Consider the following 144,179-nt stretch of genomic DNA (forward strand, 5'->3'; position numbering starts at 1 on the left):
AAGGAGTGGTACACATAACACTTATTGAAATGTTCACGTCACATCACAGCAACAAAAGGCTATGAAAGCTCCAGTTAGTCCATTGGGTGTTATTGGAGCAGTTTCCTTTAAGCTACTTTATTTTTTTTAAATGCATAATCTTTTCCCTTGCCTGCCCTTCTTTTGGATGAAGAAACCTCAGAGTCTCAGCTTGTTTTCTCTTTTCTACCTCTTAAGTGCTTCTATATGTTTAAAGCTCTCTGCTAATGATCAGTATCAAGGGAGAGCTGTCAATCAGCCTTGGAGATTCTGCCCTCAACTGTATATATAAACTCCCCGAGCCTTCCTTGGAGGAGGCATATTTAGAGGTCTGGAGATAGGAATCACACAGGTTGGACTATTAGATGGTTAAAACGCTGTCTGATATGAATGAGATACAGTATGTGAATTTTCCAAATGTTCACTTTGAAAAACTTAATTTTTCACATTTATCAGAAGTGTAAGTAATAATCTTATGATGAGAGGTGTGAACTAATGGCCCACACACTGGTGTGTCAATTAGGTATTCCTAAATTTTACCCCAACCTTTGCTACTGACTTCCTTTGTGACCTTGGGCAAATCACTTCCAGACAAGTTTTCAAAAATGGACATTGATTTTGAAAGCCGAAACTAAGAGACTTTGGGCCTGGTTTTCATACTAGCAGAGCACTCACAGCCTCTATTATCTTAAAATGACATCAAAGTGGAAGATATTTTAGAAATAATGACAATTTTTGGCTGATTCTAGGATATTTAAAAAAAATGTTATATCTGAAGTACATGTAGTTTTCTGCTGATTGAAAGCATTCGACCAGGATCACACTGCTCCTGCTTCATGATCCCAGATGCCCAGAGTCAATATAAAGACCCCAAACCATTGTGCTGCTTCTTTCTGAACATGATTGCTTCAAGCAAAATTGCTTTTGTCTTTGTACAACATTGGGTGTCAGGCGAGATCAGTGTCTTGTGCATACTATTAACTAAGGCTTTCACAGACTGTCCGTTTCAGAGTCTCCTCAGATGTTTGTGCTCTTTAATACTTGTACACAGCAATAAAAATCAGTACAGAACTCAAATAAGACAACTGAAATATATGGGAGGTTGAAATGAATGCAAACTCAGATTGTAAGCAATATCTACTGCATATATCTTTCCTGTGATTTATACAATGGAAGAGCATCTTATACGGGGGGAAATCTTGTAAAAAAATAAAACCCTAAATGGCAACTTTGTAACTTTACCATCTGGACCTGTTGTAATAAGGTACATCCTGGGCAAAATTCAGTTCTAATTTAAGTGAAGACAATCCCAATGAAGTCACTGGAATTCCATGGAGTCACACCTTCTTACACCAGAGCTGAATTTGGCCCCTTGTGATCTACTGTCTAGTTCGTATTTTTCTCAATAACAAGGTCAGCACCATTATAAAAGGAATGTGTAGAAGACAGTACGGTTTCACTATGTCGCCATTAGAAGAGCAGCACATACATACCATTTCCTTCTGTTCAGCTACTCCCAAGGGATCCCTTTAATGCTTAAAGTTACTTACAGTTGTAGTTTTTTTTCCCCTGGGGGAGGTCAAGGAGGTCATGGTAGCTCTGTGTTCTCTCTTGTATCTTAACGGAATGCATTAACAATGAAGTACTGTACTTCCTCAAACCGGAATTTGAAAAGGGTGTTTTAAATCATGATGTGTTATATCCCTTCAGAAACAAATGTGTTAATTCCTTTGATACAAGCTGTACCCATACAATATGGAGTTCTATACAATGCAGTAAGAGAGAGAAAAAAGAAAAAACCCTGCTGTAGTCCTAACACAAGCTGAGAAGCAGTATTCTTATAGGACTTCTTTGTTACCACTCCTAGCACGTACAAAAGTTTCTTCCAAAAATCATGCATGTTACACATTTTTAAAGGATTTACCATCAGTACCAAATTCTTTGTCTCAGCCCATAGACTGTGTATTAAGAGACATAACTGCACCAGTAAATTCATGACAGGGAGGCGCTTCCAAGTATGATTATCATACCATGCCTTCTGTTTAGACAGTCCTGTTTGTTCAGCATTTATTGTATTTTTCAACCCCTCCCCATACCATAGTATGTGTTCAGATACAGGTTTTCCTTTCCCTTTAGTGTTTTGTTCAGTATCCCACTCAGTAAAGGTTCTTAATTCATGTATGTCTTTGGGGTTCTGGAAAGGAAAGGGTGTAAGGAGACTTTGCATATTTACTGTCCCTCCCCCATGGAGTTGCATTTCATCTCCAGGGCTAAGCCCATGTGAAGAATCCACACACCTCCACGGGGTTCCTTTATGTTTCTCATTCCCATTACAAAGCTTAGCTGTTGGGAGGAGTTTACCTACCTGGGAAATGGCTGCCTCCTCCCCTTTGTCAGGTGGGTCATTAGCATTTTCACTGACGTACAAGTCGTTAGAAAGACCCTCATTTGCCTTAAAGAGACAGAGTTAGTTTTCACAAGTACATCAGGAACAACATTTTGTAAAAGTGGGAACTGGATTGGGGTAACCTCTGTCTCCCCTCTTTCTGTTCCCGCGAGGTCTGTTGCATAACTGCTCCCCTCCGGCACACCAGTTACACAGTTCCCTCTTAAAACCTGAGCCACCGGTAGGGTGCCTGGGAACCCAGATGCCAATCCAGCAAATTTCTGCTGGTAAACTCTCCCATGTAATCAGTGAGGAGACATTCCCGTACTCCTCCACATCCCTTTCTAACTTGCTTCTCTGGGCCCCCTTCTAAGGCACACGCCTCTGTGCTCTCTAGAGTGGGATCTATCCCCTGTTCAGCTGTGGGCTCACAGCTAACAGCCAGAACAGTTCTTTCACTAGTAAGCACTACGCCCTCCTCCCACTTTGCATTGGGTTTGCCTCCAGTTACAAAGTCCATGGAACCCTCACCTATTGCAGGGGTCTCTAGGATTCCATCCCTCTCCTCTGGGATTCCCTCTAGGACACATCTCCCTATGCATTCTAGAGTGAGGTCTGTCCCTTTCTTGTTTGCAACATGGACAGCCTTCTCACAGGTAGGCAAAACCTTCCCTTCCCCCTGGAGAAAAACCTGTCTTTAGCCACGGGGTAAGAGCTGGTCTCAACCACACCCACCCCTAGCAGCAGACTATTTTCCACTACTGCAGAGGAATTAAAGAGACACTCTCCCATTTCCCCAGCAGTTTCTGTGGCTTCACTCTTTCCCTCTGGGTCTTTAGCACAAGATTCCTTCTTGTTGCTGACAAACATTGAAGAAGTAATTTCCCAGTAATATTTGGGATGGGTTAGGGGGAACAGCAGCAACTGTTAATTCAGCTTGCAAATTCTGTTTCCATGTGCACTATAGCCAAAGGCACAAGGATTTTGTGACCCCCCTACTAACAAAAGCTCTGCCATCTGTCCTGGCAGTATGTTTTCCTCTTGAACAAGGTCTCGCCTGACCACAGAAATTTCTGCACCAGTATCCTTCCATCCAGGGAACTCTTTGCCATTTACTCTGACAGCCTTTAGGTGCTTTTTGCATGGCTGTGCAGTGGCTATCTTTACAAACTCTGTATGATAAGTGGCAATTGCCTGAGGTGCCTCTGTGCTCTGGGTAGCAGCATTTCCATGAGTTGCCTGCTGCCTGTTCCCACTCAGCACAGAATATTTATTCCTCAGGTGCTCAGTGGAATTACAATGATAGCATCTTCTGGGCTCTTCTGGTTTTACAGGAGATTTGGGACGAGGACTGGAGGAATGAACTTGGGGAGGTGAGTGTCCAACCTCCCATCCACCCTACTTCTTCCCAGGGGTAAAACGGGAATCCTGCTTCCCACCAAACTTAAACCCCCCTGCCTGTGATTTATTCCTAATAGATGCTTGGGATTGTTCAAATTCATCTGCAAAAGTTGCAAAATCTTTGACAGCTTTTACCCTCTTATCGCATAAATACTGTTTTACATCATCATTAGACATATTCAGGAACTGTTCCTGAGCAACCAGATCACACATTTCTTCAAAGCTAGAAATACCTTTCCCCCTTACCCACTTATTCAGTAAATCTCTCATTTGGCTTACATATGCCACATTACTCATTCCAGCCCCTCTCTGAAGGCTTCTAAATTTTACTCTATAAATTTCAGGTGTAATCTGAAACTATTTTGAAACCAAATCCTTAAATTTACCATAGTTTCAAGCATTATCAATTGGCATCTTATTGACTATATCCAGAGCTCTCCCAGACAACTTTGCAATGAAAGTGGTCATCTGTTGATCCTCAGGAATCTCATGCTGCACACACAGCCTCTCAAAGTTGATGAAGTATTCAGCCATGTCCCCTGCCTCACTGTATGCAGGACACAACCATTCCCATTTGTGGATTTATGGATACGTGGGGCCTCCTATTGTGGGGCTCTGTTTCCGCCACTCCATCAAGGGCAGTTCATGCTTTCTCTCTTTTTTGTTTCTCCTGTATTGCTAGCTTCCGGTCTTCACTTTCTTTTTCAGCCTCTAGTGCCTCAGTTCCATGGCTTGCTTCTGGGCTTCCATGGCCCTCTGGTGTGCTGCTTCTTGTCTGGCATTTTCTGCTTCTTGTCTGGCATTCTCTGCTTCCAGTAATTCCATATGACTTGTGTTCTTTTTCATTTTCTTCTACCTGCAATCTGTATAGCCCCAACTTTTTGATAGCTTCACTTTCACTCATTTTCCTACTTTTCCTGTCCCTATTCCCTTGCCCAAAATAAGCAAACAGAAAATAACAAACCAATAACCATTTTGTCTGTACTCTAGCCAACACACTCAAAACTCACTTAAAATCACCATCAGTGTCTCAGAGCAATAAGTGGTGCACATGACCCTGCTTGCTGTGCCACTGTGCCAGGCCCTCAAGTCTCCTCCAGCACACACACAGGTAGGGACACACCCAGCTGCAGAAAGACACAAACACTAAGATCAGCTCTGTGTGGGAAGACTCAGCTCAGGGATTGCCCAGCACTCAAGTGCACGTCTTCTTTGGGGTGCAAACCCAAAATTATATGGTCTTGCACTGCATAGAGATCTATACAGCATAAGCTCATGAAATCCACCCCCTCCCTCAATGTGGAGGAAGATATGCACTGCTTTCCCTCCCATCACCCTGGATATGAATTACACGAACTGGGTATAGAACAAAAAAACAAGTTTATTAACCACAAAAGTTAGATTTTAAGTGATTATAAGGGATAGCAAACAGATCAAAGCAGATTACTGAGCAAATAAAACAAACACGCAAACTAAGCTTCATACACTAAAGAAAATGGCTACATGTTGTTTTAAGCAGATTGCAGAATTTCTTTGTGGACAGCTCTAGCTTGCAGTTTAAAACTCCAGGCATATTCTTCATGGGACAGACACCATTCCTAGCCCAGGTTCAGTACTTTCCCCCCTTCCCTTTTGTCTTTGTTTCTTAGATGTTTCCAGCTGTCATCCTGGGTGGGGATTCAGTGAAGAATAAACCCAGATTAACTCACTCCCCATCCTTACATAGGATTTACATATGGCGGGAATCCTTTGTTTCCCAATGTGACCCCTACCCCCTCTTAGTGGAAAAACACTAGAAGTCCAAGATGGTGTCCAGTACCAGGTAATATGATCCTGCAGTGTGAAGAAGCATGCCAGGAAGCTTCTCAGGAAGGTTGGAGATTAGTATCTTCAAAGTTCTATTGTCCTTCCTAATGGCCCATCCAAGCTGTTTGCCTACTGTCTGGTGGACATTCCCCAGATGCAAACACAATTGTAATTGTTACATAGTCAATATTCCCAACTTCAGATACAGAAATGATACATGCATACAAACAGGATTATCACATTCAGTATATTATAACCTTTCCAATGATATCTCACATGACCCATCTTGCATAAAATACATCTTAGTTATGCCATATTCATATCATAAGCATATTTCTATGAAGAATATGGGGTGTAATGTCACACAGGATACAAGATATATAGGAATGACAGAATAGGTCATACTGGTGGCGGAGTGGCACTATATGTGAAAGCATATAGTCAAAGCATAGAGTCAAATGTAGCAAAAATCTTAAACCAAGCTGTACCATAGACTCTCTATGCAGGGCCGGCTCTAGGCACCAGCACTCCAAGCATGTGCTTGGGGCGGCACTTTCCAAGGGGCGGCACTCTGGCTCCCTTTTTTTTTTTGGCTTGGGGTGCAAAAAGCCGGGAGCCGGCCCTGAGTGGAGATGAGCTGCGGCAGTGGGGGGCGCAGGGAGGGCCGCAGGAAGTAGCCCAGGGGTGGTGCCCCCCACCACCGCAGCTCACCTCCGCTCTGCCTGCTCCCCTGAGCATGCCGCTGCTCCACTTTCCCCCCTCCTTCCCAGGCTTGCCACGTGAATCAGCTGTTTTGCAGCAACCCTGGGGTGGGGAGGCAGAGGAACTGCACCCCCCCAACTCACCTCCGCCTCCTCCCCCAAGTGTGCCACCGCTCCGCTTCTCCCCCATCCCTCCCAGGCAAGCCTGGGTGAGAGGGGAAGGAGGGGAAATGCGGCGCGCCTGGGGGAGGAGGCGGGGCCGGGGATTTGGGGAAGAGGTTGGAATGGGGCAGGGAAGGGGCGGAGTTGGGGCAGGGCCGGGGGGGGCACGGGAAAATTTTTTTGCTTGGGGTAGCAAAAAACTTGGAGCCGGCCCTGTCTCTATGGATAGAAATTCCATGCTTGAATAATAAGAATATAGCAATAGGTATATACTACCAACCACCTGACCAGGATGGTGATGGCGACTGTGAAAAGATCAGGAAGATTAGAGAGACTATAAAAATAAAAAACTCAATAATAATGGGGGATTTCAACTATCCCCATATTGACTGGGTACATGTCCCCTCATGATGGAATGCAGAGATAGAGTTTCTTGACACCATAAATGACTGTTTCTTGGAGCTAGTCCTGGAACCCACAAATGGAACTGGTCCAAGAGGTGAATATAGCTGAACTATTTGGTAATAGTGATCATAATATAATTATATTTAACATCCCTTTTGGGCTGGGAGGGGGAGGAGAGGAGGGACACCAAAGCATACAATTTAAAAAAAAAGGGGAACTACACAGAAATGAGGGAGCTAGTTAAACAGAAATTAAAAGGTACAGTCCCAAAAGTGAAATGCCTGCAAGCTGCATGGAAACTTTTTAAAAACACCACAATAGAGGCTCAAATTAAATGTACACCCCAAGTTAAAAAACATAATAAGAGGACCAAAAAATTGCCACCATGGCTAAACAACAAAGTAAAAGAAGCAGTGAGAGGCAAAAAGGCATTCTTTAGAAACTGGAAGTTAAATTCTAGTGAGGAAAATACAAAGGAACACAAAAACTGGCAAGTCAAGTGTAAAAGTATAATTAGGCAGGCCAAAAAAGAATTTGAGGAGCAACTAGTTAAAGATTCAAAAAGTAACAACACTTGTTTTTTAAGTATATCAGAAGCAGGAAGCCTGCTAAGCAACCAGTGGGGCCACTGGACGATCGAGATGCTAAAGGAGCACTCAAGGACAATAAGGCCATTGCATAGAAACTAAGTGAATTCTTTGCATCAGTCTTCACTGCAGAGAATGTGAGGGAGATCCCCACACTGGAGCCATTCTTTTTAGTTGACAAATCTGAGGAACTGTCCCAGATTGAGGTGTCCTTAGGGGAGTTTTTGGAACAAATTGATAAATTAAACAGTAATAAGTCACCAGGACCAGATGATATTCACTTAAGCGTTCTGAAGGAACTCAAATATGAAATTGCAGAAATACTAAATGTGATGTACCTATCATTTAAATCAGTTTCTGTACCAGATGACTGGAGGACAGCTAATGTTATGCCCATTTTTTAAAAAGGCCCCAGAGGTGATCCCAGCAATTACAGGCCAGTAAGCCGAACTACAGTACGAGGCAAATTGGTTGAAACTATAGTAAAGAACAGAATTATCAAATACATAGATTAACACAATTTGTCGGGGAAGAGTCAACATGGCTTTTGTAAAGACAAATCATGTCTCACCAATCTGATAGAATTCTTTGAGGGGGTCAACAACCATGTGGACAAGGCCCCTCACCAAAAGCTCTTAAGCAAAGTAAGCTGTCATGGGGTAAGAGTGAAGGTTTCTCATAGATCAGTAACTGGTTAAAAGATAGGAATCAAAGAGTAGGAGTAAATAGTCAGTTTTCAGAAAGGGGAGAGGTAAACAGTGGTGTCCCCAGGAGTCTGTACTGGGACCAATACTGTTCAACATATTAATAAATGATCTGGAAAAAAGGGTAAACAGTGAGGTGGCAAATTTTACAGATGATACAAAATTTCTTAAGATAGTTAAGTCCAAAGCATACGGCAAAGAGTTACAAAGGGATATCACTAAATTGGGTTCCTGGGCAACAAAATAGCAGATGAAATTCAATGTTGATAAATGCAAAGTAATGCATATTAGAAAATGTAATCCCAACTATACATACAAAATGATGGGGTCTAAATTAGCTGTTACCACTGCAGAAAGGGATCTTGGAGTCATAGTGGATCGTTCTCTGAAAACATCCACTCAATGTGCAGCAACACTTAAAAAAGCTAACAGAATGTTAGGAACCATTAGGAAACGGATAGACAATAAAACAGAAAATATCATAATTCCACTATATAAATCCATGGTATGCCCACATCATGACAGACAGGTGACTTTTTAATAAATATATTTAGAACTAAAAACTGCAAACTAGATAAGAAATAACTAACTGCACCTTAAACAGTCCAGGCAGCAAAATATTTTCTGCCTTTCTGTTCCTCTGATAAGCAGCTGGAGTTGTGTGGGTGAGGGAGGATGTGTGGTCACTTTTTATGTTCATGACTCTTGCAATTGTCTCTTTTGAAAAATAAACAAATCCAGAGTTTCTCTTTACTGGGGCTTTGAGTTTAGTGCAGATCCTACCAACCTCTATACTGTTAAATTAGCAACAACAACAACAAAAATTACCCCACTCTTTAATGTCCAATTACACTGACACTATAAACAAATAAGCCGAGAGTCACACTACTACATTCATTTGCTGTTGTTTATTTAATCGTTTTGCTGAGTCTTTGATTGCAGTCCTGCTAATGGAGTTTATTACCCTGACAAAATCAGCAGTGGTGCTGGAAGAATGAATATAATCTCTCTGGTTTTCTTTTCCCTTGGAGGCAACTAGTCAAATAGACAGGCCTGTTGTATTGCAACTTCCTGTAGCTATTGTGAATTGCATTTTCCACTCTGGTGCTACAGTAAGAATTACTAGGGTTACCATACGTCCAGATTTTCCCGGACATGTCCGGCTTTTTGGGCCTCAAATCCCCGTCCGGAAGGAAATCCCCAAAAGCCGGACATGTCCGGGAAAATAGGGAGGGAGGGATCGTGGGGCTTGGGTCCCGGCCGGAGCCTGGGGCCGGAGCCACTGGGGCCGACGATGCTCAGCCGGGGGCTGGGGCCGCTGGGGCCGGCGGTGCTCGGCCGGGGGCCGGGGCCGCTGGGGCTGGCGGTGCTCGGCTGGGGGCCGGCGGCCGGAGTTGCTGGGGCCGGTGGTGCTCGGCCGGGGGCTGGCAGCTGGAGCCGCTGGGGCCGGCGGTGCTCGGCCAGGGGCCGGGGCCATTGGGGCGGGAGAAGCCGGGGCCAGAGCCTCTTGGCCTGGGCCGGCCGGACGCCGGAGGGAGCTGCTCGGCAGGGGGGGGCGGACTGGGCCGCGCCGTGCCCCACCCCAGCCCCAGCCCCAGCTTACCTGCTGCCTCCCTGTTTCAGGCTTCCCGCGAACATTTGATTCGCGGGAAGCAGGGGAGGGGGAGGAGCAGGGGAGCGGAGCGTTCAGGGGAGGGGGCAGAATTGGGGCGGGGACTTTGGGGAAGGGGCGGGGAAGGGACGGAGTTGGGGCGGGGCCGGAGTGTCCTCCTTTTTTAAAATTAAAATATGGTAACCCTAATTAAACTGCTGTCTCTGGAGCGGAGTTCAGATGCTCTCCTGAAGCACACTGAGCCTCTGAAACACACAGAACGACACACACAAGTTGTGATATTTCATGTCCAGTGGAATCATTTTTGGGAGTGAATTTTTAGTGTTCATGAAAGTGAGGGCCTCGTAAACTTGGTAGGAGGCAGATTATGATGCTGCTACACTTGCCTCCTTCAGCTCTCTCCTCAAGACCAAATGCTTCTGTGACACCTTGTGACCCTAAGGGCACCCCAATTCTAGATGCCAATGGGCTCCCTGGTGTGGAACAGTAAATCTCAGCTGGCCTGACCAGCTCAGTACTTACTTGTCATATTTATTTAAAAGGTGTCTTGTAATATATCATTTGAAAACTAATAGCACACTCATCATTAATGTCACTGAAATGCATGTGAAATTATTATATATATGTTATGTTATATATGATATTATGTTTCAGTCAGTAAAAAGACAAAGGAGGCAAAACAGGGTTTTTTCCCCAGACAGGAGAAAAGCAACCACTTTGGCTTAATTGCAAATCAAGCCAGGTGTGACCAGACACAAGGACAATGAAGACAAAGAAACTTTGGGGACATAAGGACCTGCTGAAAGACTTTGGGGTATCCATCACCTGAGAGAACAAAGCAGCCAGCGCTTTGTATCTATGAAAGATGGGACCTGCTAAAACAGGCTGGCAAATGCTGACAACTTGCTGTGAGTAAGAAACTATGTCAGGCAAAGCTAGGTCTTGCTGGAATTAAGTTTTAGACACTAGAAAGCGTGTTATTTTTTGTTTTGTTTGTAACCCTTTCATACCTCTTTCTTTCTTCCTTGACATCACTTAAATCTCTATTCTTTCTTAATAAACTTCTTAGTTTTACTACAAACCATCTCAGTGCTGTTTTTTAAGGTGGTGTGTATAACTCCAGCCGAGCTAATAAGCTGTTGTGTGTACTGGCTCTTTGGAGGCAGCAAACTTGGTGTTCCCTCTGTGATTGTCCAATCAGAGAGACTGCACACTGCAGGGGAGATGGTTCTGGGGAGACTGGAAGGGGGGTTGTTGTCACCCTGCAAGGAGTAACCAGGCTGGTGGATGCCGGGGTGAGACTGTTGTACAGGGAAGCAGGCTGCTGGTGTCAGGGTTCTGAGCCAGAGCTGCACAGCCCAGAGGTACCCCGGGTTACAAGCAGGCAGTGACAGAATCCCTTACTGGTCTGGGTGAACTCCAAAGCATCACACACCTACAAAAATTTGGGCAACTGATAATGGATAAGTTAAGGGGATGTAAAGCAAACGGAGCATACTTGATGCATCTCATAAATATAAATATCATACTTATTTCCAGACAAAAGTGCAATAAGATGAGTTAAGGTTGAGAATACATAAGAGTAATTTAGGGTAAAATACACTACAGGAAAGGTAATTATCCCACACCCAAGCATTATAAACCCAGGAAATTCAGAGTTACAACTAAACATGAAAGGAATCCAAACATGTTAAGGCATGCAAGTGCAGAGGCAGGGGATCCAAGGAACCTTAAGTCTTCTCTGTAGCAACATCACCAATATATTGTGAGAGTGTGTGTGTGTGGTGTATGTGTAATACATCTTAATATGAGTATTAGCCAATTGCTAGATTATGATAAAGGCGTTTTGATGTGAGCTCCTAGATTAGATTGAACTCCCACCCCAAGCCTGTGGCTCTGCCCTCTCTAGCAGCTACCTGCACTGTCCCAGTCTAAAAAAAAAAAATGGTAAAACCTGTTGGGAAAGTAGGGCCCAACTCACCTAGTGGCTGGTCCCCCTGAAAGCCTAGTGCTTCAACTGGGGCATCTACCGGCCCAGGGTTCAAAGCCTACTGCTGACTCATGTTGGGGGTGTTATAGGTGCATGTGATAGAATTTTTTAAAACCTAGTTTAATTCACACAGGGAGCAAATATCCTTTAAAATAGGTGCGGGATGTGTGTGTTAAAGTTTATTATAGCCTGTAAATTATTGTGTGATGCTCCAAAATGCAGGTATTTCATATATCACACATTTTGCTTGCACATGTCCCACAGCAGCAGGTTTGAAGGTTGAGCCATACACCGCAAACTGGCTGGGAGAGGGGAACCCAGAGGCAGAGGGAACACAGTAGGTAGAGACCTTCTTGCAGAGTGCAGGCAAGCACTTTGCTGCTGAAGCCATTCCTGGCTATATCCAGTTTCCAGACGTGCAGGAGAGGCTGTAGTGTTCTTTGGGAAGTGACTGGTGGTGCAGATTCTTTCATGGTCCTTTAGCTGGTAGGCAATGTTATCACTGATAAATATGGCAGGTTGTTCTTGTGGTACTTGCTTTCTGTAACTTGTAAATGGTGATAAAATGTTACAGATGCACAGACCTTCTTAAGGCACAACACAGCCTCTCCCACCCTTCAAGGCAGTGGATACAGCCAGCAGTGGGATTGGCTGTGCAGTTTCCTTGAAGAGCTACCCTCCGAGATACACTAATAAATAATAATTAATATATGCCCACAGTCTCTCTCCCTAACCCTGTAGCTCCTGTTAGTGCATATATAGTATGTAACCCTCACTGTGCCCCTGTACAGGCAGCATAATCCACAATGGCCAGCAAGAAGAGCCTAGTAGCAATAGGGGAGGTGAGAGGTGCTAGGGAGATGTTTTGCTTTTGTTGTGGTGGCAATTTATTTATATCTGAAGTGGAAACTTACTAGCAGGTCCTCTGTCTCTTTATAAGCACGACTACCTTTGGCTACTGAACCCAACAGTCTCCCTTAGCCCGGAGCACTCATCACTTTTTCAGCTGACTATTGTCAATCAGGGGAGTTGTCTTTATTTCTGAAAATGTTTCCAAAGGTTTAAAGTAAATTCTGGAACAGGAATTTGGAGGATTGAAAGCAAATGCTATAAAAGCAAGGACTCTTTCTCTCCCCGTATTCAAGAAACTATGCATCAGAGCTGACACTGGTTGAAAATTGGGTTCAGTGGACATGCCCATTGCCATGACATAGCTGATCAATTGATGGACCTTTGCCCCTGCCCTTCCCACTACATTTTATTTTTCAACTAGGGGTATGTCTATAGTGCAAAAAATGGTTAGCTAACTCAAATTAAAATAGCAGTGAACTCAGATTAAAATAGCAGCTCGGCTGGGCTGCCACTTCTCCTGCTTGCAAATCCTTCTGTGAAGTGTACCAAATACTCCTGCTGCACTTAGAAAGTGATCTTAATACAGAAGGGCCCAGGGAATGTGAAAAGGTAAAATGGATCAGGAGCCCAGACACTGTTCTGCACAATTCCCTTTGACAACAGAAAACAGTTGGAGGGAGCAGGGTGTGTGTCTGGAAATGGAGCATGCCACTTGGGAACTTATAGCAGTGCATACACCGACTGGGGAGAGGATGGGTGACCAGATGTCCCGATTTTATAGGGACAGTCCTGATTTTGGAGTCTTTTTCTTATATAGGGTCCTATTACCCCCCAACCCCTGTCCCCATTTTTCACATTTGCTGTCTGGTCATCCTAGAAGAGGAGGGTATGGTGCTATTCATGCATGGTGGCCCATTAAAAGCCCAAAGCTGCCATACTCACAAAATGACCATACAATCCCTGTATGCAGCCAGTGACAGTAAAGCCATTTCTAACTGCAAGAGTCACATTGTCCAGGGTGTTTAAGATCTCCATTATGTTCAAATACCCTCATTTTTGTATCCAATGGGATGGCACATTCAGAACTTTTAATCAGCTGCCAGAAATCAAATTCCATTCACAATATAAGTGAAGCAATCCCTTTTCATGTGGCTTCATAAACTATGCATGCCATGGAGGAATTTGACTGCATGTGTGTTTGCACTTTAACTGGTAAAGTTGTTTGGTAAGTCATTTAGTTTGTGAACCATCAACAAATTCTGAAAGCCACTAATCCAGGGATTTTCCTACACCACTGAGCTCCCCCATAACCTCCAGTGGTCGAACGGTGCAGATAAAAACCTGATGAGTCCTCCCACTCTCCTACATAGGAACTGGCAGACTGGATCAAGCCTTAGGTCTATCTACTACCCTATCCTGTCTCCAACAGCAGTCAGCACCAGATGCTTCAGAAAAAGATGCAAGAACCTCATAGAAAGATAGTCTGTCCCCTACATTAGGTTTCATCCTAATTGCTAATAGTTAGAGATTGGTTTCAACCCTGAAGGATAAGGTTTAATACCTCTTCCCGAATTTGTTAGCAGCAACAACCATAACTGGATATACTTCGTACCCAGATAAGTACCAAATCCCTTTTTGAAACTAGCTAAGTTCTTGGCCTCAGTGGCTTCTTGTGGCAATGAGTTCCACAATCTAATGATGCATTGTGCGGACTTTTTCTTCTTTTTATCAGTTTTGAATTTAACATCTATAGCAAGGCTTCCCTTGTCCAGCTTCAGGCCCAGGTGCTGCCTTAGTCAGGGGCGGCTCCAGGCACCAGCGCAGCAAGCGCGTGCCTGAGGCAGCAAGCTGCGGGGGGCGGCGTGCCAGTCACCATGAGGGCGGCAGTCAGGCAGCCTTCGGCGGCATGCCTGCGGGAGGTCCGCCGGTCCTGCGGCTTCGGCGGCAATTCGGCGGCGGGTACGCCGAAGGCGCGGGACTGGCAGATCACCCGCAGGCATGCCGCCGAAGGCCGTTGACCAGCGGACCACCCGCAGGCATACCGCCGAAGGCCGCCTGACTGCCGTGCTTGGGGCAGCAAAAAACATAGAGCCGCCCCTGACCTCAGTCTCCCCTTTTTAAAGCTTTCCCTCCAGGCTCACAATCCTTTACAATCCTTAGCTGGGGCTTCTACCCGGTAGGTTCCTGGTTCCTGCATGCCCCTCGCTGAGACTTAGCTCTCAACAGGTTCCTGCCCCACCAGATCCTTTTGCCTAGGAGCTCTGGACAATTGTTATCTTCCCTCTACCTAGTAAGCTCCCTTCCCAAACTCTCCCTGGGTCAACTCAGACTGTATTTATAGTCCCTCAAAAGCCTATTTTCTACTCACAGGTTCGTCCTTGTCATGTGATTGCTGCTGTCATTTCCTTTACCTGAGGGGGAAGGATAAGCCTGGTACAAGTGAAACTCAGCCCCAACCCCGTTAGAGGGCCAGCTCCCCTGTGACAACACCTTTTAATTTAATCGAATGACCCCTTGTTCTTGTGTTATGAGACAGAGAAAATAAAGTTCTCTATCTGCCTTGTCTACACCAGTCATTACGTTACATGCTTTATCCTGAGAGGGACAAGCTTCCACAGAGCTCTTCTTCAAGTCTGGGAAAGTGTGACAGCTAAATAGAAGGATGGAACTGATAAGGAGTTAACATGTTGCAAGAGTGTGGGCAGTTATCACCTCTATAGTGGCAGGACAGAAGAGCGTTAGTGGATCAAAGATTTCTGTAATGATCCATAAAACCAGTGTCTTTATTAAATCCATGATTTTTAGGGTACAGCTACACTAGAGAGCTTACAACGGCACTAATGCGCCACTGTAAGCTCTCTAATGTAGCCAGTCTAAGCTGACGGGAGAGAGCTCTCCCATTGGCTTAACTACTCCAGCCCCCGTGAGCGGGAGAAGCTGTCAGTGGGAGAAGCTCTTCTGCTGCCATAACGCTGTCCACAGCCAGACTTATGTCGGTGTAACGCATGTCGCAACATAAGTTATACCGACATAAGCTGTAGTGTAGACATAGCTTTAGTGTCTTGCAGCATCATGAATTTAAGCTCATAGATTTGTTTTTTGAAGGTGTCACGGAGGTTTCCTTCGAGGATGAGGACTGAGAGGTCAGATATAGAGTGGTCATTTTGTACCTCTATCTAGATATTATTGTGAGTGCCTGCTTTGTCACAGCTGTAGAGTCCACACTTGAATGGCCTGCTAATAAATAAAAAGTAATAAAAACCACAATGAGTTAGCTAAGCAGTTTGGCAGAGCCAAGCAGCAGTCTGAATGCTAATGGAAGGGAGCTGGGTTCAGCATGAAGTCACTTCAGGTCTCTTTCTCCCAAGGCCTGGAGGAAATATTTCTCACACATACACATGAAAGATCACCAGTATTTACAGGAGCCTGCAAAAACATTCATTTCCATAAACCTTGCAATGTGAGATTCACTGAGAACCAAACAGCCATGCAAATACCTGCATGCCATTAGGCACCGCAGCAAGCACTGAATGAAATGCTTACTGTGGATCATGAAGTGTCTATCTGTAACTTTGGGCAAGAACCAGAAAGTCTGGGTTCTGTGTACATTAGGCAGCTGGTTGAATAGCTCTGGCCAAATAATTAAAGAAGTTTTATTTTAATACATTAATCCACTGATTAATTGAATGATGGGAAAGAGCAGTAGGAAGAAGCCTTTCCTTTTGCACTTTGAGGCGTCTCCCCCAAATTTTTCAAAACTGAATCCCACTTATGGAAAATGCAACTAATCACAATCTCACCACATCCAGCTACCCAAAGTGAGCAGTCAACTCACAGCACATTGTGTAGATCTTCATAATAGGATACTTTCTCTCAGGTTTGTAGTTAACCATACTGACATTTAAAGGATCATCACTGGCATATGGGTTAGCACCTATTGAAATGATTGGCGTGGTTCACGCCTCAGAGCTATTAGTTCAGGCTCTGTGCAAATTCAGGGTGATATTGCTGCATCAGTTCCATTTGAGTCATGTCTTGTAGGTTTTCTTCACAACCATAACAGCTGGAGACATACTTCTCTTTTAATGAAATCTGAGATACTGGAGAACAATTGAAGGCTCTATCTACACATTCCCTGGCTAACCTTTCATGCCATCCCAAGGGGGGATGTTCCAGAGTGTGTCTTAAAATGTCTAAGTGAGTTTCCCAACAGAAAGTTCTTCTCTGAGGGCCTCTGTTCATTGCCATGTGGGAGTGTCAAGCTCAGGAAACTTACCAATTTGGTTTCTGTCAGAGTTGCACTCTAGCGACATTGACGTCTGAGTCAATTTAAGGGAGGGCACTACCTGAAAGCCTATGTTCCTCCTCCTTCACAGTGAAAAGCATAGGAACATGCTGCCACAGTGGGTTTGCTTAGTAGGCCAGCTGAATCCTCTTCATTTTACTCAATTTACTTTTATTTTACTTCAGTTTAATTTAGCCAAATTCATTTCCAAAAAGTTCTCAAGCTGCAAGCCCAAAATGGGGGTTAAGAGATGCACCACTTGACCAGCAATGTAGCCCCAGTCCAGTGCACACAGTGGATGTTTGATGTGCCTAGGGGAGGCTTATATGGCCTTGTGATGCTCACTTTGTTGGGTGTTCACCCCTACAGCATCAGCCACTGGGGCTACAGGCCTGTCTTTTCGTGGCTATGTCTACACAGAAAAAGCTGTATGCCACCTAGCCTACCTGCATCAGCTTGAATCCAGCTAGCACAAGTAACAAGAGCAGCGAAGGCAGCACAACGCAGGTGTAATGGTCCTCACTTGGGGTCTGGTTGGGGAGCATGGCCTAGTGGTCTTTGCCACAACCCCTGACTGCCAAGGGGGTTGAGGGGAGGGGAGCCCAGGCCCTCCCACTCCACCAGGCTCCAACCCAGGGCCCTTTGGGCTACCAGTCGTTTGGCAACCAAGGTTGCTTGAGGCTGTCCTCCTCCCTCTCCTCCAGGGTCAGCTCAGTCCAAGGCCTTCCCCTGGTGGGGAAAGCCAAACCAAAAGAAGTAAGAGGGAGTTACCAACATCCAAGGTCACAGGATACTTCCCTCTCTGGTTGTCTCTGGGGTGAATCCTCCCTTCCCACAGGGAGGGCCCCTTTGGGCAGTTATGTCAGAGCCTTTAGGCTTCCCTTGGCTCGGCTCTGCTGGAGCTGTGGGCTGCAGGTCTGCTCCCCTCCAGCTCTGAGCAAACAAACTGAGCAAACTGCACCCTCTGCTGAATTGATCCCTACAGTATATAGTAATGAACTGACTAGTGTGTATGTGCCCCTTTGGTCTCTAATGGAATCAGAGCCACTCGACTATGTATCATTAGGGTGACCAGACATCCTGTTTTTAAAGGGACAGTCCCATATTTAAGCCCCCCTGCAGGTGTCCCAACTTTTTCTTAAAAATGGGCAAATTGTCCCGTATTTTCTGTCTCCCCCACCATCAGTACTGGCCGGATCCCTGCTTGCCAGCCGCTCGCCCACCAGTGGTGAATGGGGGGTCCCGTGACCGATGATAGGGCTGGTGGCGGGGCAAAGATGCAGCATGCTGGGCTGGCTGCTCGTCCTGCTGGTCCGTCAGCACAGCCCATGCTGTGTGCTGGCTCTTGGCCAACAGAGCCCTGCCCTGTTTCTGGCCGGCACTGGCTGTGCACTGTGAGCTGCAGTGGTTGGTGAGTGTGGGCGGGCAGCGGGCAGCGACCGGTTGGTTATGCGTCACCTCTGCTGCCCAGTACTGGGCGGGTGGGCGGCGCTGCTGGAGCGCCCCCCCCCCCGGCCCCAGTGTGGTCCCAGCACTGAGAGGATGGGTGGCACGGCGTGGTGTGGTCTTGCACACCATGGTGCCCAGCCTGCCTGCCCCAGCCTCTCAGCCACTGAAGGGAGCAGCAGGCAGGAGGGGGCCTGGTGGAGCATGGGCAGGGCCACACTAGGCTGTTTGGGGACTTTCACATTTTTGAAAAATTCCAACTCGTCTAGGAGCTGGTTTAAAAAAAAAAGAGAGAGAGAAATTTGGGAAAAGATTTGAAAACATTTTATGCAAAGTTTTCATTGAAATTTCAAAAATTCACAACCAACCTACAGTTGTCACAAACTTCTGTTTACTACCAAGAGGAATTAACTTGTATGCACACCACACGTCACTGCTAGATGAAACCTAGCAAACTCCTACCATAAAGCAACATTCACTTAGGATCCCCTCACCTCTGCTTTTTGCCACAGAGAGTATGAAAAGAATAGAAGACTTGCTTCATTGGCCAAAATTCTGTCCAGGGGGATGACAGAGTGGGGCGAGGAAGAATAGTGAGCCCATACTTCTTAGCCATCTTTCTTCTCCCATACCCAACCCTGTGGCAAACCCTCTGTATGAACCACATCACTATTCTCCAGCCAGCCCTCAGGAATTTTCCTGTTTCCTCTACAGTCTCAAACCCAGATTGAGGTTGGGTTACAAGGTGGCCAGGGTGCAGCTAGGGAAATTGTACTAACAAGGGAACGTTGAGGTCCCAGAATATAGTAGGAAGGTGCTAGTTCTCTGTGCATGTGCCCCGAGATCAGCAAGAAAATCCAATAGATTTAGGGGCAGCTGTACAGTGGTTATACAATAGATTTGGAAGTTTACAACACTAGTTCTACCACAACATACATAAACCGCTGCTTATGATACTGCTGGATCCATTCATTAAACTACAGCTTTAGAAAACTTAAGAGACATGAATCGATACAAAAGCTACAGAACTTAAAGCATCTAGAAAAAGCACTACGATTGCAATGCTGCACTGTTTAATTCACATCATCTCCAAGGTTTTAATGAGTGCAAAGCAATATTATACAGTTCAGTGGAGCCAACCTATGCAGTTTTATTAAGGAATCATTCATTGCTTTGATCCTATATGAAAGACAGCTATATATTTGCAGACCAGAATATTCTGCTGGTGAGGAATATTTTCTCTTGGCAGGAACCCAAGCATCAAAATGTAGGTTTTTGCAGCTGTGGTGAGTAATCTGTCAGCAGGGAAACCATGACAGCCTAGAGGGGGAGGGGAAAAAAACCCAGTCATATTGGAAACAGATACTGCAAACAAAATAAACAAGGAAAAATATTTTTGAGTTCCAAGGCTTTGTGCTGAAAACAATTTTTCCCAGCAGAAACTGCATGCTTAGATTTATTTTCTAGAATTTCCAATGGCGAAACATCAAATAGTTTAAAAATTAGAGTGTTCTGTTTGTAGTCAATAGGTTTCCTCTGTGCACACCATACATGAATGCACAGTAGTGGAGGAGTTCAGAGAAACAATGCTAGAACCAATATCAATACTGGACCAAATCCTGAAGTCTTAACTGAATTCTGTCTGCAGTTACTCCTGATCTGTGCTTGTGTATATGGGAGCAAAATTTGACCCTCAATGAAGACATGAGCAAAATTTCCATTGACATCAATAGGAGTTTTACTTGAGTAAAGACCTCAAGATTTGACCCAGTTTAACCGCAGTTGTTGTTGCCCCATAAAATAGAAAACCCTGGCTGTATTGTGTGTCATGCAACTTCCTTGTCCTTCATACTTTCTGACAATCTTTAGGTATATCAACTGTAGAATGAGAGTATTGGAAAGTGACAATCAGAGAGAAGTAAGATTGTATCTAATCGGATTTGTTTTTCTCTACGTGTTTGTATACACAGACGCTGCACTTCTGTTCTTTATCTATTTTTGTCCAGGTATTACTCTAGTTTATATTGCCACTGTTTTACAGTAATATTTGATTGGAAAGGTGTGCTTAGAACAAATGCAAGTTCCTCTGAGAGTGCTGGTGACTCCATTTCTGTTTTCTCACTTGGGGAAGGTCGATGTTTGTCAGCATGACTGTTCTAAAACCTACAGTAAATAGTAGTTGTGAAAAATATGACACTGGTAGGAATATTGAGGATGGAGTTACAATTTGTGTTTAATGCTGAATATATTCTTGTAGCTCGCATGGTACACTTAGTGTTATGCAGGGCCACAGCCCAATATGTAAGTAGAGAGCATATACTTTTACTTCAAAGGCTTCATTTTGCAATCTTTCTTCCAGCAAAATTCCCACTACCTTCTGTGGCAGCTCTGATAGCCATCTCTGATGGCATCTGCTATAAACATTTTTAAAAATTGTAGCCTCTATAGCACCATTCTTGGGATTGGTATTTGGAGTGTTTGAAAGAGGTGTATCTAAGGGATTGTCAACACTCTTGAGGTTATAGCAGCATAGCTATGGTGCCGGTGCCGTAACCCTACAGTGTAGGCACACACTACAGTGACAGAAGGGTTCTTCCATTGCAGTAGTAACTACACCTCCTCAAGCGATGGTAGCTAGGTCAATGGAAGAATGCTTCCACTGACCTACCAGCATCTGCACTGGGAGTTTAGATCAGCGTAGCTGCAGCACTCAGGGGTGTGGATTTTTCACACCCAAGTGCCAAAGGTGCGTCAACCTAAGTTTTACGTGTAGACAAGGCTCAAGCTAATTGCTAGTGTAACTCAATGACTTCCATATAATAAATTGCAGTTAAAAGAGTAGATTTCACTTGATTAAAACAATCTGGGTCAAGCAAGAGTAGATTAAGGTACAAGCAGGAAAGAGTTGATATTTGATGCACTTAAAACCGTGACATATTAGGGTGGGGTTTTGAAACATTTATATTAAGGCATGTGCTTTACTGAGGAGTCATGCTAAATCCAAATCTGGATTGAAGGGTAGAACGATCGTCAAGTACTGCCTAACCCCAAACTCATGGGCGGCAGGTATCGTAGACAGGGATAGGCTGTGCCTCCCCAAACAGCCTAGCATGGCCCCGCCCACGCTCCACCCGCAGGCCAGGTCCCCTCTCTGTGGTTCCCAGAGCCCTGGCTGGCCCAGGCTGGCTGGCCCACCTCCTGTAGGGACTCAGAGTGGCTGGTGCTGCAGCTGTGCCACTCGGCACACTGGGGCTGGGGGCGCTGCCACCCAGTGCACCAGGACTGGCTGTGCTGCCGCCTGGAGCACTGGGGCTGGGGCCTCGCCCCCCGGCTGCCTGGAGTTGGGGCCAGGGTCCACGTGGGGGGTGCTCTGAGCTCCTGCAGGGGAGGGGGGCAGAAGGGGAGAGGAGAGGTGGGGCCTTGGGCAAAAGGGGAGGGGCTGGGGACTAGCCTCCTCCAATGGCTGGGTCACCAGCTGCCCATGCCCAAACTGTTCTTATTTGCTTTTCATACCATAATTGTCCATTTTCTGTTTTCAGCCTCCTGGAAAGCCAGTGATCGTGGAGAATAAAATACTTCATCATTAACTTCTTCTGGCTTTCTTGGTAAACAGTGTAAAAAGGTCCAGTCAGAGGCCGCATGTTTTCCAGTCTAAAGATAAAAAAGCATGAAAAAGTTGAGTGATGTGATGGTACATTAGCAAGATCTTTAAGTGGTGAGAAACTGGTCTGGGCCAGATTCTGATCTCATTTACACTTGGTGTGAACCCCAAGTAATTCCACTGACGTCAGCAGAGTTAGTCCAGATGGATACCAGTGCAAATAAGATAAGAATCCAGGGTGAAATCCTGGGCCCATTCAAGTAAATGGGAATTTTACCACTGATTTCAGTGGGGCCAGGATTTCACCCCTAGACTTTTGTCTTTGAAAGGAGAGTATGAATTGTGGTGAAGCAGCAGGTCAATCAATAAGTATACTCTGGACAGTAACACCACATGCTAACAAAATATATGGATAATGGCAATAACTGCATATTAAGACATGCATAAAAAGGCCTTGGTCAATTCTTTTGATATGAGTAACTCATAATACGTCAATCTAATAGATGAACAATGGATTATAGCATTTTAAGCAAGTTGAGCCATGTCTTCTACTAGCATTCTGGGGACCTAGAGTTAAAATATGGTCAGTTAGATCACGGATTCTAATAGAGACTAAAATGTCATTTTTTATATTTCAATCATTAATATTCTGTTTCCATTTTCTCTAGCAGTGGTTGCTCTGATAAATATTTCAGCTAAATCTGTTTTTAAAAATATTTATTTAAAGCTTTGCCCATTTACAGATACATGCAAATCTGCCCAAAATGGTGCCCTGGCCGTGCTCTCTATGAATTGCAATATGAGCATTATTGCGACTTAGCCTGAGAAACATTCAAAAGATCTTCTCTTGCAGTGTGGATATAATAAGGTGGGATGGGCTGGGAGGAACAAAAAGTTAAATACAGAGTCCTTGAGAAGGGGAGAAGCAAAGCCTTCCCTCTGTTTGTGCCCCAGATTTGTGTGTCCAGTAAGGGCCCATCCAGAAAGGCCAGACTGAAGGAGAAAATTTGGCAGGGGAAGCCTCAGGTAACTCAGACAGCAATTGTGTTGGTTAGGGGGCTTTGCGTTGGTGTGGAGGGTACACTAATACCCGTGACCCTTCCTCATAAGAGCTATCAAATGAATGCTTTGACGATGTTGATCTTTAAAAATGGAATCTACAGAAGTGGACCAGAACAAATAAACTCAATACTGCCAACCTCAAGAGATCAAAAATCATGAGTCTGACACCTCCCCTGCTGCCCCCCAAAAATCAGGAGATATTTTAAAAAAAAGATTATATTGTGGTTTTTTGGTCTGTCTTTTGATTTTTTGAACAACCCCCTGCCCATCCCCAGTGTGTTTGTGCGTGGCAACTAGTGTTGTCCACTCTCCCAGATGTATTGAGTAAGGTGATTCTGGCTTCTGCTGCAGGAACTCTCACTCCTAATCTGCCCACCCTCTGCCCAGCAATTAATCCTGTCCCCTTCCCCTCTCAGTTTTGCCCTCACCCAGGCCCCACCCCATCAGCCTCCACCCCCCTCAGTCCAGCCCACCCCAGCCTCAGCTCTGCTTCTCCTGGTGTTCTTCATTCCTTTTTCACAGACCTGCGGGGGGTAGGGGTGGGGAAGGGGCATCTTCCCTTACCAGGCTGGAGGGGGCAGCTCCAGGGGCTCTTCACCCCCCTCTGCCCCTTCCCAGGCCAGGTACTGTGGGGGGAGGAGTAGAGGCACAGTCCTGTCTGTGTTTCTTATGGGAGGAGGGAGCGGAGCTTCCCTGAGCTGCTGGGCACTTTGTGCTCCCCTTCCCTCCTCCATGAGAACAGCAAATGAAGGGGAAGAGACTCAGCCAGCTTCTGGCAGGGCTGAACTTTACAAGGGGGGTGGAGCTTCTTGCATCATTGCAAGACCAGCTCCAAAGCCCTCTGAAATCCCATCACTCACAAAGCATTCACAAGAGCTGGAAATTGACCTTTACCTGCATTGTGATCTGGTAACCTTGGAAAGCCTTCAATCGCTTTGCCTTCTCCTCTTCTTGTCCCATGCTTATCCATGTGTCCGTAACTAGGACATTGGCTCCACTTGCAGCTTCCAAGGGATCAGTCGTGAAAAACAATTTGGTGCTATACTAAGGTATAGTAAGGCAAGGGAGGTCAAACAACTTCATTCAAAACATAAAGTAAACCATATTTAACATATTGGCTCATACCTCTTTGGAGTACTCTTCAGCTACTTTAACGATGTTGGGGTCTGGTTCAAAGCCCTGTCAAAAAGATGATAACATTACAATGCACATTTACATTATTATTTTATTGAGCTGGTCGGAAAAACATTGATGGAACCATTTCCCATGGAAGAATGCTGTTCTGTCGAAATCAAAATGCTCCGCAAAACTGCGTCGATTTTTACTGAAATTTAATTTTGGAGAAAAACTGGAGAAAGGTGTGTTGGAATTCCCTTCGAGAACTCTTTCCACTTGACTTACCAAGAACCCTGTTCTACTCCAGACTTTGTCACTCAGATATTTTTACTTGGCATACAGCAATGCAAAGCTGAGTTGATCAGACTCAAATGCAAGGGTGGGTAGGGCACACCACACACTCAAAATTACCCAGCAAACTACTTCCTTTATATACAGTTACACATTACATTGCATTTACTTGCATTACACGTTTTGGGTTTGGTTTGGTTACGTTGCATATCCTGTCCATATATTGTTATTCTTGTTCCTAGTAAATGTTTCTCTGGGTGTTCTCCCTCTTATCTTAGCTGGCTCAGACATTCTGTCTTTTTAGCCTAATGACCTATTTACTTACCTTATTTAGCACAAATGTTCGGTTTTCAACCTAAATGATCTCTTTAGCTCCCTAATCCTATCCTCCAAGAAATGTTGAGGCCTCCCTCCAGGTGTTAGTTACTCATGCCAGGCCAGGCCTCATCAACAAGGTGTTCCAACAATGTTAAAACATTCCATTCTGACACCTTTGAAACAGATTTATTTCAATTTTTCATTTTGAAACAACTTTGTCTTGATTTTTTATTCTGTATAATACTATATGTTATCAGATTTTTAAGTCAAAATTAAAACAAAACAATTTTGTCTAAATGAAACATTTCAGTCAATGTAAAGTAAGGAGTTCTTTGTAATTTTCCTTTCTAGAGAATTTTGAAACTTTCAAGTTTCATTCCAATTTTGAATTCTTTTGGGAAGCTCAATGTCCATCCCCTGCACAATTCTATTATTTATATTTAAGTAGGTGCTGAAAGGCCCCAGTCAGGATCAGGACCTCATTAAGTAGAGTGCTGCACAAACACATTGTAGAAGGGCAGTCCCTGCCCCAATGAGTCATTTTACATTTTAATTATATATATATAAGCAAATCTATGTAAAAAGTCTACCAAACAAAACATGCATATCCATTGAGATTAAGGCAACTATGATACCAAATAGCAAAGGTAAGGAGATTTATATTCCAGCTTGACACCCTCTTCTTCTGAATCTGCTGTGCCTAAGCCAGTGTTTCTGAACTGATTAATCAGAAAGGAAATCAGGGGCATCATGAGATGTTGAAAATTTTATTATAATCTAAAGCAAAGAAAATCTCGCTCCTCCAGTCCCCACACACCCTTACCCTTCAAGGGAAGCATTCTCTGTCAGCCTTTCAGGACACACACAAATAAATTATATTGGCTTAGCATTGTTCTGATTGATATACTTTGATGGTAAATATAAAATGGTTTGGTGTTTGTTTGTTTACTTTGAATAAATGGTTGCCAACTTGAAAAGATTGTGAAACACTGGTTTAGGCTATGTGCTATTGTAATCCACACACTGTCTGGGTGTGGTGTTCTGTCCCAGCTAGTGGCACCGAGAACACTTAGAGAGAATTAAATGAGTCTGGTCTACAGCCTAAGTTAAGAGACAGTTGGCTTTTAGCTTATGCTGTAGAGCAGGGGTCGGCAACCTTTCAGAAGTGGTGTGCCGAGCCTTCATTTATTCACTCTAATTTAAGGTTTCGCGTGCCAGTAATACATTTTAACATTTTTAGAAAGTCCCTTTCTATAAGTCTCTAATATATAACTAAACTATTGTTGTATGTAAAGTAAATAAGGTTTTTAAAATGTTTAAGAAACTTCATTTAAAATTAAATTAAAATGCAGAGTCCCCCGGACCTGTTGCCAGGACCCAGGCAGTGTGAGTGCCACTGAAAATCAGCTCGCGTGCCGCCTTCGGCACTCGTGCCATAGGTTGCCTACCCCTGCTGTAGAGGCTCATGCACTAAGCTCTAAAAGTCCCAGGTTCAATCCCTCCGATGATGACCGGCGTCCATTGGTGTTACACTACGTCTTCCTGGGGATCTTCTTAAATCAAAATACTCAGACCCAATAGTGAAGCACATAAATGGTGTTCTTTGTTAGACTGTAAGCAACGTGGGGTAGAGAGCTTATCTCTGTCTTTGCATGAAACTGCACTTTAGCCCCTCTTGAAATAAATAATAATTCATCATGTTTTCACTGTGGACTACATTGTGGTGGGTGGTGGCACAATGAGGGGGGAGGAACCTCTTCACGCTTGTGTGGCCTGTGTACAGGCTAGCCAGATTTGCAGCTTCTGGGAGGTATGCAAGTGTCTGAGAATAGAACTTGAGCCTTAGATAGTTTTACTTCCCTTCCTCCAAGTGCAGGACTCTCTTACCTTTGGAGTAGCAACACGCAGATGCATCCCAAATTTAGCAGCACTCATCAGGATGGAATTCAGGACATTGTTTCCATCACCAATCCAGCTTATTGTGAGCCCCTTCAGATAGCCATAGTGTTCCTGACAAGCAAATAACAATACCACAGTTATGATTTTGGAGATTCGGCAAACAAGTGGCAATAGGTGCCAGGAGTGATGACAACACTAGGCTGAGTCAGTGTAACTTTGCCACCTTCCGTTATGAGCAGCTGTCATGTGTGGAGCATTGCTTTGATTAAACCTGTAGCAGTCACAGGATGGTCACTCCAGAAACAAGCAATAAGACTTTACAAAGCTGAACAGAAAAAAAAGCATCCTACAGCTGAACTTAAATCCAAGAAAAGACAACTGAATGAATGTACCCCCTTGTCTTACACCAGCAGTTCTCAAACTCTGGGTTAGGCCCCCAAAGTGGGTCATGACCCCATTTTAATGGGGTCACCAGGGCTGGCATTAGACTTCCTGGGGCCCAGGAGCCCAAAGCCAAAGCAAAGGGCTTCAGCCCTGAGCAGCGGGGCTCAGGCTTTGGCTTCAGCACTAGGCGATGGGGTTCAGACTACAGGCCTCCCACCCAGGGCTGAAGCCCGTGGGCTTCGGCTTTGCCCCCCGGGTCGTGTAGTAATTTTTGTTATCAGAAGGAGGTCACGGTGCAATGAAGTTTGAGAACCCCGTCTTACACTATAGCAGAGTGTTATTGCTTCACCTTGACTTAAACTTTGATTGTAGTATTTTCATAGCAGAAATATATATATCTATCAAAAGGTAAAGGGCAGGATTTTCAAAAGCTCTTAGGTGATTTACAAAGAGAAGCTGTATTGAAAGCCAAGAAGAATTGTGCTCCTATGACACTTAGATGCTTTGAAAATCCCACTCCAAGTCTATTGGGAGTCAAGTGGGGCGAAATTCCTATTTCTATTTTTAGCTTTGCTAAAATTTTTGATACACGTGCAAACATCAACATTTTAAGACCAGCTATGGGCATTCACTGTTAGGCCTTGTCTGCACTGAGGATTTGCCCCAGTTACGGCCATTGGTGTAGCTGCAGCAGTAAACATTTGTATAGTTAAGGAAAGCCACATTTAGCAGTGGTAGAGGTTTCAAACTGGGGTAAATGCCACAAATACAGAGTCCAGTGGCACCTTAAAGACTAACAGATTTATTTGGGCATAAGCTTTCGTGAGTAAAAAACCCACCTCTTCAGATGTATGTAATTTTCACTCCATGCATCTGAAGAGGTGCATTTTTTACCCACAAAAGCTTATGCCCAAATAAATCTGTTAGTCTTTAAGGTGCCACTGGACTCCTCATTGTTTTTGTGGATACAGACTAACTCGGCTACCCCCTGATACTTGACACCAGTACAAATAGTGGCTTTGCCTGTTTACACTTGGGGTTTGTACCAGGGCAGCTATACCAGTAGCTGGCCATTAATGGCTGAAAATGGGGGCAACTACGCAGTATAGGCAAGACCCAAGAAGGAGCAATTGGAAATGAGCTCCACTTCTCTGCTGATCATACCAATTGAAGGTCCTTTTCAAAAAAGGGCTTATTTAAAATAAGCATATCTGGATGTACCATAGTAACTACTGGGCAATGGGCTTTTTAAACAAAGATAAAACCAAATATGTTCACTCTTTTCCCTGTGCCCCCAGTATGGCTGAGAGGACTTGAAACATGATCTAGAGCCCTTCATCCCTAGGTCACCAGTTCAGGCCCAGCTTGCTGTTGTATTGTAGTAGCCAAAAGCCCTTGCCACTGAACAATTGTTTCAGTCATTAAAATTAAAAGACTTGGGGTTTGGCACAGTGGATGAGCATCCATTGAGCTAACTAGCATCTATGTAGACAGTCTCAGCAGAGATCATGGGGGCCTGAACAAGAATAGGGAGGGAACTCCCCTTTCTCTCCCAAAGATGGCCCCTCCAAAGCAAATGTTTGTGGACTTGTTCCAGGGTAAAAATATCATAATTTCTGCCAGTGACCGCAGCTTTGTGTGTCAAAAAATAGCAACATTTGGGATATTTAATGTAATTCATAGAAAAGTACTTGAGAGCCAATCTCTGGTGCCTGACTTCACCCCTGGCCCCATATTGTCCTTTAGGAGGCTTCACAAATCCCCAGTAGTAAGCCCAGCATTGTCAATTTTGTTTGTCCTTGTAGCTGGCAGGCAATTGCATCTCCTCCCAGCACAGCTACAACCATTTCACCAGCTGGAATCATAATGCAAATGACTCCTATGCAGATCACTGGCTGAAAGGATGTTTCTGGCATAGTATTAGGTGTTTACAAAAGAACAGGATAGGACTTGGTGGATACAGAGTATTGGAGAGTAACAGCTGGACAGATTTTCCAGCATCCCCAAAAGCCCCATTGTATCCCATTCTAGTGGTGTCCTTGGAGGAGGCCATGCCAAGCCTATAGTTTCAGGGGTTAATTCTCATCTAGGGTACAGCAGGAGCAGGGTGGAAGTACCAACTGGGAGCTAATTAGTTGCAACTGAGCCTGTTTGGGCTCATTACTTTAAAATAAAAGTTACAAATTGTAGTGTGTGAGGCATTTGCTGGTGGGCCATGGAAAGCTGGCCACTCCTATGGTGCCAGCTCCTTGTTATTTCCAGATGCTAAACTGCATTAAAAGAAGCAAACATATATTAAATACTTTCCTATGTGATGTTCCCATGTAGCCAGTTTGCCAAAGAGATGCTATGGGATGGCAAATAGGAGCAGAGATGGTCCACACAGCCATCTTTATATTAAAATGCAGCCCATGCTAAAACATTGAGAAATGCAGCCTTAAAAGATGGTTGCGAGATACAAGGGGGTTGTGCTGACTGAAACCCAGAGGAAAGGAGCTCCGAGGAAGCTTAGGAGCTACCCTATATGGTTTGTACTTCTCCTTTTTCTATTTTAGAGTTCACTGCTTGTAAAACTGCACAGAAGGAATACAGTGAGAGACTTTTGCTGTAATGGTAACAATCTAGGTTAAACCAGAATCATGACAGCGAAGCCAGAGAGAGTGACATGTTCATACCTGAACCTCAGGTGACTTTTCTCTCCTGTCATTCTGCCCCCAACCCTAGTACACTGCCTTAGGTATTTTATCCAGTTGGCTAAGATTGCGCTACAGTTTCTCTTTACATTTTAGGCATGACAACCAAGTATTTTGGTTTTTAGTAAAACCACAAAAACTGAATGTTCTTAAAGTCTGGAGCCCTTTCCCCCACATGATTGCCTCCCTTTGGCAGTCTGGAAGTGCTCTGAAACGCAACAAAACTTGGCTTCTGCTCTTTACTGAAAGACCCACCTAAATGATTAAAGTTGCCCATACAATCTATTTCTTTTCATGTCGATACTTAGTTTCCAGGTTTCATTCAGTCCCTACCCTGGGCTGCAGCTTATCAGAAAATTTCAGAAAAAAGACAAACTGAATACACACCACTTGTTATTTTGTTAGCTTGCTTATTTTAAAGAAGGCCAGGCCGCAAGCCTCTCCTTCTGAAAGTGGAAGAGGCTAGTTTAGTTAATTAGGAAGTTTCAGGTCTAACTCATCATCTGATCTTATTTCTAGCCAACCACAAACTGTGACACCAGCTTGAGTTGATACTGTAAATTATTGACAATATTAACCATACAGGATTCAATTATAGCATACATTTGAATAATGAGTCAATATTTTGGCATAATTTAAAATGTAAATCCAGGGGGGTAGCCAGAAAACATATTTGCACAGGCGGCAGCGTGGTTCCGTGGATAATGCTTCAGAGTGGGAGTCAGGAGACCTGTCTTCTATTCCTGGCTCTGCCACTGACTTGCTGTGACACCCTGGGCCAGTCACTTCACCTCTGTTTCCCATCTTGTCTATTTAAATTGTAAAGTCTCCAGGGCAGGGACTGTCTTTTACTAAGTGTATGTACCACACCTAGTACAATAGGGACCTGGTTTGGTTGGGATCTCTAGGTTCTACCATAATATAAGCACTCATCATTTGATAGATCCATCAGTGGCTATTAGCCAGGATGGGCAGGGATGGTGTCCCTAGCCTCTGTTTGCCAGAAGCTGGGAATGGGAGACAGGGGTGGATCACTTGATGCTTACCTGTTTTGTTCATTCCCTCTGGGGCACCTGGCACTGGCCACTGTCGGAAGACAGGATACTGGGCTAGATGGACCTTTGGTCTGACCCAGTATGGCTGTTCTTATGTTCTTATGAAGTGAGTGACAAGAATCTCTTAGTTTGGGTTCTGTGGGCCACATAGCTTCTTTTGCCATAAACTAACAGGGACCATATGGCAGCTGTCTTTGATTTGGGCAATAGTGCAACAACTCATACTATTGAAAATACTTAAAGAGGAGCTTCTCATAAAGTCTACAACAACAAAGATATAGAAAACTTAAAGGGGGAGAAGGACCATGTTATGTAAGGTTCTGAAAGAAAAAGTCAAAACTAGGAAGATAATAGAGTGAGCAACAAACAAAAATTAAAAAGCAGCATGGTATTTGTATTTCCTGATGTGCCCAGCATTCACTATCTATGAGGATGGAGCAGTCACTCAACAATGGCAGAAATAGACAAGCAGACTCTGAAATCTGTCAGCTGTACTTGATATTGAAATTCCAAGTTTTACTTCTGCTACTCTGTGGACAAAGAGGTCAATGGCATTTATATATCACTGGTCAACTAACCAGCTAGCAAAGGTGAGGATCGCCTTGAGAAAGAGTGAGCATTGTGCCTGACCATCTCTCTCCAAAAAGGATTGAGGTATAGGAAACATTTGACGTCAGACAAGAGAGATAAGAACCAGTGAGGCATTGACAAACTGACCCACACTCACATGTGAGTCAGCTGACATGGACAGAGAGATCAAGATCTAAATTGTTCATCAGTCAAGCTTCACAGAACACCCCTTAGGCTTTGTCTTCACTACCCGCCGATCCGGCGGGTAGCAATCGGTCTATCGGGGATCGACTTACCGCGTCTAGTGAAGACGCGATAAAATCGATCCCTGATCGCTCTGCCGTCGACTCCGGAAATCCACCACGGCAAGAGGCGGCAGCGGAGTCGGCGGCAGCGCGGCAGCGGTCGACTTTCCCCCGTCCTCACAGCCAGGTAAGCCGACCTAAAATACGCAACTTCAGCTACGGTATTCACGTAGCTGAAGTTGCGTATCTTAGGTCGGACCCCCGCTGTAGTGTAGACCTAGCCTTAGTAAGCCAGTGCTTATATTTAACAGAGTGTTAAGCATTGGATGAACTATGGAAGTGGCAATCATGGGCCTTAAGCATGAAAGAGAATGGAAAACCTGTGTGTACATTAAAGGCATACAAGCCTATAGTCCTAGAAGGCCAGGTCTCAAGAACACCCAAAATTGGGTCTCAAAACACTTGCAGAAGATCTGGTGGGTCATAACTACACCTAGGAGGATACTCAGCTCACCAACTGGTTGGAAAAGAAGGTCATAGTTGTGGCAAGAAAAAACACTTCATTGCACAATGCCTATTCTAGGTGACAGAATTAAAGCTGAGCATTGGAAAAGGGAAAGCTGTCTCACGGAGTTAATGCGTGAGAACTCCAGGTTAGTCAGGCAATGGCTACAGAATAAGACGACACTGAATCGGAGGCATCTGAACACAGTCTTCATGACTGGAGAACAACTCAGCCTGTCAGAAATGCAGTGCTCTGTACACAGGACAGGAATAGAGAAAGCTCTGAAAGTAAACCAGAAGCATTTTCTGGAGTATGCGTGTGTAAACGAATATAGCAAAAGTGATGCTGTAAAAAAGAAGAACAAATTAATTGGAATTATAACAGAGAAGAGTAAAATGATGTTAAAGCATGCAGAGATTCGGGGGAAATGGAGCTCCACTGGCACACACAGAAAAAAGAAAAGTCAGTCCTCTATTGGAGGAATTCTGATGGCATACTGACAAAGGAGAAATTGCAGAAAAATATTTATAAAGCTGAGGTAATAGATGTTATTAAAGAAAAACCTTCCTGAAGTTAGACTTGTTTAGATACACACTTACTTTAACATTTCTCTGTTGCTATTGCATTTTGCATGTACATCTGTCCAACAAATTTCATATGTACGCAGCCTATCAATTCAGATATCACAAAAATGCTGTTTTAGCTGATTTTAAAAATAACTAGGAGCATGCTAGGTGTGATATCCTACCTCTATTCTTGGAACTGGTGAAATTCGCTGAGTTATTAAAATACTGTTTTTTTGCAACTACAACACGGTACGCAACATGCCAATATGTTCCCTGCTACTGTCTGATGCATGAGAGAACAAAACCAAGGAAATCCCACAGCAGAAGTGCCAGACAGAGAGGAAAAGAGGCTATGTGGGTAGACACCACCAATAGTCTGTGGGTGAGATTTTTACCCATGCTCCACCTCTTTTACTCTGGGTAAAAGGGCCAGAGCAGTATAAGGGGAGGAGGCCAAAAGTCCCACGTCTGGCTGGGGGAAGATTCACCTGGCACAGGCAGTGTGGGAGACAGCGGTGAGTCTGCCTTCTGAAGAACCCCTTGCAAACCTTGGCATGGAGGAAGTGGTGGAGAGGTTCGGGGTTGGCAGGGGTGTATCAAGGTGGGTCTACATTTTGGGCAGTAAGGGTGAAGTAACATAAACAGGTGCCAAGACTTGTCTAAATTATGTGGATGGATGCAGAACAGTCCAGAATCAGGAGAGTACTAAAGTGGCTTAGCTCACACTCCCCCTAGGCTGCAAGTTGTGTACTACACCTCTTAGAGGCAAAACACAAAATCTCATCCTATCTATCTACCTGTAACCCAGGGGTGGGCAAACTTTTTGCCCCGAGGGCCACATTGGGGTTGCAAAACTGTATGGAGGGCCAGGTAGGGAAGGCTGTGCCCTCCAAACAGCCCCCTCCCACTTCCCGCCCCCTCACTGTCCCCCTTAGAACCTCCAACCCATCCAACTCCCCCTGCTCCTTGTCCCCTAACCGCCCCCTACTGGGACCCCTGCTCCTAACCACCCCCTGGGACCTCAACCCCTATCCAGCCCCCCTGCTCCCAGTCACCCGACCCCTATCCACACCCTCCGCCCCCTGACAGGCTTTCCAGGACCCCACGCCTATCCAACCCCCCCATTCCCCATCCCCTGACCGCCCCTGCCACCACAGAACCTTTGCCCCATCCAACCGCCCGCTGCTCCCTGTCCGCTGACTGCCCCCCGGGACTCCCCGCCCCTTATCCAACCCCCTCCAGCCCCCTTACCATGCTGCTCAGAGCAGCATGTCTGGCAGTCACGCCGCCAGGCCAGAGCTAGACACGCTGCTGCGCTGCTTGGCAGGAGCTCGCAGACCCACCACCCAGAGTGCTGCCCGCACGGCGGCGTGGCTGCGGGGGAGGGGCCGGGAGCTCAAGGGCCAGGCAGGATGGTCCCGCAGGCCGGATGTGGCCCATGGGCCGTAGTTTTCCCACCTCTGCTCTAACGTCTCCCAGAAAAACACAGGGCAGGGCTGTGCAGAAAATGGGAGTCAGGAACCAGCTACCTATATGTCATGTTTTTCTCTCCAAACCACAGAAGTGAAGTCAGAAAGAAACATGGAAGTTAATACTGCGTGCTTTCTAAGCTCCATCAGAAAGGCATCCCAGAGTACAGGTGACAGTGCAGTAGTGAATGGCAGCGCAGCTGGTAAGTAGGGAATATTAATACCGTTATATAAAACATATGAGTCATATATGACTATTGAAAACTTGCTAATCTCTGGTGGGAAAATAAGTGCTAATAGGTAGAGTGTTTATGAGACAAAAAATAAAAGGCCAGATGAAACTGTTTTATAATTACACTCAGCATTTAAATGAAACAAATGACTTTTTATCATTTCCAAAGTTCTAGTTATGACTCACTGCCTTACATAAATTAAGCTTCATACAAAGGCTGGCTGAATGCATCTCTCTCAAGTGTACCTCATTCTGAGGGATGACTCATTTCAGTCCCGAGGTTACCTCTGTTCCATAAAGACTTGGTGTCCCCTCACTTTTATAGCTGAAGATGACTTCTAACAAAAACAAGGTCATCAAATGTAGGAGTCATTTATGCTAAAGCAGTGATACTCAGACTGAGGGTCCTGAGTCGTAAACAACACATAACGTGTCTCCTGTGGCTCTTTGCAGCACATATTAAAACAGTTTGACTTAATTATTAACCAGTCAGGATGCTTTTACTATGTTATTAACCAATTGTAGTTGATAAAATAGTAATACTTGGTCAGTCAATTTGCTGTGAGAATAATATATATCTATATAAAAATGAAATATTTCCCATCATACTGTTTAAATATGACTACATAGTACCATAGTAAATGAAACAATGAATTCACACTACTGGGGCGCTTTTGGGTAATGTTGATTGCTAATTTGGCTCCTGAACCACTGAGGTCTGAGTATCACTGCACTAAAGGAATGAGCCTCACAGCATATAAAGTTTCCTGCATGAATAATTTTTTCTCCCCCTCATTCTGGGTATTTGCCACATACTCTCCTACATTTGGGCCTTCACAGGCTGAGAGATGACGGAATGATCTAGGAAATGGATAAGAACATAAGAACGGCCATACTGGGTCAGACCAAAGGTCCATATAGCCCAGTATCCTGTCTGCCGACAGTGGCCAATGCCAGGTGCCCCAGAGGGAATGAACAGAACAGGTAATTATCAAGTGATACATCCCCTGTCGCCCATTCCCTGCTTCTGGCAAACAGAGGCTAGGGACACCATCCGTGCCCATCCTGGCTAAAACCACTGATGGGCCTATCCTCCATGAACGTATCTAGTTCTTTTTTGAACCCTGTTATAGTCTTGGCCTTCACAAAATCCTCTGGCAAGGAATGCACAGTCGACCTGTGGAATGGTGTGAAGAAATACTTCCTTTTGTTTGTTTTAAACTTGCTGCCTATTAATTTCATTTGGTGACCCCTAGTTCTTGTGTTATGAGAAGGAGTAAATAACAGTTCCTTATTTACTTTCTCCACACCAGTCTTGATTTTATAGACTTCTATCATATCCTCCCTTAGTTGTCTCTCAATCACATCCATACAAAATAGTTTCTATTCATTCAGAAAGTAAGGAAGCATTTGCCAAAATTTTCATCCAGCCCTACAATGTACTGATGAATTTTATAAGCCAGTTCTTCACCTGGTTGTAAATTGGCATAGCTCTATTAACTTCAGTAAAACTACATTGATTTGCATTGGCTGAGGATCTGGCCTTGTATGTGTACAATGTTATATAGTTATCACATAAAATACTATATTAAAATCAGAACAACAAAATATGATCCTAATTCATTCCTTCTCAGTATAAGCAAGGTTTAATGTATCCTCATTAAGGACTTACACAAGTTTAACTAGATTGATTTTTAAACTAGTGTACCTTTCTAATATAGACAAGGTCTCAGTCTCAACTATAAACAGGGTAGGGCAAAGACTTCAGAATGAAAAACTGTCTCCATTGCAAATCTCTCATTGACTTCAGTGGGGACAGGACCTCACCATTATCTTAATCTGTAAAGCACCCTGCACATTTTTTTTTGCACCATGGGCTCAATCCAGCAAGTAATTTAATTATAAGCTTAACTTCATTCCTACATAAATTGATGGGACTACTCAATTGCTTAAAGTGTATTGTCCAATGGGGGCCTCTAATATCAACACATATTCCAAATTACTTATCAGTTCCATCTCAAAACATCTAAGGATAAACTGCTTGGAATAGGGCTTTTCCCAATATTTAGCAAGACTGATTAGTTTTCTAAAAGCTGTGTTATTATAAAGAGAAGGGTATTATTACCTGGAGTGTAAGGTAATCAGCTAAAATCTGGATAGGATGGTATGAATCAGACAATCCATTGACTATTGGGATTGAGGCTTCTTTCGCCAACAAGTCCAGATCAGATTGTTTATAAACTCTGGCCAAGACTGCATTTGTCATGCTAGACAGCACCCTATGGTAAAGCAAAAGATATCAAAGTCAAACATCATAAATATATCGCTACTTTATTCTTCAATGTGCAATGTATAAATATTAATAAGTGGTGGTAATGAATAAATTTTTTCCAGTTGCCTGAATAATATACGATATCTGCATAATCCACTAAAATGCAGACATTTAACAAGCTGTAAGAAGTAAAAGGAAATTCTTGCTCCACACACAACCCCATTCAATGATTTTCTATTTCATTTTTGATTGTCACTAAAGCAGAACTAATGATGCAACATTAATAAATGTGCAGGTAACAGAGGCGATTGTTTGTTAATATAAAATGATAGGGATTCAACTCAAAAGGTGTAAAGAACAACAGTACCATCCTAATGTGTAACATATATAAATAATTATATTTTGTGACACACACAGTAACACTATTAAAGTGGCATCAAGGTTCTAAATTAAATGACAGGGATAAAGACATTTGGCATTCATTACTGGCACTCTAGCTACAGCTCATGGTTTTGTGCCTTGGAAGTAGAGTTTCAGGGATGAGTCTGCTATGAGAGCACTGCATTTTCTATGTCATATGGATATTTTTAGGCGAATCTAGCATGAAATCGGATGCTTAGCTTTGCAATTCTCTGCTTTTGTGGAAGTAATCAGGCCCTCAAGTATTATTCTTTTGAATTCTTTTGTATGTTTTAATGTTCTCTAGTAGCATCTTAAAACCAAATAGACAAAACTGTGAACAGAAGGGTATGGAACTGTGACACAGAGGCCATTGGTGGTTCATTACTCTGTCAGCAACTCTTGTCAGGCCTGGCACACTCACTGCATCTCCCACAGTTGTCATAATCTGTACCTAAAAAGTGTCATGTAAGGTATCATACACAAATTGGTTTCACACTGGTCCCGAAAATCATCATGTGGTGTATATGCAGAATGTGTACAAACAGTTATAAATATGCACTAGAATTAGATTCTTAAAATGTGTTTGGCAAGCAGTGCATACGCCCAGTCTGCCCTAAGAAAAGGAATGTGTATTTGCTTGTCTGCCCAGCCTGGTTGTCTGTCAGAGACAATGAAGCTACATTTACATAAGAGGGAAACAAAGCCATCAACCTAGGGAGCTGGGGAGATAGCCTCTTAACTATCACAACAGGGGCAGGAGACCGCAAAAATGAACATGGTGTCAGCTCCCTGGTGGACACAGCAAGCTGAGTTCCCAGCAAGGCTTCCTGGCTCTTGAAGCAGCGTCAATGAACTTTGGGAGGATATAAAGAGAGAGAAAAAGCCATTCTGGCATCTTTCACCTGACGAAACAAAGGAACTGAGCTCTGTAAAGGGTTCTGGTCACCTATGCTGGAAAAGAGACTTAGTGAGAAACTTCTTTGAACAAGAGTCTAATTAGTTAAATAAGGTTTTAGTCATAGAAGCATATTTTTATTTTTGTTTGTATGTAACCTATCTTTATTCCTTATACTTGGTATCACTTAAACCTATGTCCTTTTCTTAAATAAACTTGTTTTACTTTGACTATAAACCAATTCAGTGCAGGGTGTGTTAACCCAAGTTAAATTAAGAGGCTGCAGTGTATTGTCTCTTTAAAGGAGCAAAACACTTCAATAACTTCCGACAGGGTTCAGTGAGAGGGCTGGACACTGCAGGGCAGATGTTTTCGGGGAAATTCAGGACTGGGCGGGTGTTGGGGTCACTCTGCAAAAAGTAACTGAGCAGTGGGAGCCAGGGTGTTACCGGGTGGCATCAGATCTGGGAACCCCAGCAGCATAGCATAGCATAGCATTTCAGGCACCCACAGTTGCAAGGCAGGCCTCGGTTGAACCCTAAAGTGTCACAGGAATGCTCTTACAATTGGTGGATTGCTGACTCCTCTGGAAAGATAGGTCCCAGTGTCAGAGTCCTTACACAGGCAGGTCTCTCATTGAAGTCAATGATATTGTTCTTCCAACTGAAGTCAAACATTCCTTATTCAGATAAGATTCCCATTAAGGGAAATCATTGATGCCACCTATATAGGTAAAGAGGAAGAACTGAACAGGATAATCTGTAAGGTTGCTGTCTGTGCCATTATTTTTTTCTAGCTAACAAGTTATAAAGGTGTTACTTTTGTTTAATCTACCTTGGATGGGTATCTAGGGGAAATGTGGTTTTATGCAAACTAGTCACCATATGACTGATAAAGAGCTTCAAGAAGATGGATCCCTTTCAATGTAAGGTAGCTACAGGGAACTCAGCCATAACATGGCCTGATGCTAGATTTCTTGCCTAACCTATTGAAAAGAGAGCCACTGCAGTGAGTACTGGAATCAGTGAATACTGACTGTGTGCCTTATGATTAAGGTATCACCTTATAACCCTGACTCATGTCACAGAACTGGAGCCAGGAAATAAAGGTCATTGCTCTTACCAGCATTATGGTGTCAAACACACCTTTATTACGCTGCTAGAAAGCCGAACTGAAGGTCCTGTTAGAATCTTGACCAGACTGAAGTCACCAGGAAGCTGGAGCTGGCCTGAGAGAAAACCAGACTCACCCATAACTGAATCAGGCTGAAGCTAATTTGAAAGAAATAGCAGACAGCTGGGTTTGCCCAGAAAGAGAGACTTGGACTGAATCAGAGTCATCTTGAGAGAAGCTGGGGCCAATTAGGGTGTCTGAGTTTCTGAAGACAATTGGAGGGGCAAGGCCCATGACTCTGGGGCTGACTATCAGTGGTTACCCTGTATCTGGCGAAGTTACCAGAATTCCTATGTTGATACTAAATCAATGTAACTCTTATGATTTTTGTGAGTTTTGAAATGTCTGGTGTTTTTCTTAAAGCCCCCAGATACTGCAGACGTGATTATGTGTGAACCTCAACTTTCATTTTAAACTTTAAGTTTCTAGCCCTGATGGGTGTGGAGGAAAGCTTGAAAATATGACCCAAGTGCACCTTAAAGGCTCAAAAACCAAAAGGCAAAGAAAAAGAACTTCAGTTATTTTTTTAAAAATCTCGTGATTTTGAAGCTAATCTTGAGATTTGGGAGCACTGGGTGTGGCAATAGTGCAGACTCATGTAACAGCTCCCAAAGAACCAAGGAGATAGGGAAGTGTTTCCATCCAAAATGTATATCCCTATTGTTTAAAAATGTTTATTGAATAAATGGTTTAATTTTCTAATTCAATGCTACCAAGTCAATAGTGGGGTTGTTAAAATGGCTTTGGGGCATATTTGTTCTTGTATAAGTGGTGGGTAGGTCAAGGGTGCAAGCCTATCCCACACAAATGTAGGAAGTGACCCCTGATAATCTCAGTGGACTATCAAGTTTAATGACTGACTGCTTCAGTGCCACTGCCGCAGCTCAGCATCGGTGCTGCCGTGATGTGTGCTGGCATGCATTGATGTCACAGTAGAAGAATATGGCATACCAGGTACATGGAATGCTGCCAGTGTTTCAGTTTGCCTAATATATCGGACACGCTAAGCAGCAGTAAAAATGTTAAAGACCCTTCATAGGCTAGAACTCTGTTATTGTGTAAGTGTCTGTCTTTAAGAGCTATTACACAGCACAGAGGAGCTTTGTTATGGCCAAATTACAAGTCACTAAAATGTGTTCTCAGTGGAAACACTGACAAACACTGACCTGCAATGGGGCTGTATTTCAACTATAATAAAACCTGTGGGCCTTTTACAGCCCTCTATCCCCCTTTACGTTAAGCCTCAGCCTCTACTATTTCTAAGCCTTTGGAGCCCTAGGTATGAAGCTGTAATTATTTGAAATATTCTCCAGACTCGTTAAAACTCCAGTATTCCTTGTTTTTTATTGTCTGTTTATTTTCATGCTCCTTGAACCAGGCTTCTATACTGGTACCTACCTATATGCTAATAAAACATGCACAAGCACTACTAGAGAGGTGACTCGCAATATTTCATTTGTTCTTTGTGTGAATAGCTCAGTCCTGCTCCTGGGGAAGTCAGAAAGGATTTTGCTATTGACTTCATTCAGAGCAGGAGCAGGCCCACTGTATTTATCAGAACATCTTTGTTATGTAGAGCAGCCTGCCTGCCAGGTCAGTAAATGACCAACAGCCTCCAAACTAAATACAGGGTCTGTGTTTTTCTGGTGCGGTATTGCCTGGGGATGGCTCTCTTAAGTGGTGGGGGGTACTCTCACCCTTTCCCCCCTGTCCCTGGAACCAGTTGCTAATAGCAAAAGTCTATACTCCTCATTTTCCCTGCCAAACCATCCCTTCTTCCTCCCTCTATCAGCTTTGGCAACTTCCCTACCCTCCCTGTCAGTTTGGTTTGCAGGCTGGAGGCCATCCTCCACTTCTCTCTTTCCTTTGACCCTCCTACCTTCATGCTGCCACCACATCCTGCCCTTCTCCAAAATCCATCCATTCCTTAAGCAACAACCTTTAGCCCCACTCTAAACAATTCTCATTTGAATTACTGCAACCTTTCTTCTCTGGCATCAGTCCATCCATCTTCTCAGTCCATCCAAAGTGCAGCTGCAAATATCTTTGCTCTGACCCCATCCAGTCCCTCTTTAAATCCCCTCACCTTTGCCTCAATCAGATGTAGTCTTCACATTCTAGCTTTGGCAAATATCTCCCAGCTGCCATTGTGATTTTTGTGTCCATCTGATCCCCTTTCCCTCTCCCAAGCTTCTCAACTATCTCCTGCTGCTTGCTTTTCAAACCCTCTTAAATGGTGTGTTCTCACTTTACTGCTAGCCAGTAAGAAAACAGCAGGCGGGAAGGGGCTCGGAGAACAGTGCTCTCTTGAGGGGGGGAGGAGCTCTCCATCTGCCTTTAATAGAGCAGGGGAAGCTCTCCCCCTTTTCTTGTAATACTTCCCTGTCCCTAATGTCACTGGAGTTACAGTAGGGATGAATGTGGTCTGGTAAGTTTAAATGGCCTACCTGCATATAACAATAGCTGCTCTAGCAGCTTCATTTGAGGCAACATTCTTAGGTGTAGAAAGAAAGTCACTTTGGGGAAATGAGGTTGAATCCCATTGTAGCATTTGAATTCAAATAGAAGGGAGATGAAGTAGGACTGAACAAAGGAACAACCCAGAGATGGAACCTGAGACTGTACTGTGCCTCACTGACAGCTTAGGCTGCCACTCTCTGCAGCTCCCATCATTCAATGGGCGTTAGAAACCTACACGTATAGCTACCAAAGCAAGCCATTGGGTGGGGCTTTAACTAAAACATGTTAACATTAATTACAATTAATGTATATTCTGGTGTCTTCAATATTGTGTGTTTAGTGGGACACAGGAGGAGAGTGAGCTAAGTGTCCTCCAGCCTGAAGAGACTGCAAGCCTGACTTTCTATCATCACTGCCCCATATCCACTCTCCTTCAACAGATGAAGGTGGAAAAGGACACTCTAAAATGTCCAAAAGTTTGGCCTTTTTCTTATGTTTTCCTTGGATTTCATTGCAGAGGGAAAAGCAATGCAGTATTGAGAAACAATCACTCCAGCTAACGACCACAAAGAACATAGTCAGCAGGAGAGAAAAAACCACAGCTCGCTGATTGTGTTTCTTGAATTGAGCTTGACAAGCCTGAGGTTGTGTGTCTTTCGATGGAGCAGAAAGGACCTTTTGAAAGGTACTAACCTTGGAGCATCTGAGCACTGACATATTAATCTTAAACTGCAGAGGGGCTTCTTAGAAAGCAGCACAATACTCCAGATTGGATGAGTCATTAATAAAGGCTTAATGGGGAGCAAGGCAAAGTGACAGCATCTGCAAGAAATAGCCTCACACTTCTGTGGTTTTTAAAGCTCTGGTCAACTTCCTATAGAATGGAGTGGGGCTCGGGGAAGAATCCAAGGGCTTAATTCACCCCCACTGGATGGAAAAAATGCAAAAAGGTGACAAGTGAATTTTGCAAACTGCGAAAATGTGGAGAATGTTGGGTGCCTTTGAAATTTCATGGAAAATAAATACTTGGGGAGTCTAAAATCATGCAAAAAGTTATCGCCAACCTGGTGTTTTTATTTCACATTTTCTCACCAATTTCAGCCAGATCTACCACTTTCACATATGTAAAACAATCCCATGATATTTTACCAACCGTGCTGTATCTGTGAGACTCTCGTTAATACCCAAATGTATGTCCTGGGTTGTAAGGAAACAAGGATGTCCCCCAAGGAGAGCAAACCCTGCAAAGATTAAAAACAAAACACAATCTGAATGGTTACAATTTGAGATTTAAAAATAAATCCCAGAGAACAGGTATTTGCAACAACAACAGCAGTAAGAGAGGCACCCCCTTGTTTGGGACATTTAATTCCAGACTTCACAAAACACTGGTAAATGCACAGTAGGGTGAAATCCATTCAAGTACAGACAGCCCTCCTAAAGGCCTCTAGATATCACTTCAGACCTATGTTCAAGGCAAAATCCATGCAAGTTCATGCATGGTAATAACCATCACTGAATCCCCACATTAAGGGCTGGGTTATTCTTTTCTCACACTAGTTTATAGCCACTGATCTTAGTGAAGGTACACATGTGTATACATCTAGTTTAAGGGAGATTAGGATCAGGCCCTAAGGATGAAATTCACTCCTGTGCAGGCATAAGACCTATGTGCCATTTTAAGTGGGACTTAAGTACTGGGCCTCTGCACTGATGTGATTTTTACCTTATGGGCCAGATCCTGGCCTCTGTTCTGCCTGCTTTTCACTGCTCCAGTGTGTGATAGCTATCTTAAAGAGCTGGTTGAGAATTATCCCAACATAAGGGAAAATCGCCCTATGCCACTTGCCTTCCTAGCCTCAGCATAGAAGGCATGTTGGGCACAGTCTGGGTAGAGGAGGCCTGGCTGGAGTGTTGCTGTGGGGGCTGTTGCAGATGGGCATAATTTAGCCCCACTCTGACAGTGTTCTAAATGAGATGCTTGAGGGAGCACAAGGCTGGTTTAAAGCCATATTTATGCCCCAACTGCTCAGACGCAGTGACTGTAGCTCTGGTGCAGCTGAAGGTCTGGGCCTAAGGGATTAAACTGGGCTTAAGTGCCCTTGTCAGGCTCCCTCTGCACTGGGGTAAATTTCATTCACTAGAGAACAGGAGAATGGACTGGGTGATCTAGCAGGTCTTCCCATCTCCCATTTTGATTATAGGAAGTAACCAAACAAACCCTAGTATCATCATAGCATCCCACAGGCAGATCAGCATTGTCACGGTAATCTGCTATCCTCTGGAGTGGAAAACACCTCTTCAGTAATTTAGAGGGGAACATGGATCAGCGTTCATGTCACACTCCTGGTCAGTACTTGGCCCGGGCAGGGGTAGCTAAGGATCCAACCAGTGGACCAAATTTGGTGATGAATCCTGGTCACATGCCACCTGAGGCACATTGCACATATGCTAAGTAGTTTAAACACAGCATTTTCAGATGACATTATTTTTCATTTGGGGTGAAGAGAGGGCCACATAAACAATAGAAGAGTTAAGACCCTCTTGTCTGGGAAGCTGTGATCCAAAAGGTGCTGGGAAACTGTTGCTTTGTTAAACCTTAAGGAAGTTTAAAGTAGATCAGCTTTGTTCTCAGCAGCAGATAGCAGTGCAGGCATTGCCATTACTACAGCTTTTCACATGCTTTTGCAAGCATATTAAATATTAAAAGGATAACACCACAACTATTGTTCTTTACAAATGATTGATCTCGGGGTGAATATTAGTAGTTAAAACAAAACAACTATCGTGAGGATCCGAGCTCATGCTGGAAAGTAGAGACAGGTGATGAAGCCATGCACATGCTTCTCACTGTGGCCAGTTTTAAAAAGGAAGCAAAGACATGTGTGTAGGAGGCAAAGCATATGTTCATAGAGCAACATGTGTGCCTTTTGTAAAATATACACTTCGGTGACATTTCATGGAGCATAAGTCAGAGCAGAACATGTCCCTGTAGGTCCCACAAATCCTTCTTAAAACCACTCAACATCTAGCAGAGTGGTTTTCCCCTTTAAGGGCTGGAAGGCCTGGGGCTACCCAACCCTGATTACTAAAGATGCAGCCCTTTGTGGAATCAGATAGTTTCCTATAAAGGGCAGCAGGTGGCTAGCGTGAAGGGGAGAAAGTTCATGAAATAAGAAAGGTGCTTGTAGGAAAGTATTGGATTGATACAGGGTTGTTGGGAAAGTACAGGCTAGTGCTGACAGAAGAATGAAGCCATGGCCAGAGGGCTGCACTCCAGTCAGAAAGATGGGGATTGGCAGCTCTGGGTGGAGTAGGCTGGGACTAGAGGAAGAGTTCTGTGTGTAGCAGAAGAACAAGGGTGAATACTGTATTGACCTTTGTGTTATGGCTATGGACTTTATCTGGGGGATTTTGAAGACTGCTTGAACCATTTCTGTAATTAAACCAACCCTGGGGGGAGCTGCTGTTGACCAAAAGAGAGATTATGTATGTGGTGTTCTTAAGGGGCCTGTGAGAAGGGGCTTACAGAGTAGGGTGCCTGCAAAGTGACTCCTACCTATGAGGGGGCACTCAGTAAAATGACCACCTGGTTACAATCTCCTATAAGAAGTTATCTGGGGGCTTGTTACAAAATGAGAAGTCAAGGCTGGACATCCAAGGACCACATTCCAGTACACTGGTGGAAGAGGTATGACTACTCCCCAGCCTGGTGCAAATATACTGCAAAAACAGTGATTGTTTTTGTTGCCTTATATAGAGTCCACCTATGCAATCCATTTCTACCAAGATTATGAATAATTGGTGCAAAGAGTTGTGCATGCCTATCATTGTTGAGTCTTGGGCTGAGATCCTCCCCCACAGACCCCAACAACTTGCTCCTATCATGGAGGGCCTGAGGAATAGTCTCTCTGAGTCGACAATTTCCTCATTGTTCTTCCACTTCTGACTGTGAGTTGGCTGCCACTGCCTGACAGAATTTGGCATGTAGTGTAGAAAATGCATTTTAAAGATTTAAAATTAAAAGCTCTACTTAGCAGCAATTAGGGGAACATTCCTAAGGGCTGCAGTCTGAAACCTAATGACTATTTTTTAAGGATAGCTTTGGAAGAGGATAATAAGGTACCAAAGTAATCTGCCTTGGTAGTTGTCAAGGCTGCTTCCCCACTTTGAACTTTAGGGTACAAATGTGGGGGCCTGCATGAAAACTTCTAAGCTTAACTACCAGCTTAGATCTGGTCCGCTGCCACCACTCCCAAAGTGCTAATTCCCTTCCCTGGGTAGCCTTGAGAGACCCTTCACCAATTCCCTGGTGAATACAGATCCAAACCCCTTGGATCTTAAAACAAGGAGAAATTAACCATCCCCCTCCTTTCTCCCACCAACTCCTGGTGGATCAAGATCCAAACCCCTTGGATCTTAAAACAAGGAAAAATCAATCAGGTTCTTAAAAAGAAGACTTTTAATTAAAGAAAAAGATAAAAATCATCTCTGTAAAATCAGGATGGAAAATAACTTTACAGGGTAATCAAACTTAAAGAGCCCAGAGTAGGGTTACCATTCGTCCGGATTCCCCCGGACATGTCCAGCTTTTTGATCTAAAAATAGCGTCCGGGGGGAATTTGTAAATGTCCGGACTCCCCCTCTCCCCCCCCCCCCCCCCCCCGCGCGCATGCAGAGCGCGCGCGGCTAACAGGGCAGCCGGCTGGATGGTGCCACTTACATGGGGCTCCGACAGCCAGAGAGAGCCCCTCCTCCCCCATGCAGCAGAGCTCACTCCCTCCCTCCCTCCCTGCATTCGCAGATCGCCTCCGGCAGTCTGGAGCTCCTCCCCCGCTCCCCAGAGTGCCGGGACGAGCAGCTCAGGCCGTTCCTGAGCAAGTTCACAGAGACGTTAGGCGAAGGCCAACAACAAGGGGGCCAGGGGGTCAGAGAAGGGCAGGGAGGTTCTGGAGGGGGCAGTCATGAGACAGGAGGGGGGTCGGGCGTTCAGGGGGGGCTTTCTGGGGGTGGGGGTGTGGATAAGGTTTTGGCCAGTCAGGGTACAGGTAGGGGGTAGGGTCCTGGGGGGCATTTAGGGGGGGGGTCTTAGGAGGGGGCAGTTAGGGGACAAGGAACAGGGAGGCTTAGGTAGGGGGTGGGGTTCTGGAGGGCAGTTAGGAGCAGGGGTCCCAGGAGGAGGCAGTCAGGGGACAAGGAGCGGGGGGGAGGGTTAGGAGTTCTGGGGGGGCTGTCAGGGGGTGGGGAGTGGTTGGATGGGGCGTGGGAGTCCCGGGGGTCTGTCTGGGGGTGGGGGTGTGGATAAGGGTTGGGGCAGTCAGGGTACAGGTAGGGGGTACGGTCCTGGGGGGCATTTGGGGGGGGTCTTAGGAGGGGGCAGTCAGAGGACAAGAGGCAGGGAGGCTTAGGTAGGGGGTGGAGTCCTGGGGGGCAGTTAGGGGCAGCGGTCCCAGGAGGGGGCAGTCAGGGGACAAGGAGCAGGGGGAGGGTTGGGGGTTCTGAGGGGGGGAAGTGGGAGGGGCAGGGGCGGGGCCAGGGCAGGATGGGGCGGGGCCATGGCAGGATGGGGCGGGGCCAGGGCAGGATGGGGGCGGGGCTCCTCCCGTCCTCTTTTTTGCTTGCTGAAATATGGTAACCCTAGCCCAGAGGAATCCCCTCTAGCCTTAGGTTCAAAGTTACAGCAAACAGAGATAAACGCTCTAGCAAAAAGGTACATTTACAAGTTGAGAAAACAAAGATTAAAAACTAATACGCCTTGCCTGGCTGTTTACTTACAAGTTTGAAATATGAGAGACTTGTTCAGAAAGATTTGGAGAGCCTGGATTGATGTCTGGTCCCTCTCAGTCCCAAGAGCGAACAACCCCCAAAACAAAGAGCACAAACAAAAGCCTTCCCCCCACCAAGATTTGAAAGTATCTTGTCCCCTTATTGGCCCTTTGGGTCAGGTGTCAGCCAGGTTACCCGAGCTTCTTAACCCTTTACAGGTAAAAGGATTTTGGAGTCTCTGGCCAGGAGGGATTTTATAGTACTGTACACAGGAGGGCTGTTACCCTTCCCTTTATAGTTATGACAGTAGTATAGCCAGTTTAGACAGTATCCACTACTGGGCACTCTAAATGCCAGGTAGTGTATTCCCTGATATGTTTCACTCATCCATTAGGATGATATAACTTTGTGTGAATATATGTACATGGTGTGTTTATACCATTATGGACCTCACTTTTCTTTCACACTGGTGTGAATTGGGAGTAAGTCCTTTCTAGTCAATAGTGGTATTCCACTATAGAGGAATCAGGCCCTGGGTCTCATGACATGCCAGAATATATCTGAAGTTACCCTCAACTTTGAGTATTATTTGTGTGTCCCTCCCCTATTTCAAACTTGCAGCATATTGTCCATATTTCAGTGTCTGTAGAATGGCATTATTTACTACCAGTCAGTTCACTGATATTTAAGTGCAGTTACAATTGGGGAGGCAGGGCATGATTGAGAGGCGGTATGATTTATGCTAGATCTAATGGAAACATAGGATGGCATTCACCTTTATACCATGACAGAGGGGAAACTTTATTTTACAGACAATATATGACCATGTGGAATGCCCTTTTTTCAACATACAAGGATGATGTGTATGGGACTGTGACTGCAAACAGATGACACTTCCCACAGTAATAGGAAGTGATAGTAATAAATTTGGTAGGCTCTGAAAAAAATGGGTTTATTTTACAAACACTGAAAGTTACTGACAATTCTTAACGTACACTAATAGTTTTAATCTTAATAACATGCTAAAATAATACATGTACTAGAAATCTTCCGTATCAAATTAACATCAAGATTGTATTTGTTCACAAGGACACCATTTCTCCATTACATTTCAAATCCCATCAGAATATTGAGTTAGAAATAATACATGTTGGATGAACTACAAATGTAAAATATGCTCTCATATAGCATTGCAAATTAACATGTATTTATTTTTCAAGAACTGAGTTCTTTAAAGATATGAAAATGGAAGAATCTCTTTTTATTTTTTTTAACATTTCCACAATGTTAACACACACCAGTTTTCTCTTAGATATTGCACTGTGCAATAGTGAAATACAGTCATTTCCAGCTCAATTGTCCACCAGCTTCATGGAGTGTTGTAATGTTTGCTTACGCAAATCCATGAGGACAGATTATCAAAGCCTTGGGACACACGTGACCTTTTTCAAGACCTCAGGGTGATTTGTGCCTGAGAAATGCCATTAGAGATAATGTGTGCCTCTGAAGTCTTGCAAATAACCATTGTAGGCCTCACTTACACTTTAGAAAATTGGTAGGAAATGAATTTATTTCACAACACAGGAGTGTGAGGCATTTGTTATGATTTCAGAGGAAGCTGCCATTTCACCTTAAATAGCAGCTGGGATGTACAGAATTACCATGGAGGTGGAGGGAGGGGGAATACTTGAATCTGCTGTGGAGGCCAGATCTTAGAAGCAAAGGGCAACATGATGCCCGTATCTGTGCTAGACGGAGGAGGGAGTGCAGGGAACAGTCTGACATGTGCCTGGTACACAAGTGCAGGAGACCAACACTAGGTGGCTCTAGGAGGTCTGATGTATAAGGGGGATGGCTGACCTTAACGGGAGTTGTTGGTACATTGGTCAGGGGTTGAAACCCCTCTGAAGCTATGCTGATCGTGATCTGGAAGGAGGAGTAGAGAGGACCATAGAGCCAGCAGGAAGACACAGGACCTCCATGCGGACACCTGTGGCGCCACAAATTGCTTAAGATTCATATGTATTTTGGGGGAATCTTCAGACTTGAGAGCAGAACAGTCTGTTCCTTCCTTCCCTTCTTCCTGTGTTCTCCCTTGCTTCTTACAGAGAAATCTGGATAAAACTCAGTGAGAGGAGCCTTACAAAGTTACCTGTCCCTTGCATGGGACAATTCTACTTGAGGGAGGTTGGGCCCAGTACAGTTTACTTCAGCGTAAATGTGGGAAGAGCAAAGATTTCCCCACCTGGTGGGTATAAATGTCTTCATAAAGAAGACACCAATCCTAAATGATTTATTGGATGCAAAGTTAGAATGGTTAGGTCTGTGCAAAAATATTATGGTCCCAATCCTGCAAACATGTAAGCATCTGCTACGTACATGAGTAGAATTATGTATGTGTTTATTCTTTTAGCATCCATGTCTACGGTGCCTGGTATTATTAGGCCAATATCCCCGTTTCTCCATCCCATCCCAAGTTTGTTTCTCTAGAGGTAGTCATGGGGTTTTTCTCTAATTTAAATTATGATTCTCAGTCTAAATACATACTCTGAGGGCTTGTCTACATGGAGCCTGAGTGTGCAGCAAGCCAGTGTGTGAATGGACAGTACACTAGCTTTCTGCACACTAACTAGTTGTAGGGACCTTGCTGCCACTCACTAAAAATTCCATATTGTGCTCTGGCATACCGCTGTGTCAAACAACAGTATGTCAAAGCACACTACGGAACCTGTAGTGCACAGACGAAGGGTCTACATGGTGACTTAACACATGGCAGGCTTGTGTTCACATCCTGGCTTACCGCACACTAAGTTTCCATGTAGACAAGCCTTGAGATTGACAACAGTCATGCATAATACATTAGAAAGATGTTAGTTATGACAGCCTGTGCAGAATTAAATTGGTGTTACTTGCTAAAATGAGTGAAGGGAAAGTGTACAGCTAGCTAATATGGCATGAAACTTACATCATGAAAACCTTCTGCTTTCTGTTGTTTTATTTCAGTTCTAACTTATTTAGAGTTGACCCTGGGGGATTTTAGTGATCAAAGAGATGTGCCTGTAGTATTAATGAGGCATAACAGAAAAAGACACTGCTCACACTGTTGAGTAAACTGCCATTCTCCTCAGACTTGACTTTCATCCTTGCTGCTCTCCAACCTCCGATGTCTTCTGAGTAGAAACTGCTAACTACATGATTAAGTAATGCTTTCGTGATATGGACAAATGTACTCTGCAGAGAAAATATTTGTTATAACATGGTTTTGTCTAGATTTACCTGTTTCTGTGGATAATCTTGTTCGGGTACTTCTTTTCTCAAAAATCATGGCTAAAGATTTTCCTTGCAACAAAGGCAAATACTGAAAAACAAGAACGGAAAGGGATTTGGAAAATTGTTCACTCATTATTCATTATCTAATATTTGCTTCACAGTTTAATGGCTGTAGGAAATTAGTAATAAAAGCAGTCATTGTATCATTTCTAATCCCCTGCCCCTCCAAAGTCATCACTAGCATTGGGAAGAGTTTGGGAGAAACAGAAAGTTCTAGGGGCAAAAAGCATCTACATTTTTTTGTTTTGTTGTTTTAAACAAATGAAAGAGATCTCTGATTCTTATCTTGCTCCTACACTACATACAGAATAATGCTCCTATTCCTGTAAACCTTTACTTCTGCTTATAGCCCAACTAAAATCATTGGGAATATCCAGTAACAGGGAATTAGATAAGGGGTACACACTTTTGAACAGCATAAATCCCCTACTTCATCCAAAGAACAACATTTTGCCTTTTACTGGCTGGCCCTTCATTTGATGTATACAATTTACACTAATTAAGGGTTGAAGTGGTTGTTTAGGACAAGCCAGTTTAGTTGCTGATTCACATTATCTTGTATGACAATCTTGATTTGGTGAGCTGAGTGACTGAACAAGCAAAATGGATTTTAATTGAAATTTTACATACCTCTCCCTTGTCCTTTATTCTTTGTTTCAAATCTGATGCCGTCCATAGCAAATACTTTATTTCTTCCGCTGTGTAACTTTGCAGAGTTAGGAGGTCACGACCTTTCAGATTAACATTAGTTTGAGTTGGTTGCCCAGACCTACAACAAAAACAGGCTCTTTGTCATTGGGTATTAATATGTTACGCATGCTAAAGCTAATGTACAACCAGCTAACCCTCTTTCACTACTATCATTTGACGCAGCAAGATAACCTTCATGGCCTGTGATAATTAGTTTGTGACTTTTCATCTCACACTAGGGTGACCAGATAGCAAGTGTAAAAAATCAGGACGGGGATGGGGGGGTCCTAGGTGCCTGTATAAGAAAAAGCCCCCAAAATCGGGACTGTCCCTATAAAATCGGGACATCTGGTCACCCTATCTCACACAGCCACAACACTGCACTGTTCGCTATATTAATCACCATTGTAACCATCTCTCTTATTATCATCCATGAAACTGATTTTGTTTCTTATAACTTCTAGTATTTGTATCTGGGTTATATAATCAAATAAACCCAAATGTAGAAAACCACTCAGGGTCGGGTTAAACACTTAAGGCTGCATTGTCGCTTGTTTTGAACAGGGCTGCAAAGAGTTGGGGCAAGATGGCTCCCTGTGCTCTTTTTCCCAGTCCCAGCTCTGGGGTGCTGGCCCAGGACTGCTCCTATGGATATAAATAAAGTTTGATTTGTGAGCCACACGCACACATTTTCAAATTCATTTCCAGAAACTGATATTGCCACTAAGAGAATCCAGCAGCTCATTGCTCAATATTTGATGAGAGCGGGTAGGTTTGAGGGCTCATTCCAGAACCAGATGAAATGGAATATTTATAGTCTCCCGCAGAAGTGACACTGCAAAGTGCATATTATCTTAGATGGCACATGACTTGATCAAACAACCGAGTAAAGCCAATATTCTATAACCTTAAACCAAATAATGGAGACTGATGGGTAATTTAACCCTTTCTCTGCTAAACAGGGACTGATTATATCTGCAACCCTCTTTATTGTAACACAACTTGCACTTCACTAGTTCTAAAGTTTAGAAGGTCCTAAGCCAAGTATGTCTTTCTCATTAACTGCAGTGACTTTAATTAGATCAGAGTCAAAACACCAAGAAGAATAAAGTAATAAATGAATGGAGTTGGTGGGGTTTTATTTGCAAATACCTCCAAGCCAATGCTCAGTTGCAACTGCTTCCAGCTGACAAGTCTTTGAGGCCAGGAATTTCAGAAAAAAAATTCCCAGGAGTGCTACTAGCAGTTGAGCTGAATGGGAGCACCAGTGCCATATGAAGCTCTGGTGGCTTTTTCTGTCTTTACCATCATGTCAAAATAGTGGGACTCTTTTTCTACAATCCCTCTGGCATAGGCAGGACATGGAACTCTGCACACATAAGGTTCCAGACCTTAAGTTGTGGTACCACACACAGACACTGCAGTTCTTAAATCTTCATGTGCAAATATGACAGATCTCATAGTCTGTCACGTTTTCAACCCAAGAAGCAGTAGTTCTCCCTATAACTGAAAATATCCATTCGAAACACTGTTTTATTACTGACCCCTTTAAAAATGTTTGCTCCATCAGATAAATTCTGTCCTCAACTCCTTTGGTGCAGAGGGCTTCTTTGCAGTGGAAATGATGCAGTAGCTGCACAAGTAGGGGCAGGATGTGGGGCAGTTGCCCTGCGTGGCATAAAGCCCAACCTATTGGGATTCACTATATGCTGTCATACAGAGGGGTGGTGGGCGGCAGGGAGGCGCTGGGTCACCACTGGATCCACCGCTAAGCTAACCTGGTTCTTATCCCCAGGGGCAAGGAAAACTATTCCCAAAGAGGCTACTCTAGCCATTAAAGATATATGCTGCAACCTTGCTCCCACTAAAGTCAATTGCAGAACACCCATGGATGTCAGTGGGTGGAGGATCTAGCACAAAAAGAGATTCCACCAAAGTTGGCACAGGAATGTCAATTGAAAACTTTCCTATTTAAAAAGATTCAGAAGCTTCAAAAAGATTTATACCTGGTCAGAAGTGGTTAGTACTGTGCACTAGCATCTGGGCCTGATCCTGCACTCATTCTGCACATTCACACACAACACCTGTTGACATCAGGGAGTTTTGCATATGAAATAACTGCAGCATCAGACTGGATTGTTTTATTGTTTTCCTCACCCCCACCCCCCCCAAATGTGGAAGTTTGTTTCAGGGGATATGTATGGCATAGAGACCAGGAATAAGAGTAGCCTTATGATGGTATTTACCAAAGAGAAAATGGGACACCATGTGGGGCTAGCCTGAGCACCCCCCAACCCCCATGGGTCTGTCCTGAGCCATTTGCCCAAGTCCCCCTACACCCCCCACCCAGGGCTGGCCCGAGCACCCATACCTGCACAAGGCTGGCATCACTGCGTGCGAGCCCTGTCTGCCCCCTCTGTGCAAGGCTGGGGGCTGGCATGGCTGCTTGCTTGAGCCCTGCCTCCCCCCCTTATATAGGGCTGGCATCACCGCTTGTCCCCTCACACGTTCAGCCGCACCCCACTTTTTTGTCAAAAGGGGGCATTTGTCCCATTTGCTCTTGCCAACTGACAGGGCTTAAAAAAGGAACTGTCCCAGCCTAAACAGGACATATGGTCACCCTAGAGTAGCCCATATTATTTTTTAAATCTGACACTGATGGGTTGTTATAGGATGGAATTTTCAGAAGCATTGGTATAACTGTGCGAAGTCAATGGTAAAACACTCACTGACTTCCATGGGAGCAGAGTAAGGCCAACCTGGAGCACTTTTGGAAACCTCACCCATAATTATTTTACATTTTCTTAGTAACAAACATCTATTAGTTGTATTTTAGTAGCTCTGAGCCAGGTTTACAAAGGCACCCAAAGACGTGTGTAGTAGAGCTGGTTGAAAAATTTCTGACAGAACTTTTTCTCCAGAAAATGCTGCTTTGTGGAAACATTCTGCAGGAAGGTACTAAGTCCATTGAAACTTTCCATAGAAACCAACCTGCCTAGTTTCCTGCTAGCCCAGGCTCCCCAGCCTGCTGGGCAGCTGCCACCTGGAGCTTCCTAAATCTGCAAGCAGACAGCGCTTTGAGGAGTCAGGCAACACAAAGAGGCAGCTGCCCTGGGAGTCAGGCAGCCAGGAGCAAGCTGAAAGCTCCCATTTCTGGTTCTCCCAGAAAGGAATTTTTCAGAATTTTCCTCTCCAGAATATTTTTGATTTTTTTTTTACTTTGCCCTGACTTGGAACAATTTTTTCTCTCCAAAACATGGAAATTTTCCACTGGGAGAGAAATTCCATTTTCCTGCCAGCTCTAATAGTTAGTGATCTAGTGCAATATACAAAAGCACCTAACTCTCATGGTTAGGAGATTTTGTAAATCCCACTAGATGCCTAGCCATATATCTAGATGCCTAAATCCCTTTGGAAATCGGGCTCTTTGAAGTTCACAACATTTGTTAACCAACAGACTAGTAGATCCTAATTTTTAAATCTATATGTTCTGTTGTTCTTAGCGAGATATTTCTGAAGGGATAGGTTTTGTGGGCTAACAAGATCTATAGCTTTGTCTAGCAAAACTTAAAAATAAAATACTATAAAAATAAAGCAATAAAATAAAATTTAAAATTGAATAACTAAGAAAACAACTAAAAATCACACAAAGCACTCAGTGCTATCCTTGCAACCCATACAGGTATGGTATAACCAGCAAAATCCTTGACTTGCATGTATGTTCAAGTGCTCTAGCTGATATTACAAGATACACACTGACATATACCTGGGCGCTGAAGAGCAGATTTGACTTTGAGCCTTCATATGTATTGGGTAGTCTTCACAATCTCATGAAAAATAAAATAGCAAGGCAGACTAAATAACAACTTAAATGTGATTCTGCTTCTAACTTTTATGGATATATACTGTAAGAAAACGTTGTTTCTTAATTGTTTCCCTTTTTTTAGATTAGGGCAGGGTGAGCAGGTCACTGAACTGATTGGAACATAAAGAGATGGCATGGGTTTTGTTTGTTTGTTTGTTTGTTTGCTTTTTTCTGAATGGCTCTGGGGAGCAAATGGAAATATTCAATTATTTGACTTCCAGGTTTTTAGCAGATCATCTGAAGCCTAATGTTAAATGTCACCAGACTTTGGGGCCCATGCATTAGTTCTACTTCTATGGCTCTGCAACCTCTTGCTGCTCAGTCACTCCACTCTCCCTCACTGAGTTGTCTCTAACATTTTATTGTTTCCAGCCCTAAAAAAATTTCAGCCAAATTCTGCATGACCCATACTGCTCTCCAAGATTTATTAGCTATGGTCGTCAGCAATGTGTAGTGTTCCTTTCAGGGCCGCCAGTGTCTTTTCAAATGAGGCATTACTGACCAAATAAATACTAGTGGCAGTTGGTATACAGGGAAGCAAAATTAAAGTGTAATGAAAAAAATCATGAGCCAAATACTTTTTTTCTTTTTGAATGGGAATGGCAATTTCCTTCAATCATTATAATAACTGGTTGACTTCCTTGAGCTCTAAACCATCATTTGGTTAGCTGGCATTGATCAGAGCTTATGGTGATATCTTAAGTTTGTAATGGTTGTGTTAACATAGTCTCCCTTATAATCCGATTTAGAGGGTAGTTATGGCTCAAAAAGTGAGACTGTAAAAATAGCATAGAGAGCCCAATTAAATTAGGTGGCCACATTTGAGAAAGGGGAGCCACTGTAGTTATTTCCCCATAATGACTTCCACATCAAGTTTGCTAACCAAAGCAATATTTTGCTAGTCACCAGCAATGCATATGCAAAGCTGGACTACTACAGGGCATTCTTCATATGGGGGAACGAATAAATCAGAGAGCTCAGAAAACATTTTCAAACTGGTCCAAAGGAGAAAGAAGACAAATGAAAATGACTTTTATGGTTTAATGGGATCTGTGCGTATGTAACCCTTGCATACAGTTTTTGAACACTTAAAACTTGTTACATCCTGTTCCCATTGGAGTCAATGTCAAAACATCCAAAGATCTCAATGATGCAGCGTCAAGCCCTAAGTCTCTAATTTTAACTTGTTCCTCAAGTTGTGACAAGGATTGAAAACAGTGTAATTAAATATTGTCATAGATGTATTTTTCAGAGGCCCACATGAGATGCCAAATCTACACTGTTGAAACAATTACAGCGAAGTGCTGCTCTCAGATCTCCATGGTTAGTCTTGACCCTGGTATTATGCTCTTCCTGCATGCACGGATTATATGGCGAGAGAGCAGAACACTAAGGCTGAGATTCACTGTGAAGCTGCGAAGGGAGAATTTTCCCCTTCAGTATTTGATCAAAATACTTGTCTGTAGAAATTACAGTCCCTTACATTATATTCAGATATGTGACTGGGTGTTTATGATACGTGATGATGGTACCTCCAGAGATTAATTGAATTTAAGAACAAACAAATATTTCAGTGTGTGCTGCTAACCCATTTGCAAAGAATTTAACATGATTCCACAAGGACTGAAAAGTGAAAGGATAAAAACCCTCCACTCTCATGTGGAATTACAGTCTGCTGCCTGAAAACAAAGGGCAAAACAGCTCTAAGAACACTGAAGGAGACCTTTAGCTGAGATACTGATCTCTCTACAGAACTCATTACTTTAGTTTCCAGGTTTATGATTCAATGTTGCTAACTGAAGGACAAATCTAAATGTTACACTTACCGAAAATGTTGCACCAGTTGCTTGCTGCTCTTTCTTAAAGTTGCAGCATTGAGCAGGTTCCGCAAATTAAAGAGCATTTTCTTTTAGAATGAAAGTTGCCTTAGTCCCGGAAGCAAAGTCAACTGATCTGAAGTTACATGAAGCAGAGAATGCCTTATATGCTTCAGGGAGAGAGCAAAGGTAGTATCATGATGAGGCAACCTTATCTTGCATTTTCCTAGTTGTGAAATTTGAGCCAGCTCAGAGCTGAGGTTGAATCTCCCCTTATTCAGATTCTACAGATAGATGTTTCTCACAAGGTCAGTTGCTCAACTCATTGTGCGTTTGCATGAGGAACCATTACATTACGGCAGTATCAATGTTATTTCTTAACAATGCCATGCTATTAGGTATTTGTACACGAGAGTAAGATGATGGATAAAACTAAGAAGAATGTGGAGCAGCTAAATTTATTTTTAAGTACACCTCTACCCCGATATAATGCTGTCCTTGGGAGCCAAAAAATCTTACCGCGTTATAGGTGAAACTACGTTATATCGAACTTGCTTTGATCCGCCGGAGTGTGCAGCCCCGCCCCCCTGGAGCGCTGCTTTACTGCATTATATCCAAATTCATGTTATATCGGGTCGTGTTATATCGGGGTAGAGGTGTATTCTAAAATTGTTTGCCTTTTAGGAGTAAACTTTCAAATTGTGCCACGGTGCTCTACATGTAAGCTTCTCAATGAGGTTAAAGAGTTTAATCATTTTGTTTGTCTCTGGAAATTTACCCCTTCAACTTAAGCTGCTTACAAGATTTGGTTAGGGTGACCATATTTCCTAAAGGGAAAATGGGACACTGCACGGGGCTAGCCCCAGGCGCCCCCCTCCCTGTCTGCAAGGCTGGCCCAAGCTGCTCGCCAGAGCCCTGGCCGCCACCCTCCCACCCCCTTGCGAGGCTGGAGCATGATCACCGCTTGTCTGAGCCCTGCCTGCATGGGGCTGGCATCGCCACTCGCCTCCCCCCACCCCGCACATTCCTCCGCATACTTTTTTGGCAAAAGTGGGCATTCTGTTTGCTCTTGCCAACTGATCAAGTTGGCAAAAGCAAACGGGACAAATGCCCACTTTTGCCAAAAAAGACAGGATTATTGGGACAGGACATAAAAAATGGACTGTCCTGGCCAAAAATGGGACGTATGGTCACCCTATACTTGGTGAATTATGATACTGAAAAATGTGCTCCTTTGATCCCATTTTTTTATCCGCTACATTCAGAAACTCAGCTAGAAGCTTCATATATTCTTGGCAACTTTGGTTTTATCTTGCCTCAACTGAAAATAATGGGAGTGTTTTCCCATTGACTTTAGAAGAAGAATTGATCCTCATTTCTTTGTTTTTTAATCTTGTTCCAATTTTCTGTTTTTCATGATCACATTTGTTTATTATTTTGTAATGATCCCATAAACTAGTCCAAACCTTTCTAAAGCTTCCTAAGTAATCAACAAGAAACATGTTGTCTTTTTGTTTAATGGCCTATAGGTTTCTTTGTGTACAGTGTTGTTCTAGCTTTGTTAGTCCCAGAATATTAGAGAAACAAGGTGAGTGAAATAAATCTTTTATTGGCCCAACTTCTGTTGGAGGGTAAAATGCTGAAGAAGCTCTGTGTAGCTCAAAAGCTCGTCCTTCACCAACAGAAGTTGGGCCAATAAAAGCTATCACCTCACCAACCTTGTCTCTCACTGCTTCTTTGATATTCTCTATGGAGAAGGCAAGGGGACATGGCATATGCTCAAAGTAGTTGGGGCAATGCTCTATAAATTGCTAAAGTGTTTTTGCAAGGAAATCTGCTTTATTTTTTGCCCTCTCATAGTGAAGTATTGCTGACAGCAGAGAAAATAATTTAATCAAAGAGGCAGAATGGTCCAGTGGTTAGGGGGTTAGGCTGGGATTTGAGAGACCTGCTGGATTCAGTTGCCTATTCTGCTACAGATCTCCTGTGTGACCTTGGCATCTCAATTTGGGGCCAGATGTTCAAAGTACCTAAGCTGATTAGGTGCTTAACTCCCATTGAAATAAAATGAGAGTTAGACACCTAACCTTCTTAAGGATTTTTAAAAATCCCATTAGACACCTCTCTCTGTCATTAGGCACCTAAATACCTTTGAAAATCTGGCCATTAATTTCTCAGTTCCTCATCTGGGAAGTGGAGATAATAATACTTCCCTACCTCATAGGGGTGTTGTGAGGCAAAATAAAGACATTAATGATTATGAAGTACTCAGATACTACAGTGATGGAGGTTGGCGGGAGGGTGTATCAGTACCACAGACAACCTCGTTATCTCCATACTGATTCTTGCCTGCATATTTATACCTGCCTCTGGAAACTTCCATTACATGCGTTCAGGGCTGGCTCTGGCTTTTTTGCCGCCCTAGGCAAAAGCCAGAGCGCCGGGAGGAGGGCGGCGAGCCCACCGCGGCTCTCCGCTCTCCCCGACCGGCCGGAGCGCCGGGGGGAGGGCGGCGAGCCTGCTGCGGCCCAGCTCTCGGGCCGGAGCGCCCCGCCGTGCCGCCCCCCTCCAGGCGCCGCCCCAAGCACATGCTTGGTGGGCTGGTGCCTGGAGCCGGCCCTGCATGCGTCTGACGAAGTGGGCATTCACCCACGAAAGCTTATGCTCCAATACATCTGTTAGTCTTAAAGGTGCCACAGGACTCTCTGTTGCTTTTTACAGAGAGAAGGAAAATTAAGGCTCGTATACATACAGTCATTTGTTCCCTCAACATTTGGCAGCAGTATTTTAAAGCTATAGAATGCAATGTGAACTGGCAATAAAAGGGCCCAGTCCAAAGTCCACTGAAATCAATGGCAGGACTACAACTGCTCCAGTTCCAAGCTCAGTAGTGACAAGAGTATTTCAGTTTGTCCTTGAATACAAATATAGCAGCCTTAGATGCAATCAGGTAATGTGTAATAATAAAAAAAAAAAATTAATAATATAATAAAGTATAAAAACATTTGTTTCCTTGACAAAACTTCTGTTACTAGGCTTCCTCTTTAACTATTAGTTTAAAAAAATACTGAAATGAAAGCAGAATCAGCAGCAAACACATCTTTTTATTATATTATTTATATTGCAGTAGAATTTAGCAGCCTTAGTTATGGGCCAGGACCTGCTCATTCTAGGTACTGTACACGGACTTTTAGAGTATAGATTGCTATATTTTTCTTTAAGCAGGGCACCGTAATAGTTACAGCCCAATACAATATGCACTGTTGCCAACTCCCATGATTTTATTGCAAGCCTCATGATAGTTGGTCTTTTACTTAAAGCCCCAGTTCCTGGAGTCAGGAGATTATGTGAGCATTTCAGCATTCATTTTTTTTAAAGTAAGTTTGTAACCCACATGGCTATGGAGAAAAGCTTGAAAATGTGCCCTAGGTACATCCTGAAAGTTCAGGAATTATGAGGCAAGTAAAGAGAATGTGAAAATATAAATATATATATTTTGCAATCTCATGATTTTGGGATACCTGACTCATGGTTAGTGAATGCTAGGGTTTGGCAGTGCTGAGTATATGCATACATATTATGCACTAGCCAGCTATGAACAAGAACCAGTCTGGATTCTGATCACCCCAGAAACCACTGAAACTTAGTTCTTTGTACCATGTCATCTGACCTCTTTGATGATCAGGCAATCTTATGACTCGCATTAGTTACCATGTGTGTCTGCTCCCTATCTCTTTTTGTCTACAGTAACATGTGATAATGTATGAAGTTTTTCTTGATGACCCAGAGTCCATTCTGAGGCATGAGGCCCAAGCTGGGTGGTGTTTGTTTTATAAAAAAATTCATTCGCATTTTAAAATGAAGTATAATTTTAAAAAATGACTTAGAAATGGGGTTTTAAATTAGGAACTATATTTTGAGTACCATAATTGTATTTTTATTTACAAACACATTTGTATTAAAAACTGTTTTCCAAACAAAATCACTGCAAACTGTATGAGCCAAGGCCAACATCCACAAAGGTATTTAGGTTCCTAACTTCTAGAAAACAGCATTTTCAAGTTTCAGCCTAAACTGAAATTGACAAGATTTCTAATTTACCTTCAGGATCCCTCATATCTTTTCAGTTTCCCTCCTTCTTTTACATCTGATCTGACCATTCTCAAATGACCTCCTCTATGCTAACTTTTTTTCAACTTAGGCAGGCTGGACACTGCTCCTTCTAGGGCCTTTTAATATTGCCCCATACATCATCAAAGAGAGTTGCTATTGTCCTCCTTTTCAGTCTGTTTGCCCAGAAAACAAGGGCTAGCCCTGAGACTGTTTTAAAAAATGTTTTCTTTTATTCATTCAACCCTGGAATCAAAAGCTACTTCCTCTTAATGTTCCCAATTTCATCCCTTTCATAAGCTGTATTTGGCATCTGACGTACCCTCTTTACTTTGTTAAGTAAGTCAAGTTGCAAAGTAACTTGTGTTCATTTATTTGCTTAGTTGAACCTTTGATTCATGGGCGGCGGGTATAACAGGCCAGCTGCTGTGGCTGCCGGACCCTCGATTGCGAGGTTTTGGGGGGATGGTTTTGATTTATTATGCCCCATGGACTCCAGGGAGATTACTGATGAACCCAGGAAGCTGAATAGCAAATACTGCCTCCTAAACCACCCTGGAACCTGCATGGGACATATCAAAAGCTTCTTCCGGACCTTAGAGACACTTTTCCCCAGGCAGCTTGGGCTCTGGGGAGGGCAGGGAGGGGAGGTGTGGCTGCAGCTGGCCCGGGATTCCTCCGGGGGGAGGGGGAGGCTCGGAGCTTCGGCCGGCCCGGGGCCCCTCTGGACGGGGGGCTCTGACCGTGGGGGGAGGGTGCAGGGGGTCTCAGGGCTCCAGCCGTGGAGAGGGCGGCATGTGGGCAGAAGGGGCGGAGCTGGGGCTAGCCTCCCTGAAGGGGGACTCCACCCGCTGCCCATGCTTTGATTGCTTTTTCTCATTTCACCAATGCATCCCATATCTTCTTTTAATCTAGAAATTCTCCACCCTAAAAATATTCAAAATGTTATGAGATGCGGCCTATTTCAGGTGTCTCTGAGGATATCTGTACTGTTTCTTTAAAAGGTGGAGTGTGTCTGAGGTGCGGGGAGTGGGAATGATTCTAGGCAGAAGCTTGAGAGAGAGAAAATACTGTTTTCGTTATTCTAATAATTCTTCTGGTTCACGGAGGATGTGGAGAAAGACTCCTTCTCTGATTCTGTACCATTGTTGCATAACATTTATGATGGTCATGGAGCTGTTCTGTAATAATTTATAAATACTGTATGTTGACCTGTTTATTGTGATGTTTACTATATGAATAGATGGGTTCAGTTTATTGGGGGCTGTAAGGAAAAACAAGCAGAAAGGAAAAAGAATGACTCAAGATAAGCCACCCCTCAGCAAACACTTTAGAGGTAAAAGACAACACCTGGTTTCTTAGCTTTAAAGATTTTACTTCTCCCTAGTCAACCTGCAAAACTATGTTTGTCCTGAAGGACCAAAGCTCAGGAATTCAGAAGAACAAAATAACTCTGGCAGTTTACAAAGGATCTCTCTCTCTCTCCCTCTCTCCCTCTCTCTCTCAAGAAGGGAATGAGTTCAATGAGTTGTTTGGGAGACCAGACTAAGGTGCAGGCACCTGCAGGAGTGTCTGAAGAAGTTAGGCTTTCCTAGGCTACCAACAGGGGATAGCAGGGGTTTAGGTAAGGCAGACATGCGTGTACACTAAAAATCCTTTTTCTCTACATACAGTATTTTGTTCCTACACATAAAATAAATAATACTTTGGTTTTAAAAAGACTGCCTGATCACTGTGTACCACTGATCACACACTCCCAAAGTGTGCCAAACCCTGCTGGATCTGCTGAGCAAGACGAGTTGATAAACAAGGTAATGTAGCCCAGGTCAGAGGCTAAGAGAGGGAGAATTATGGAATTCCGTCTGGGATAGGTAAAGGCATAAGGCCCGACAACCGAGGGGGAGCATTCAGAGACCAGGGAAGGGAAAGAGGTGCAGCTAACCCTGCAAACATAACTATATCCACAACTTTATGAAGCAGATATCTGGATTTAGCAGGCCTAATTCTCCTCTCACAGCTGCGGTTTAGGATCTGGTCCTATAGGCCAGAAACACTAAAGCTAAGGAAATATTTCAGTAAACAGAAATGGAGGCTGAGACCCAGGGTCAGCCCACAACATTTTGGCACCTGAGGCGGGGAGCTCAAATGACGCCCCTATGCCCCCTCGCTTGGGCCAAAACTTTGAAAGGTCTCAGTTCTGCCTTCTTTCTGTTCTACTCCTCTCATGGTACTGCTCTGCTACCTACCCCAATAAAGGAGAACTAACAACTTAAAATGCCTTGTTCAAAAATTTTAAGTAACACTTAACTTTCAAACGCCTGAACAGCAAATGTAACTTTTCTTGTCTGCATAGTAAACACTGGCATTTTTATCTGTTTGAATAATCGAAGTGGTGCTTTCTGTGCCTTCTTGATTGCAAAGATTTGAACTGCTTCCTGAAGGTCCACAGTCTGGGCCAGCTCATGCTCTATTCAGATGGTTGCAAGGCCGACCAGCCTCTCCTGTGTCATTGTGGAGTGTAAATGTGTTTTTATTAACTTCAACTTGGAGAAGCTGCATTCTCCACTGGCAACTGTTACAGGAAGTGTTAGAAGTATGTGCAGAGCAACAAAAGCATTTGGAAAGAGGGTGGTCATCTTATTTGTGCACATATATTCCAGAACAGCCTTTGGAGTTGATCCTGCTGAAATGTATCTGGAAAGGGCTTTCAGTTCATCACCTAAATCACTCGCATCAATATAGTGCATGTCATCATGTGTCAACACTGTCTCTAGTGCTCTGCATTGCTGGTGTAGGTCTTCTTCAGGTATAGTGAGGAGTTTTGGAATATCATACAACATCCCAAATATACTGCTGTGTTCCTTGAGCTGCATGAAACGTTCTTCAACTGACTGTAGTGCACAGTCTAGCACCTGGTTAAAGAATTCAACTTTAAATTATTGTTTGGGGTCTCTTATGGGATTATCCCGTGCCCCGTAATCAAAATGTCTTCTTCTTCGGTGACTCTTGTATTCTTGAATGGGTGGGAAAATAGCTTCAGTGTGAAGTTCCTCTGCCAACTTCTGTGCACTCTTCAGAACGTTTGAAATCCCTCATCTGACCGGTAAGACTGTAGGTATGAATTGCTTTGTCCAGTTGTGCCATTGCTCCAGATATATCAAGGTCAACACCTTGGAGTCTCTTGCTTACAACATTTATTTCAATCAGTATGTCATGCCACAACACTAAGCCACACAGAAATTTTAAGTTATGTATGTTTCTGGTGATTCCATTTTCCTCTGCCAGTGTTCTCCCACGAACAGTTCCTGTCATAGCATTATCCTCCATAATGGCAACTATGGCATCATCTATCTTCCCAATTTGGTGTTTGATAGGCTTTATCACCTCCACTCGACTTTCCCATCGTGTGGCACTCAGTGGTTTCAGTGTCAGAGAGGATGTTCCCAGATGTTGCTTCAAAATTTGCCATCGATGAGTTGATGCAGAGAAAAATACATAGATGCTTTGAATTACATTAAAAAATTCAGCAGCCTCACTAGAAGCTGATGCTGCATCACTGACCACCAAGTTCAATGAATGAGACCTGCATGGGACAAAAAAAGCTCGAGGGTTTTGTGAATAATTTGAACAAGAGTATTGTCAGGCTTATTCAATGTTAGGCCTAAAACTTCCGGAAGCCTCAAAGATGAAGCATAGCAACCAGAGTGAGTGTAGCAAGTTCAAACTAGGAAATATTGTGGACTTGTGGTCAGCTTCAAAAAAGCAGGCTTTGCAAAATTAGATACGGACTTGTGGTCAAGGTGTAAAGCAACCAAGCACTTCTTTAGTCTGCTTCTTTAGTCTGTTTTGTGTCTAATACATTAACCACAATTAGAACAATTGGCTGTATTCGGAGAATATGAGCTGTGCACCTGTGCATAGATCATAATTTCAAAGTAACCACAACCACCACAGTAAACATTTGGCCTAACCTGATTGGTTGACCTGCTTCAAAACATAGCGGGCAGATGAGATTAAATGTGTAGAGCCTCAGGTGGGTTTGTGTGTGTGTCTTTGTCTAAGAGGTCATTCTCTTTGATTGGTCTGACCCACACCCCGCAACTGAGGAAACTTGAACTACACCAACTATCTGTACCTGGCCAGTGCAAAGAGCGGTCGACTAAAGGGTAATGTATTCTCGGCAGGGTAAGGTTTTGAAATAAAAAAAAGTCTGGTTGCATGCAGAATAAGGTAACGGAGTAAAGAAGTCTGGGTTGCTCGAGCTGATTTGATCTCAAGTTGTACTAACACTATAGTATTAAGAATGGTAGTGTCAGGATAATTTGATCTCAGGTTATATCAATGCTGCAGTATTAAAAATAGTAAAAGTTTAATAATAGTATTAGATTTTTTAGGAATATTAGTAAGCTGTTAATCAATTTATAGTATCTCTGTTTGTACTTGTGTTTATTAAGGGCAGGAATAGTACTTGTAAGGTTAATAGTTAATGAGTAATAATAACCTTGCATATATTGTGGTTGTCATCAGTATAACTTGCAATGCTAAGGATAGGGTTTTATAGTAGTCAGTAATTAATGCAGAATATTACTTATACTTGAGCTTGTCTTCAGCATAACCTGTCATTTATATTGATCTTATTCAGTGCTGGTCTTTAATCTTCCTTTTCTTATTCTGTCTGTGTTGTTTTTGTAGCCGTAAGTCATTAAAAACCTTTCTTGAGGAATAATCAATAGTTTTAATTTCTTTATGCGGACACCACTTAACCTCATTACATCTGTGTTGGGTGGTGGGAAGTAGTGATCACCCAGGGTACAATTAGGGCCCTGATGTGTGTCTCCCTCTTCCATAATCTCCACAGGTTTAACTCTTGGATCCGTGTCTGCACTCCTCTGTTCTTTCCTCTCATGTTGGCACCATTATCGTAGCCCTGACCTCTCATGTCAGCTATCGCAATTCCCGTATCTTCCAGCTTTTTAAGAAGCACATTTGTCACACCAGCTCCTGTAGTATCATTAATGTCAATAAATTCTAGAAAATGCTCTCTGACAGTCACCATTGCAGGGACATTTTCACTAGGTTCTGTTGTTGTTACAAAACGCACCATTAAAGTCATTTGTTCCGTATGGCTGATGTCAGGTGTGCAGTCCAGAATAACAGAGTAATATCTTGCTGACTTCAGATCTGCCACAATCTTCTGTTTGACTTTTGTTGCCAGTAACTGTATGATCTCATTTTGAATTGTTTTTCCAAGGTAGTGGTGTGTGTACATTTCTTGGGTGGTGACTCTTCTTAGATGCTCCTGGAGTACAGCATCAGCTCCACAGTTTTAAGGAAGTTTCCATTGTTTGGCACATACAGCTGATCTGAAGTGCCACGCAGTGCTAGGTTTTGGGCAGCAAGCATTCTCACAATGGCAATGAGCCTTTTCAGAACATTTTGCCAGTAAAGAGACTCTGATGCAATCTTCTCTTGATGCTGATCATCTATGGTGGCCTTTAACCTTAGTCTTATCTCAAGCTCTTTCCACCTATGGAATGCTCTATGGTGATTTGCTGCCTTCTCATGGCATGCCAGATTTCTAGCCAGATTTTTCCAGGCCTTTGTTCCTGTAGAACCCAATGTGGCTGAAACATTAGACTGGAAGAGTTTGCAACAAAAACAGTATGCAGCATTCTGGGTTTTTGAGTGCATAAGACATGGCCTCTCCACTTTGTCACCATTGGGGATTTCACGCCAGTAATGTTTTGGATGGAAACTTCTATTTTCATTGTCTTTGGGGAACATGAAGTTTTTCACTTGCTGGTCCCATGCAGTACAAGGTAGTCCGTCAGGCTACTGCTCAAGTGGGTTCACAGTCCTGGATCATCTAGACTTAAGGAACTAAACTCAACAGCAGCTGTTTCTTGTGCCTCCATCACACTCTTCTCTGATCTACACTTTTCTTCAGGAATGTGCATGGTTACATCCATTTGAGATGGAGATATGGATGCTGCAGTAGCTGCCAGGTCACCTGCACTCTGACTAACTGAAAGATCAGGCATCTCCTCACCACTCACATCCTCACTGGGGCCGGAAGGCTCACCGTGAACATTGGTGTCTATGTAGCTCAGGAGAGCTCCTTCCTGCTTAGATAGAAAAGCTTCCTTTGCTTTCTTTCTTTTTCTGAATGCTGCCCCAGAGGGGCGTTTTCTTCTTTCACTCATGACTGCTGTTCTGTGCCAGCTATAGTGGCTCTCAACACTCAGTTGAAGGGGACAAATAAGCAGGCTGGTAGCAGGGCCTGAGTGAGGGAAGATATCAGCATCTTAAGGGCCTAACTGGCTCCTACTACTTCAGTTGACTGCCTGTTCTCCTCAAGTGGGTTCAGGGAAGTAGCAGGAAACAGGAAGCTCCCTGAGAAGCTGGTGTTAATCAGTCCAGGCTCGTGGGGGTGCTAGAGAGGTACATAAGAGGTTCCTCCTCCTCTCTCTCCCTGCAGCTCCTGCTGCTTTCTGTTATTCCCTCTCACCTTTTCTCCTGCCTGCCTGTTATGTCTCTTGTGCCCTCCTTCCTACAGCACAGCACTCCACCATCTCTGTGCATCTAGAGCAGAGAGAATACATATGCACCAGCAGCAGACACAATTTTCTACATTCTGGGTCCTAGTGCCGCCCCCCACAGTCTGGCACCTGAGGCGGCCACCTCAGTTCGCCTCATGGCAAGGCCAGCCCTGCTGAGACCCATCAACAGAAGTAGCATTGACTGATACAATAATAACTTAATTAGAGACTGAGTGACAATGATGAATGAAATACAGGAAGTTGGCATCAATGGAGAATGTCTTTGCTTTAAAGCTTGAGTCATGTGTAAAAGTAGCTCAGCTGCCATCAAAAGTCATGGAGCATGGAAAAGTGCAAGATATCCTCATCAACTGCTCCCCCTTCTCCTTGCTTGTTGACTTCTTGCTGTAAGTAATCTTGTTCCAAGAAAACTGCTAATTCTACAGCTGTCATACATGTCAGGGGGAAGCTGATGATTGAAGAATGTGGGCAACTCTGTGAAAGTGTTCAGAGACTCTTCTGATACATGTGATGGAGCTATTTAACTAAAATCAAAAGTGGGAGAGAGTATTTGTTAAAAATGTAAGTATGGAAAAAAACTATCATAACCTATTCTGTTACAAGTAGTCTCTAAAGTACCTTTCCAGCTTGTTTTCACTCAATTTTTAGTGTTGCTGAGATTGAAAATTGACATCTTAACAGTTGGAAAAGTAAATCTTTCTCACTTAATGTACAAGCTTAATATTTGAGAATAACAGGAAAATAAAGCTTCAAATGAGCAATCTGGCTAGGTTGGAAACACCTTTTATAAAATATGAACTCAGAACTAATGGGCAAAACTAAGGTTACGTCTTCACTGTGCACCTGGCAGCAGCACAGGAGAGCTCTAAATAAAACCGTCCCCAATGAGGGATAGTAGCTTTGTTGGCAGGAGAGCGTCTCCCGCTGACATAACGCTGTCCACACCGGCACTTTTTGTCGGTAAAACTTTTGTCAGTCAGGAGTGTGTTTTTTCACACCCTTGACCGACAAAAGTTTTACCGACGAAAGTGCAGTGTGGATATAGCCTCAGATGCATCTAGCTCCTACAACCTGAAAACATGTTTGGTTAGTGTTAGTGATTGGACTAGCAATTTATTATGATTTGGTAGTGCTTTGTGCTCACTTTGCATAAGGATGAAATAACTGCCTAGGCTGCAAAGCTGTGGAGAATCAGGCCCAATGATTCCAAATTAAGCCATTGACCCAGCAATAACTTATATGCACATAAGCACTCGATTGAATTCAGAGGGATTACTCATATGCGTAAAGAAGTTAAGCATGTGTTTGCAGGATTGGACCTATGACTGTGAAAAATACTTATTGTGAATCCCAAACCTATGGAAATCTGAAACATTTGTGAAATGTCAGGGGGAGAGAATCATTCCATAAATGTGACCAAAACCTGTCCTTGTGTTTGAGCAAAACCTTCACATTTGTGAAATTTCAAGTGCTGAAATTTCCTTACAAAGAAGATCAAATGATTGGACAAAAGTGGGCAATTGTGCATGTGCCAAAATGGCTATATTGCAAATGTCTTTCAAAAAGGAACTTATGACATGCAACCCATAAATTTTACAAGTACTTTTTTGAAAGATTGTGAAAACCGTTGGCTATTTTCACTCAGCCCTCCTGTCTTCAAACTCTGTTTCTCCAGTACCAGGCCTTGAATTGGGCCAAGCCATGCAAGGTTGGCAACTGCATTTTTCCTTTTTTTGAGGTAACCTCTTACTTACTGTTTTTTATAAAATGAAAGCTGGAAAATGTCATTAGCCCATATGGTTGCAGAGAAATGATGCAGTGAAATCAGCCTACAGCTCCAGATATACTGAAACACTAGCTATGAGAGCTGTAATCTACTAAATGAGTTGTCAACTCAGATGCCCAAGCTTGAAGATGTAAATGTCCACATGCTCAACTCTTCCACTGCTGTCCAAGCATATACGAAAGGAGAGGGAGGATCATATTATGAATCTACTATGCCTTAGTTTGGTGCCACAAATGGTGGGTGCGTGGGAGAATACCACCACCTTTTTTATACCAATCTGACTAGATGTGTGAAAAAAGCCATATGGGAAGGATAAAACCAAGGAGTGCAGCCCATCAGTGGGAGATAATCTCTTAGGATTTGTCTACACAGCAAAGAAAAACCCATAGCTGCCACAACTTGGGCTCAGGCTGTGGGGCTGTTTCATTGCCGTGTAGACTTCTGGACTGGTGGGAGGGTCCCAGAGCTCAGGACCCAGCCTGGAAAGCTATACAGCAATGAAACAGCCCAAACCCTGTTAGCCCAAGTTGGCTGACACAGCATGGGCCAGCTGCGGGTTTTTCTTTGCTGTGTAGACAACACCCTCAGGGTTTGTGTTCTCTGCACAGTTAATATGGGTGATTGGTACCTGGGTCTGATCACTTGGTTTAGCCTAGCCCGTGTGAGTGTCCATGGCAATGTGTATATGTGTTACTGTGTCTGTGCCATCCCTGTTTCTGCACTGCCCCAGCGGTGTGGCTGGGGCCATGCGCCAGGGCTCTGTGTACAGAGATGTTCTATGTGGGATTCTTTCCCAGTTGACAGCCTGAGAGCTTGTCTGGCGGGGGGAGGCAGTGAAGAAGGATCAACCCTGGCGTTATCCCCCTGCATGCATACAGCACAAGGGCAGGCCGCAGTCCCAGTTAAAGTGGACCCTGGCTCCTAACTCCCCTGCGGGGTGACTGAGCCAGCCAGGGCTGCACCACCACAGCTCAGGGCCGGGGGCTACTGTGTGCAAACAGGAGCCAGGTTTGGGCAGGTACGTGGCTGGGAGCCAGGGTTCACGGGGCAGCCAAGACCTCGCCTTAGAGCCCAGCAGGGCAGAAAACCCTGCAGCCAATCAACCAACCAGCCCCGCCCCCATCCCCCGAGCCAGGGGCCGGGCCGGGCCTTATTGGAAAAACCCGGCAGGTCCGGGAGCCGCCCCGTGGTTGCTGGTGGGGCTGGTACAGCCCCCGCCCCGAGCCCAGCGCCGGCCGGCAGGGGGCGCGCGCGGCTCCCCATGGCCGGGCCCCGCCTCCCGTTGCTAGTGGCAGGAGGTTTGTTTACTTCCGGGATGACCCCCCTCCCCCCCAGTGCCGGAGCCCGAGCCGCCATGGGGGAGGTGGAGGAGCCGGTGCCCGGTGAGTCTCCCGGGTCCCTGGGGGTCAGCGGGGGTGCCGCGGGCTGAGGGTGTCCCCCCGGCGGGGCAGGGGCGAGCTGCCCCCCCCGAAACACGGGCAGCCTCCGTGTGAACAAAGTGCCGGGGGGGCAGCGAACTCGCCGTTCCCGGGCCCCGGATTTCCCTTACGGGCGGGGCTGCTCCGTCCCGTGCCCGGCGTGTCGCGCCCCTCTCCCGCCCGGGTGCCTGCGCCGCTGGGCTTCAACACCCCCGCCTCCTCCTCCACCCCGGCTTCCCCGGGGCTGCGGTTTCTGAGTGTTTCAGCGGAAGGATCCTGACTCCCGTGCACTGGCTGCGCGGGGGCTGCGGAGCGGGTCCAACAATGACCGGGGAGAGTCCGGCTCGGGCCCAGCTGTTCTCCCGCCCCGGGGCGTTCGGGAGTGGAACGTTGGTACATTTCTTTGGCCAACCTGCCGGCTGTTGTTAGAAGTTAGTGATACATCATTGCTGAATGTTTGGTTTTTACCTTTTGCAATTTGGGCCATACATGTCCTCTTGAGAGCAAGTAAGAATTGCAGCTCCTATTATAGATAGTTCATTTGCATCCTAACTAGTGCTAGGTTTATCGGTTTTCATGCTACAGATCATAAGATAACTGCTGGCTGAGGTTACATGCAAGTGCCCCCCCCCATCATAGTAGCACACAATTATATGGATTTAGTCTTCTAATGCTTTTTTCTGAGATGCATCACACTCACCTCTATTGAAGAAAGGTATCAGCCCAGGTGGACCATTGGGCCCTCCCAGTATGGTGTTCCTTATGTAATTCCATATAAAGCTGTTTATTCTATGGGTTTTTTTTTTCAGGCAAATAAAATAAAGTGTCTGTTGCAGAGCAACTGCTGTCATGTACAAAGTGTGTTTAGAAAAGAAAGTAATAATTTAGGCAAATAAAATATTGTCCCTGGAAACTAATAAAACATCTTATCCTGGCAATTTCCAGCTGGTAAAGAATATGGCTTAGTCTTTGACATTTTATAATAATGTCAATTGGACCTAAAATATCGGAGTATTCTTACTATGTATTAAGAACATAAGAATGGCCATACTGTGTCAGACCAATGGTCCATCTAGCCCAGTATTCTGTCTTCTGACAGTGGACAATGCCAGGTGCCACAGAGGGAATGAACAGAACAGGTAATCATCAATTGATCCATCCCCGGTTGCCCATTCCCAGCTTCTGGCAAACAGAGGCTAGGCACACGTCAGAGCATGGTTTTGCATTCCTGCCCATGCTGCCTAATAGCCATTGATGGACTTATTCTCCATGAACTCATCTAGTTATTTTTTGAACCCTGTTTTAGTATTACAAGCTGTATTGTTATCCTGGGAAATATTATAAAGATATTTACTAAATTGCTAATTTTAGCATTGAATAAGTTTTCAAAGTATGTGTGTTTTATGATGTGATTACCCGATGCAGTGCAAATTGTGACTACCTCTGCCTTTTTTGTGTGTATTGAATTGAGAATACAGTAAAAGCTGTTTTATCTGACATATCACCAACCAGAAAGCTCTATAAACCGACATTTCTGATCTTCATTGAAATTCCAGTTTATACTCCAGTTGGTTTGGGGCCGGTAGGGGGTGGTTGGGGTGTGGGTGTGGAATGCGGGCTCTGGGAGGGAGTTTGGGTGTGGGAGGGGGCTCAGGGCAGCAGCTTGGGGCATGGAGAGGGTGCGGGATGCCAGATCTGGGGAGCGCTCACCTCAGGTGCTCCCTGCAAGTGGCGACCTGTCCTGGCTGCTCCTAGGCAGAGGCATGGCAGGTGGCTCTGCGCACTGCCCACGCCCCGAGTGCTAGCTCCGCAGCTCCCATTGACTGGGAACCACGGCCAGTGGGAGCTGCGGGGGTGGTGCGTGCGGGCAGAGACAGCGTGTGGAGCCGTCTGCCGTGCCTCCTTCTAAGATCAGCCGGGACAGGTCACCACTTGCAGGGAGCCGCCTGAGATGAGTGCCCCCCTGGATCTGGCACCCTGCACCCTCTCCCGCATCCCAACCCGCTGCCCCGAGCCCCCTTCTGCACCCAAACTCCCTCCCAGAGCCTGCGCCCCGCACCCCCGCTGCACCTAAACTCCCTCCCTCTTAGTTAACCGGCATTTTTCACTTACTGGCACCTCCCGTTCCCCCAACATGCCGGAAAAAAACCTTTTACACTCTCTCTCTCTCTATTTTCAGCCATAGGGCTCTTAACAGAACAAAATATGCTACTATTCAGCTTGGCAAACACCTCTACCCTGGTATTAATGTCAAGGGAATCACTCTAAGCCAAGGATGGCCAACCTGTGGCTTCTAAGCCACATGTGGCTCTTCAGAAGTTAATATGTGGCTCCTTTTATAGGCACCGACTCCGGGGCTGGAGCTACAGGCGCCAACTTTCCAATGTGCTGGGGGGTGCTCACTGCTCAACCCTGGCTCTGCCACAGGCCCTGTCCCCACTCCACCCCTTCCCATCCCCTCCCCTGAGCCTGCCATGCCCTCGCTCCTCCCCCTCTCTTCCCCCAGAGCCTCCTGCACACCACGAAACGGCTGATCGGGAGGTGCCGGGAGGGAGGGGGAGGCGCTAATTGGCGGGGCTGCTGGTGGGTGGGAGGCGCTGGGAGCGGGAGGGCAGGGAGCTGATGTGGGGCTGCTGATGTATTACTGTGGCTCTTTGGCAATGTACATTGGTAAATTCTGGCTCCTTCTCAGGCTCGGTTGGCCATCCCTCCTCTAAGCATATCCAAATGACATGGAAAATGGACACCTCTCTGTAGGGGGACAAAGGCAAAAATTAAGACCACACTTTTGGTTAATATTTATTAGTTCAAGAGTAGCATTGTGGATATAGTAAAAAAAGATACTTTTAATAGATTCCAAGGCCAAAGTGACCATTGTGATCATCTCGTCTGACTTTTATAACACACACACAGATATGTTCCTAGAGCATATCTTTTAGAAAAACATTCAATCTTGATTTAAAAATGGCAAGTGATGTAGAGTCCACCAGGACCCTTGGTGAATTGTTACAATGGTTAATTACTCTGTTAAATTTATTCCAGTCTGAATTTGTCTAACTTCAACTTCCAACCATTAATCATGTTAATCCCTTTCTCTGCTAGATTGAAGAGCCCATTATAAAATGTTTATTCCCCAGGTAGATACTTATCGACTGTAATCAAATCACCCTTAGCCTTTTCTTTGTTAAGTTAAACAGAGTGAGCTCTTTGAGTCTATCACTATAAGGCATGATTTCTAATCCTTTAATCATTCTTGTGGTTCTTCTCAAAACCCTCTCCAGTTCATCAACATCCTTCTTGAATTGTGGGCACCAGAAATGGACACAGTATTCCAGCACCAGTCAAACCAGTGCCAAATATAGAGGTAAAATAACCTCTCTGTTCCTACTCAAAGTTCCCTTATTTATGCATTCCAAAATTGCATTAGCTGTTTTGGACACATCACCACCCTGAGAGCTCACATTCTGCTGGTTGTCCACCAGAACCCCCACATCTTTTTCAGAGTCATTGCTTCCCAGGATAGAGCCCCCCATTCTGTACCTCTGGCCTACATTCTTTGTTCCTGGGTATATACATTAGTTGTATTAAAATGCGTATTGTTTGCTTGCCCCCAGTTGACCAAGCGCTCCAGATTGCTCAGAATCAGTGACCTGTGCTCTTCATTATTTACCACCCAATTTTTGTGTCATCTGTATACTTACCAGTGATGATTTTATGGTTTCTTCCAGGTCATTGATACAAATGTTAAATAGCACAAGGCCAAGAACCGATCCCTGCGGGACCCCACTAGAAACACACCCGCTCTATGATGATTCCCCGTTTACAATCACATTTTGAGACCTAGTAGTTAGCCATTTTTAATCCATTTAATGTGTCTTGTTAATTTTATATTATTCTATTTTTTTAATCAAAATTTCGTGTGGTACCAAGTCAAACACCTTACAGAAATCTGTCTGTTACACCAAAACTATTTTTATCAACCAAATTTGTAATCTCATAAAGAAAATCTCAAATTAGTCTGACAGGATCTATTTTCCATGAACCCATATTGATTTGCATTAAGTATGTTACCCTCCTTATTTCTTTATTAGAGACCTGTATCAGCCATTTCACGATCATGCCTGGGATTAATGTCATGTTGACAGGCCTATAATTACTCGGGTAATCCCGTTTATGTTTTGAAAAACTGACATATTAGCTTTCTTCCAGTCTTCTGGAACTTCCCCAGAGCTCCAAGATGTATTAAAAATCAACATTAACTGCTCAGCGAGCTCCTCAGCCAACTCTTGGATGCAAGTTATCTAGACCTGCTGTTTTGAAAATGTCTGACTTTAGTAGGTTCTGTCTAACATCCTCCAGAGATACTAGTGGAATGGGAAGAGTGTTATCATGATACGATGAAACTATATCATCTGTTTTTTCCTCAAATACAGAACAGAAATATTTATTGAACACTTCTGCCTTTTTTGCATTATTGATAATTCTACTGTTTCCATCTTGTAATGGACCAATACCATTGTCAGAATTCTTTTTGTTCCTAATATATTTAAAAAAACTCCTCCTTATTAGCCTTAACTCTGCAGGCCATAGATTTCTCCTTGTGTACCTTTGCTTCCCTTATCAGTTTTATGCAGTTCCTAACTTCTGATTTATATTTATTACCATCAGCTTCCCAGTTCTTCCATTTGTTTTATACTTTAAAATTTTTTTTATAGCTGTCTTCACTTCCTGTCTAAACCTGGTCACTTTTTAAATCAGTATGGCCTTCTTCCTCAATTGGTGGCTTTTTTGGGCCTCTCTTAAAGTGTTCTTAAATGATTCCCAATTATCATTCACATTTTTTTGATTAAATTCGTCCTCCCAATTGATTTGGCTCATAATTGTTTTCAACTTTGTGAAACTGGCCCAATACACCAAGTATATATATTACTGGTCTGGACTTTATTCTGTTGGAACATTATAATTGTGATCAAGTCATGATCACTTGTATCTAAGCTACCATTAATTTTTAGTTCTGTGATCAGTTCCTCTTTATTCTATTTAGACAAAGTCTAATAAAGAATTCCCCCATGTTGGGTGCAACAGTTTTTGAATTAGGAAATTGTCATCTATAATTAAGGCTAAGATTACGTCACGGGAGTCATGTATTCTGTGACATTTTCTGCTTCTGCCCCGGGGCAGTTGGGGCTGAAGATGTCAGCTGGCGGGGGCCCTGGAGCTCTGAGCCGCTATGGGTGGTGGGGGGCCCCTGCAGATCCCAGCCGCCGGGTGGACGGGACTCAGAGCTCCAATCTGCTGCAGGTAATGGGGCCCCTGGAGCTTTGAGCTGACAGCGGCGGTGGGTACTGGCAGGGCCGGCTCCAGGCACCAGGCAACCAAGCTGGTGCTTGGGGCGGCACCTGGAGGGGGGCGGCGCGGCACTCGGGCCGCCGGGGAGAGCGGGACCACAGCCGGGCTCACCGCCCTCCCCCCGGCGCTCTGGCCGCCCTCCCCCCGCGCCCTCCCCCCGGCTGCCGGGGGGAGAGCGGCGAGCCCCTGCTGGGGCTCGCCGCCCTGCGCTCTGGCCGCCGGGGGGAGAGCCGGGGCTCGCCGCCCTCTCGCCGCCCTGCCCCCGGCGCTCTGGCCGCCGGGGGGAGAGCCGGGGCTCGCCGCCCTCTCGCCGCCCTGCCCCCGGCGCTCTGGCCGCCGGGGGGAGAGCCGAGCCCCCGCCGGGGCTCGCCGCCGAGCCCCCGCCGGGGCTCACCGCCCTGCCCCCTGCGCTCTGGCCGCCAGGGGGGGGGGGCGGGGGGAGAGCCGAGCCCCCGCCGGGGCTCGCCGCCCTGCGCTCTGGCCGCCGGGGGGAGAGCCGGGGCTCGCCGCCCTCTCGCCGCCCTGCCCCCGGCGCTCTGGCCGCCGGGGGGAGAGCCGGGGCTCGCCGCCCTCTCGCCGCCCTGCCCCCGGCGCTCTGGCCGCCGGGGGGAGAGCCGGGGCTCGCCGCCCTCTCGCCGCCCTGCCCCCGGCGCTCTGGCCGCCGGGGGGAGAGCCGGGGCTCGCCGCCCTCTCGCCGCCCTGCCCCCGGCGCTCTGGCCGCCGGGGGGAGAGCCGGGGCTCGCCGCCCTCTCGCCGCCCTGCCCCCTGCGCTCTGGCCGCCGGGGGGGGCGGGGGGAGAGCCGAGCCCCCGCCGGGGCTCACCGCCCTGCGCTCTGGCCGCCGGGGGGAGAGCCGGGGCTCGCCGCCCTCTCGCCGCCCTGCCCCCGGCGCTCTGGCCGCCGGGGGGCGAGCCGGGGCTCGCCGCCCTCTCGCCGCCCTGCCCCCGGCGCTCTGGCCGCCGGGGGGAGAGCCGGGGCTCGCCGCCCTCTCGCCGCCCTGCCCCCGGCGCTCTGGCCGCCGGGGGGGGCGGGGGGAGAGCCGAGCCCCCGCCGGGGCTCGCCGCCCTGCGCTCTGGCCGCCGGGGGGAGAGCCGAGCCCGAGCCGGGGCTCGCCGCCCTCTCGCCGCCCTGCCCCCGGCGCTCTGGCCGCCGGGGGGAGAGCCGAGCCCCCGCCGGGGCTCGCCGCCCTGCCCCCGGCGCTCTGGCCGCCGGGGGGGGCGGGGGGAGAGCCGAGCCCCCGCCGGGGCTCGCCGCCCTGCGCTCTGGCCGCCGGGGGGAGAGCCGAGCCCGAGCCGGGGCTCGCCGCCCTCTCGCCGCCCTGCCCCCGGCGCTCTGGCCGCCGGGGGGAGAGCCGAGCCCCCGCCGGGGCTCGCCGCCCTGCCCCCGCCGGGGCTCGCCGCCCTGCCCCCGCCGGGGCTCGCCGCCTTGCCCCCGGCGCTCTGGCCGCAAGGGGGGGGGGGAGAGCCGAGCCCCCGCCGGGGCTCGCCGCCCTGCGCTCTGGCCGCCGGGGGGAGAGCCGAGCCCCAGCCGGGGCTCGCCGCTCTCTCGCCGCCCTGCCCCCGGCGCTCTGGCCGCCGGGGGGGGAGAGCCGAGCCCCCGCCGGGGCTCGCCGCCCTGCCCCCGGCGCTCTGGCCGCCAGGGGGGGGGGGGAGAGCCGAGGCTCGCCGGGGCTCGCCGCCCTCCTCCCAGGGCTCCGGCCGCCCTCCCCTCCGGCGCCCTGCCCCCGGCCGCCGGGGGGAGAGCGAGGCTTTTTTGCCTGGGGCGGCAAAAAAGCCAGAGCCGGCCCTGGGTACTGGACCCCCTTCCCCATTTTTTCATTCTCCTGCACTAATGCTAGTTTTCAGTAGAGAAAGCTATGAAAATCTCAAAGCTCTGTGGGCAGCAGATGCAGTTCTGGAATGTCTCCTGAACAAAATGATAGGAAGAATATTCTTATTTTACACAAGTGCAGGGAAAACTTCTTTAAGAAGACTTTAAATGTTGAGCATTAGAAATTGAAGCTGAGAAACAAAGTTGGGAATTTTGGGGGGGAAATAGCACAATAGAAAGAAATGCAGCATGACAATTATTTATTAATTTTCAATGTAACCAATATCTCTAGAACTATATGACAGTATTTTACAGGAATAGTCATGAACATTACTTCATCCATTCCTGTATGTATATGTGTGTATAGGCACGAGGGGCTGTGTGGTTTTGTATGTACAGGGCTTTCACCTTTCAAAACAATGAAAATTCTTTTTGCGGAAGAATGGTGTAATGGTTAAAGCACAGGACTCGCAGTTAGGAGATCTGAGTTCTGGTCCTGGTTCTGGCTTTGCCACAGTCTTCCTGCTTGATGTTGGGCAAATCCTTCAATTTAAATGTCCATTTCCCCACCTGTACTATGAGGATAACGTATTTATTTCAAATTCAAAGGTTATGGTAAGAGCTTAATTCATAAATGTTTGTAATGCATTTTGAGATACTCTAATATATTGCACTTTGAGAGTGCCTTCTGTTTATTGAAAAGGTTTAAAAAAGCACACAATAAACTTGAGACGCTTTTTGCTCTTTGAAGTGGGAAGAATTGTGAGTGTTAGAAATAAAGCTCTCCACAGTTGGACTTTTTTTTTTTAAGATCATAATTTTAAAATGGAAGTTGGTTTTGGCAGCTCTTGTTTTTCAAGGGCTGAGAGTCTTGCTTGTAGGGGGCAATTTTTAGAGCAAATGTATCTTTTCAGATGAGTGAGGAAGAGTGGTCAGATTTGGAGCCTGTCAACCTTTTCAGTGTCTCTGTCTAATCCAATTTGGAAAACCTGTTTGAATTCAAGTGTAAACGTAAGTGAGTTGGTGTTTTTTTTTTTTTTTTTTTTTTTGTCTCAACCTGCTTTCAGGATGAGCTTTTTGTGTTTTACTTTTTTGGGTCAAATTTTTCATTTTTTTTGAAGCCCTCTTACATGTGGCAATATTGCTGTATTTCTTAGAGGATAGTGGTAAAGGACAAAAGAACTTGGTTATATTCTTAATGCAAAATATATCTACATCTGTATCTAATCTATTAGCAAAGCCCATGAGACTAGGAAGGAATGGAGGGAAGAAAATGTGATCCTAAAAATGGTAGCCTTGAGGAAGCTGACTGAGAGAAACCACCAGAGCTTTAAGAGAATTAAAGAAATATAAAAAGACAGTGGAAAATAAAAAGGATGCTTGGATTAATAGGAAGTGACTATTTTGGATAAATGAGGTATAACTAATTTGCACTAATACTGAAACTGTCTTATTTATGTTTTAGAATCAGGTGCCGTTTTCACATTTGGAAAAAGCAAATTTGCAGAAAATATTCCTAGCAAGTTCTGGTTTAAAAATGACAAGCCTTTGTATATGTCATGTGGAGATGAACATACTGCTATTGTTACAGGTTAGTATCAACACAGTTTAAGGAACATGTTTTGTAATACACGGCTTGTAAATGTATGGTTTAGTTTCACGTCTGTGGTAGTAGTATTATAAAGAAACAATCCCGCCCCCCCCCCCCCCCCGTTCTTTGAGTGCCTTCATTCCCATTGAAGTCACTGGGAATTAAATTCTGAGCACTCTAAACAGGAGATGCCTGGTGCCCCACGTGAGTGAGTCTTTAGTGCAAAATGACAGCATTGGATCAAAATAAGAACATAAGAATGGCCATACTCGGTCAGCCCAATGGTCCATCTATCCTGGTCTCTGAAAACATCTGCTCAGGATAACTATCCACAATGGCCCCAAGATCTCTTTCATGAGTGGTAACAACTGATTTATACCTCCTTATTTTGTATGTATAGCTGGGGTTATGTTTTCCAAGGTGCATTATTTTGCATTTATCAACATTGAATTTCATCTGCCATTTTGTTTCCCAGTCACCCGTTTAATGAGATCTCTTTGTAACTCTTTAGTCAATGTTGGACTTAACTATCTTGAGTAATTTTGTATCATCTGCAAACTTTGCCATCTCACTGTTTACCCATTTTTCCAGATTAATTATGAATATGTTGAACAGCACAGGTCCCAGTATGTATCCTTGGGGGACCAGCTGTTTATCTCTCTCCACCATGAAAACATACCATTTATTCCGACCCTTTGTTTCCTGACTTTTAACCAGTTACTGATCCATGAGAGGACCTTCCCTGCAGCTATCAAAATGAATTTGATCAACTTGAAAAAGAACACTGAGACTGACAGTATCTAATAACTATTCTTAAATAGAGAAAGTTTATATAGTGGAAATAATCAGGACTTGAACTGAAAATGAACCTGGAGGGTTCTTATTTATTTGAGAAGCAATGCTGAATGCAACTAGCCAGGGCCGGGTCCAAGGTTTTTGCCGCCCCAAGCAGCCCCCCCCCCCCCCCCCCAAAGTCGCGATCTGCAGCACTTCGGCGGGAGGTCCTTCGCTCCGAGCAGGAGTGAGGGACCCTCCGCCGAATTGCCGCCGAATAGCTGGACGTGCCGCCCCCCTCCGGAGTGGCCGCCCCAAGCACCTGCTTGCTAAGCTGGTGCCTGGAGCCGGCCCTGCAACTAGCAAAGGTCAATAAGAATCCTTGTCTGAAATTTAATATTCAAGATGGTATATGTCTAAAATTAAAACTTTTTGGAGTTATAAATTATGTGTGAATGGAAAATAGCCCTAAAAATCAATCCCAAAACATTTTAATAAATGCTACTACTGTACAGTAAATTACAACAACCACACAGAAAAAGTTTTGATGGAGCATAGTAAACACACTTAATAAAAATCTCATTTTTGTTTCTTTGAAATGCTAGTAGCAGTAACCAACAAAGAATTAGAGTCCTGTTTGAACTAATGCAAAAGAGACTAGTTTAGTTGGTGATCATATCATTAAATATATTGGCAGTTCATCTCATATAAATGCCAGCATTAAAAAAATAGGAAATGGAATTTTGATACAAAAAGTTCATGATGTATTTTCAGAGTGGATTTTTATTCTGAGGTAGAATTCTCCCCATCTGCCACCCTAAGACATTTGAAATAGGTGTTTCCCCCTTGTTACTTCTGTGTTGCTTAAATGTTTGCTTGTTATATAGGTGTTTGAGGGTATCCGGTCTGTCCCCATGCTAGGCTGCTTATAGTTTGCATGTGGGGAAATTGGGATTTGTGAAAAACAAGTGTTTTAACAATGAAAATGCTTTTATGCCTTTATAACAGACTGCAAAATGTGTTGTGAAAAACCAAAGTGTTTACTGCACAGCAGGGTTTTTCCAGTCTAACTTCAGAGAAAGTGGTACTGCGATTTAATTATACTTGACCAAAACTTCAAAGTATTTTTTCAGGTTGTGGAAGTTTTATTAAATAGTTTCTATTTACCACTTAACATTTCTGATAAACTAAACTTTTATTTTTATTCTTCTCTAACGTTATTGGCAAGACACATTAGGAAAGGGTGGCTATTACCAAAAAACCAACCCTTCCCAACCGTTGTTTTTGGGGTTTGTGCGTTAAGAATTATGTAGGTTTTAAAACTGTACAATGATGTTAAAAATCTTTTAAAAACTAAATGTTTGTATTATAGAATAAGTGCTTTTGCTGTGGTATTTCAAAAATGAAAACTGACCGACTTATGCACTTTGAAATAGAGTCAGAGTTTCTGTAAACCCAAACTCAAAGCCTTCACTGGGGAACCAGATTGTTGAAGCACAAAACAGCTACAAGTTAGGTGGGTGAACATGCGGGATCAGGCAGCTGAAAAGTCAGTTGACATGGCCATTCTCTGATGAACTCTCAGCTGTCAGAGCTTTATGGAGCTTGAGCAGGAGTGCACTCTGCTCCTCCTATTGGGAAGCACTGCGAATGAGTTGTGGAAGCACTGCCTTTTCCTCATCAGAGTGATTGTCTTCTGGAGGGTAAGTCTACACAGCAGCTAGAAGGTGTGATTTGCAGCTCGGATAGACATTCACTAGCTCTGCTTGAGCCAGCATGCTAAAAATAGCACTGTGGCTGCGGTGGCAAGGGTAATAGCTTGATCTAGCCACCTGATTACAGTCCTCCCTCACCCCTGGATATGTACTCATGCAGCTAGCAAGAACCACTGTCGGTGCCATCAGAGCCACGCTGCTATTCTAAGCATGCTAGCTCCAGCAGAGCTTGTACATGTATGTCCTCTCAAGAGGACATACATGCTGTGTAAACATACCCTCCCAGCTGCTGTGTAGACATACCCTCGTATACAAGGATCTTTGCTAGAGCAGGTATTGTAATTTACACCTTGCTATGCCAACTTAGCTAAATTTGGTCCATGGTATTACACAAGATCACCATTAAAAAAAATAAATGTTATAAGCGCTGAGCAAACAGTCAAATGCAGCTGTTTGATCTTCATATGTGTCTGAAAAGGATGATGTTAGGTTTTTCAAATTGTTGATCTGCTACTCTTCTACCCTCAATCTCTGGATCTCCTGTGTGAAATCACTTGTGTATGTGTAATGACTGAGCCCATAGAGTTCATCAGAAACTCAGTATCTACTAATTTCTTGAAAAATGTGATTCTGGCATTCCTTCTTAGCTAAGTTTTGTAGTATAGCTTTTACATTGTAGGCTTACAGAACTGTCTGAATGTATGAGGTTTTTAATGTGTCCTTTTGGTAAATATTTACATCCAGATGCTGAATCTAATTCACAGGAGAACACACTCTTCTGGGAACAAGGCATACGGCAGACACATGTTCAAGGAGAAACCCACACAATATGTGGCCATACTTATATAAGTTAAATACAGACAATGTTCTGCAGAAGTTCAAATTTGGAAAATCCGTCCCACAGGCCTAATTGTGCACATACATCTGTAGAAATCACAGGGAAAATTTTGACACACACAAAAAACCAAACCCAAACAACCCTCCATCCCCAAACAACCTCTTCCAGTGCTTTAATAGGGCCAAAATGTGGACATTGTATAAAATATACAAAATGCAGGCATGTAAATATGGAAGAAGTATATGCACCCTATTCTGACTTTCATCAGTCACTTGCACAGATAATTCTAGATAGGAAAATGAGTAATCTGGTTGTTCATGTGTCCATACTGTTGCTGTGTAAATAGATGCAGAGAGACCATGTTTCCTGATCCATAGGTCCTCTCCAGGAATACTTCTCCATTTTGTGTCATGGAGGTTCTGTGGAACAGCCTATCAATAGTGTATGTAGGGGAAGCCATAACTGGAATAAACAACTTCTGCCTTATGTGCCCTCTTCTGAGTGCAAGTTTTCTGGCAGATCTCTGTGTACAGTGCCCTGTTAAAATTTGGCTGATATTACTGAAGAGATCTGCCAAAAAAAAAATCATCAAAAGTGTAGAATATGGCCTCAAGAATGTATTCACAACTGCCAATTTGTCTCAATTGTCCACATCCTAAAAAGTGTCTGAGACTGTTTTGTTATGGATGACAAAGTAAACTGTTATGGATAACAAAGCAAACTTTTGTTATGGAGAAGACTGTTTTTTGGGTTGTTTTTTTTTTAAGCCATTCTCACTACTAACCGTGGCTGACCAACTACAGAGCAAGCCTGCGATGTTAATTTGTAGAAAAAATTCAATTCCATCCATGTGTATTGTAATTGACTATATTTTTGAAAATAGTCTGTTAGTTAAATATTAAATAGTGTTAAACAATTTCATTGTAAAATAAAGAATATTTAACCTCTCTCATAATTTTCCTTATAAAAAGCTTTAATAATTAATGTATTGTATGCCATGAGTTGATGGCTATCCTTAATTATGGTTTGCTCTAAAGTTGCTGTATATTCAAACACTTTTATGCGTTCCCACTGATGTCTTTATTTTGCAGGAAATGGTAAACTTTACATGTTTGGCAGCAATAACTGGGGCCAGTTAGGACTAGGAACAAAGAATACTATCAACAAGCCAACTTGTGTAAAAGGTTTGTCTTATTTTCTTCTTTGGCTTTTTGATAGATGGCTTGAATGAAAAAGTGATTTTATAGTATCAATTTCCAAATTAAATACAAGGTCCCTATTTGATCTTCTGTCACCTCACGATTCTAGGTCTTGTGGAGTTTGAGGACTACTCAAGACGCACAGAATCCGATCTTTTTGGATACCCATTAAGAATTCCCATTCAGTGTCATCTCTGTTTCTGTCCAACTTCATTCCATATGCAGGGAAGTTATTGGACTGTTGATCTCTGAAGTGCTGTTTGGTGCTTAGACACCAAGAGAAAGTATCATTATATGTATGCATTGTTGTTGTAGCCGTGTTGGTCCCAAGATATTAGAGGGACAAGGCGAGTGAGGTAATATTTTTCATGGACCAACTTCTGTTGGTGAGAGAGGCAAGCTTTTGACCTTACACAGAGCTCTTCGTCAGGTCTGAAGTTGGTCCAATAAAATATATTACCTCACCCACCTTGTATCTCTAATATCATTATGTGTAACCTTCTGCCAATGCAACCCCTGGCAGAGAGACCGTCTCACTATCCGTCCTACTACTTTTTGAGCAAATATTAGAAATACCTGAAGGTGTCCCAAAAAAGCAGAGCCATTAATGGATTCACCCACATCCACTACACACATCATTAAATAAAGAAGGAATGAAAAAGTACCCATGCACTTTTACAGATTATGGAATTTGTCATTCCATTACAAACTCTTACAGTTTCTCCCAGCCAGCTCTACCTTCTCTAACAAATCAATAATTCTTTCCCCATCAAAAAATTTATTCTCTCAGTTCACCCCATTATTATCAGTACATCATTCTCAACCATCAAATGAATTAACTCCCTTCCTCTCTGTCATCAGATTTGTTCAGTTGCCCATCATCAAATACAAATTATTCAGCCTGTTCAAACCCTTTTCATCAAGGAATCAATTAATTCTGCCCCAAACATCTTTCCAGAGCCCTTCGCTGCTTCTATCCTCTCCTTCTACCTGTTTTGGGCTGATGACAGAGGGGAGAGCAGGATCACTGGGATCTTCACCTCCTCGGTCAACAGCCATGTGAGGATACGGGGTTGATTCTTGCCTTGGCTACGATAGAGTGGGAGCTCTCCCTTTGCTTCTGCTCTCAGACTATGGCAGGCAATGGAGAGAGTGAGGAGATCCCAGAACAGAGCTCCTTCTTTCAGGAAGGGGGGAGGGCTGGGAGTAGGGCTGGACAGGCAGGGCCGGCTCTAGGATTTTTGCCGCCCAAGGAAAAACAATTTTGGCCGCCCCCACCCGTCTTTAATTACCCACCCCCGGCCCCGCCTCAACTCCGCCCCTTCCCCAAATCCCCAGCCCTGCCTCCTCCCCCCAGGCTCTCAAGTCTAGGAGGGAGGGAGGGAGGGGGAGAAGCGGCGCCCGCGCCGCGGCCACTCAGAGTCTCCCTCTCCCTCCCAGGTTTGAGAGCCTGGGAGGGGGGGGGAGACTCCGAGCCGCCGCGGTGCGCGAAACAGCTGATTCGCGCGCCGCTGCTCCCCCTCCCTCCCAGGCTTGAGAGCCTGGGAGGGAGGGCGAGTAGCGGCGCACGAATCAGCTGTTTCGCGCGCCGTGGCAGCAGCAGCGGAGGTGAGTTAGGGCGTCCGGGGCACATTTTTAGGGGCGGCATTCTGGCGCCGGCCATGCCGCCCCTAAAAATGTGCTGCCCCAAGCACCAGCTTGTTTTGCTGGTGCCTAGAGCCGGCCCTGTGGACAGGACAGCTTTTTCATTCTCCTTGGTAGTGGCCAACTGTGGAAAGGACAGATGGTGACTCCAAGCTGGTGATAGTTGGCTGTGGAATGGGATGGCAGCAATTCCCTGCTCAAGTCCTGCTTGGGGCCAAGCAGCAGTAGTAGCATGTTGCTGTTGCAATCCCTTCTTGGGCTTGCCCAGGAGCAGATGATCGTTGCGGGGCAGTGAGGGTAAACTCTATCAGTAATGCCAAAACTGCCAGCTATGTTATGCATTGTGCATCTGATGAAGTGGGTTCTAGCCCACAAAAGCTTATGCTCAAATAAATGTGTTAGTGGTGCCACAAGGACTCCTCGTTGTTTTAGCTATGTTACAGGCACTGTGTAGCAGGGCTGATATACTGTGAGGTGCCATACACCTGGTTGCCATGGGGATACTCCTGGCCTTACAGGCTATAGATGGCACACAGCAGAGGGAGGAGGTACATATGGGGAGAATGCAGGCTTCTCAAGAGCTAATTCAGATAATCGCCATACTTAAAGAGGCAGAATGTAGGGTTCTCTGCATATGCTCTGTGATCCCACAGTACTTCAATTTTTTTCCAGTTGCAGAAGCAAGTAAAAGGGCTCGGAAGAGCATGGCGATTTCTGAGTACAGTAGAACCTCAGAGTTACGAGCACCTCGGGAATGGAGGTTGTTTGTAACTCTGAAATGTTCATAATTCTGAACAAAACATTATGATTGTTCTTTCAAAATTTTACAACTGAACATTGACTTAATACAGCTTTGAAACTTTACTAGGCAGATGAAAAATGCTGCTTTCCCTTTTTTATTAGTTGTTTACGTTGAACACAGTACTGTACTGTATTTGCATTTTTTTTTGGTCTCTGCTGCTGCCTGATTGTATACTCCCAGTTCAAAATGAGGTTGTGTGGTTGACTGGTCAGTTTGTAACTCTGGTGTTTGTAACTCTGAGGTTCTACTGTATGGTGTTGGTGGGTGTTGGGCAGGATGGAAAAGGGTTCAGAGCAGGGAGGATTTGTGTTTGTGTGGGAGAGTTCTAAGCCAGGGTGGCTGGTGGGAGAGGGTTCCGAGTTGAGGGGGTAAGTCTGAGCTATGGAGTGACTGGGTAGAAAGTGGAAGGGCTGTCAGTTTGGCAGGATGGGGATGTTTTGGAACTGGTGGAGGTTGGTTTGTGGGGAGCTTGAGAAGGGTCTGAAAAAGGAGGGAGATGCCCTAGGTTGGCAACATTGAGGGCTGGTGGAAATCAAATCAGTTTGTGAATGAGTATGGGTGTACTGCTAGTGGGTGTGTGGACGTGGTAGAGAGAAACAGTAAGAAGGATAGTTGGGTAAGTGGTAAATAGATTGTAGGGACAGAAATTGGGAAGTAGAAAGAAGGTGAGAGGTCACACAGGTATAAATATTTTTTCTATTTCTGAAATGGGGAGGAGTTACTAAAGGAGAGTGGATGCCCCTTTTTCTTTCCTCTTTTCTACCAAAACACTTCCCCATGACAAGCCCCTTCCCCCACACAGGGTCCAGTTTTTCACTTCAAAAGCACTAGGGAGGGATAGAGGAGGAATGCGGGTGTGCGCGGGCACACGCGGATGGTGGTGGGTGTTAGAGGGAGGTTGCTACCTGAAGCCACACTGCTTATTCTGGGCATAGCCCACAGTATGCTTGCTACTAACAGCTGGTGATTACACTGATTAATGTGACCAGTTCAGAGGGTGATGTAGAACGTGACAGCCAGGGGGAGAGAAGAACAATAGAGAATTAGTATGGGGGGGGCGAAAAAGTAGGGTAGTAGGAGGCAACAGAATTGGGTGATTATAAGGACACAAAATGGCGGGAGAAGGAAAATAGTGGGTTAGTAACATCATTTAAGTACTGAAAATTGGAGCAAGTGCCACCCATATCGTCGCCAGTTCAACTTACTGCAGACTACTGTGGGTTACCTTACCATGGTAAGATGTGGTATCTGGTTGACTGTGATATATTAGCGCTCATGCAGCTAATATGAATGACAGCTACAAACATTTGGGGAATCTTTCTATTTTTGTTTACCCAGGGGTGATTTTGATTGACACATTCTTATGAAATAAAGAGAAATGTTAGGTTAGAGTGTTCAGTTTGTATTGTAACTTTACCTGCTGCTGGTAAAAATATGAAAAGAGCAGATGGCTATATGCAGATTGCAAAGTGTTGTTTAACAAATGTAACTATTAACTTGTTTGTAAACTCATTCTCTGACTTTAATTCATAGCTTTAAAACCAGAAAAAGTTAAACTTGCTGCTTGCGGGAGAAACCACACTTTAGTTTACACAGGTATGTAATCTACATTATTTACATACTAGGGAAATATTTAAGGCAAAATTCTGCCCTTGGTTTCATGCATAGTTCTAATTCTATAATTGGAGCCCCCTATGAGCATCTAGGGGGAAAACGTGGCAGTGAAAATTCAACCACTTGTCATGCATTCTGTGCTCTGAATTCCTGAAATAGCTTTTCCATGCCATGGTGTTTATAAAGGAATTGTATATAGGAATTTGCAAACAATAGCCAGCTTGAAGAATTTCCTCCTGCCCGATTTTGATGTGAGGGTAACACTTTCGTATAACTTCAGAAAAGGTCTGGATATACAGCACATAACCTTTAGAACCCTCTTCTAGTCTTCCTAAAAGGCAATATGCTCTGTCTCCCACTGTTGGGTTTGAGAAATTAGTTTGCTAAGTTTTAGAAGTTGGCACTTTCATTTTACAGAGATAATATGCCAGGATTGATATGTTTTTAAAATTTGTAGAAAGGAACTGCCCTCTATATGGCACCAATCTTTGGAGCCTACAGTGATATGAAGAGAGTGGTTGATTTACTAAGGTTTTAATATATGTGTGAACTCAGACTATAGTAAATTATTCTTACAGTATAACAGAACACTTTAATAAGGATTGACTATATCAAATTGAACAAAGTACAGATTTACAACTTGAAACAGGTATTGTGGCTGGATAATTTTTATGACCACCATTAACATTTGTCGTTATGCACGTTAAAATAACATTAAGGGTAATTAAAATTCATGCTTCAGGCACAAGCTAATTAACCCTGGGTTAAGAAAGAAATTCTTTCCCCTACCCTTTTTATGGTGGTGTACACCTGGAAGCATCTATTTATCTATCTTGGGTACTTATATGGCCCCATCACCATAGTATCTGAGTACCTCACAAACTTTAATGTATTTATCCATCACAACACCCCTGTGAGATAGGGAAGTGCTGTTATCTCCGTTTGACAGCTGGGGAATTGAGACACTGAGAGGCTAAGTGACTTGCCCAAGGTGTCACAGAAAGTTGTGGTAGAGCAGGGAATTGAACCTATGTCTCAAGTCCTAGCCTAGTGCCCTAACCACTAGACCATCCTCCCTCTTCTGGAGCTTCTTTGCCTTCTTCTGAAGTATAAGGTGCTGTTGACGTCCAGTGGGAAGATACTGAACTAGATGGACTATTGGTTCAGACTGGTATGACAGATCCTATATACTATAACTGTTTTGAGATGTATTTGAAAGAAATTAGAACTGTAATCTAAAACCTTTTTGTTACAATTATCATTTGATAAAGTGTTAGAACATGTACAGTAATAGTGTACATGAGATTTTGTTTTTTTGAAATTTTACAATATAGAAAAAATTCGCAACACTAGAAGTACGATACATACTGTAGCTACAATGACTATAGTAATTGATTAAAAGTGCTGTGTACGAGCTAAGTATTATTAAAGCAAGAATATATGTATACAGTATTTTTTCCAAGGTAGTGGTGTAATGAGAGATGGAACCTTTTACCTCTAGGTTACCCCTCACCTCCTTCAGATCCACCTTCAAGATTCTCTTCTGCTGTGATGCTTACCAGAAATCAGCCAGATTGGCTAAGTCAGAAACAAAATCAATGGGACTTGTGTTCCTAAGACACTTGGGTGCTTTTGAAAATCCCACGTATGCGTACCTAACTATGGGTTTAGGAACCTAACATTAGGGTCCAGATTTTTAAGAATTTTGGTCTCTGAATGCATAACAATTCATAATAACAAAAGAAAAAGCCTCGCAAACCCCATCACCTATTACTTTTAAATGATTCAGATCCAGGGTAAAGCGATTAAAGAAAACACTTATTTTTAAAAAATTAATAAATTGGATTGAATATTTGTACAACTAATTTGAAGAATTGTGCTATTGTAACTTTACATTAACATTTATAATGAACTAAATTAAGCTTTTTAAACAAAATACCACTACTAGTGGGCTCTCATTTGAATTTTACAAAACTGCTATACACACACAAAAAAAACCCTGACAAAAATTTGAAAAGGCTTTGATCCTGCAAATCCTTAAGTGGGTATATTACTTTGCTTTAGGAATGGTCCCACTGACTTCAGTTGGACTACTCATATATTTAAAGTTAAGCACAGGCATAAACGTTGCAACATCAGGGGCTAAAACTGTATTTTTAATAACTTGTCTTAGTGGCATAAAATCGTGGTCACTTCAAGACAAAATTGCTACATTGTTAACCCTGGCACAAGTTATTTAGTCTTTCAGTACATTAACGGTGTTATTGTGAACTGTTATGTGCACAGAGATCAAAATTCTTAAAAAGTAGGAGCCTAATACTAGGTTCCTAAACCTACATGTAGGCACACATGTGTGGGATTTTCTAAAGCACCGAAGTGCCTTAGGAGCTCAAGTCATGTTGACTTCAAACAGCAAACCCCGATGGATGAGTACAGCCTGGTAAAGCATTTCAGCTGTCTTGTCTTGTGGAGGTTCAACATATTGGAAGAGGGTGTCTGGAAATATAGCCTGGGCTATCTGCTTGTCGATTCTGTGGTGTTCTTCCACTAAAAGTGTTAGTGAGGCCCTGGGCTAAACTCTTTCATCACAGATGAGCATTTTAAATATTAAACTCTTTAGTAGAAGAAATAAAATAATTTCAGATTTTATAATTAGGAAGCTAAAGAAACAAGTACAAAACATCAGCTTTGCCAATTTAAAACTAGATTGAGAAAAAAAATACAGAGCTAGCAACAAATAAATAAAAATCTGATTGAAATAATAGTACCTAGGTCTTATAGCACTTTTCATCAGTAAATGTCAAAGCACTTTAGAAGGAGGTCAGTATAAAAAAATTAAGAATGATTTAACTAAAAAGATTTTTAAATTAAGATATTATTTTTATCCACCCTGTTCAAAACCATCAAGCTATGTACATAACTAATTAGGTGATTTTAATATTGTTACCCTGGCCATGCCTCCCCATTTGCCTCCAGTTTTGTCACACTTGCTTATTATGTTTTGTCTTAAAGTAGCTTGTAAACTATTGAGGCAAAGACTGTGTCTTTCTATGTGTGCACATAGCACCTACTACAATGGGCCCCCAAGACTGGAGTGTTTTGTTGTTATCACAACGCAAATTAATAAGAAACCAGTCATACAACTTAATTCATTAACTAAATAGCATATATTTTGATAGCATATATTTTCCCAGTTATTTGTAAATGCACTGACCAGTAGTCCATGGCTGTATACCAAGTGTTATGTTAAACATCTTTGTAATGCTGCTCCTATATACAAACATAATTTTATTACATTTTAAAATCCAATAAAAATTGCTTAGGTGAAGTTCAGCTGTAAGTAGAGTCCAACATAAAGCCTGTGCACCACTTAAGCCCTTGAAATAGAGTTTATCTGGGACTTAAGGGTGGCAAAGGTCTTGAATAGCTCTCTGCATAAAGCTGAATTTTACCTGTAGTGATTCGTAGTCTTCAGAGGAACTTGCCCTCTGCAAAATTAGGGTAAAAAAATGTATCTTGTTGTAATAGTCCGGTGCGGGGGTCGCGCCCTCTTAGGGGCCGTCGGGCGCCAGGCCGCTTCACTACACGGCCAAGTCAGACCTCGTACCCGGGAGGTCTAAGGGTTCCGCCCCTTTGGCAGGGGCTAAACAAAAGGCTCCCTGCCGCTGCAAGGAGTTCCCGCCCTCAGGCAGGGCGGGACAGTGGACCCGTCCTAAGCTCCGGTTCCTTCAGCCGGAGCTGGGGACTTACACAGTTCAATAAGCCCGAAGGCTAGCTCAGAGCGGGGTGATACCCCAGGGTTCGAAGAGGGGCTCAGGTCCTTGTGGGAGGAGCTGAGCACTAACCAATAGTTCAGGGGGGGGGGCTCAGGTCCTTGCAGGAGGAGCTGAGCGCCCCAAACTTAGCAACTCCAGTCCCTCAGTCAGGGAGTGAGCAGGCAGGTAATGGCAACCCAGGCCCTAGGTCAGGGCGGGGCAGCAAACAATCAGCCCAGGCCCACTGTCAGGGCTGAGCAACAGAGTCAGTAATTCAGCCCAGGCCCTCAATCAGGGCGGGGCAGCAAACAGTCAGTCTAAACTCAGGCCCTCAATCAGGGCGGGGCAGCAAACAATCAGCCCAGGCCCACTGTCAGGGCGGGGCAGCACAACAGCAGTTCTAGGCTCAGGCCTTCAGGGAGGGCTGAGCAACAACACACGCAGTTCAGGGCTCAGGCCCTCAGGGAGGGGCTGAGCAAGCACACACGCAGTTCAGGGGGCTCAGGCCCTCAGACAGGGATGAGGAGAGACTGCCACCCGACGTGGGGGTGGCAGGGGGGAACACAGGCCCACCCACTCCACTGTGTTCCAGCCCGGGGCCCTATCCGCAGCAGTCCGTCTGCCGCGGGGTCAGTGGGGATCCTGCCCGCAACACACTGACATAGGCTCGGGGTCTGCTATCCCCGGGCTACTTCCCAACTCCTCCTCCTCCATGGGTACCTGCTCCTCGCTGGGCTCGGCAGCGGGGTCCCACACCATGGGCTCCTCGGGTTGCTGGGGGTTGTCTAGGTCGGGCCGCTCCTCCGGTCTCGGGTCCGGCTCAGGTCCGGGTGGCTCCTCGGGGTACCGTGCTCGGGGCAGGCTCGGCCAGTCCACCTCGGGGTACCTTCCTTGGGGCAGTCTCGGTCGGTCCGCCTCGGGGTACCGCGCTCGGGGCAGGCTCGGCCAGTCCACCTCGGGGTACCTTCCTTGGGGCAGTCTCGGTCGGTCCGCCTCGGGGTACCGCGCTCGGGGCAGGCTGGGCCAGTCCACCTCGGGGTACCTGCCAAGCGGGAGGTTTGAGCGGCGCTGGGTATTAGAGTGCCTGGGTCTGGGGAGGCTCGGCCCGTCTGCGTCCAGGTACCGGGCTCGGGGTAGGCTCCGTCTCGCAGGAGCTCGGGCCGGAACGTCTGTCCTCTCCGGCCGCTCGGCTCCAACTGAGTGTTGGGGCCGGGCTTTTATACTTCCTGTCCCGCCCCTTGACTTCCGGGGGGCGGGAACAGGGGGTGGTAGCTCCGCCCACTTGAGTGGCGGCTCTGGCTCTTCCCCCTCTGGGGTTGGCTCCGCCCACCTGGGTGGCTGTTCTGGCTCCTCCCTCTCAGGGGCCGTCGGGAGCCAGGCCGCTTCACTACACTTGTATTACTCAGTTGGAATATTCCTTGGGATTCCTGTGTAACACCTGAGTTACTTTCATATACTTTGTAACGTCTGAGTTTTTCAGTTTTTTTCAGAGCAGATTAGATTCTCCTGATATCCTTCCTGTGTTTTACATTTTTAATGTAGTGTGTCTTGAGGGAGAACTAAATTATAAATAATCTCTTTTTTTTAACCTTTATGTACAAGCAACAGTCCAACTGGGAAATGTAAAACTCTTTTTATGTACATATATGATAGAGAAACAAAATCTGATGTACCAGAATTGAAGAAAACAATCAGAAGTGACAAACTTCACCCTAATTTTAGCTAGTTACCAAAAGGCTCTTTTTTTTTAGTTTTCCATTCATCTATAAGTTGCCTTTGGTAACCTGGACTTTCCAGCAATTACTCAGTCTGCAGACATTTTTAAGTCAAGGCTCTTCCAAGGTGCCTTCATGTCTCTTGAGCTTTAAAAGAACTACAGAGTATGTAGAGTTCCTTCACTTTTGACATCTCTCCCCAAGCTGAGGGAAAACCCAGCCTTCTCTAGATGCATGTGTATTCTAAAATGGAAAGGAAGACTGTTAGAACTTCCCCGTCCAAAAGTGCCCAGGAAAGCTTCCTCGGGACATACAGCAGCAACTCATAATATCAGTGTTAGAATATTTTAGGACAGCTTAGCACAGCTTTTTTTGCAATACTTTTTCTGTAGGAAGAAATGGAGCTCAAACTTTCTGATTTGCTGTCACTTACTCTACATATTACATGTGCTTTTCTATGTGCAGAACGAGGACATGTATATGCTGCTGGAGGTAACAGTGAAGGGCAGTTGGGATTAGGTGACACAGAGGAAAGAAGCACGTTTCATCTAATTAGTTTTTTTACCAACCAGTACAAGATCAAACAGCTGGCAGCTGGATCTTACACATCAGCAGCACTAACCGGTGAGAGCAACAGCTAATAACAAATGCCTATACCGTGAAAAGGTAAAAAACATGTTAACAACATAGTTTATCCTTTGACAGCCCCATTGACCCTGACGGAAGCCTTACACCATGATCATTCGCTTTTCAAAAGCAGTAATTAGTAGTGGAGACTTGATAAGTCCGTGTGGTGGTAGAAAGGCTTTCAGCTATCTGATGCTAGGCCCCTTTTCTCCCTTTGCAATCTCATTCATTCCTCTTCACAAATCCTACCTTATAGCAGCCAGTAAGAGGTGTGCTAGGCTATTTTCCTTTCTACCAATGGCTAAGGCTCTCCTCGGATTTGCGAAGCAGCCCTGCGTAGTTTTAGTTCCAAATACTGCCCACCCTGCAGCTAGAGAGGTTTTATGCAGAGCTAGCTTCCCACAACTTGGAATTGCTGTACAGAGAAGGCTGGATGGTGGCTGAAGATTATTGTATCGTTCCTTTGCCTCAGCCACTCCTTGTTGCTGACATGGGTCTCTGTGCAGATGAGACTGTGTCTGAGACAAATAGAACAGCTACTCTAGTCAGCGTGAGGGAGACCGAATGAAGTTGGGGTGAGTGGGAGAGGGATAGGTGAAAGCAGGGGGAAAAGAAGAGAATCAGTGGGGTGAGTGGAAAAGCTGGGATAGAGAATCAATTTGGAGGAAGGAGAAATGGGAATCCTGTTGAGGAAGCAAGTGGAGACATGCCATCCCGAAGTTACTAATAGGATAGGAATAAGCCTAACATCCATAACATTCCCCAGAATGTGTGTACACAGACCACCAGCAACTTGGGAGTCTGACATCCTCCAGTCGTATTGCTTACTGGAGAAACATGTCTGGAAATAAATGTTAAAGGTTGCCATCTCTGGTCTTATACTACCTGGTCACTAAATATTCCATGGCACATTTCAGAAGATTGTGAGGGATGGGATGCCTTGGTATCCCTGGCCCCATGCTTTGCTATGTGTGGAGTGCCAGTTGATAGCTGTCCTCATCCTTCAGCAATGGCTATGTTTTAGCAATGTCATATAGAGTGTGTGAACTGCCTCTGGATGGAAGCCACAAGTAAATGTAAATATTATTGTTAGCCCAGCTTTGGTTTTAAATCTGACTTTCTGCCACTTTATTTTAGAGGATGGACAGCTTTTCGTGTGGGGTGACAATTCTGAAGGTCAGATTGGCCTGGCTGGTGAAGCCAGTGTGTGTGTACCTTGGCAAGTGGATGTTGGAAAGCCTGTTTCCTGGGTCTCCTGTGGATATTACCATTCTGCTTTGGTAACAAGTAAGATGATATACTGTGTAATAGAGCTAACTAAACGAATGGGCCTCAAATTGTGGTCCTTATTTTCATCTGCTTAATTGCATTAAAAATAGCATTAAAAACGACACATTAAATACTTCCCTAATGATATATGCCACGGGTACATTATATGATCACAAATACAAAGGGAAATGGTCTGTACACTTCTGAATTAGAGGTAAGTCTCGCAGGGACAATCTCTCTAAAATTTGCTCCATGCTGTGAAATGATTTGGGAAACTGATGTATTCTGTTCCATGATTCTTTATTGTAACTGAATTAATACTATAATGGGAAAACAAATTACAATGAGGGTTAGTGTGTGGACAGTGTTATGGAAAAGGGCATAATGCTGAATGAATGTCTTGTCACACTGATTTTATTTTAGTGAGACATACGACAAATGCCTTAGAATCATAGAATATCAGGGTTGGAAGGGACCTCAGGAGGTCATCTAGTCCAACCCCCTGCTCAAAGCAGGACCAATCCCCAGACAGATTTTTGCCCCAGATCCTTATATGGCCCCCTCAAGGATTGAGCTCACAACCCTGGGTTTAGCAGGCCAATGCTCAAACCACTGAGCTATCCCCTTAGGTGAATTCGATTTCTATTTTGTTCAATAATCCAGCATCTCTGAGACTATTCATATTTGCTCATGTGTACTGACCCTCTTCTCTTCTGCCTTTCCCTCCCTTCTCCAAAAAATGCAAATCTCGAATAGGCAACTATCACATTTTTCAGGAAAATGCATCTTTCCTGCTAATTCGCTGCCTTAATTGTTTAGGTTTGATGCTATAAATTTGAATTTCTGGGGCAAACTGAACATATGCTGTATAAAGTAGAAATGTCTTCAGGGAATGAGTGCTATGTATGGCTGTTTACAGCTGTACAATTAAAAAAAAAGTTAAATATTTTTAGAAAGCATGCTGAAAATAGACATCTGGAATTTTGTCAAAGCAGCATCAAAAGATTTAACAGGGAGCATAATGTATCAAAAGCAATAATCCACCCATGAAAACCCATAAGCTTGCAGAGAATTATGAAGATATGTGCAGCTCAAAGGAGGCAAAGAAGGGAGGAATCTGCAAAGATTGTTAAGATCTGTGTTTCCTTCAGGGAAATAATGACAGTTAATATACAGATAATTTTTACTGTGCAGGATTTGGGCTAGGAGGCACTCTGACATTTCTATAGCTCATTTCCCCTCTCCCCTCCCCTCCCCAAAATCACATTGCCTGATTTGATTGAATTAAAGTGAAAATGATATTAAAGGCATGGGCAACTATTTATTCTCATCATATGTGTGGACCCCAAATAATACAAAGTCTTTAATCTTATCTCAGTCCCAATAGAGTACTAAAGACTTCAATAGATCAATAATTTTGGATTACAGAGCTTTTAACAGGCATCCAGAAACTACATCTGGTGCTTTACTCAACCTGCTTGATAAATGACAGATTTCTACAGATAACATCTGTGTGGATCCCTGAGAGTATGCCATGAACAGAATGAAAGCATTCCGTGACTATAAAGTATATGTAGTAGGGTGTTTTGCCTATAGTATGCAACTTTGTATTAATGACGCTTTCTTAAAATAAATAAGTTAAATGCTTATGATTGACCAAGAAGTTTAGCAGCCATTAAATATTCTTCAGCTTCCAAGCACTACAATCTACAAGTAGATGTGTATGTCAAAAACCCCCAGCTCTTCCAGGGCATAGCGAGAAGGTAGTATACTAAATACTTGATGAACAAATGGTTTTTGATAGCTTACTATGATATGGAGCCAAAAATTGAGTTGCTAATTTGGCCACAGTAGAATTTAGTAGAACTATAATCCAAATTTTTTAGCCCTGTGACAATTTAACCCAGGAGAGAGGTTTGAGAGATACTTACACATACTTAATAGTCCTAGCTGTCAGACTTGATAGACTTTCTCAGCATGGAAGTACTAGATCAGGGGTCGGCAACGTTCGGCACGCGGCTCGCCAGGGTAAGCACCCTGGCGGGCCGGGCCAGTTTATTTACCTGCTGACGCGGCAGGTTCGGCCGATCGCGGCCCCACTGGCCGCGGTTTGCCATCCCGGGCCAATGAGGGCGGCGAGAAGCCGCGGCCAGCACATCGCTCGCCCGCGCTGCTTCTCGCCGCCCCCATTGGCCCGGGATGGCGAACCGCGGCCAGTGGGGGCCACGATCGGCCGAACCTGCCGCGTCAGCATGTAAATAAACTGGCCCGGCCCGCCAGGGTGCTTACCCTGGCGAGCCGCGTGCCGAACGTTGCCGACCCCTGTACTAGATCAAGGTGTTGGGCCCATGGAAAAATATTTAACTTTTTTTTTTTTGTAAGTGTTTTAGCAGTCAGATATCTGAAGAGGGATATAGTGTATCTGGTGTCAAAGAAGGTTCATGTTAACTTAATGGATTAAATTCTACCATGTGGGTAAGTGGGCCCTACTGAAGCCAAGAAGAGCTTTGTGCACACTTATGGGAGCAGAATATGGCCAAAAGTGTATAATAATAAATCTTTTGAGCTTTGGTCTAACCACCACCACTGATAGGTCTTCTCTATATGCAGATCAGGCAGAAAGATGGCCAGTTACTTTCTTTGTAGTCTTTGGATCATTAGCTGCTCTCCTTTTCTCCCACTCTCAATTTTTTCTCTTGTTTCACTGAGGAGAAGCAGCAAAGATGGCTTTTGGCTTTTAGTCCTATTTGGACTTTTTCTGTAGTGTGTTTGCCGGCTTTTCTTTTTCTTTCTTTCTGCCCTTTCAGCGGTAGGACTAAAATTTCATATATATTTTTGTGATGACACTGTTCAGGGTCATATCTATTGGGTTCTCTTGCCAAATCTATAACCAAGGAGGTGCTTCTGGGAATAGATGGAAGACATGGCCTACCTCTGCAATGCAGATACCCCCTCTGCACAAGAATGGGCTGAGGGGAATGGTGTGCCTGCCCACTACCCTGGTCCCCCATTCAGAAATGGATCCTCTGAGTCAAAGGAGAATTTGAATGATGTTTTGGATTAGAACTCCCCTTGTGCTTTTCCCTTGCCAGAAGCAGGTAAGATAGACTTTCAAGCCCCCACGATGGCATCCTTGCTAAGTGATTCTTTGATTGACATAGGTAGAAACCTTTGGAGAAGCCCCTCTAAAGAGTGCTTTGCAGGTTCCCAGGGGTCCCTTTCATGTGTGTTCCTTATTTTCATGGAACTGTTTTCAGCCAAGCTCGGAAGCCCTCACTTCACCAAGCTCCTTCATAGACCTCTGCTGTGTGAGAGGTGCTATTATTTGATCCAGAGGTACAGCCTTCAGAATCACTTAGGAAAGGAATGTTCAAGTCATGTCACATATCCCGTAAAGTTGTGCCAATAGTCGAAGTAGAAGTGGAGACTGTGCTGTCTCTTCTCGAATGATTCCAAAAAGGAAAAGAGTATTCTTAACTGCAAATGATACAGGAGATAAATTCCTGAAGGGAGTCCCCAGGTACATCCCTGGCTAGGTCCATGAGCACTATGTTGGCTACAGAAATGTAGGAAGCCTGACTGTTATTGCTCTCTCTCCCTGTCCCTGCCCCATGAATGTCTCTGTAGCAGCATGCACCAAATCTTTCTCTGTTCCATTAGGGCCACTAACTTCCCAAAAGCTTGTTGGGGGGAAGTGTCAAGAAATGTCATCATTCCCCCCCCCCCCCCCAGTTATTATCCAAATGTTGGAAGTTGAGAAGTTTTGACCAGCTCTGTTTGGACAAAAATATAGAAGAATCATTAGTATGTAGACTGCCTCCTCTACTTCCAGACCATGCATGGAATGGCTCTCCGCATAAGAATATTCCCTGTGTAGAAGCTCAGCTTCCTAAAGAATTCTGAAACTTCACTAATAATTTTCTGGTTGCTCTTGGGCACTTAGGGTTTGCTTATGCTCACAGCAAATGTTGTTGGTTCCTCTGTTAACCTCTCTAGCCACATCAGTGGTCAGTAAGAGCCTTAGCATGTACCCCAAGGTCCATCCTTTCCAAATACACTTTCAGATATTGAGTTCCTTTCCTTCTAGCTATTTCAGCTGATTTGGGCTGCAATAAATGCTTCAGCTCCTCTGGATCACCATGTGTGGAATCCTGGGGCTTCTGGATCTGTAAACACAATTCCTATGTTGTCTTCCCTGGCCTACCTTCCTGGTGCCTATTCTCTATTGGCTTATGTGGGTTGGCATGAAGATCCCGCTCCTAACCCCTCTCAGTGGGGGGGGGTTCCCTTTTCATTTCTAAGATAGGCCCCTCTGGCCCAGGGTGTAGTAGGACAGAGGGCCCTTCACATTAGGGAGAATTTTACCTTTTTTGAGACATTTGGGAGAATTTTATCTAACTGAGAGATTTGATACTAGAAAAGCCGAGTAAATAATCATATTAGATGGAAGCATTATGGATTGGACTTGCCAAATATCTAAACTTAATATATTTGTAAAACTGTACTCAAATCACCTGACTTTGGAGCTTTGTAGGACTTCTTATGTTTATTTGAAAGTTATGCTTCAACATTTCCTAAACTGCTTTTGCCCAAGAGGGTCTTCTTAATGTATTCACAAATTTACTGTAGTAATTGGGGCTATCTTTCTTAGCTGGATTATGAAGTTTAGAAAAGAAATTGAATAAGCCTGGTTAGTTTGGGAAGTTAATGGAAGATTGACCACTTGAATCTATAACCCCATTAATTAGGATTGTGAGCAGGTTAATAGATATGGTGCACTGGTGTTTTTCCAGATTTATGAAAAATGGATGCTGAATTTTAAAAAGAATGCTTTAAATTTTAAATTTTTAAAAAAGAATGCTTTAGCTTCTTTTGAGAGAGAGCTGCACATGAGATTCTAACAGCCAGTAGCTCACTGACTTGATTCTAGAAATAAATGAGATACACTTAAATATATATGCATAAAAATAATGACTCTTGTTTTTCAACATTTGCAGCCATTGGTTTACTCTTTTCTTTCTCTTCTTTCACCCCAAAACACTCGGGCCCCTCTGAGAATCCTTAACAGAATCCCAAAGTAAGAGCCTGGTGCTGCAGCCTCTTTTGTATCAGTCTGACCCAAGTTGCAAAAAGTGTTAGATTATCTAATGGATTTACAGAAACTTTAGGAATGGTTACAGTTTTCACATTATCTTTGTTATGGAGGCACTAGTTGTGATTCCATAGTTAAGGTAGTGATCCATTTTGCACTTAACGCAGGGATTCAACTCTGTTTTACAGGTGTTCTCCTCAAACTTACAACACTTACTTTTTGAGTACAGAATTAATTTTCTGAGGATATACAAATAAATCCATTAGCTTTTTGCATTCAGATGAATTAAACTGGGTTCTTTATGAAATTTAGCATCTGGGGCCTGTCTTTTTTGTCCCAAAGGATCTTAGCAACAGAGTAACACACACTTCAAACTTTTCATATAGTTAAAATTAATTGATATCTTGTGCATAGGCTGTATTTGAAGAAATTAGATTGTAATTAATGTATTAATGATAGGCTACAGACAGTCTCAAGTCAACAGCCCAGGTAACTCTTAAGTGGAGCTGTTGTGACGTCAATGGTAACTCAACTAGTTGCCACCCTTCCTCTACAGCTGAATTAAATTCAGCATTTCTACTGATGGTAATTACTCAGTGGTATGAAGGAGACTGAGAGAGCTGTATAAAATTGGCAGATTTAGTCCAGTGATCATTGCTCTTTAAAGGTTCTGTAGCTGCCAGCTGGCTTATGTGTCAGTTGGTTGACCTGATAGCACTGCTGCCTTGTCTCCACCGCACATTGAGGAAGCACTGCTGAGGAAGTGGGAGGCAGGAGTGTAGGAGAAGCCATTAAAGCAGAGTGTCATTGGGAATTGATCTAGCACCGATTTTGTTAACACAGCCTTCTAAATGCCTAAATCAGTTGCACATTAAGGGCCAGATTCACCAGAACACTTCAGCTGCTTTGTGGTGCTCTGGGGAGACAAACTTAACGGGCCAGTGCACTCTGGCTACTTTGCTGTACCAATGAATGTGTCCTTATGTTAAAACTTAAATGATTTAAGGTTAATACTACATATGTTCAGATCATTAGAAATATTGCATATTAGCATTGTTTGGGGATTTCTTTTTTAGTACTCATGTGTGGACACTCTTTAGGGAAATTCCCAGAAAAAAAACTGCTTTAAAATGGAACGAAGATTGAGAAGAAGTATCAGTAATTTAGGGGTAAACAATGTTTCAGTATGTTGTAATTATCCCCCAAATCAGCAATATAAACCAGGAATTTCAGTGTTCACTGTATTTTTTTTTAAAGTGTACCCTTCTGTTAAAGTAAGAAATTCCCAGTTAAGGCATGCAAACAACCTTATATTTGCCCTGTACCAGCACTATAAAGGAGGAAAAAAGTGAAGAAAAAAATCTGTCTTGAAAAATCATTTGTGTATCCTGTGCAAGATCCAGGCAGATTTGCAGTTGGAGGAGTGCATGGACTGTTCCCTAATTACTTCCTCCAAGGAGGTGGTGGCAGGAAGAAATGCTGCATATTGTATGAGTTTCTGGTGGCATTCTGCTTCTCTGACTAATCTAGTCCTTCTCCTGGGATAGGAGGCTCTGTGCTACCCTTTGCCACCCACTAACTGCTGTTGACACAATCTAGCCCCAAATAACTAAGAAACCAAAATTCCACAAAATTAAACATTGGCTCAGCAGAAAAACACAATGGGCCAAATTCAGCCCTGGGCAATTCAGATGATTTAAATAGAATTACCTCAGCAATTAATTTGAGCCACAGCTCTATACACTCAGTGAGTGTTTTACCGGAGTAAAAGCTGAATAAGGATTTGATAAAGGGAAGAGGGAAATGGAATGCATGCAACACAAATGGTGCATTTCGTTTGAACTCTGAATGGCTACTTTTTCATTTTTCAAAATAAAAAAACATTTTAATTCCTTGCTTTTGCCTATTCTGCCCATTTAGGTTTCATTGACTTCAGTAGGCTTTGGAACTGGTTTTATTTATTGATTTTATTAACCTTGCTTTTTAATGATTTTATTCATACCCATTTGCTTTGGACAAGTGTGTATGTAGGCTTAACTACCTGTTTCTATTTTGAGTTTGAGTATGTGATTATTTTTAATTCCTTCTTATTTTCAATTTTTGTCCTCTAGACTTATTTGGTTTTGGCATGGTTGTTGCCCTTAGGACCTCAAAATCCAAATGACAGAGATGGGGAAAGGGATAAACATGAGGGAAGGATTCTAATGTAAAATTGCTTGGGCCATACAAAGAAATATAGTGTTATATACTGTGCAGTTACTTATGGGCTCATGTTTTGGAGTCTGATTTGTGTGTATCAAGAGCATTTAAAATGTAGTTTTATGAAAGTGTGTTTGAATTCATAGCATTTGGATATGATCCTTTAAACATTTGCTGTGTGTATTAATACTTCCTCTTAATTCTATAAATGTGGTTTGTTAATGCTTAAGTTTATTGGGCTATAATTATGGAAAATTAGTATATCTCAGAAATGTTCTCTAGATTGATATCTATAATTATGCTTCAATAATGGGACAGTTGCCCAGTGTTTTAAATAATGGCTACAGCCACATAATTAACGCGTTTCCCTGAGCACCCAGCCCTTAGTCTAAACATTTTTGTCTTGGATTTGTTTCATATGAGAGATTTATTTATCCTTTTGCTTTGGTAAATCCAGCTGTGATTAAAAAACAAAATCAAACTGTTTCTTAGAGGATATATGGAGATGTAAATAATTTTTATGGTGATTCTTTCTGCTTCATTGGAAAGTTTCCTTTTGACTTAAATAGGTTTTGGGTCAAACCCCTAGTCAGTAAACACCTTTTTGTAATACTTAGCTGTTATATAGCATTTTTATCCATAGAAATGCTTTAAAAAGGGGAAAGTAAGTTTCATTGTCCCCACTTTATGGTTGCAGAAACAGCCACAGAGTGCTGGATAACCCAGCTGGTCAGTGCAGAGCTGGGAATAGAACCCAGGCCTCTTGATTCCTGTTATTTACGACTGGCTTAATGCCTATTGCTTTTACAGTTTGCCAGAGCACCATCATGGAGTAACTCTAATTGTGGCTTAAAAAAAAAAAAATGACTGCATTCGGATGCTTCGGGTATAGAGGGAGTCTCAATGTGGACATCAGTTCTAAGGAGCAACTCAAGTACTATGGGAAATGTTTCTACCGACCTCTTTCAGGCTTGGTGGAGACCCATAGCTATGTCCTTGGAGCTTCACCCAGAAACCAAAGATCTCTCCCACTTGACCTAGCTCTTACCTAGGATAGCAGAATGCTAACACAGCTTTTGGAACAGAAAATCAGATTGGAATTTAAAGACTGGCACAGCATTAGACAGTAAATTTGACATTTTTAACTCTTCTATCAATATAGTAGAAGGGTAAACAGATGGCCAGATTAGATAACTCAGACTGACGTAAAAAACAGGGTGGAAACTGAAAAGTGTTAAAACAAAGGAAACTCTTTTATAAAAGAATGGATTGCTGTATTTAGGATTGAACAGATTGCGAACCCGGTGCCCGTAAAACTAAGTCTAGGTGTCTGGGAAGGATTTTCTTTTATTTAACTGCTGGGCTGACCAGAAAGCTGTTATGTAATACTGAGGTGGAGAAATCTCTTCTGATGGAGATAATGCCATAGTGAACCTTGGAGCACTATATAGATATAGTGCTATCTATTTCTAGTCTTCAGAACAGTGGTTCTTTTCTTGTTATGTAGCTCATTAACAAACCTTTTTACAATATTTGCACTGCTTTCCTATTCTGTCCCCTCACTCTCCATCGGAGGAGAGCATGGACTTTCAAACAAAACATGTATCCCATTAGTAGGGCCAGTCTTTACTAAGACCCCTGCAAGCAACTCCAATTGACTTGTATAGTGACTAGAATGGGAGTTGTGATGCATTGACACCTCTCAGAATCAAGTATTGTTTTGGTTTTCTTCTTGACAGACTTCTCACATAGGGAAATGTTACAACTCTCATTTTGTTTGATTGATAATTTAAAACAAAAGTCCAAAAAACAACGGGTACTTTACAAATCATGAAAGCATGAGAAAATAACTTGGCCCAGCTCTGCCTTTTAGTGAAGTACTATGAATCCTGCTCTGTTTTGTATTTCCACAGGAGATGGTGAGCTCTACACTTTTGGAGAGCCTGAGAATGGGAAGCTAGGTTTGTTGCCTGAACAACTGAAAAACAATAGGGTTCCACAGCCTGTTCCTGGAATTTTGGAAAGGGTTAATAAGGTAGCTTGTGGTGGAGGACATACAGTGGCACTTACAGGTATGAACATGAGTTGGCTTTTCTCTGATCCTGTAATTAAAATAATCACTTTGCTTGATAGAGCAAACAATCTTATGAAATGTCAGACAATGCCTAGAGAAACTTTTCTTCTATCTTATTACACTGAAAATGAAATCTGTGTTTTTTTCCGTGAGTTCTACAAGAAAGCCTCCCCTTGTAAAATTTTAAATGACCTTGAATATGTGTTAATTAGTCACTTTTCTGACTATAACCACTCTTTAATGGCTATAAAGAAAAATGTATGATCTATTGGGAAAAATACAGGACTGGGATCCATGAACTGATTATTTCTAGTCTACTCCTGCAGGAATTCTGCACATCTGCAGATATTCAGAATTCATGTATCCTGCAGAATTTTTTTTCCTGCAGAAAATACATTTCTGCCAATGTGCTGCAGTTCCAACTTTCACCCACCAGAGGCCACTGTGGTGCCACAACAGCTAGCAGCATAAACACAGCTGGCTGTTGTGGCACCACAGGGGCCTCTGGTGGGAAAAAAAAGATGGAACTGCAGCACTTCTTTGGCAGAAAAAAAATTCTGCAGGATACATGAATTCTGGGAAAGAATTGTCTGTAGTAACTCAGAGCTCTCCCCATCCAGTGTCCCATCACCAGCCACTGGAGATATTTGCTTCTAGCAGTTGCAGATCGGCTACATGCCCTTGTAGGCTGTCTCATCATACCATCCCCTCCATAAATTTATCAAGCTCAGTCTTGAAGCCAGTTAGGTTTTTTGCTCTCACTGCTTCCCTTGGAAGGCTGTTTCAGAACTTCACTTCTCTGATGGTTAGAAACCTTTGCCTAATTTCGAGCCTAAACTTGTTGATAGCCAGTTTATATCCATTTGTTCTTGTGTCCATATTGATGCTTGACTTAAATAACTCTTCTCCCTCCCTCTTATTTATCCCTCTGATGTATTTATAAAGAGCAAGCATATCTCCCCTCAGCCTTCTTTTGGTTAGGCTAAACAAGCCAAGCAATTTGAGTCTCCTCTCATAAGGTAGGTTTTCCATTCCTCAAATCATCCTAGTAGCCTTTCTCTGCACCTGTTCCAGTCTGAATTCATCTTTCCTAAATGATCTGGGAAACCAGAATTGCACACAATATTCCAGATGAGGTCTCATCAGTGCCTTGTACAATGGTACTAACACTTCCCCATCTCTACTGGAAATACGTCGCCTGATGCATCCTAGGACTGTGTTAGCCTTTTTCACGGCCGCATCACATTGACGGCTCATAGTCATCCTGTGATCAACCAATACACCCAGGTCTTTCTCCTCTGTCGCTTCCAATTGATACGCTCCCAGCTTATAACAAAAATTCTTGTTGCTTAGTCTCCAAAGGCAGGATGTTGCACTTTGTACTATTAAATTTCATCCCATTTGTATTAGTTCAGTTTACAAGGTCATCCCGATCTTCTTGTATAACTCATCTGTCTCTAAGGATTGTTATAAAAAAGCTTTAAGAACATGAAGCAAGAATAACAGGCACAGCAGCTGTGAAGCTGTGTGTGAGCAGATACTATTGGTGCACTGTTTGGCATGAAGGGACAGATCCTGAGTATACTCTGTTCCCTCACCCCACTGGCAGGCTGAATAAGGCCCAGATCACTCCTAATACTCCATGAATGCAGATAACTGCATTCTATTACCTATTTCTGAGGGCTCCCTCCTCAGGCTCCGGATGAGGAGAGCAGAAGTGACCAAACTCCTTAGTCTCTACTCTTTTATTGTCAACTGTGCTGCTGTTCTTTTTAGAAGTTGAGCAAACAGAACAGATTTTATCGAAGTTCTTAATGGTGTTGCTACAGCTTATAGATGATACCCAATCAAGCAAACAAAACATTGTATGAAGCCAGACTATACTATGGTGCAAGAAGCAAGCAAGGAAAAAAGGAATTGGGCAATATAATTGAATTAACTGAAGTTCAGCTGCCCAAAATGATCTGGGAAAAATTAGTTTTCCTGAGGAGAGGAGAAAATTAAGGCAATATGCAGAGCTCATTTTCAAAGGTCTCCTGAAATTCAAAGATGAGGAGGCAAATGCGAATTATAGGCTAATATGGATAGGGAAGGGATATTTGTAATATTTGAGCTCTCTCATTATGTAAAAATACTCTTGGAATTGTGCCTTCATGCTTCACACCAAACCTGAATCCTTCTAGAAATCTCTAGCCATCGGGGAATGCATGGATCTCATCTTGAGCCACGGAGCACTCCTATAAGGAATCATATTCCCCCTACACCCTTATTTCCTCTCTTCACCGTCACAGCAAATCAAAAATGTGAAAGCTATCTGGACTCTTTGGCTACAACTGCTTCATCTGTAATCGCAGCTACCACTTTGAGGTGAGATTTGGAGGAAGTGTTCTGCTGTATGTATCTATTGACATGTATACAAAGGTGGAGATATGAATAAGGTGATAGAGAAGAAGAAAGATTGAAGTCCTTTGTCATTTGCCAAACTACCCCCCTTTTTTAAGAAAAAATATTTCATATATCACAAATCCTCTCAACTTGCTCCAAAGCCAGAGTGACAAGAAGAAATCTCAAACCTTATTTTGGCTTGAAAAAAATCTAAAACCCTATTGTCAGAAGCACAGTTATGCTGCTTGTACCTTTGGGCCTATGCTTAAGTCCTAACCAGGGCCAGCTCCAGCATTTCTGCCGCCCCAAGCAAAAAAAAAAAAAAAAAAAGCCGCGATCGCGATTGGGATCAGCGGCGGCAATTGGAAAAAAGAAAAGCCGCGATCGGCAGCGGCAGTTCAGCGGCAGGTCCTTCGCTCCTAGAGGGAGTGAGGGACCTGCCGCCCCCGAATTGCCGCAGGTGCCGCCCCTCTCCCTTGGCCACCCCGTTAAGCTGGTGCCTGGAGCCGGCCCTGGTCCTAACTCAAACTATCTTGAACTTATCCCATTTTACTAAGTTTTGGAGGGGACCATCTGTATTCTGTTGTGGTGGCATGGAATGGAATCATGTCCAACAGTAAGTGCTCAATATAGTTTGGAACAGTTTTGCTATGCCTTTGCACTCTAGCCACCAAAACTTCGTCCCTTTATCATCCCTTTACAGGGAGCCCTTTCATGAGAAACTGCTGAGAGGGATGTAGTCATAACCCTCTCTATCTCGAGTAGAGTAACAGAAGTGGTTCCTTAGCAGTATCAGAGACAGAGATGCTGTTTCCAATACTTCCTGAGCCCTAATGGTTTTTGTTTGTTTGGGTTTTTTGGGACGTATCTTCTATTATAGGCTCAAGCACTCTGAAAATTCAGAATAGTGGCCTTGGCCTCAATAATTGCATTACAAATCTAAGGGATGATTTGCCTGACCCTCTTGTTTCTATGTATTCCATAAAGACTGCTCACAGGAAATACCTTCTTTTCTGTGTTGGAGAGGATCATTACCTGTATTTGATTTTTCTTTTGCATCCTTGGTCTTTAGCAAATGCCTTGCTGTGGTGGCAACTCACTTGAGAAAGCAGTGCATTCTTTTTTTCTCATTCCATGGCAACTGACTACTGAAAGCACAGATGTTCATAGAGGCTTAAATTGCCTTAGACAAGAGTATGTTCCATACCTTGGTTTAGACTTAGCAAACAATATGATAAACATCCAACTTCACTTAAACTCATTATGTTCATCAGAGCAAGGATGACAAAGGTCTATTTGTCTCCAGAGAAATTTCAAGACATATTTGAATGTTCCTAAGGCTATTAGAATTTATGGCATCATGCATCCTGGGAAATCCATTTGCCAAATTGAGGGCGAGACTTCAGTTCTGGCTAAAGAAAGTATCTGCTTCAAGAACAATCTGTATTCGTAGCTGGGAAGTCTAGGTATCTATCAGTTATTCTTCCATTAATTGGAATTAAGGGATCTTTCTGATTTCTTATTTTACTTTACTTGTTAGCAATCCCTTTCTGGATATTTTTCCTAGCACTGAATCTTCCAGCAGAGGGAGCTTTAATATTAAATTTAGTAGGAAGATAATTTTACAAAATATTCTGCATACTTAAAAAAAAGTCTCACTCTTTATATTTCATGGTCTTTTGATTTTGCAGAAGTGACCCTTAAAACTGTTTTAAAAGAGCGATGAGGGGAAAAGATACCCTGTAAGCAGAAATACTTTTTTTTTTTTTTTTTTGCAGCTTTGTGTTACTGTATTCTTTGTTGACCTGAAGTTGCAATTAAAGTCAATGAATATGTTGGGCTAGTAATGCTGGGTCTGCTCCACTTCTATTTTCTTCCCATCCCTCTTCTTCTCCCACAAGAGAGACAAGATAAAGGTGGGAGAGTGGTTGGGAGATAGCGCTGGAGTAAATGTAATATGTGATTTGTGTTTAAATGTGCTACCAGTTTATTGCTCCTCAGAGAATGCAGCAAAAAAGCGTTCAGTTACTGTACGTAGATGGCTGTTGTGACGGCCTGGCATCCTCCCCAGGGGTGGGAGGAGCTTGTGCTTCTCCTGCTTCTGGTGCTATGGCGTGGCGTCTACCTCCATGGGTAGGAGACATTCCTGCCCTGGTGCTGCAGTCTGGCTTTTACCCCACAAGTGGGAGGAGCACCTACTCGCCCTGCTGGTGTACAGTGTGACTTCTACTTAAGTTTGATTTCCTGTGGGAGTACAATGTACATTCAGACATATTCACTTCCATTCAGAAGTCTTGAGTTCTCTCTTTCTTTTGGTAGCGAGATGTGTGGCTCCTTTACTTCCACTTAAAAAAATCATCAGATATTTTCAACATATGCAAACATAAAACTGTTTTTAAATGCTTTTATTTAGCTGCTGAATGTAACCTTGCCATCTGAATGACCTTGATTCTTGAACAGACAGAAACGTTCTAAAAGCAAATGTTCCTGACACCTGCTGGTGGTTGTATGGATAATGAATATGAAGAGGAAAATTAAGCCTGGAGTTTCCAGATACATTGCAATCACAACATTGTCAGTGTTTTTAATATTTCAGCAATACCAGACCTGCAAAGATTTGGATCATCATACATAATAGATTTTTATATGTGTCAGGAAGTTCAAGAGTAGGCTATTGAAGAGGAAAATATACATAATGAATTTTTTTAATAATTGTGGGCTTGTGTTGATCTCAGCTGTAATATATAACATTGTATAATTTTCATTGGCTTATTTTCACATGTGCATTTAGTCAATAGCTTATTTTGCAAATACGCCATGAAACAAAATATGTAGCAGCTCGTACCAGTTTATTTTCTATATGTTTAGTTAAATCTTTCGGAGGAAGGGTGGTTTTTCATTTCATGTTTCTTTTGATTTTTCTCTTTCATTGTGATTACACTTCATGAATTGATAAAACATAAAACTTTTTTTCATAAGGTTGGAGTGTGATTTGATTTCTGTTTTACTAGTAGTGGGAAGATTATAATTATAATTAACTGTTTGTTTACTTTCCATGTACAATTTTCAGAAACAGATGTATATACCTTTGGCCTTGGACAATATGGGCAACTTGGACATGGTACATTTATTTTTGAAACCTCGGTACCAAAGGCAGTGGAACATCTGAAGAGGCATAAAATATGTAACATTGCATGTGGGGAAAATCATACAGCTGTAATAGCAGGTATGTATGCTGAAACTTCTGAAATGTACTTAAAATGATAATGTATTATCATTTATTATATGGATTTTTTTTATTATAAAATGAGCACAGTGAGGAACAAACATGCAGATTTAATTTAAGGTTAAGTGACTGCCCAAGGCCATCCAGCGGTCAGTGGAAGAGCCAGATTGGAGTTTAGGAATTCTGTTTTTGACTTTCCGTACATAGTTATTCCTGTAGACCACACCACCTCTTAAGAAAGCTGTAGCCTCACAAACTCCTGCCTGACACTCTTGCATGAGTCTCAGTTTTGCTATACAGTTGTATTGTATTTTTTCTTAGTGTTTTATTTTTTGGTTACCTAGACTAACAATCCCAGTCAATACTTTTGTCTGAAAATGTATTTATCTTCTGGACCATATTCAGTAGTTTAAAAATCATACAAATCTTTGTTCGTATTTGATTTTTGAAAATGAAATATACCTTGCTTTCAACATATATTTAATTCTACTCTTATGTTATAACAATTTTGTCATGTGCTTTTAATGCACCTTCTACGTATTTCTTTTTCCATGTAGACAATGGCCTTATGTTTACTTTTGGAGATGGACGACATGGCAAGTTAGGACTTGGAGAAGAGAATTTTACTAATCAATTCATACCCACCTTATGTTCTAATTTCTTGACGTTTGCAGTCTATTTGGTAAGGCTTTGCTTTGTTCTCTTTCCTAAACTTTGAAATGCATATACTTTATAAACATACCTTATTAAGGGAAATCTGACAGTTTAAAATCATATTTATAGTATTTCCTTATAGTATGAATACTGTAGATTAATACTGAAAGAATGTTAAAATGTTTTGTTTTATTTACCGCTTCCCATTCTGCTGCTTCACTTCTCGCTCTGTGATCAGTTTGGACCATAAAAATAGACTAGTCCGTTTTTCTTTCAGATTGTTGTGCACTTCCACAACACGGCAATGTTTAGGTTGCAAACACTTCAAAGGAATCTATACATTTCAAACAAAAAACTTTTTAACATTTTGGTAGTTTTAGTTTTAGGAATAGCCTTCCATCCCAATGTGTGGACCTAAACCACCTGGTGTATATCACTTTAATATCCAAGATGATTTATAATGTATTGTTATTTACAAAAGTTTAATAAAATGAAAATGTATTCGTTTTTTAATCCAAACATGATGAGAAAAGAGAGGCAATATTGTTCTTTTAGGTTATTGTTTTAGTCTTCCTGCTGGTACTGAAGAAAATTGCTGTAATGCTAGCTCCAAACATTCAGAAACTGAGTCAGGCCCCAAAAGATCAATTAAACAAAACAAAAAAACCCATTTTGGATTCTTTTTATTTGCTTCTGTTTTTTGGGCCATCAACATGCCACTTGGGTCATGTTTTCAAGCTTTTCTCTACAACTATGAGGGATAGAAACTTTTTTTTTAAAAGAAAGCTGAGATTCTTATGTAATAACTTGTCTTCCATACTGGCTAGGGCTCTAGATAAAACATCAGATATTATGAGACTTGTGGTAGTTTGCAAGAGATGGTAACATTGTGTATATGTAATATTGGCTAACATCAAAATGATTTACTAAACTCCTTTTGAAAATTGATGCAGAATTTGTTGCTTGCTTCTGGAGAGTTGGCTAGTTTTATTCTGTTTTACAATATATTGTACTTAAAAAGTTTCGATCCATTATATTTTTTAAACATCAGTGATTACAGTTTGTACTCTAACATACTGAAGTCTGTAACTAAGTGTGGAGCAAAACATTTGGAGCTTCTAACATGTTTCTTAGTCCTTGGTCCAGAAGATGAATGCAGGTCAATGAGATCCTTTTGTGTTTACACTGTAGGTTGCTTGTGGTGGCTGTCACATGCTAGTTTTTGCCACTCCAAGGCCTAAAGGGTCTGAAGAAATACATGAAGATTTACGTGAAAACTGTTTGGCTGCTACTATCTCTAAACTGGGTGGTGATTCATTAGTAACTAACACCTTGCAGAGAACGTTATCGGCTCGAATGCGACGGAGAGAGAGGGTAAATTCAGAGCTAACTATTTCTGACATTTATTAAGTTTCCATGATTTTTTACAGAAAAAGAGACTTTTTTAAAAAATTTAAATTTATAGCTTACACTCACCAGATATATATCCCTCTTTGAAATAAATGTTTGTATTTCAAGGTTCTTCTTTGAGTAATGTTCCTGTGAGTGCTCCACTTCAGGTGTGCCTGCACCCTGCACCTTTAATTGGAGATTTTGGTAACAGTGCCTATTCAGGTGCCCCACACATCCTTGTGCCTTGCAGCAAGGCTATATGGGGCTGTGCAGACAAACTGCCCTCAGTTCCTTCTCAACTGCCTTCAGCCTGAGACAGTGTCTACTGTGTGCCTGTTCTCTTTATTATTCAGCAGTTAGTTAGTTAGGGTATGTCTACACTACGGGATTACTCCGAATTTACAGAATTTGATTTTTGGCAACCGATTGTATAAAGTTGAGTGCATGCGGCCACACTAAGCACATTAATTCGGCGGTGTGCATCCATGTGCCAAGGCTAGCGTCGACTTCTGGAGTGTTGCACTGTGCGAAGCTATCCCATAGTTCCCGCAGTCTCCCCCGCCCATTGGAATTCTGGGTTGAGATCCCAATGCCTGATGGGGCCAAAAATTTGCCGCGGGTGGTTATGGGTAAATGTCGTCAGTCAATCCTTCCTCCGTGAAAGCAACGGCAGACAATCATTTCGCGCCCTTTTCCCTGGATTGCCCGGACAGACGCCATAGCACGGCAACCATGGAGCCCGTTCAGCCTTTTTTCACTGTCACCGTATGTCTACTGGATGCTGCTGACAGACGCGGTACTGCAGCGCTACACAGCAGCAACCCCTTGCCTTTGCAAGTTGGCAGAGACGGTTACCAGCCATACTGTACCGTCTGCTGCTGTCATGGGTGCTCCTGGCCGGCCTCGGTGAGGTCGGTCGGGGGCGCCTGGACAAAAATGGGAATGACTCCCCAGGTCATTCTCTTCTTTAAGTTTTGTCTAATGGAGAGTCAGTCCTGCCTAGAATATCAGGCAAGCCTACTAAAGGACCAGAGAGGCAAACGGCCGCTCCGGGTCAGAGCCCCAGACATCCCGCAGAAATGATGAGCTGCATGCCATTATAGGGGGTGCCCCTACAACAACCCCATCCGTTGCTTCCCTCCTCCCCCACCCCTCCCGGGCTACCTTGGCAGTTATCCCCCCTTTTGTGTGATGAAGTAATAAAGAATGCATGAATTTGAAACAACACATACTTTATTGCCTCTGCAAGCAGAGAGCAAAGGTGGGGGAGGGAACGGGAGGGCGGTTGGCTTACAGCGAAGTCGAGTGAACCACCATTCTGCACTTGCTCAGCCTACAGCTGAAAATGGGAATCTGTGATAAGCACTAGGATAGAGGCACAGGCAGGACTGAATCTCCATTTGTGTGTGGGCCTTTGGTTGACACTGGTAAAATACAAAATGTCCCAGGATCTGTATGTTGGGGGACAGTTCTAAACGGCAGCTTTATTTTTTTATTTGCAGCAAAATGTAGAGGTCTAAGTATCTGATTGTGAGCCCCGGGAGCAAGGGGTAGGCTGGGGTAGGTGTGACCGCGCGGTGTTTCCACCTGGGAGAGCAGCCTGAGGCAGAAGCCTCCAGATGGCATGATATTCCAGGCAGGACTGAATCTCCATTACCCCCGACTGACCTCACCGAGGCCAGCCAGGAGCACCCACGGGACGACGATGATGGTTACCAGTCATACTGCACCGTCTGCCGTCCGCAAGGCAAGGCAAGGAGATGCTGCTGTGTAGCGCTGCAGCACCGCGTCTGCCAGCAGCATCCAGTAGACATACGTTGACAGTGAAAAAAGGCAAGAAACGATTTTTTCCCCTTTGCTTTCACGGGGGGGGAGCTGACGACATATACCCTGAACCACCCTTCAGGCATTGGGAGCTCAACCCAGAATTCAAATGGTTTTTGGAGAGTGCGGGAACTGTGGGATAGCTACAGTCGTCAGTCGCCCCTCCCTCAGTGAGCGTCCATTTGATTCTTTGGCTTTCTGGTACGCTTGTCTCAGCTCTTTAAGTTTCACACAGCACTGTGTTGAGTCCCTGTTGTGGCCTCTGTCCATCATGGCCTTGGAGATTTTTTCAAATGTTTTGGCATTTCGTCTTTTGGAACGGAGTTCTGATAGAACAGATTCATCTCCCCATACAGAGATCAGATTCAGTATCTCCCGTACGGTCCATGCTGGAGCTCTTAGGGAGCTGATGGTCACCTGTGCTGATCAGCGCTCCACGGTCGGCAAACAGGAAATGAAATTCAAAAGTTCGCGGGGCTTTTCCTGTCTACCTGGCCAGTGCATCTGAGTTCAGATTGCTATCCAGAGCGGTCACAATGGTGCACTGTGGGATAGCTCCCGGAGGCCAATACCGTTGAATTGCGTCCACACTAACTCTAATTCAAACCGGCAATGTCGATTTCAGTGCTACTCCCCTCGTCGGGGAGGAGTACAGAAATCGATTTTAAGAGCCCTTTATGTCGACAAAAATGGCTTAGTTGTGTGGACGGGTGCAGGGTTAATTCGATTTAACGCTGCTAAATTCAACCTAAACTCATAGTGTAGACCAGGCCGTTGTATGTAGTTAGTTATTTTATAGTGTTTGTAGTTCCCTTTTTTCTTTTCCTTTCTCTTAAAAAAAATATATATATATATATATTGTTCTAAAATCTTTCCCTATTTAGGGGTCATTTTTTGTTATTTTGCTTGGGTAATCCAGGTTCCCCAGGATTTAAAAGGTGCCTCTGTTGCTGTGAGGCTGTCCCAATCAGGCATTCTCAGTGCCTTCGTTGTTTGTGAGATACTCATATTCCCAGTAAGTGCACAATCTGCACTTCCTTCAATGATAGATCCTGAAAAAATAGGGAGATCAAGTTTAAACTCCTGATGATGGAGCAAGCCTTAAAACTGGCTTCAGATCCAGGGCGGAAGACGACCCTGTATATAGATGTCCCAGAACAGCTTGTGCCCCATCCGCATCAATATCCTGGTCACTGGAGGTCGATAGAGATGGAGGCAGTATCATGGCACTGATTGCATCTATGGCACCAAAGACCTCAGCAAAGGTAGCCTTGGCATCTGCCTCTATTCAGAAAGAGATAAAGAGTAAATCTCTGAGAAAGTCTTGGTCAGTGGTGCACAAGAAGGCTATGTAGACCTCAGGTCCCCAGGGGAGAATCATGCAGGGTCTAAGTGATTCCGGTACTGCAAAGACTGGGAAGACCGTTTCAAGGAGTCAGTCCTCAAAGACAGACTCAGTACCGAACTCGGGTATCATACCCAGAGCCATAGACACTCTTCCGAGAAGAATTTTAGTCTCATCCCTGAACATCAGTTGGTACCGGCCACTTGGAAGTCTTTGCTACTGAAGACTGCTTGACTGGTGTAATTAGAGTCTACTCATTCCCATGCCAAGCACTTGGTGCCAGCTACATCAGTACCGAAGCTGTCCTCCACAGGTTCTTGCTTGGGCCTGTCGTTGATGCCATAGAATTTAGATACTCTAAGGATCTTCTAGTATCTTCAGAGTCAGAATCTCCTCTGCTAACTGGTATCGGGGGTTTACCCTCATCAAGATTTACTTGGTCACTGACCCCATTCATCATCTAGAATATCATACTCACCCTCGTTTACAACACAAGCAGAACAGTTATTTTCCCTCCTCCCCCCCTTGGATATGTTGAAGAGGACTCCTCGGACTCTCAAATTTCAGAACAGGCTTCCCCTGTCTACTCTAGAACACATTGCTGCCTCTCCTACACTGAGGCATTGGAGGAGGATAGACCTCAAAGGACACCCATGTGACAAGAAGAGAGATGGTTGCCTCCACCTATCCCATATGCCTCCCCACCAGAGGCCTTGTTGGGAGCTATGGACATTCTGTCAACAGTTTTGTGATGAAGTTATCACACCACCGAAGGAAGCAAAGAAGAGTACATTCCCAACCACCTGTGGCACCATGAATGCCAGGGGAGAGAACCTTTATGGAGTTGGAATCAAGGGCAGACAAGGAGGTAACACCTCTTACAAATATTTTCTCCTCATCGTCTGAAGAAGTTGTGATGTCTCCACCATCTTCTCTGGCAGATGACTTCAGGTAGTTACAGGAACTGATGAAATTGCTGACACACAGTTCAGGAGTCACACCATAAACTCCTACATATTTTACCTATGTCAAAATTCTTGAGGATTGTCATTCCGGTCAACAAAGCTCTTATGGAACCTGCTAAGACCGTTTGGCAAACCCCAGCTACCGCACTGCTTATCTGCAAGAAGGTGGATTAAAAAGTATTATGTCCCTTCCAGGAAATCATAATTTCTATTTTCTCACCTAGTGCCAAATTCTCTGGTAGTGAAGTCTGTTAATGAATGGGGTAAACAATATATCTCAAAGTCCACCCCATACAGCAAGGACCACAAGAAGCGCTATCTTTTTGGCCATAAATCTTCAGCCACACTTCATTTTAGAATAGTGAACCATCAGGTGCTCATGGCGAAGTATGCCTATTTGAATTACAACAAATTTAATTCCTTTATTGATCATCTGCCAGAGAAACATTGTGACCAATTTAAGGTCATTATTCAAGAGGGTCAGCTCCTGGCAAAGACATTGCTCCAGGTCTCCTTGGATGCTTCAGATACTGCAGCACAGTCTGAGAAAAGCGTCTTGGGCTGCAGCTGTTGTAAAGCTTCCCAAGAGAGGTCCAGAGTACCTCTGAGGACCTTCCCTTTGATATTCACAAGCTCTTTGCAGACTCAATGGATACATCTTTCCACATTTTAAAGGACTCGAAAGCCATGCTGAGATCCTGATTTATACGCCTGTAAATAAGAGTTTTAGTAAGTCTCAGAGGGCACAAAGATCATGCCCAGCCCCCAATTCAACTTACCATAGATCATCTGAGCCCCTGGCCAGGAAACCAAGATTTGTGACTCTTGACCTACAAGACACGTTTTCATGTCGCTATTCACCTTTCATACAAGAGGTTTCTTCATTTTCTAATCAACAACAAACACGAATATCACATGCTCCCTTTCAGGCTATCTTCTGCTCCAGGGTATTCTCAAAAATTCTGGTGGTAGTTGCCACCCACCTACGTTGTCTGGGTATAATAATTTCCCCGTATCTGGACGATTTGTTGATTGGGGCAGATCTTATCAGGAAGTGTTGGTGGCTGTAAAGATGACGTGTTCTCTGTTCCACAGCCTGGGCCTTCAACTCAACCTCTAAGTCTGTTTTGACTCCAGTACAGTATCTAGATATCATAGGAGCTTGCCTGGATGCAGTGACAGGCAGAACATGCGTCTCTTCCAGCAGATATCTTGCACTGAGGCTTATCTCAAGGATTCATGGCAGTCCTCAAGTAACAGTAAGAGATTGTCATCAACTGCTGGGGCACACATCAGTTTGCGTCTTTGTAGTGCAACATGCCAGATTACATTTCCGAAGTCTCCCTGGATGGCTTTGAATGGCTTACAAATCAAGCAAGCACATTAAGGGAAGATTAGTGTCTGTTCTCCAGTGGGTTCTATGGTCATTCAACTGGTTGAAGGACCTGACCAAAACCTGCACAGTACCCTCCTACCATAATGATAATGTCAGATGATTCAGGGTTGGGTAGGGGGATACATCTGGGACCTCAGAAGATACAAGGCAAATGCTCACTACAAGAGCAGCTTCTCCTCATCAATTGTCTGTAATTGAGAGTGGTCAGAATTGCTGGCCGATGCTTTACACTTCTAATCAGAGTCAAGTCAGTAACGATAATGACAGACAATGTGAAATACATGTACTATATCAACTGTCAGGGAGGAGCACATTCCCCATCTCTGTGCTGAAGTGATCAAAACTCTGGCATTGGTGCATAGCCAACCAGATAGTCATTGCAGTTTCTTTCCTCCCTGGTATTCAGAATACCATGGCAGATGACCTCAGCAGAGATTTCTTTCTAAATTACGATTGATAACTGGACTCTTGAGTCCTTGACACAGTATTCATAGCTTGAGGGTTCCCAGAGGCTCACCTGTTTGCAACAGCAGCCAATGCAAAATGCATCAAGTATTGCTCCAGAGGGGTCTCAGTCCCCAGCCCATAGGAGACACTTTTTTCATTTAATGGACAAGGGATCTTCTCTACGCTTATCCACAGACACTGTTGTTGTTGAAGGTTCTCAACAAGGTCACACAAGATCAGGCCAGGTTAATAGTGCTTGCACCAGCGTTATTCAAACAAGTTTTGGATCCCTGTCTAATTAGACTCAACTCTGGTGCTCCATAGCATCTTCCAGTCAGTTCTCATCTGCTGACTCAGCATGCCAGTTAAACACTTCACCCCAACCTGCAGATTCTGAGGCTCCAAGTATGGTTCCTCAAAGGTTTTCTGAAGTAGAGATATCCTGTTCATCAGAAGTACAACACGTTTTATTAGATCAGTGTTCTTCATTGCAAGGCCTGTGAGCCAGTGGTGACTCCCATCGATCCTAAGTGTGGCTTGCTAAATTCCTCTAAGCTGCACGGCTGCGCAGCAGGCTATAAATAGCCATGCAGCAGCTCTAAAGGGCCATGCAGCAGGGACCTGGAGAGGAGAGAGGTGAGGCTGGGCAGGAACTGGGGAGGGGATCAAGTTGGGGCTTGCAGGGCTGCTGTGGGCCTCTCCCCCGGCCCCGGAGCTCCCTGCTGCCAGAGTGGAGAGAGGGGCCCCTTTCCCAGAGCTCCGGGCTGCCTGCCGGCAGGGGGGAGAGAGGCCCCTTCCCCGGAGCTAGCTGCTGTCAGCAGGGAGAGGGCTGGGGGGATTCCTCTAGCCCTAGCCCCGGGGCAGCCTACCTGCGCCTCAAACGCCTCATCCCCGGCCCCCCTCAGAGCCCGTACCCCCAGCCAGAGCCCTCAGACCCCCAACCCTCTGCCCCAGCCCTGAGCCCCCTCCTGCACCATGAACCCCTTATCCCCAGCCCCACCCCGCAGCCAGAGGGGTGAAAAGAAAACAGAGGAATAAATTGACCAACGAACATTTGCACTGCCTTACTAGGATTGCGATGACAGATTACAAATACTGCATAAACAAAGTCAAGGAGGAACAGGCACACTTTCACTCATCCAGTTTTTAAAGTAAGTTTTGCATTATTCTGCTCTTAAAAAGTTTACTCGCATAGGTGCCTTTTTAATTCCATATATTTTCCTGGTTATTATTTTATAAAAGGAGTATCGTTTTATTGTACAAATAGACTTTGTTTTAGTTACACGAGTGGCTCTGTAACATTACATCATTAAGGAATAGGAAGCAATATGTTAATTTAGTAGTTGATGTGGCTCTCACATTGAAGGTTTTTTGCCAAAGTAGCCCCCACTTCAAAAATAGTGAGGAGCACTGTATTAGATAGTAGAAAAAAATCTACAAGAAATACTTACCTCCTGAAATGAAAATATCATCTTTGGTGTAACATTAAGGACTCACTGTTCTCTTCCCATGGTATTGGATTACCTGTTGGAATCGAAAACATCAGGATTTTCTGTGAATTCCATTAGGGTCCACTTAGCTTCAATTCACTTTATCCATAAGGATTTTTTTTGGTCTTCACTCACCCAATCATGGCAAGATTCCTAAGAGGTCTATCGGATCTCTCCCCTCAAATCAGAGATATTAGTCCCAGGTGGGACCTGAACCTAGTTCTTAATTGCCTCATGAAACATCCTTTTGAGCCACTAGCTGTGTGTTCTTTATTAAATTTATCAATTAAGATAGCTTTTCTGGTGGCCATCATGTCTGCCTTCAGGGTTGGAGAATTGAGGGCTTTAATGGCAGACTCCCCATTTATGGTATTCACCAGAGACAAAGTGTGCTGTGGCCCCTTCCAAGATTTTTACCAAAGGTGTCATCAGAATTTCATATTAAACTATTTATCTCCCCCCCCCCCCCCCACATCAGAGTCAGGAAGCTATATTCTATATCCTAAATGTTAGGAGGGTATTAGCCTTTTATCTAGCTAGGACCAGGCTGTTTAGATCTAGATTGTTTGTATCCATTGCGGACAGAAACAGGGCATCGGTAATTTTCAAACAGAACGTTATCAAAGTGGATCTCTGGCTGTATTAAGGTCTGTTACAACCAAACTCAGGTTCAGCCTCCTTCGAGAGTGATAGCACATTCCATAAGAGCACTATATAGAATCTGTAGCCTTACTTAAAGTCATACCAGTTGCAGAGATCTGTAGAGCATCAACATAGTCCTTTGTTCATGCTTTTTCTAACCATTATGCCTTCGTTCCTGCTGCAAGATCAGATGCTGCAGTAGACAATGCAGTTCTTTCCTCTGCTCTTAATCTCCCGCCTCCTTACGGGGTGCTGCTTGGGAGTCACCTGAAGTGGAGCATTCACAGGAACACTAATTGAAGGAGGAGAGGTTATTCACCCTATGTAGTAACTGGAGTTCTTTGAGATGTGTGTCCCTGTAAGTGCTCCACTAGCTGCCCTCCTTCCCTTCTGCTTTGGCGTCTCCCTGGTGGGACTTTATGGTAGAGAAGGAACTGAGGGTGATTCACTTTTGCAGCCCCGTATAGCCTGAATGTGGGGCAGAAGGATGTGTAGGATGCATGTGCAGGCTGAACAGGCATTGCAACCAAAATCTCCAGTCAAAGGTGCAGGGTGCAGGCACACCTGACGTGGAGCACCCACAGTGACACACATCTGGAAGAACTCCAGTTACTGCACAAGATGAGTAACCTCTTCTTACTTGATGATGGGGAAAAAATGGGTAATTGCCCTGTTTTGCTTTTTTATGATCTGTAGAGGCCTGAAATTTAACAATGTGTAAGAGCCTGCTGCTTTTTGTTCCTCTCTTTAGAGATATCAGGAATGTTGAATCTCACCTTCCATGTTTTTCCAGGGGCTTCCTTTGGAGGCCCCTGAGAAGTAAATTAGGAGATTTCTTGTCTGTTTATCTAATGTGTGAGTTAAATTGGTGTTTGGTTTTTGTTTTGTTAACCTGAATAAAAATTACTTCCTCTTAAGTAATAAGGTTTTGCTTCCTTGATATCTGTGGTGTCATAAAACCACCAGTTCTCCAGTTGTCCATAGTATCTTATGGGGGGTGGGGAGAAACAGTGTAGAGAACATTTGAATTTATAATGTAAAAACCAGGAAAAGAAAAAGGGGATGACTTTAGCATTGGGGAGGAGAAACTTTTCATGCCTTTTTTATACATCATGAAGAAACAGGAAATCACACAAGCCCATTTTTCTTCAGAAACCAGCTTCCAAGCTTTGTTTATGCTAAGCTCTGATGCTATTACTATGTATCATGTAATGAAACATACTATAATATTTCTACAGATTCTTACATTTGAAATGAGTGTAGAAATGTGCAAACTTTTGAATTTTGACCTGTTCAAATTACCGTTAGTTTAATATTAAAAAGATATATCCCTTGAAGGCCATTGTGCCCTTTTGATACCTTTGAATTTTGAAATCCAGTTTCCATTCTACAGAATGTAGATAAATACAAAATAAAGGGAAAATATTCTATGTACCTAAATTGTGGATTAAATAAACTCTCATTCTTTTAAAATCATAATGGAAGCTCTTTTTTATTGTTGCTTATTTTAAGATATCGAACAATTATTTGACTGTTGTGTGGAAAGCATCAGCTTAATATACCTATCAATTTTTTTAGGACTGTAAATAATTGAAGAGTACAAACAGCTTTTATCATACTTAATTACAGTATTTTCCTCTAGCAAATACTGTAATTAAAGTATGAGAAGGTGATTTTCTCTTATCAGTCTCAGAATGTTCTCAACACTTTCTTAAAAAAAATTTTTTTAAGGAAAAATCTCCAGAACAGTTTTGTCGAATGGTGCGAACGTTACCTCCGTTGGGAGAAGGCTCCCTAAAAACTTCTTTACGTGCTGCCAGCAACACTGTCCCACTCAGTTTACTCACAACAAACCATCCTGCTGTAACGGAAGTGAATACAAATAAAGCGATTGAATCTACTGTGGACTGTAAAACAGGTGAAACATAATGTTTCTGTTCGTTGCTGTCTTCCAAGCGCTAGATATATACTGTTTGTACTTATGTGAGAGAACCACTCATTTGAAGATTGAGGACTTTCATAACTTGCGACTGAGCACTACACCTGGGTCTCAACCCAGTGTTTGCTGGCCAGACTCTGAGAGAGCACAAAAACAAAGGCTGGAAAGTAGTGCTGGGGAATCTGTTCCTCCCCAGCCCTTTTGTGGAAAAGATGTTTAAGGATTTCGCAGGGAGGGTTAATTGAAAGAAAAAACAACTGCTATTGTTTACCTATAGTTCCTGCTATCTAAAGACCTCAAACATACATGAGTTTAGCCTCACAACAGCCCTGTGAAGTAGGTAATTGTTATCCTCATTTTATAAATAAGGAAACTGCTGCACAGAGTGATTAAGTGACTTGTCCAAGACGCTATAAATGTCCGTGGCAGAATTAGGAAGAAAACCTGGGTCTTTCCCAATTCTGTACCTTAACCACAAGACTGTTTCTTCCTTGGAAATTAAAAAGTACAATATTACTAAAAGGCTCACCCAAAAGGAACTTTGCTCCAGGTGACTCTTTTGCATTGAAAATCTGCAAAAATGAGCTGAGACTTGCAATGCCCTGGGATGCATTGGTCTGCTAGACTTCATTCTGGTCTTAACCTAAACTAATGTGGAGGAGCTGCCACCTGGGGTTAGGGGATGGGGCATGTCAGGGAGCTAAGGCACCATCTGTGTAAGGATGATAATACTTCCCTACCACATAAGGGTGATGTTTGGCTTGCTATATATCACCTGCTCCAATTTATTGTACTTATTGTTTATATGTTTTATTTTTAAGAGGATCGGAAGCAGGAAAAAGATAAACTTGAAGAAAGTACCACAGAGGAAGATTCAGATAAGGAAAGTGATGACAGAAGCCTTGGAAACACAACTGATGTTCTAAATATGGTAAAATACTCACTACTAAAATTGTGGCTTAGCAATCATTTTGAGGGAAAACATAGCAGTAACATTTTTTGTGATATGGCTGTAATAAAATTAGTCACCATACCTTGGGTACCCCCAAGTTCTAGGGGCTCCCTTTATGCCAGCACAGACCCCAGTCTGGGGCATCTGTTACTACAAGGACCACAATCCCTTTATGTCCTTGGCATGTTTGAGTTAGTGGACTCCACGTCTTTGGTTTTCCTCCTCAGAGAATAGGACCTTTCATGTCTCCCGGGATGGACAATTGGTATTTGTTTCTTGAATATTAATAATCACAATCCAAATTATAATTGTGTTTAAACCAGATACCATTCATTCAAGAAAGAGAGAGAAGAAGTAGATAAAAACAAAAAATAAAATGGTAGCATGAACTTTATTCTCATCTAAGCAAGAACTGCACAGAGTCCTGCTAAAATGTACTAGCCATCTTAGTTGCAAAGGTTGAAGGTTGGTAGTGCTAACCATACTCACTGATGTTTGTATGTGCACCTCTTGCTTTGTCTTTGTTTCCTAATTGATTCATCATAGGAGCCTGTCACAGGGCGTGGCCCTCATAGCCAGACTGCCGCCTCCTCCTGGTCATACTGGGGATTAGCTCAAGGCCAACACCCACATCCCCACCCAGGCCTATGGCTCCTCTCTTAGCTTCCAGACCTGCAGCGTCCTCTTTGCAACTCAGCTCTCCGGCCGTATCATTATCCAGGTTTCCCCCTTCGGGGGGGGGGGGGGGGGAAGAGAGTTGGGTATCTCTGTCCAACAGTCCAGCCACTTCCCCAGGCCCGCTCACTACTCCGGGCCCCAACCCAGGGTCCCTGTAAATAGCAGACTCCTGCTGCTCCTCTGTAACCTCTGTCGATGCTGCTCTATTTCCCTAGTCAATTTCCCCATGGCCCCAGTACCTTCTTCACCCTCACCTCAGGGCACCAGGAACCAGTCACTACTCTGTCCAAGGTGCTTACAGTTCTCTCAGCCCTCCAGTAAGGGATGCAGTCCTTACTCCCTGGGCTCCCAGCAGCAACTGCCCCTACTCTGTTTTTATCTGAGCCTGCTGGGCCCAATATGGTTGCTTCTAGCAACTCCTCCGATTGGCTGTGCTTCACACAGCCTCTCCGGGCTGCTCAGAGGACTCACCTCCATTGCTCCATCCGTGGCGGCCCTGATTAACCCCTTCTGTGCCTGTGTGGGGAAGGCATCCCATCATATACCCTTCCCCTCAAGCTTGCAACCCTCGGCGGGTATGGATGTCTCCAGTCCTGCATCTGCCTCAGCTGGGCTCATAGGTCATCCTTCTCCTGCTCTATGCCTTTCAGCAGGAAACACACATTTTCCTTCTCCTCTTTCACATACCAGGCCTGGTCTCTCTGGAACTATAAGTTCCCCTCTGCTATTTGCAGGGCTTCCTCGGCTGCATCCAATTTCTCACTCAGCTCCTTCACCTGCCCCTGAGGGTTCCCCAGTCCCTTTTCCCCCAGGGTCTGGGTCCCCACAGTAGCCTGCTACACCTCTAGGTTCACCCCTACATCTTTCTGTCTCAGTCTTTGTCAGTTAGCTCTTTCTTACACTCTACCAAGTGTGTGGGTGGAACCCTCTACCCTTTCATGTGGTTCCCCCCACTGTCTCTGTACTCCAAGCATGGGCTTCCTGTCCCCCCTTCCTGGCAACCTTACCCCTCTCTGGGCCATTCCTCTTCTCCCTATGAGGGCACTTTCTTTCAAAGTGCCCCAACTCCCCACATGAAAAACAGAGGGGGCCCCTACCTACTCTCTTAGCAAGTGGGCCTCTTTTGGGCATCCTTGCCAATCTCATTTCCTGGGGACCTTCTTCATTACAACTCACATTGTTGGCCGCTCGAGGGGACATCAAAGGTCCGTCGCCCGGTGTGCTTGGCACCAGTAAAGACACCGAGGGGAGAAAGCAAGCCAAGTTTATCTCAGAGCTCTGAAATGGCACTAGGAGACCAGCATGTCTCAAATCCAGTGCAACAAATACAAATAACTTTTACCTTTTATACCCCAAACTGTTTGCATACATCTCTTTGTCTGGCTGTTCCCCCTCACCCCTCCCTTCCAGACAACTGTTACAATAAGCTTGTGAGAAAACTTTCCCAGTCTCTGCGACCTTGAATTAGACATCTGCAAACTAACTACCCCTGCTCCTTATCTCTATTATTTCTGCTAGTGTGAGTGAAACTGCAGCCATCTGCTAGAAACGCTGACCAATACATTTCTGCTTCAGCCTACTACAGAGCATGTAAAGCAGTAAACACAGAAGTAGGTGAGAGTTCACAAGATGGAGTTTGGGGGTTCAGATAGACCCAGAGCAAGAGAGTTTCATCGACACTTTGGTCTTCCGCTCTCCCGAGTTACCTGGTAGCTATGCCTAGTGGACCCCAACAACATAGGGGCACTACCTGTGTAGGTGTCCTCTCTGGCAACAGACATAACTTTGGCTGGGCTTCTGGCCTCCAGGCCTTGGGTCTTGCCCTCTGTTCCCAGCCCTTATGGTCTTTCCTGTTCTTCTCCCTCCGGCACCTAAATAAGTACTGCTGCTGCACCATAATACCTAGCAACTACTCCTGCAGGTACTGGTTTGCCTCCCACAGTCTTTGCTGATTTTCAAACGTGCATCAGCAGGGCCTGGATCCGCCCTTGCTGCTTGCCACCCCCAACGAAGGGGATAGACAAGTGTGGGGTCCAGTCTGGGAGGATTTTGCTGCTCTCTGCAGAGTGCCTCTACCCAGGGCTACTCCGTAGTCTTTTCTCTCCCCCGCACTCACCTCAGTGGTGTCTGTGCTGCACTGCGCCACACTCTTCCCTTGTGTCAGGATGACCGTGCTATATAGTCTCTTCAGTTCCCTTTCCTCAGGGTCAACTTCCCATACAATTCTTCACCCAGCGCTTAGTCCTCTGCACCATCCCCTTATCTCAGGGGTGACTGAATGCCTGTAATGGGGTGCAGCCTTCATCACCAGACTGGTGCCGCCTCCTGGTTGTGCTGGGGATTAGCTTGAGTCCAACGCCCAGGTCTGCAGTCTGCACACCAGCACTCTGTCTCTGCTCCTGCCTATGGCGCTTCTCTCAGCTTCCAGAACCGCAGCGTCTTCTTTATGACTCAGCCCTCCGGCCGTGTCACCATCCTGGTTTCCCCCTTCTGGGGGGTGGGGAGAGGGGGATCTCTGACCAACAGTCCAGCCACTTCCCCAGTGGCAAGTGAGGGGGACAGAAGCCTGTCCGCTACTCCAGGCCCCAATCCAGGAACCTGGTAAATAGCAGCCTCCTGCTGCTCCTCTGTAACCTCTGTCAATGCTGCTCCATTTCCCTGGTCAATTTCCCCATGGCCCCAGCACTTCCTTCGCCCTCATGTCAGGGCACTCAGCTGCTCAGTCCCAGTAGCCAGCCACTGCTCTGTCCAAGGTGCTTACAGTTCTCTCAGCCTTCCAGGGATGCAGTCCTTACTCCCTGGGCTCCCAGCAACAACTGCCCCTATTCTGTCCTGCAGCTCCTTTTTATCTGAGCCTGCCAGGCCTGGATTGGTTGCTCCCGGCAACTCCTCCCTGATTGGCTGTGCTTCATGCAGCCTCTCTGGGCCACTCGGAGGACACCTCCATTGCTCCGTACAGGGCGGGGCCTGGTTAACCCCTTCTATGCCCCTGTGGGGTAGGCACCCCATCACAGCGCCCGTAAGGCTGTTGCTTTTGCATATACACCTCTACCCGGATATAACGCGACCTGATATAACATGAATTCGGATATAACGCGGTAAAGCAGTGCTCCGGGGGGGCGGGGCTGTGCACTCCGGCGGATCAAAGCAAGTTCGATATAATGCGGTTTCACCTATAATGCGGTAAGATTTTTTGGCTCCCGAGGACAGCGTTATATCGGGGTAGAGGTGTATCTGAAAAATTTTGTGACCCTGATGACAGGAAGAAACTGTTTTATAGTCAGCTCGTCATTCTTCTTGTTCAAACACTCCCACCTTTTCAAGACACCTAACCATCCCTGTTTTACCAGGACAGTCTTGGTTTTTCATATGAAGTCCCTTAATCCTGAGGACTACTATAGAGATGCTTGAAATGTGCTGATCTCTCATTTCATCATTGAAAATATTTGGATATTTTTATTACAAAAAGTTTGTTCAAGTGGTATTGGTATAAAATATTTTGTGTACCACTAATTCTCATCACACAGTGAGTGTTTCATGCTGCCATTGTTCAAGGCTACAGCTTGTGTGTGTGTGTGTGTGTGTGTGTGTGTGTGTGTGTGTGTGTGTGTGTGCGCGCGCGCTCCTGGCACAGCTTTTTTGATACAGGTGGAGGGGAGACTAAAGAAAGGATCCCAAATATGGAGCATTTGAGTATTTCACAACCCTAAAACATCTTGCCATAATATTTTTTGGGGGGGTTTTAAACAATGTTTAATGTATCACCTACATATCTTTGCCTATCCTATCCAGGCATGCTAGAGCATGTCCCAGTCCCATCCATTGTTTAGGATCTGGTGAATCCAGATCAGCATTATGGAGAGGCAATAGTGTAGTGTTTTTACTTCAGTGGGACTTAAGCACGTGTTTAAGTGCTGTGCTGAATTGGTGCCTTAGTGAACATAATGTATCTATGTTCCCAAATGTGCTTTGGTTGATGCAGTGCTTTGCAGGAGCCATTATTAGTTTGGCCAGAGTTCCTTGCTAATTTAATCATTTACATTTTTTAAAAACGTGTCATTTTTTCTTTTTTGTATGTAAATGATATTTAAAAAATAAAATAAAAAATGTTCCCAAAAGTGATCCACAGATAATATTTTGGGAATTTCTTCTGTAAAAGCAAATTAGATATAGTAGCAATGGAATGAGAGAGAGAGATTTATTTTTTTTAAAAATGAAACAAAAAACTTCCCTGAAATATATCACATTTGTAAAAGAATGGTGAAAATACTCCATACATATTTGGTGTAAAAATTGCCAAATATACAAATTAAAATAGTTCTTGAAGAATTTACTAACATATGAAGAAATCTGTTTTTAATATCTTGCATTCATCATGTACTGTCTGTATGCCAGGCATATTTTCACTTTTTTTTGTGTTTTGTGTTTTTGTTTTTTTGTATACTGGGTTATGAACAAATTCAGAAGTGCCTTTCTGTTAATAGACCGATATAGAAGTAGTAGAAATATATTTTTAAATAGCTGTTTGAAAAGATGTCTGTTTCAGGAAAATGTATCAAGATGGAAATAGAAGTGATTATTCTTCCTCGTGCGAAATTACCTGTTTACAGCACAGCTACTCCAATTATAAATGGCAGCAATGACTGTTTTTTGTAGGCCCCAAAGGCATGAAAAGCCTTGGTGGTGTTTTTTTGATGGTGTTAGTAGACGGGATATGTGGGTATTTATATTTTTAAAAAACTCTCTTAGAAACTAAAATGTTGTTGGTCTAGGGGAAAATCAGCAGTTCTGTACATGGTTCTGATCATGAGATTAGGTGTTAGTTACTGCCATTCAGTTGGCGATTGATCTTGTTGCAGTGGTGACAGATTTTCTTTCTAAAAGAGAATTGATTGTGACCATGGGAGAAACTGAGGATCCCCCCCCCCCTTTCATATTTAAGTGAAAAGGCACTACGGTAGTAGTCAGAACTCTGTGATGCATGGAAGGTGGCTTCAAAGTGTACTTGTAGATGGTTACAGAATGGCGAACTGTTGTTTCATTAAAAGCGGAATTGAACTGTTTGCTAAAAATGGTAATTTGACAGTCTTTTTCCTCAAGCTGTGTGCGTAGTGGTATTAAGATGTTCACGTATTTCATGATACCATGCTGTAGCTGTTTTGGACCCTGACACTGCCTCAGTTTCCCCTCTGTGGTGTTCTCAAAACTGCATCGTGACTCTTGGAAATCAAATAAATGTGGGGGTTAATTTAGTAAAACATCACAGTTGAAATTGCAGCTTTCATCTTAAATGAAAACAGGTCTTTTCCTGACTCAACTGTTTCCTCAGATCCTTGTTAGTCTCAACAGTTCTTTAGCAAAACGCAGATGTTGCTGCCTGGCATTTCCTCACGCCTTTTTTATTATTAATTTATTATTATTATTTTATTATTCTTTTTTCTTATCTCAGAAAGTGCTATCTTACTACTGTCTGCAAGACAGTGTGGTGGTATAAGCTCCCATAGATCAATCTTTGCTCTTCTTTTAGCTGCATTAGAATTTTGAATTATAGCGAAATTAATATCCTATTCTGTAGTTTCTTAGATGTATAGGACTTGAATGTTTCCTGGCCAAGACTTTAAAAAGTGTGTGTCTGAAATTAGGCTCCTAAATCTATATCTAGGCACATACGTTGGTGGCCTGAATTTTCAAATATGCTTAGCATCCAGGAATTCACAGTGACAAACAGTGGGAGCTGTGGGGTGCTCAAGACATTTAAAATTAAGCCACTGATTTGGAAGCCTAACTTTAGGCACCCTTTAAAAAAAAAAAAAATACAAAAAGGTGTCCCCTCAATCCTAAAATCACTTGAATGAGCCCAGTGTGAATATACTGGAGACCTCTTAAATGTCATCTTGTAGATTATTATTTTTAAATGGTCTGAAGAATTTAATTTACATAATTGAACAATAGAATACATTTCTTCACAGCAGTTTCAATTACAATTTAATTGACAGGCTTTATGTTTGGGAAATATTTTTAGATCCTCTGATGAAACCTATTAAATGTAAATAAGGTATCATTCTTATTTAACTCATGTTTATTAATTAGCTTACATTTCATTCTTTAATTTGTATCCCCATTCTTTTCAGACACATATGATGAGATTGAATCCCAGTGACCAGTCCTTAAAATTATCACCAGTTCAAAAACAAAAGGTACTGTAATTAATCATGTTTGAAATGTAGAAAATGTATAACTCTTTTCATAGGGCATCCTCTTTCTTTCCTTTCTCTTTTTTGCTCCTAATTCTCATAAAGTAAACCTCAATTTCTATAGACTTCTTCCTACATAAAACTTTTAGGCCTGGATGCTGCAAACGGCTCCACTGGGTAGATCCCTGAGTTTACAAGGAAATCACTGGGGCTCTGTGCAGATGCAGGGGTCTGTCTGCTTGGAGCAGTTTGAGATGAGACATTATAATATTACTGTAATTGAAGGGGCAGTATACTGTAACTTACATTATACATTTTGTAACGTACAGTAATGATAACTTGCCATTTACCTGATTGCTGATACTAGAATATTTGGATTAAAATCCAGGTCAAAATATATGTAAAGTAACCATGTTTACAAAATGCTGGATGTAATTTTACAGTAAAATGTAATCATTCACTGGGCAATAATACTTTTATCCCATTATAAATTTGAGACTTCTGTCTTACCATCCTGTATTAATTTTAAAGTGATAACAGAATTTTGATATTAGGGGTACATTAATATCGGCTCATAATCTTGTATTTCAAAATTGATTACACAAAATATGATTGATAAATGGAGTATATAAAAAGAAAATTTTAAATTTAACCCAAAAAAAGACAAAGTAGCTTTAGATCAATAGTAAATACACTGATCCCAGAATCGGGAGAGTGTATTTAACCTACTCAATAAGTGTTTCATTCTTTAAATAGTTATGTATTATTTAAATTAATTTTATTTGGAATATTCCGTATTTTATGCCATTTTTTTAGTTCTATCAAACACATCTTTTCTTATTCAGATGTGTCTATAGTCTTTTCCATTTGTTCTCATTTAATTTGTTCTTAATGCTTTCCTTCTTTCTTTTTAATTTTCTGCTTCTCATGTGGAATAGAAGAACAATAAAAATGTGACACTGAAAAGTGATGGTAAGGGTGGGTTGAGAAAGACTGATCTTAATTTCATGCAGAAGGGTTCAAAATCAACTGATGGTTCTTTGCAAAAGCAGTCTTTAAATTCAGTGTCTCTTGGAAATGGTTCAGATCTAGAATGCAGTGATTATGATGCCTTTGTGGGGAAAATTAAGGCTAATAAAAAGCATATAAAAGATAAACTAGAACAGGCACACACTATTAGCAAACTGAAGTCTGATGTTCAGCAAACTGTTAAACATCAACTCAAATTAGTGAAAAGGAAGAAAGACTATGCAGAAAATCTTAAACCTAGAAAACAAGACACATCTTACGGTCTTTCCAGTAATAAGACTAAAGAATTATTTTTTTCCACTGAAAAGTTAAAAAAAGCTATTAAATCTAAGCACCCCCCTAAAACAGATCTACTGCCTGCTGCAGCCAGTAACAAACCAGTGACCATTTCAGTAACTGCACAAAACCCAAAACCTGTTAAACAAGAAAGTAAAGCTGCAGTGGACGAAGTTAGGACATCTGACAAATATGGAGAAATATATGTCAGAGGGGAAGAAAGTAATGAAGAACAGAGAGGACTTAAGAAAAAGGAGAGATTCATTAAACAAATAGCAGTATCTGTGTCATCATCTTCAAGTGAGGAAAGTAGTAATGATTTTGCAAAATATGTACGTCAGAGGAGAAAAATGCACAAGGATCGTTATAAAGACACAGGAAAACAGAAGCAAACAGAAGCAGTAGAAAATGTGAATGATTTAGAAGAAAGAGATACTGAGACAGAAGAAGAGCAAGATGCAAATAAACAAAGAGAGAGTGCAGAAGAGACCAATATAAAAAGCCTGAGTGAAGAGGAAACAAAAGTGAAGAGGTTTGATGATAAACCTGATGAGGCCCCACAGCGAGATGCTAAGAATGAAAAATTTAATCAGGCAGAGAAGAGTGAAGAAAGTGAAATGGGAATGAAAGAGGGTGAAAGTGAAAAGGAGAACCAGGATGAAAAAACTAATAGTGAAGTAGAATCTGGAGAGGAGGAAGATGAAAATGAGGTTAGAAAAGATGATGATGATAATACCTCAGTAGTAAGAGATGGAGATGAAGAGGAGAAAGGTAATGGAGAAGAAAGTGAAAAAGCTGAATCGCAGTATGAAACGGAAGATGATCATGAGAGAAAGGCAAAGGCTGAAGAGAATCATCACAGAAGAGGCACAGAAGAGAGAAGTCAAAAGGGTAATTTTAAAGAGGAAGAAACAGTGAGCAAGGGAGAAGTGGAGAAGAAAGATGAAGAGACGGTAGAAGGAGGAAAGGAGGGTAAATGTGAGGAGGAGCAGAGTGAAGACACAGAAGTGGAGGCTGAGAGTGAGGGTGGAGAGGAGGATGAAGAGGAAGAGGATGAAGACAGTGAAAGGGAGGAAGAGGGAGGTGAAGGGGAGGGAGAGGAGGAAGAAGAGGCAGAGAAGGAGGATGAAGAAGAGAGGGAAGTGGAATGGGAAGAAGAGGGGGAGGAAGGGGAGGATGAAGAAGAGGGGGAGGAAGAAGAGGGGGAAGATGAGGGGGAGGATGAAGATGAGGGAGAAGAAGAGGGGGAGGAAGAGGAGGATGAAGAGGGGGAAGATGAGGGGGAGGATGAAGAGGGGGAAGATGAGGGGGAGGATGAAGATGAGGGAGAAGAAGAGGGGGAGGATGAAGATGAAGAAGAGGGGGATGAAGAAGAGGGGGAAGAACAGGGGGAGGATGAAGATGAAGAAGAAGGGGAGGATGAAGAAGAGGGAGAAGAAGAGGGGGAGGGGGAAAATGAAGAAGAGAAGAAGGAGGAGGAGGAGGGGGAAGATGAGAGGGAGGACGGGGAGGGAGACTATGAAGATGAGGGGGAAGAAGGCGAGGAAGAAGAGAATGTTGGAGAAAAAATAAAAGAAAATAAGCATCTGCAGAAACATAATAAAAAAAAGCAGGAGAAGAAAGGAAGTGCTGTACAAAGCTCTAAACAGAAAGTAAAGACAAAACAACATGTAGTGAATGGATTACACAATTCAGAACAATTTTGGAACAATGTGCTACCTCATTATTTGACGCTAAAATAGTACAAGATGCTGGAGATTTACTTCAAACAGATTCATTCAGGATATTATTGTGCCATCCCAAGTTTATTTAGCTATAATCCTTTTTTTTAAAAGTGATTTTTTTTTTTTTTTAAATGGTCACAATAAATGTATTATACTAACACCAAGTGCCAGTTTCCTAAAGGGCTACAGAAAACATTAAGAGTTTGGTGATCTTTATCAGACCAAATTATCAGATATAAATTCTGGTGAAATCACTTTCATCTTTACTGTGTACAACACTATTAAAGTTGCAGAAAGTGATTCCCTGGGAGACAAAGCATTTGCTTGATGCAAATTTTGTCATAATTTTAGGATGATGGCATGAATTGTGTTGTAACAATGTAATTTTAATTGCCTTTTTAATCAGATTTCTGGAGCTGAAACATTCAGTTTTGATTATGGGGTAACTACTATGTTGATGTGCCTTACATGAATGGAATATCAATAAATCATAAAAATTCAGTTTTGAGAACTATATCACCACTGTGCTCTTTTCCTCTTAATTTCTACTAGGCCAATGTATTCATTTGTTCTTATAGACAAATACTTTGTTAGAAAATGCCAGATAAGTCCGAGAAAGGACAGTGTGTGCCAGAATGTGGTCAGTACTTGGTTTCTGTAAACTGAGGCCTTGATGTTTCAAAAGGACTTCAGCTTAGTCTCTGATTCTGGTGCCAACATGCAATTGTGTGCTAAAAAATCAGGAGCCTCTGAAAATCTGGCCCCAAATGTATTGTGGTTAGAATACATCCAGTTAGTGATGATAAAACTATTTAATTATTAGAGGCAATTCACCTCAAATCCATACAGAGCCATGAAATGTTTCTTCATTCTTATTTACTTGTTAAGCATTGTTAATGTCTCTGGGCCATACAATACAGAGAAGACATGGTCCCTGCCTCACGGAGCTCATCAGACAGGCACCCGATACCCCTAGGTAACAAAGGACTGGGAATTTGGATCACAAAGATCTTGATCCTGCAAACACACACATGCTTAATTTTACTGCCATGAGTAATTCCAAGTGGGACTTCTCACAGTACTAAAGTTAAGCATGTGTGTAACTGTTTGCAGGATCGGGGCCTAAGTGATGAAAGGAAGATGTAGTAAGTCCAGAATCTAGATGAAATAGAATGGAAATTGGCATAAAAGAGCTAAATGGCTGAAAAGACAATTTTTTGGAATTTCTAAAAGATTTGGTGTTCCCCTAAACTCTAAATAATCAAAGTTCCCCTTTTTTCAATTTTCAAAACTCTTAGCAAAGAATTTTTAAAGGATTTGCCCTATGTTTGTAATGGTGTGTCTGGTAAGGGGAAGGGAAAAATGGGTGATTTTTGTCATCCAGCATTTTCCTTAGTACTTGCATACCATATTGGTGGCTGCTATAGGAAACCCTAAAGTAGACAAATCTCTGTTGACCAACCTGTGGAGTGGTCTTGACAGTCTCTGAAGAGAGTTCCTTCAACCTCTCTTTCAAAATGAGAACAAGAGGAGAAAGAGGAGATCAAAATGTGCGGGGATAAATTAACAGATGTCAAGCAGTAAAAATGTTAATCAGTACTTGTATTGAGGTTATGAAACATTTTTTTTAAAAATGTTGTTTTGTAACATCTTGGTATTAAAATATTTTAATTCATTGTCTCCAGAATTTATTTCCAAAAAAGGCTGTAGTAAGTTAGTAATAAGAATGGCCATACTGGGTCAGACCGAAGGTCCATCCAGCCTAGTATCCTGTCTACCGACAGTGGCCAATGCCAGGTGCCCCAGAGGAAATGAACAGAACAGGTAATCCACAAGTGATCCATTCCCTGTTGCCCATTCCCAGCTTCTGGCAAACAGGGGCTAGGGATACCATCCCTGCCATTCTGACTAATAGCCATTGATTGACCTATCCTCCATGAAAATCACCAAACACCATAGATCTTAATCAGCTATACTATTTGTTCTCCTGTTTTTCAATCAGTCACTCGTTCCTTTTCACAAGCTTCAGAAGATATTTTCACTAGCAATAATGTGAGTTTGTCCGATGACTTTCACAACCTAATTAGTTTTGTGGCTTAGACTTTTGCCTCTGAAAACATAACCCTTGTACATTTCTGAATTTTCTAGATTGTGCTGTTCAAGGTAGTCCTCAAAATTAAATGAACTCCAAATGCAACTGTTTCTAGCTCAGGTGCATACATAATATTGATCTGAGGACCTTACTGGTTTGATATCAGTGTGTGTAAATCTTGGTAGAGGGGTGCATGTATGCATTCTGATACCAAAGCAGAGTGGCCTGTGTAAACAGTATGTAAACAGAATTGGTTGAGGAACTGAAAACAGATTTTTCTAATGATGGAGTTTAATTTATATGGCTTAAATGCTGCAAAAGAACTGAACTGTTATGAAAATATTTAGATACGTTACTAAGTTGATCTCAAGTGATGTATTATCAGTCCTAGGGCTCCTGGAGTATTGTTGTGATTTAACTTAGGGTAATGCTGAAAAGAGATTTGTATAGGACTGAAACTGTTTTCCTTAGACTGAACACCTGGCATAGTTATGACAAACCCTAATCGTTTCCTTTCAGGCCTCTAACTATATGTGCTGTTTCTGGTGATAGATACGAGTCTTCTTTAGTTTAGGCGACGAGCTATTGCTTTTGAGACCAATGATCTCTACTCCAAATCCAAGCAGGGACTAATTCTTCACTGACAGCTAGAACATTGCTTTCAAGCCACCGCCTGTGTAAGTGGAGTCCCCTTGTTGAAGTGGGGAGCACAGTTTTCTATATCCATTAGGAAGGGGTAGTGCTTAGCCCCGCCCCTTCCCAAGGCTTCCAGGCGGAGAAGGGAAGCTAAGTCATGGCCTCATCTCCTCCCTGGTTTGGGGAACTGCAAGAGCAAACAGTCTCTTCTCCTGGGAGTGCAGGGATTACTATTGTGAATGGCCTTTGTACAGCCATGCGGTGGGAGGGGGAGCTTCTTTCTGACCAACCGTCATCTTGGCCTGACTGGATAGGGATGCATAGAGTGAAGAGGCTGATTTAATATTGCTATGTGGATAACTCCTTTTGTAGGGGGATAAGCACATTACAGCTGCAGCACTACTAAGGGTCTTCTAAGGAACTGTTTCATAAACTGCACAATACACCAACATTACTGGGCTCTTGTGGGACTTCTAACTTCATGAACATAACTGGAACTGACACCTATTCAGCCCTGCTCAAATTTTCATACCGTCATTCAGTTGTATAGTACTTCCCTGGCAATACTATGATAGTTCAGTCTGGGTTAAATATTCCTTAGCAGATGCACAAAGATTTATGTGCGGGACTTAAGCAGCACTGGAATAGTACTTCTGAAATCTTCTTTAGTAGACTGAAAATTTTGAAAGAGATGTCACCCCTTCATACTTCCAAACTTATTTGAATTCAACAAAAGTAAGTTTTGGCATGACTTTATCTGAAAATGCCAATATACATAAACATAGTCATTTATTCAGAAAGTTCTACCTTTAGTAAAGTTTACAGTCAATGCTGATTACCAAAAACACGGAGAATATGTCCTACACACTAGAGAAGATGTTTATGTATTTTACTCTTTTCAGCTTTTCTCATTTATGAAGGCAAATCGCTATCCCTTAGGAAAGCGGTTCTCAACCAAGGGCCCGGGGCCCACTGGCGGGGCTGCAAGCAGGTTTCAGGGAGTCCCCCAAAATAAACCAGAGAGCAGGGCCAGCATTAGACTCCGGGTAGAAAGCTGAAGCCCAAGACACGTGGGGCTGAAGCCAAAGCCCAAGCAACTCAGCTTTGCAGGGCCCCTGTGGTATGGGGCCACACCTGCCTGCTTCCCCTTAAGGCCAGCCCTGGCTTTTAATCTACTGGATATGCAGAAAAACAGCTGTTGTGGCACAGGCGGGCCATGGAGGTTTTTATAGCATGTTGGGAGGGCCTCAGAAAGAAAAAGGTTGAGAACCCCTGCCAGAGAAGGCATTTTAAAATATTAGCTTCCCCATTTTTGGTGGCTGTAGAATGCCATATTGGGGCCTTCTGTGCTGCTGTCCTTTTCAACATAGACATCATGGTCCAGTTTATGTGCTGCGCCAAGCAGTGGGGCTGTCTTGGGTTTGTCTACTCTGCAGCAGAAAGTGAGTCTCCCAGCCCGGGTAGACAGACTCGTGTTAGTGGGGCTCTAGCTCGCATGCTAAAAGTAGCAGTGTGGGCATCGCCACTCAGGCTCTCAAGACTGAGATTGAGCCCCACTCTTAACAGCCACATTGCCATTTTGAATGTGCTAGCTCAGCTCAGACACTAGGCTGGGGGGCGTGCTTCCAACTCCAATGTGGACATACCCTAACTACAACCCCTCCACCAGGTCTGAGGGGAAGTCATAGGGACTGGCTATACCAGCTGTTTGCCAACTGAGAGCTCCCACATGACTGGGGACTTCTTAGCTGGCCAGATCTGACTGCTGTCTGGCCTTTTCACATTGTTTAGGTAGTGCAAATGAGCAAGAACACACAACCAAGTTGCTAGCTCCTTAAGTCCACCCAGCCCCCTTTTTTATATTCCCAGACAAAAATCTACATTAACATAGAGTTGAGTTGGGGAGTACATATCAGTAACTTAAGGGTAAAAAGATTACAGGGATGTTTTAATTCGCTGCAAATCAAGCATTGCAAATCCAGAAAATTCAGAGTTTAATATAAATTTACAAGAAATCCAACCTTCCTAAAGAATGGTAATGCACAGTTAAGGAACCCAGACAGGGTTAACTTTGCCCTGTATTGATGCCATGAAGTAACCATAGAGTTATGATTAGTGTATAATAGTGTTTGTAGTCCTGGACTAAATTAAATTGATTTTTAATGAGACAGTAAATTTTTTCCTCATGGCATCACTTCAGGGTGGAGTTAAAAAGACATAGGGTGCTAAACATTTTAAAGGAACCATTTTAAAATTAATTTTAACTCATAAACTAATAGATTAACTTGTAAATTCTTAAACGATTTTGTGCCCAAAGAGTAAATGCTGTAATTTTGAAGAGGATATGCTGTATTTTTCATATGCAACAAAGTAGTTTAATTCCCATTCTTAAGAGAAAAACTCACCCTTTACTATGGAATCACAAGCAGTGCTTCTGTAATGTGTCACTTGGACAACTGTCACTGACACAGGATAGACTCCACTGAATATGCTCAAGGTATTGTTTATTGAGGAACATAAACAAGTTTGTGTGTAAAATTGTTAGTAAATGGCCCAAGAAGGTTCTTAACTTTTTCTCTTTTCTCTATTAATTTAGCAAAAAAAAATTGGTCATGAGTGGGCCTTTAAGAATAATCTTTTAAAAAAAGAAAATTGTTTTTCTGGGTTTTTTTTAGTGTCTTTCTTTTTTTAAAAAATCGCTCTTGGCTGAAAAATTGTAGCTAGCTTTAGTTTCTGTTTCAATCAGGAATTTAAAATAACTCTTTGGGCTCCTCAGTCCACATGACACAACATTCCTCACCCTCAGAATTGCTGACAGTTTATACGTTTATAAACTTTTAATTTTTAAATTAAATAGAACTTTATTTTTGTTGGTTCAACATGTGAATAAAACTTAGTTATTCTTGGATAAGCACATAAGAATAGTAAGTACATTTTGTACTTTGTTTTTCCTACTGCAAGAATATTTTGAGAACCATTATTTAAATACAAAAGAGAGAGAACAAAGGCTGAGCATCTTATTAACTCACTTTGTTTTTTTCTAGGGCTGTCAAGTAATTACAAAAATTAATCAGGATTAATCGTGCAATAAAAAAAATTAATCACGAGATTAATCGCACTGTTAAACAATAATAGAAAACCATTTATTTAAATATTTTGGATGTTTTCTACATTTTCAAATATATTGATTTGAATTATAACACAGAATGCAAAGTGTACAGTGCTCACTTTATATTTATTTTTTATTACAAATATTTGCACTGTAAAAACAAAAGAAATATTTTTCAATTCACTTAATAAAAGTACTGTAGTGCAATTTCTTTATCATGAAAGTTGAACTTACAAATGTAGACTTATGTACCAAAAAACCTGCATTCAAAAATAAAACAATGTAAAACCTTAGAGCCTACAAGTCCACTCAGTCCTATTTCTTGTTCAGCCAATTTCTCAGACAAACAAGTTTGTTTACATTTGCGGGAGATAATACTGCCCGCTTCTTGTTCACAATGTCCCCTGAAAATGAGAACAAGTGTTCTCATGGCACTGTTGTAGCCAGTGTTGCAAGATATTTCCATGCCAGATGTGCTAAAGATTCATATGTCCCTTCATGCTTCAACCACCATTTCAGAAGACTTGTGTCCATGCTGATGACGGGTTCTGCTCGATAACAATCCAAAGCAGTGCGGACCGACGCATGTTCATTTTCATCATCTGAGACAGATACCACCAGCAGATTTTCTTTTTTGGTGGTTCGGGTTCTGTAGTTTCTGCATCGGAGTGTTGCTCTTTTAAGACTTCTGAAAGCATGCTCCACATCTTATCCCTCTCAGATTTTGGAAGGCACTTCAGATTTTTAAACCTTGGATTGAGTGCTGTAGCTATCTTTAGAAATCTCACATTGGTACTTTCTTTGCATTTTGTCAAATCTGCAGTGAAAGTGTTCTTAAAACGAGCATGTGCTGGGTCATCATCCGAGACTGCTATAACATGAAATATATGGCAGAATGAGGGTAAAACACAGAGCAGGAGACCTGCAATTCTCCCTCAGGAGTTCAGTCACAAATGTACTTAACGCATTATTTTTTTAACGAGTGTCATCAGCATGGAAGCATGTCCTCTGGAATGGTGGCTGAAACATGAAGGGGGCATATGAATGTTTAGCAGATCTGGCATGTAAATATCTTGTGACACCGACTACAATAGTGCCATGCGAACACCTGTTCTCACTTGCAGGTGACATTGTAAATAAGAAGCGGGCAGCATTATCTCCCATAAATGTAAACACACTTGTTTGTGTTAGCGATTGGCTGAACAAGAAGCAGGACTGAGTGGACTTGTAGGATCTAAAGTTTTTCATTGTTTTTTGAGTGCAGTTATGTACCCCCCCAAAAAATCTACATTTACACGATAAAGAGATTGCAGTACAATACTTGAATAAGGTGAATTGAAAAATACTGTTTCTTTTGTTTATCATTTTACAGTGCAAATATTTGTAATAAAAGAAATATAAAACAAGCAGTGTTAACTTTGTATTCTGTGTTGTAATTGAAAACAATATATTTGAAAATGTAGAAAAACATCCAAAATATTTAGTAAATTTCAATTGGTATTCTATTGTTTAACTATGTGATTAAAACTGCGATTAATCACGATTAATTTTTTTGAGTTAATCACATGAGTTAACTACGATTAATTGACAGCTGTACTTTTTTCATTAATTTAATTTTTATAAACAAGCCAGATAATTGTCTTAGACATGATGGCCTTACATCTGTCTTTTAAAGTTATCATGATATCCCACTTCTTAGCCCTTGTATAGTCTACTCCAACCTCTTTCTGGGTTGCTTTACTCATGAGAAGTCTGTAGATAAAGTTGCTTTTTCTTTTAAAGAAAGAAATCAGTCAAAGACTGGGTAACTTTCACAGTAAATGACACTGTTAACCAATGACAGACAAACCCACAATAAAAACTTCTAAAATGGCATATGCAAGCATTGATCTGTACCAAGGTTAATATGACTGCTAGTGCTTTAGTTAGATTAAAGTTGGGATTTCCAAAGGGGCCTCAGGGAGCCCAACCCCCATTAACTCTCATTGAAGCTCCTTTGAAATCCCAGTCTGAATAAGCTTCACTTTACATAGTGTTAGATTTTAACTTCAAATCACAACCTGCATTTGGGGGGTTTGAAGAACATGCTGCTGCAAAATCCTCAGAGGTACGGTGGCTGACTCCCCCAGAATTCTTCATGGGGCTTTAGGGAGAGTACATGATGGAATGGCAGCTTGATCACCTTTTGCAAACGTTCAATGTATACCGTCCCCGTGACTTTGTGTCAGGTCAACTCCACGGGCCAGAACTATCCTGGAGCAGTCTTTATGGCTGATTACTGTCACCTTCTTCCCTTCCTAACTTATGCAGGCCCATACTGTGGCCCACAATCTTCTCCTATGATGCAATATGAGAACTTCAAATGATGTAATGTTATATGCAAAGTATTCTATTTTCGTGATGCAACAAGAAAGAATTTCAGTATTTCTTTTGGCTTTGTGCCAAGATTTAAGATGTTGGCACTAAAATGGTGTTTTATCATGTATAGCTTGATGTTTGCTGTATATTGATGGTTATATATAGGAAACCTAAATAAGAAGGGACTGTGGTAATATGAAAATATGTAATTTGAAGCTGTAAATATGTTTTGAACTATTCATTATGATTTCAACAGAATTTGTGGCATTATTTCTAATTTTAGAATAAATATCAAAGAAAAGTATCCTGACATCTGTTTACCATACTGCTGGTACACTGGAAATGCACCTAGAGTCTGATTCTGCATCCACTGAAGTCAATGACAACATTGCCATTGACTTAATTTGGTACAGGATCGACCCCATGTATAGCAAATCACGTGAACACCTAACAATCTGGTCAGTTGTGAAATCTGTACATTTTAATGGAATGTACAGAAGCTGATGTACACTAACAAACTGTCTTTTGAAACTCATTTCTAGCAGTGCAGTGCAAATATATGAACGTTTGGGATCGTGGCAGTATGTAAGCAACTGAGCCAAATGTTCTGATTGTGCAATTTGGAAATCTCCAGTGTCATCCTGAGTTACATTTTGCAATATGTTCTTGATTTGGAGAAGCTCGCTGAGCCCAGAATATGATTGTACACTTAAACCTAGGCTTTTGTATGTGAAAATATTTGGATGAGGTATGGGTATTTTTGTTTAAGAAAAACTAATTTGTACTGCTGAGAACCTCATAGACTATTATTAGTCTATATAGCAAAAAGACAAAACAAGTATGCTTGATCACTGTTTCATTTAGAGATTTGTAACTGTGCCCATTGCATCCTTCATTAGGAAGCTTATGCTCAGGATCCCAAGGCTGAGTTCATTATCTTTTATATCCTTGCAACTGTTTAGAGTAAAGAACCCTTAGGTAAAATCCAGGGATCCGGAGTGGAATTTTCAAACACACCTCAGATACTTAACAACAACAAAATCTCAAGAACCCATTCCTTGCTGTTGGAGATCTAGATATCAGACTTCTGAATAACCAGAATCTTATACTGAACCCTGAAGATCAGCATACTCTCTCATGGAGAAAGATCAGGCATGTTTGCCCTCAATTGTGATTGCTTTCCCACCTATGAGCCCTCCACTGCCATACTGTGTCCCAGATTATGTAAGGCTTTATAGACTAGCCAATATCCTGAACTGCACCTGGAAATGGACAAGTAGCAAATGCAGAGCATAAAGTATTCATTACACACACAATATGTAACTGATACCCTACTAAAGTGATGATCCTCTGTGGTCCACACTTTTAACTTCCAGGTGCTTATCAAAGGTAGCTTCAAATAGGACACATTGTATTAATCAAAAAAATCCTGTGGTTGGAAGGGCATGGATCTCTATGACGTTGGAGAGGAATGTTCACCACTTCCAGGTCGACTGTAGATAAAAGGCACTTTATAAGCGTCACGTGGCAACCCAGGAGCAGGCATGGATCCCGTATGAGCTCAGAATTGTGAACCACTGTGGCAGAGTTCGGATATATTTTTTTAAAAATTTATTAGAGGCTTAAAGAATGTATTTGGGTTTTATCAAGCAGCTGCCTCAGGCTCGACTCATCTGATGCATCTTAAAACAACAGAATTTAAAATCGGATACATTTATTGTCCTCTCTGCAGTAAAATCGGAGTGTATCTCGGATGGCAGAGTGCAGGCAAACTACATTTTAGAGTAGTCCATTTACACATCCAGGGTAGAATTTTTAAAGGTGCCTGTGTGACTTAGGAACCCGCATCCAGTTGGAAGTCAATAGGACTTGTGCTCCTAAGTATCTGAGGTGTGTTTGAAAATTCCACTCCAGATCCCTGGATTTTACCTAAGGGTTCTTTACTCTAAACGGTTCCCAGGATATAAAAGACAATGGACTCAGTCTTGGGATCCTGAGCCTTCAGTGGTTTGGGAGGAATCCTTCCTTTTGTATCACAGTAATATCAAACTAGGAATCATCTCCAAGAAAGTCAGCCTGGTGGGAAGGATGTTTAGGAGTGACCTGAAGGAACTGGGGCATCCCTTCTGCTGTGTGTGGAGGTCTGTGAGTCTGAAGAATCTGCATTTGGAAGAAGGGCCCTCTTAAAGGATAGAGGCAAAAATTGCCCAGATCATATCTTCGGGCTCAGACAGGGTAGCACCTGCACAGCTTGTGGGGTGGAGAGATGACACTAGAAAGAGGAAACTAGGGCTATGGCTACAAAGGCCAAACAAGGCAGATATCTGGGAATGGGGGGGGACTTGGAAGGTACCATGTGACTGGTGCCATGTGAGCTGTTCAGTGGGATCCCACAAAGCACAATGTGAGAGCAGGCACAATTCAAGTTTGTTTAAAGATACCAGCAGGTGCGTAGA

General features: G+C 43.4%; 2 protein-coding genes across 2 annotated transcripts; one reads left to right on the top strand and one right to left on the bottom strand.

Annotated features, from left to right (window-relative positions):
- Positions 1-19,615: 19,615 nt before the first annotated feature.
- On the bottom strand, positions 19,616-57,117 carry OTC (ornithine transcarbamylase). The gene is made up of 10 exons (XM_065423371.1): positions 57,041-57,117; positions 51,290-51,428; positions 50,606-50,687; positions 42,717-42,804; positions 36,487-36,640; positions 26,631-26,753; positions 24,144-24,197; positions 23,913-24,062; positions 21,869-22,006; positions 19,616-19,675 (listed from the first exon to the last, which is right to left on the bottom strand). The coding sequence occupies exons 1-10, from the start codon at positions 57,115-57,117 to the stop codon at positions 19,616-19,618; spliced, it is 1,065 nt and encodes a 354-aa protein (XP_065279443.1).
- Positions 57,118-70,812: 13,695 nt separating this feature from the next.
- Positions 70,813-133,546, top strand: RPGR (retinitis pigmentosa GTPase regulator). Its single transcript, XM_065423271.1, has 14 exons — positions 70,813-70,869; positions 79,528-79,653; positions 84,072-84,164; positions 88,159-88,221; positions 94,175-94,333; positions 95,474-95,623; positions 104,810-104,968; positions 110,426-110,581; positions 111,139-111,263; positions 112,427-112,609; positions 122,468-122,654; positions 123,497-123,606; positions 130,437-130,502; positions 133,091-133,546. Exons 1-14 carry the CDS (start codon positions 70,842-70,844, stop codon positions 133,544-133,546), a joined length of 2,061 nt encoding a protein of 686 aa, XP_065279343.1. The 5' UTR covers positions 70,813-70,841.
- Positions 133,547-144,179: the final 10,633 nt, after the last annotated feature.

Source organism: Emys orbicularis, chromosome 1 (assembly GCF_028017835.1).
Source record: "Emys orbicularis isolate rEmyOrb1 chromosome 1, rEmyOrb1.hap1, whole genome shotgun sequence".
Taxonomy (NCBI): Eukaryota; Metazoa; Chordata; order Testudines; family Emydidae; genus Emys; species Emys orbicularis.

Coding starts and splice junctions, on each gene's coding strand:
- RPGR (XM_065423271.1), top strand. CDS start 70,842: ATGGGGGAGGTGGAGGAGCCGGTGCCCG. Junction 84,165..88,158: donor CAAGCCAACTTGTGTAAAAG/GTTTGTCTTATT, acceptor TTTAATTCATAG/CTTTAAAACCAGAAAAAGTT. Junction 95,624..104,809: donor CCATTCTGCTTTGGTAACAA/GTAAGATGATAT, acceptor GTATTTCCACAG/GAGATGGTGAGCTCTACACT.
- OTC (XM_065423371.1), bottom strand. CDS start 57,117: ATGCTCTTTAATTTGCGGAACCTGCTCAATGCTGCAACTTTAAGAAAG. Junction 26,754..36,486: donor CTGATTACCTTACACTCCAG/GTAATAATACCC, acceptor TTTGCTTGTCAG/GAACACTATGGCTATCTGAA. Junction 24,063..24,143: donor CTGAAGAGTACTCCAAAGAG/GTATGAGCCAAT, acceptor ACTATACCTTAG/TATAGCACCAAATTGTTTTT.